A 144,179-nucleotide genomic window follows, 5' to 3' on the forward strand; every position below is an offset into this window, starting at 1 on the left:
AGTCCTAGGAAGAAAGTCCGTAGCTCTCTTTATCTCCAGTTAACCACCAGAAAACCAGAAGTGGTGGTTGTGGCTCAAGTGGTAGAGTGCTAACCTTGAGCTGCAGGCCCCAGAGTTCAAGACCCACGACCAAAAAAACTTTTTTTTGTTTTTTGTTTTGGAAACCTCTTGATTTTTTAAAGATTACTATTGCTATTGTTTTTACCACACTTGGTCAAAATCATGTGAGTTAAATCTGTGAGTAAGGAGGGGGCTTACTGTATATTTCCCTAGATTATTGGACTTCGAACCTCAGAGATATTATATACAAGAAAGAAGGAAAGTTGGTTGCATAAATGAGATAAATACTTCAGGTATCAGAGGAAGCCTTCTTTAAATAAAAAAATTGAACTAGACTTTTTTCAAAACAAGTTTCAGATAAAATGTCCTTATTATCTTTCCAAAGTTCCATTCTCTGCTTCTGTAGAGTCATCTGCCCTCAGGAATCAGATATTTAAGTGATCTGCTCAAAGTCAGTTCACCTTGAGCCAGGACCTTGCTTCATGTAGTGCTAAGACTGGACTCTAGCATTCTGGCTGGTTTTTGGAGGCTTGCTACATATATATATATATATATATATATATATATTAGCAATTTTATTTATTGTGATAAGTGATTACATAAATTTCACAAATTTCACAGTATTGTGAGATAGTGATACTTAAATCACAAACACATTCTAAACTTCATGAGGCAAATTGTCTTTATCATGGTCTATAAAGTTTATGAGTTCTATGAGCTTTGACAGTTATTTCTTCCACATTGGGTGAGGTGATATGTACATTTCTTTTCTTTTGCTTAGTGTCAGCTTTTCCCTCTTTCCTACTCATTCCCTCCCTCCCATTGCTGTCATTGAGTTGCTTAGTTCGCTTTTATCAATGACCAGTGCAGCTGATGGGTCTTGCTGTTGTATGTTTTCCCGTTTCCCTCTGTTTCTATGTCCTCCTCCTAGTTTCCCTTTGATGTGCACATATAACATATATACCATATATGTGGTCAGCAGCATGGGGTCATTTAGTAATGATTAGACCAGATGAGTGGAGGTCCTTTGTTTCTCGAGTCTTGTTTACTTTGTCATGTATATTTATAAATGTATATATTTATATACATTTAAACAACTGAGCCCAGGGTGTGATCTGTTTTTGAGACAGTCTGGACTCAAACTTGGATTTTCTCTCCCTCAGCCCCCCAAATATAGACTATTGGTATGTGCTACCATGTTCAGCATAGAGTATGAATGATCTTTACAGTGAGAGATTGGTCTATCTCATTAAGTCTTGAGTTTGCTCAGTTGATTTAAGACCTTAATGCTTCACACACATGATGATGCACATCAGTCACTGGGAATAGCATTACTTTGCAGGTTCTGATTCAGTTGTTCTCAAAAAGAGCTGCCATGTTCCTAGGGGTCACTGCTAACCTGCTGACTACACTTAGAGAAACAAAGTCTGACTAATAGTTGCTTCTCAATGGTTGCATGTTAGAATCATTTGAGAGCTTAAAAAATACTGGTGTATGAAATCAATCTATAATGATGGTGATTTAATTGTTCTAGGGTGGGGCTAAGTAATAATGTGTATATAGACAGTTATGATTGACACGTTGATATATCAGATTTGATCTTAGCTTGCAAATAAGGTTAAAAACCATCGCTACAAGCCAGGCACACTTTCACTGTGACTCATAGGTAAACATCTTCATGTGTTGATTTTGTAGCAATCTAGGAAGCACTTTAGATAATTTTTCTGATGTTAGTATACCTGTTTAGTAGATATAGTCCATGGAGAAAAGGTTTCTTTTTATTTCTAGATTCCCAGAGATGAGATACAGGTGACTATCAGGAGAACACAGGAAGAAAAAGTATCTTTTCATAAAGAATTTAGGTATCATCCAATAGAGGAAGTGATGACTGAATGAGAATTTGATTGCTTTTTATTCTTCTGGTTTTTTTGTTTGTTTGTTTGTTTGAATAAGAGATCAATGTGGATTCTTTCTGGATTATCATGAAGTTCTATACATTTATTCTTTAGTATTGTGTATATACTTATATAGAAAGATATTACAAAGTTTCTGTGTAGCTTTTCCTTTGCCAATAATCTAGAAAAATTTAGTGTCTTCAAAAAATAACTTGAATAACTTAGCATTAATCTTATGATTAATTATTTGATCTGCTCAAAAAACATAGGTCTGACTTCAAATGTTACTTTAATATTATTACAAAGGTGATTTTAGAAGCAGAGAAAAATGTTTCATATATGTTAGAATTACATTAACAACTTCTTAGAGACAATAAACTATGAAGTCAGAAGATTGAGTAAATTCTCCCCTCTATCTTCCCACTATTCAGTATTAAAATAGGCCTTTGATTTTATTTCCTTAAGATCATTTTGTCTACTTCATAGCCACTAATTTGAATCAGAGGCTCATTATTTGTTATTTATGTTAATTTCCACAGAGACCCTTCCTACCACCATCTTGCCCCTTAGAGTTCTTGTGTCAGGTCCTATCTTGTGAAAATAAGTCTATGGCCTCTCCATGCCCTCCTTTTCAGAAAGAAAAGTCCAAATTACAGAGTGTCATTTAGAGCCTTTGGCCCTGGCCTTACTCCTTCTCTATCCTCATCACTGGTCATGTGTCAAGTAGCACTTTGTTCATTTCTGAGCTGAAACTGAGGATTGGGCAAATGATATTGGAGAGTTGAAAGAGAAAGATGATGAGACATGGAAGAACAGGGTAGGAGTGGAGGAAGGGTAGAGGACTCCACAGAAGTACTGGGCATTCAGTCTCTGAGTTGAGTGATCACAGGTTTACAGTTTGAGCAGCTGACCTGTGACTGTAGAGGGACAGGTATGAGGGAGGTGGAACCTTGTATTCTTCCATCACCTAACTAGGACATCCTACGTGTCATATATGCTGGGACCTCCACCTGAAGTACTTTATCGTTAATCTTCTTTACCTTTTAAGACCCAACATGGCACTTTTTTCTTCTCATTTTTCTCTCATAGTATTTGGTCTTCTCCCTCCACTGTCTCCACTGTTCCAATAAACAGTTACAATTAGTGCACTTACTGTTCTGCAACAAGTATCTCTCCTAGATTGTATACTCAGTCAGGTTAAAGATATGATCTTTTGAAATCTCAATTTATATTAAGAAGCCTGATACATAGTAAATACATGCAAGAAATATGGAGTACACGAATAAGCAATTTATCAGTGTATTGTGAATCTGTACTTGCTGGGTTGGAGTGGTCAAATGAATTCTGTGTAGTAATAACAAAAAATTAGGTTGTTTCCATTTTTATACTGATATACTCTTAACCAGATGTCAAGTTAATAATAAGATTGTTTCAGCTATGTACATATATGTATATATGCAGATAAATAGACATGTATCTGTACATATATGTATATATCCATCCATGCATGTATATGAATATATATAGTTACCCATCTACATAAAAAATGGAATGGAGCTGGGAACTGATGGCTCAGGCCTGTAATCCTAGCTACTCACTGCTCAGGGAACTGAGATCTGAGGATCACAGTTCAAAGGTGTGGCACAAATGGTAGAGCACTAGCCTTGAGTAAAAAAGCTTAGGGGACAGGCCCTGAGTTCAAGCCCTAGGACCAGAAAAAAAAGGAAGGTAAAGTGATCAAAGACTCTTCATAATCCTTAATTATTTGTAGTAACAAACTTCATAGAGGCATGCAGAATGCACATGATTTATAATCTCTCAGATGGGCCTACTTGACTAGGAGGACACAGATGAAAGCCTGAAGAAACACACAGACCAGTAGAGAATACATTCTCAAGTTGCGTTGAATGTACAACTTAACTATAAAAGTGTCATTTGAAAGCTTTCCTTCAGTCATATGGAAGCACATGGAAATTTTAACTGATGAAACATGTCATATAGTTTAAAAAATGTGATAGCCTATTCAGGCTACTATAACAGAATGTCATAACTGGAGAGACTATAAGCAACAGAAATTTATTTCTCATACTTCTGGAGACTGACAAGGCTAAGACTGTGGCATGGACAAATTGGTCTGATAAGCACTTTCTGGTTTCTGGAATTCACAAGAAGGAACTAGTTGGCTCTTCTGGTTCTCTTTCATAAAAGGAACCAAAGGCTTCTTCTCCTGATAATATCATATTGGAAGTGAAGATTCTACTGTATGAGGCAGGGCACAGTGGTTCATACTTGTAATCCCAGTTACTTGGGAGACAGAGGTCAGGATGATTGCAGTTTGGGCCAACTGGGGAAAAAGACAAATTGCATCTCAGCAAATAATCCTAGTGTGATGATTCATTACTCATAATTCCAGCTACACAAGAGGCCATAGATAGGAGCATTGCAGTCCAAGGCCAGCCTTAAACAAAAATATGAGACCCTATCCAAAGAATAACTGAAGCAAAACAAAACAAAACAAAAATACAAGGTATGGCTCATATAGTAAGTGGATTGTCTGCCTACCAAGCATAAAGCCCGAGTTCAAACCCCAGCTGTAAAAATAAATTTAAAAAATAATTTTACATTATTCTTTAGGAATGAGGAGACGTGTGACTTGTGTCCTGGTTGAGATGTTTTACTAAAGGTTTGTGATGTCAGACTGACTGCCCCACATCTCTAAGCTTTCCATTCTCTGTGTATAAAATGTGAGATTTGTTCTAAATTACTACCAAGGTCATTCTGAATCATCTCTGATTCTAGAAAGTTATGAGACATAGCCTGTAACCATGGTGAGGGAAGTTGATTGGTAGCCCTAAAAATAGACTTATTTTGTCCTTCTGTGTAACAGTGATGCTTTCTCATTGAGAAAGCCACTGTGTGTATATTGCCTTAATAAACCAATTTTGTGATTTTTTTTGAGATGCCAGCTGCTCACAAGTGAATAGAAGACTGTCTTAAGAAATACCCAACACATGTTTTAAATGTGGATCTGAATTATTGTGCTGTTTTTCATTCCTGTTGTAGGTATTTCAAAAAAAACCAGAAGGTGGTGATTTGGTAAATTTAGAAAGTATTTCACTTCAGGTCCTGCTGTCTTTTGTGTTTGTGTGAGAGCCTCATTCAAAATAACTTATTTATCTTCTCTTAAAATATGCTTCCCTTTATTTTTGCCTTTCTGCTGGCAACAAATCCGTATCTGCAAATACAGGTTTTTGTCAAGATCCTTGTGTCGGTAGTTATTGTTTTCCATCCAGACACCCTCACATTTTACCCATTAAGCCTTTTGATTTCATGATGTATTGTGTCATAAACTTGTCTATTGTGCAGTTATGTCCTAAACAACCCTCTGAAGTCACTCTGAGGATACAAGATGTATGGCAATGCTGTTTGGTGATTGTTCCCTACCCAGAATGTTCCATCTGAAGTGAAACATCTTGCTGTAGTTGAGACAAGCCTTGCGGCTGGTAAGCAATGTTTCCCGGTGTGTGAGCATTTGCACTAGATCCAGCCCTTTGAAGTAGAGAATCATCTCATTAAACAAACATTTTAATGCCTACAGAAGTAGCAGAAATACAGTTTTCACTCTCTTTATTGTGCAATAATTGATAGCTAGAATGTCACATCACTGGGAGGTTAGATAATTGCTTACTGTCTCCGAGCTTCAGTTTTCTCCTCCATAAATTTGGATTTTCTTTCTAAAATAGTTTTATTTATGGATTTTATTTCTAAAATAAAATTTTGGCTCCAAAATACACTCATATTTCTTCTTTCCGCCATCTCTCTATTGCTTATTTCCTTTTTTGTCTCTTCTTCTCTTTCTCTCCCTTTTTCTTCCTCCTCTCCCCTTTAATTCCTTTCTTTCTCTAGCCTTAAATCTGTTGATATCAATCCGTGTGTCTTAAGCTTAAATTTATAATTAGTCTAATTTCTTATGGTACTTCCTTAAATTAATATGTGTAGAATTGTGTGTGTGGTGTTTGTTGTATTTGTGAGAGAGAAAAAAAAGGAAGAGACAGACAGACAGACACAGAGAGAGGTCAAAGATGATTTACAGGGTCAGGCCTGATAACTGAAAGGATGAGTTGCTAATCAGCTAAGATACAGAAGGCTACAAATGGAGATACCTGTGGTGGAAGAGTTAGAGGTCAGTTTGTGTAGAAGATGTGTTTTCTGGTAGATATCACCTGTAGATGCAGAATGTAGTAGGCAGGCCTGGCACTGGTGGCTCACGCCTGTAATCCTAGGTACTCAGGAGTCTGAGATCTGAGAATCATCATTCCAAGCCAATCTGGGCTTGAGACTCTTATCTCTAATTAACCACTTAAAAACTGGAAGTGGCACTATAACTCAAGTAGTAGGGTGCTAGCCTTGAGCATAGAGAGGCTTGAGGACAATGTCCAGGTTCAAGTCCCACAGCTGAAAAAAAAAAAAGGATGTAGTTGGCAGAAGAGTGGCCTCCAAAGATGTCCGCATCCTAGTCCCCATAACCTATCATCTTAGCTGGCCCGAGGGACTTGACAAATGAGGTGAAGTTAACCTTGAGGTGGCAAAAATTTCCCCAACTACCTGAATGACCTTAGCCTATTTGCATGAATCCCTACAACTAGAGTATCTTTCCTACGGTGGTCTGAGCAGACTGTGACCATGGAAAGAATGGCCAGAGAGAGGTAACATTGTGATTTTGAAGATGGAAGAAGGATTTCATGGGCCAAGGAATGTGGATATGCCTGGCAAGAAGTAGTAGGCCTGGCAAGGACATGATTTTTCTCCTAAAGCCTCAAGAATAGGATACAGTCCTCCCAGGAGCACCTTGATTTTTAGCCCAAGGAAATTTATATCTAACCTACAGAACTATAAGATAATAAATTTGTGTTATCTTAAGCCACTGAGTCTGTGGTAATTTGTTACAGCAGACTTGGGAGGGGGGAATATAGAGAGCAAACAATTGTATAAAATAGTCTGGAGGTAAGGAGAGAGAGTTCTGGAATTTGAAAACATTGAGGCAGCATTTAAATGCAGGGACTAAATGAGATCACCAGTAGCATGAGTAGAAATAAGAGCCAGAAGAGAACCGGGGATAGGGCCCTTGGCACCCAACATCAAGAGGCCAGGTGGAAAGAAAGAAACATTAAAGCATTTGGAACATTATAAATCAAAGGATGGAGGAAAATGAAGAGGGGGAGAGATTGATTCTGGTGGCACATAAAGCTTATCAAGGGAGAGAGGGTGGTTGCATGTGAAGATATCATGAAAAGTAAGGTGATGCTAAGGAAAATAATTTGCTGCTATCAGAAAAGCAAAGTCCTTTATTTTTAAGACAGAATTAGGATATGTGTGTAAGCTAATAGGAATTATCCACTAGAGAGCATAAGTTGATAAAAGACAAAGTAGAGACTTTGTTGGGAAATATCTTTGGAGATGTGTGGAGCATGAGGAGGGTCATCTGACAGGAGAGTGCATAGTTTATTATGACAGCCATTGAGAGAGCTGAGAGGATAATGTGGGTAGGTGGAGTGGAAGGAGATGGGGATGAATCACTGGAAGACAAGCTACAGCCTCTCTCCTGAAGAGACACAATCTGTTCTGGAAGTGGAAATTTCCAGGTACTTTATACCCTATCCAGGAAATAGAAACACATATTTTATTTTTTTAATGATACTATGGGTTGAATTAATCATATTCGAAGAACTTTTCAGCTTTCACTCAAGGACCCCTCCCCCCTTCCCCAGTCCTTTTGCTTTTAGTTTGTTTCAGATAGTATGTCATGTTAAATTTTCCTGGGACATTTTTGCCAGGATTACAGGTGTGCACCACCATTCCTGGCTTCACTTCTTCTTTTAAATAAGAGAAATTAGATAGGTTTCTTTTAGAAGTAGGAGTATCAATGGTCTGATTGTCTGATTCTGAGTGACAAGTCATCCTACAATTTAGTAACTTAAAAAAATGATCACTTGTTATCTCCTACAGTTTCTTGAGTTGAGAATTTGGCATCCTCTGGATTGTGTGGCCATTCTTAATTAAGCATCCACAGTGTAGGTTCAGAGCTGGGAGCTGGGATCATCTGAAGATTGGTGCTAATCTGAGACATCCAGGTTTCTGGCCATGGCCCTCTTCATGAGTATTACTTCACAAGGATGGCTGCAGCAGTATAAAGCTGTAGACAATGAGAGCTCCACGAGCAGTGTCTTTATGACAGTGAGTGCTGAGGTTCACGGAGGGCTCATCATATCCAGGCATCATGCAAAGGCAGTGTGGATAGTCTAGTCTTTAACTTCTGGAAGGTGTGATTTGTAAGATAGCCTGTTTTTACAATGAACTAATGGAGATTCAGGGAGATTAAAGACTGGCATAAGTTCACAAGGGCTTCTGAATTTATTGATGAAAGGACTAATGTGTATCAGGTGATAGAGAACATTGCACACAGAGAAGTGCAACCATAGTTCTCTACTGCTCCTCTGCCATGCATACTGGGGTAGCTTTTACACCCCCCCAGTCCTGCCCCATGCGCATGCACGCGCACACACACACACACACACGCACACAGAGCTTCCTTTCCCCTCCCTCCAGTAACAACATATTCAGTTTGTTTAATTATATTTCTACAATGTCTTTCCTACTTCTTTTTTGAGCTGAAAGCATAAATCATGTTAGTTCTACTTTCAGTATGTGGATTAATCTGGAAACAGTGTTAGGAAAAGCCACCTAAGCTGACTTTTAAGACTTTTGAGATAGTAAACTATTGGTTTTTTAGAAATTTTGATATAAAAGGACCCAGGTAGCAGGGTGCTGGTGACTCTTGCCTAATCCTAGCTACTCAGGAGGCTGAGATCTGAGGATCATGGTTCAAAGCCAGCCCTGGCAGGAAAGTCCATGAAATTCTTAGCTCCAGTAAACTACTTAGCAAAAGCGGGAAGTGGTGCTGTGGCTCAAGTGGTAGAACACTAGCTTTGAGCACAAAGAGGCTGAGGGACAACACTCTGGTCTTGAGTTCAAGCCCCAGGACTGGCAATACATAAATAAATAAAATGCCATATTTATTTTTACTGGTGAATCCAATTTTTTTGTAGCCAGATGTAGAAACATTATTCTTTTTGCCTAGATTCATAATTCCATTTAGGAAAGAGTTCTAGGGACTTTTGCAGATTAACAATGGATTCATTCAATAAATGTTTATTCACTAAGTTCTAGACACTGAGGGAATGACTCTGTCAGTGAACATCTAGACAGAAACTATCTGCTCTCACAGAGCTTACACCCTCAGGGGTCAATAGTAAATAAACAGCATATGTAACTTAACATATAAATACTGTGGGAAGATATCTCTCCTGAGGATGGGGAGCAGGAATGTTAGATCATGTCATTCTACTCAGGCCTGTTCCCATGGCTTCTCCTCTACTACTAGTGGAAACCTTGAAGGTCCTATATAATCTAGCCCCTCTCTCATCCTCAGCCACACCTCCTCCTGGCTGGAAAAACCTTGGGCATCAGCCTTGTTCCTGCTCATGGCATTCCCCTTTCTCCTTACATGTTCTTCAGACTGGCTTCTGATCCCTCCTTGCAGAGCCTTATAACCTTTTTGGTCTTTCTCAGATACATCTTCTCTCTAGTGCCTCTTCTGATGAGCTTATCTTAAATTTCAGTCACCCTACTTACCTTACTCTCAGCACCCCTATTCTCAGGGAAGTGACAGCTTAGTCGAAGAGTAACTGGAAGCTCTGTTGGGAAGAACTTTGGGCAGAGCAGAATATTACTAGCTTCTTACCAGGACCTCTGGCTTTCATTTGCTGGGAAAGTTCTCTATAAAGGTTCTGCCCAGTGGAAATGCCATGGGAATCTCCCTGACTTCTGCATTAGCATTGATTCAACCTTGAGCTTACTTTGTGGGAATTCCCAGCATGGTATTCGTTTGTCCTTGTCATACTGCAGGCTTGCTTGTGTGGATTGGATGTAGTTTCTTGGTATAGTAGACCCTCTTTCAGATGGCTGAGTCTGCTCCATGATTTTGGGTTGGGTATTGTTTAGGCTTTCAGTCTGCTTCTCTCCTTTAGGAAGGCCACTCTTGTTTTCTTCCTAAGATGTTTCTCTCTTTCCTCATCTTCTGTAGTTACCTCATCTGTCTTCTCAGCTTTCAGTTTCACTGGCTGTGCTGACCTTTTATGTATTTTTTTGTTTTGTTCAGAAACAGAAACTGCATCTCATACATAATTGGCTGGTATCTGCCCCATTCCCCCCCCCCCTTTTTTTTTTCTGGTCGTGGGGCCTGAACTCTGGGCGCTGTCCCTAAGCTCTTCAGCTCAAGGCTAGTGCTCCACCACTTGAACCACAGTGCCACTTCCAGCTTTTTCTGCTTATGTGGTGCTGAGGAATCAAACCCAGGGCCTCATGCATGCAAGGCAAGCACTCTACCACTGAGCCACCTTCCAAGGCCCCTCAGTCCCATTTTATTGGATCCTTAACTTCTTTTTCTGGCTCTATCACTTCTTGGTTTTGCAACATCAAAAGAAAGCCCCTGCTTCCACAGGTAAAGTTCCACAGTATGTGGACTTTGCAGCATTAATAAACGAAATGTAAAATATGCTTGTCATAGGTTGGGTTTCCTGGGGAAACGATTCTGAGATAATATTCTATGTGCAAGAAGGATGTCAAGGAAACCTAGGGGGGCACAAGAGAAGTTGAGCGGTGGGGTCAGCCCCATGAGAAGCTCTGGAGCCTGAACAGTCCTTTAGAATTGTCTTAACATTAGCTGAGATAGTCAGGTCTTTATTCCCCAGCTTCTCAGTCATTGCATGCTGACTGCCTTGAAAAAATGACCTCAGGCAAAGAGGATTTCGGTAGCTGACATTATTACTGCAGAGGCCAGAGTTATCCTAGCAAGGACAAGAAAGTATTGCTGGAGGTATGTCTAGGCAATGCCTTCAGCATCTTATGTGTATGTAGTTGTTAATTCAGCACTCATTCCAAGAATTAATGTGGAAGAACCTTTGAGAGTTTGGGATTTTATTGAAAGGAGGGATGGAGAGTGGAAAGGAAAAGGAAGAGTACTACATTTCTATGCACTATTACTGGAGGTTTTGTGAATAGAGCTCAGTCTTTCAGAAACTCCAGCCATATTGCTACACACTTTAGGAATGTCCTGCCCAACTAGGACCTCATCTCATCCTCTGCTCATTTACATGTTCACCTCACTCTGTGAGTGGGCTCAACCTGCTCCCAGAGTTCAGGTAAAAGTCACAAGTGGCTAAGAAAGCTGCCTCTCAGCATTGAGAGGTGAGCCATTGAAGGAACACAGAGAGGGGAATGCCAGCATCTGCTTCAAGGGACTGCCCCAAATTAAACCTGGGTATCCTGAGCTTACTGGCTTAGGGTTTTCTGGCCAAGGTTCTTTACATCAGTTATTGAACCTCACCCTATTCTTAGCCCCAAATATTTCTACTTAGAGTAGAGGTACAGACAGAGTAGAAGAGGTGGTCCTTTTGTGGGAAGGGACATGCATACATATATACCTGGAAAAACAAGAGATTTAGTGGGCATTGGCCACAGCAAGTTCAGATGATGCCACTAAGAGCTATACACCACATATGTCAGTGTGGAGGTACTGCTGTAAAGGGTTGGTACGGAAGAAAAAGTGTTTCTTGTGTCTGTTTTTCTTCTCCATTGAGTCTTGCTAGGCACCTATGGCTCATGCCTGTAATACTAGCTACCTGGGAGGCTGAGATTAGGAGGATCATAGCTTGAGGTTAACCAAGTAAGATTCTTCAACCAGTAGTTGGACATAGTTTCACAGGGGTAAAGGTTTCACTGTTACATCTCTGCATATGTTCACACTGTATTCCCATCAGTCTTTCTCCCTCTATCATGCTAAAATTTTTTTAAGAGATTGAATTTTGAAGCTGAGAATAGTGGAACATATCTATAATCCCAGCTACTAGAGAAGTAGAAAGAGGAGATAAAGAAAGTGGGTTGCAATTTGAGGCTAACCTGGGCAAAAAAATGACAGACCTTACCTGAAAATGTTTTTAAAACACAAAGGGTAGGGGTATAGCTCAAGTGATTAAGGACCAAACTAGCAAGGACAAGACCCTAAGTTCAAACCCCAGTTTTGCCAAACATAAGAGATTGTGTATAGAATAGATTCTTGGTGGAAATTGAAACAAGATTGGCATCGGCTGACTAGTTTTTCATCCTATTTCCACCACCTACTGATCATTGAACAGTGGGCAAATTAAAACTTGTGTTTCTCCTCCATGGAATGGGTAGATAGTAAAACCTAATTCAGCAGAGTTTCAGAACACTTCCTGAAGTCATTGATGTAAAAACATTTAATCCAGAGCTTCCATGTAGGAGTTTGATACACAGTTATCATGAGGATTATTGTTGACAGAGGAGAATGGAGGTTAGTTAGACAAGGGAATGACTGGCATGGGTGAGCAGGAGATTCATGGAAAAAAAAAAAGAAATGCTTGAAGAGCAGCTTCTCAGAGACTGAGAAGTGATGGGGAAGGCATATACAGTTGTAAAGGGCTGCCCACCCAGATCAAATTCTCAAGGGAGCCTGACTCCCATCAAGCAGACGCTTATGGGGAATCCCAATATGTAAAATGTATAGCTAGACCTACTGATTGAAAGTGAGGTGGGCAGCCACATTTCTCTCCTCTCCTTTAACCACCTACAGTCTCAGAGAACTCTGAGAAACCCCAGATTGCAAGAACCAAAACAATTTCTATAGAACGATGTTTTTTAAAGGCTACTGTAACACCTCATTTGTTCTGAATTGAGTTAGCTTTCCAGAAGACAGTTGTTTTGTGGTTTTTTTTTTTTTTTAAAGAAAATTCATCTCGGCTAAAATGTTGCTTAAGTATAAATTTTTGTTTAAGTTTATTTTTTTGCCTTCTTAACAAGGCTGAGTGAAAACTTTTAATCTATTCTTGTTGATTTTTTATTATACTACTGAGCATTTAGTTATGGTTATGTGCTTTAATGTGGTGTTTTCTAAACTCAGAGGTTCTGGAGAATTAGAATGGTTGATACTCACTGTACTTAAGGACTTGTTAGGTATAACATGGGGCACTTTCTAGATACAGGAGCCAGGCTATTCATGCTGTATCCTTGCATCTTACTAGCATCGTGACATTGGGCAAGAGTACTTACCCTCTCTGTTTCAACTTCTGTTCTCTATATTGAGAATAGTCATATTTTTTTAAAGTAATGACATATAGTCATTACTTAGAATAATACCTGCATATTTAAATGTTTAGGAAATTTATCTGTCCCTGGGAATGAGGCACAAGGATGATTGTTATCTTGGAACATTTTTAGACAGGACTAGCCAACGATCACATAATTCTTTAGGGCAGTATGCCTTTGTATAACTCACTATTGTCTGTTCACTGAGACCTACTTCTGTAATTTGTAGGTATGAAATTTGGAAATAATTCATCTGTGATGGAGAAGATACTCCCCAAAAGTTATAGTTTTATTGCCTTATAGGACACTAACTGATTTTATAGCTAAATTAGCAATATAATTTCACTACTTTGGCTTTCATCAATTGTATGCTTGTCATTGCTGTGCACCACTGAACCAAATGGGTCATCTTTCTAGATTCTTCATTAATTAACCAAATAAAATTTTAACATATATTCAATATATATTTGTGTAAAAGTCATTTTTTATTTTGTAAAACTATTGATTACTTATTGTTTCCTATTTTCTCTAACATGCTTTGTTTGCATTGTTTGATTTTGAAATTGAAATAAGTCTTATATTAATGTAGGCATTCTGTAAACATCAGTATAGGTAGCTAAAAGTTTTAACCTGATTATTTTAGGTTGCTTATTTTTTGAGAACATAATGATTTCAGTAAGATACACATTTCTGACAGAGTGTTATGTCAGTGTTAGCTAGTGTAACTCTTTTGTTTGGTTCTCATAATGTGCTTGTACAATTATGTGGTGGTTACTTTTGTGCCAGTCAACTGGATTGAATTTGAAGGTACTTAGTGGATTAGTAAAGCACACCTGTGATTGTGTCTATGTGAGCATTTCCAGAGATTATTAACTAAGGGGGAAGACCCACCCAGAATGTGCATGTACCATCCAATAGACTGTGAGCCAAGATAGAAAAAAAAGAAAGCCAACAGGAATCAGCATTTTTCTGCTTCCTGGCCACCATGTTAACCACTTTCCAAAATGAGTCCTTTCTCCTTTAAGTTGCTTATGTGAGATATTTCATCACAGCAACTGCCCAAAAGTCTTAATAGCAAAAATTAGTACAGAGCAGTGGAGGCACTGTTGTGAGTAGACCTGACCATGTGGTTGATAAGCCTTAGGAACTGATTTTCATTTTAGGTGGCATGTGGAAAAGTTAGGGAAGCAGGCTAGAAAGCCCTTGATGCTGTAAGTAGAGCTTATTGGGCAATTCCTGTAGATGACATTGCCTGCAGGAATTCAGAGACTAAGTGCTTGGCTCATGAGGTTTCACTTGGGAACAAGGACTTTATTAGGAACTGGACTAACAGTCCTTCATGTTACATTCTGACAAAGAGTTTGCCTATGTTTTGACTGTGTCTTCAAACTTGGAGAGACGCTGAATTCAAAAGCAATGGAAGAATTAACTTGGCAGAGAAAACTTGAAGACCACATAGTATTCAGGCTGTGGTATTTGATATTTCTAACTGCTTTAAGCCAGGTTTATAATGAGATTCAGGAGCAAAAAGAATTTTTTAAAAGCAAAAAGCAGAGTAGAATGACTTGCAAAACGTGCAGTTTAGCCAGAAAAGTAGCAAGGTGGAAATTGTGGATGTGGAGTTGTTAAAAAGCTTAACACCTTAAAAAGGAGCTGAGAACCATGCTCTAGGACCCAGAAAAGAAATCTTGAGAGCATCTTGGGAATTGGCCAGACTCTTCCTATCCCGGGCTCCAGAATATAACATTGTAAACTCTTCTGAAAGGCCTTCCTTTGAGAAGAAGGAGTTGCTGAGAGATTCTGCTCCCTTACAGCCATCTTAAGGAACTATTTTCTGGGTTTAATTGCTCAGGTGCTCACAGGCCACTGCAGCCATGATCCAAGTGGGCCTAGATTCCACTTGAGCTGGTGTCAGAATTTGGTGTCATTCATTTGGTGCTGGTTTTGCTGCTAGGCAGAATTTAGGAGTTAAAGGGCCATGGAGGGTTCCACCAAGAGTTCAAAGGAAGACCTGGGATGCCACACAATGTGGAGCAAGGTCAAATTCTTTGCAAAGAGCCTCCAAGAAGGCAATGTATAAAAACCTGAGAGAGTGAAGCCTAAGATGCAGTGAGACCCCAGCATGTTGGGAGATGGCAGGAATGTGAAATACCTGCTGAGGGGAAAAACACAGTCAATGAGTAAAGCCATTGAGCCTCTTGGGAGCTGCAAACAGCAAGATCATAGGGGCAGTGCTTCCCCGGACAGTTGGAGCTCACATCATGTCACCACAGTGTGCCCTTGGATGCTGGATATAGAATTACAGGATTTAACATTTGGGTTTCAGTTGTGCTTTGATTTGATCCTCCCTTGCTGTTCTCCCATCTCTTCTTTTGGAATGGAATGTTTACTCCCTGTCATTGTATCTTATGTTACTTTCTTGTTTTATTTTATAAAAACTCACAGCTAAGAGTTTGCTGTGAGTCCCAAAAGAAACTGTGGACTGAGTCTAAACAGTGTTGGAACTATTAAGACTATGGTGAGTCTTGGCAAGGGGTCCAACATATTTTGCATTTGGAAATGGACGTAATTCTTTGTGGGGAGTGTTGCTGAAATGTTACGGTTTAAGAACTCATGTTATATTGTCAAATTGATAAAGAATGGGCTTCTGGTTAATTTTTATTTCCAGCTTGTAAAGAAGATGAGTATATTGGCTCAAACCAATAATTCTAGATAACCTTCAAAAGCAGAGAACAGGGGTTCATAGTTCGAGGCTAGCCCAGGCATGAACATTGACAAGACTCCTTCTTAAACAATTGCTGAGCTCTGTATGCCTCACACTGTTAGCTTAGATACAGGGGAAATGCACTGTCTGGATACAGTGTCATGCTCCTGTCATCCCCAGTGACAGAAAAGCACAAGTAGGAGGATCATAGCCAAGCCAGCTTGAACACAAAAGCAAGACTCTATCTGGAAAATAACCAGTACTAAAAGGTACTGGAAGCATATCCCAAGTGGTAGAGTGCCTGCTTAGCAAATATGAAACCCTGAGCTCAATCCCCAGGATTTCTACAAAAATGAAAAGAAAGAGAAAAAATACATGTGTGTATATGTGTGTGTGTGTGTGTGTGTAAATACACACACACACACACACACATGAAGACATTTCTAGGGACTGTTATATCATGAAGTCTCTGATCTGTTGGTTAGTACCTTGATAGATTATTTTTGGAAGGTAGTGAAAGGTAAAAGTGGGGCATAGATTTTTCAAGGGTGTGTCCTTGGGACTACATTTTTCTCTGGCACCTTCCTATGTATCCCTTTCTCTGCTTCCTGTCTGCCATTATATGAACGGCTCTACTACCTGCCAAGTTGGACAGAAAAATAAGTGTGTATGAGGAAGGCGCCTATCATCCAAGGTGACTGGGGAACATTGGAATGGAATGTCTCTATGGAGTAAACTTGGCTGCATTTCCCTGGGTGGTCCTCTCGTTATGGAACTGCTTATCTGTCTGGAGAAATGATGTTGAATAGATAGAAAAGATAGACCCATTGATCAGTTTGTATGAGTAAACGGTGAAGTCTCAATAATGGCCCAGGAATGGCTGCATGATCTTGCATTCCATCCCTTATGTTCACCCCTTATTTTGTCCACTGTAGCCTATAACATTCTGCTTCAGTGCCTTTACACATGCTTTGCATTTGTTGGTATACTCTTTTATTAGTTACCTACCTATACAGTTGAGTCCCTTGCTTCATTCAGGTCTTTACTAAATGTCACCAGACTAGATAGAGTCTTTCTCTAACCTCCTTGTTTTAAATACCATTGCCCTGAAGTTTCTCTGAGCTTTTTTTCCCCTTGATAGCTGTTGTTACTATCTGACTTACTTATTTTGATTACTGCATGTTTCCTTCTGTTAGAATGTAAGTTCAAAGAGAATAATGACTCTGTCTTGTTCCCTGACTTATTTCAGGGCTAAGAACATGGCCTATCATGCTGTAAAAGAACTTGGGTGGTTTATTTTCAAAAAAAAAAAAGAGAAAGCTTTTAGGGGGAAAAAAGGTTTCTTTTTTCCTAAAATCATCTTTATATTAGAGATATCTCAAGACCACTTTAGTGAAAGGTGGAGTTGCTGAGAAGATACTTCTACAGAGCAGTTATAGGATGAGGAACATTTGTTATTGTGTTGCTTTTCCATCTCTGACTTTCTTATATCTAATTTTACATTTGACTGATTCAAAGCTCATGGAAAAGTTGTGGAAGTATTTAATGAACAACCATAAATCCCTCATTTAGAGTTGCCACATTGTCTTTACTTCTTTGTATGTATACACATTATTCTAATTTTCACTGAACCATTTAAGAATAAGTTCTAGATAGGATACTTCTAAATACTTGAATATGTATACCCAAGGAGATACAATTGACACAGGAAATGTGATATTGATAGAGTAGTATTATCTGATGTGCAGATCTGTCTCTGATATCTTTTATACCAGTAATAGTAACTACAATGAAGTCCCCATCAGGGAAACAGTCCAGGATCACACATTGTATTTAGTTGTCATGTTTCTTTAATATTAATTTTCTCAGTCTTTCATTGATGTTAATACTTCTGAAAAATATAGATCATTTGTTTTCTAAAATGACTCTCAATATAAGCTTGTTTTATACTTCTCCATGATTAGAGAATCAGAATAGAGAATCTGGGAAGAAATGTCACACAGATGACATTGTGTCTTCATAAGTATACCACCCAGCAAGTACATGATGTCAGATTTGCCATCACTACTGTGGTTAACTTTGAGCACTCAATCTGGATGGTGTTCATTAGATTTCCCTGTAAAGCTATCTTTTTTCTCATTATAACTCATAAATTTGTAACATAAAATTTAATTATATAAGTTATAGTTTCTCTGTGAAGAATACTGCAAAACTATGTAAATATCCTATTCCCAAGAACTTTTTAACTGCATAGTTTTAGGATCCCTGGAAATTGTTGCCTGAATCAATTAAATAATATCCTTGCGAAATGATGGATTACATAACTCATTCCTTATACAAGTTGGCATTCTGTTGAAAAGAAGAGGCTTTTCTTTCCCATTTGTTTGTTTGCTTGATTGACTGCTTAATTATAAATATTGACTGAGGATTATTTTCTTTAAGTGTATCATATAATCAGTTGCTATCATTCATTGTAATGCTCATATTATCATACAATTGCCCTATGTAACTTCACTGATCCCTAAGAGACAAATCCTTGGTGCAGAGAGGAGTAGCATTTTTAGCCTATTCAGAGTGTTTCTCAGATTTTAATATGAAGATCCTTAGGCCCCAGATTCTTCATTCCTGTCAAGTTCCCTCATAATGATGATAGTCCATGGACTGCAGTAGAAAGTATCAAAGCCATTTCATTCTGAAGGCTGGCCTTAAAGAGTTAAAAAAAAACATTTTTGCTTTTTGTATTCCTATAAGAATTACCTCATTAGCAAGGTAGAGAATGACCTTTTGTAAATTCATGAGCTCTGGTAGCACAGGGGAGGGAAGAGACACCTTGCCTGCTTGATTCCCAGAAAGTAGGATTACTAGGATCACTGTGATCACCACATTTATGCTTGATTTTGCATTTGTCTTAAAATGTTGACTTTCAGAGAGGTGGCTTCAGTTTTTGGTATCTGGGATTGTGGAAATAGTGACATTTTCAGTAATGGATGTGAATCTACCACTCTTCTTCATTAGTTTGTTATTATTTATTGATATTAAACTCTCCTCAAATTTGGGAATGAGGACATGGTTCATGTGATAAAAGCAATTGCCTAGTCATTTTGAGCCCCTTAGTTCAAACTCCAGTGCTGCCAAAGGATCGGGAAGACCAAGGCGGAGGAGGAGAGAGAAGGGGGAGGAGTGGGAGAGGTTGTTCTTTTCGTTCTGAGAATATGAGATAACTGCCACTGGCAGATTTCAGTATCTCTTGGTTGAATAATTTCTCTTTAAAACTCATTTTAGACAGATTCTTGTCAGTACTGTGGTCATTTGTAATTTGTAAACATTACATTCATAAAAATTCCAAATATACATGGTACTTTTTAATTGCTCAATAACCTTGTTTAGCTTATTTTCCTGACATAATTTTATTTGCCCATCTGTTATTGGACATATATTTTCTCCTTGGTTTATTCTGTTAAGAATTGACGCTGTTTTTTTCTTATAGAAGAAGAAAACTTTACAACTGAGGGACTCCCCTAGAAAAGGTCTTAAAGGATACTGTAGAAATCAGAGGTCAGCTGCTGATATGAAATAATGACTACGTAGTTTATTAGTCACAAGTAGGAATTGGGGAATGAATGAATGTGGAAGGCATTTATGTCAATTCAATTAACAGAATCTGAAAGATTTCCAAAATGAGTGCTTTCACTTTTTCTTTCCCTCCTTTAATCTCTACCATTCGTTCTTTGCTTTTCTGGCATTTAAATAAGATAGCTGATCATAACATCAGATTTCTGTAAAGCTTCATCAAGTTCTGATATAAATGACTCATAATTTCTTAGGTCTCATTGCTCTCTCTTAGCTTCCCATTCTTTGCATCCCTGGAGAGCGAGGCTAGATTTGTTTCCCTTATTGAAAGAACCTACCTGCTGCTATAGCCCTTGTCTGTACGAGAGAGGGCTACAGCTTTGGTGATTTGTCCCATGATCACATTACAATACTTAGAAAGTTCATTTGATAATAAAACAGTAGTTAGAATTTCATTCTCCCTCCCTCAATAACATATGTCTAATAGAATGGTGTTTAATATAGGCACAATAGGAAAATATCTTCTCTCAAACCTACCTAAAATCTAATAAACTACTTAAGTAGATATCTTTAAGTCCTCTTTGTTGGAGGATGTCACCTGAAGGTTTCTAGTCTCCAGCTGTATAACTGGCTTAAACTTGTAAGAGATCATTGTCCCAGGGGCCCAGTTGTTGCTGTAGAAGCAAGGACCACAGAACTTCTGGTCTGTACAGGCCACCATCACAGTATTCTAGGGTTTGTCCATGGCTGAGTGCCCAGCCCTGTGGAGAGAAGAAAGGCTGTTCAGTGCCTCTAGTGCTAGACACCTGGTACCAATTAGATCACACCTGCTTTCTGCTGTTTGGTTTCTCCCTCTCTTCTATGAGCTACCCTTTAAAAAACCATTGAAACCTAAAAATATTTCATAGTCTAGCTCACATTTCCATATATCTCTTTATAATCTATGAAAAGGACATGGATTCTTTAGCTAATGGGAAACAAGAGGAAAAGTTTTACCTATTCATTCATTGAAATGTAGAATATCTTATTCTTTCTGACACTGAAAAATTCTCAGAAGACCTGCTTCCAAAAACCTAGGACTGTCAACATCCTTCACAGTGCCCAAAACAGTGTTTAACATGTGTTAGGGAATGGGAATTCTTTATTGAATACATGATCCAAAACAAGAAAGGATGGCAACTGAGTACATTGTGTTTTCACATCTCATTTATCAGCTATTTAATTAAATGCCCAAGTACTCCAGCATGACCTCATCTTAACTTCATTACACCTTTAAAGACTGTATTTCCAAATAAAATCACATTCACCAGTACCAGATTTTAGGACTTCAGCATTTCTTTTAGGGGCACACAGTTCAACTCATAACAGGCATTTAGAATGGATTTATGCAGTACTTAATGGGAGATACTTAACATTTAATGTGGCACATTAAAATGATGACATTACTAAACAAAATATAAAAAACATGAATTGTTTACATGGTTGTCAAGTATGGATATTATAAATGTCAACTTTTAAAAACAATTCTACTAGTTGGTTTTGTTAATGGCTAATTTATTGTTGGATGCTTTTAACATGAGATGTCTTAGTTGACATAAAGACTTCATTTAGGCTGGAGGGGTGTATTAAATGATAGAGCACTTGTAGCGAGTGTGAGGCTGAGTTCCAATCCCAGTACCACTATCAAAAAAAAAAAAAAGACTTCATGCAAGAACTTATGCTTGTGCTTATAAGTTTAGTTTATGACTACAGAAAGTCATTTCTAGTAGAAATCAGTGTTCAACTTAAAACCTCTGACATCATGGGTTAAAAAGGATTAAAGAATAAGAAAATACTGTGACCTACCAATTTATAATAAGCAAATTTTGCAGTAAACTTCCTGGCAATACTTGTGATAAGCACCATCCTTTTAACATTTTTAGAAAGTGAAGTATCATTGTAAGTTCACATCAGCATCAACAGTCCTTAAAACTTATGAGAGTACATGTATTTACTTTTTTAAATTCCTCTGGCAGTTCTTTTAATATTTAATATTTAAATGATCTGATGCCAAAGTCTCCTCTTTTACCATTCAACAAACATATAGGTAATAAATGAGCCTCAGTCTTGGTGACTTAGCACAGCTAAGTGCCTTGAAATCCTTTCCCCTATTCACAGATTCTTTTTGATTTGCATATTATAGCCACCTTAAAAAAAAAAAGAAAGAAAGAAAAAAGAGAGTGAGCTAGGCTCCAATGGCTCAGGCCTGTAATCCTAGCTACTCAGGAGGCTGAGATCTGAGGATCACAGTTTAAAGCAAGCCAATGCAGGAAAGTCAGTGACTCTCTTACCTCCAATTGAGCACCAAAAGAAAAAACAAAACAAACTGAAGTAGAGCTGTGGCTTAAGTGGTAGAGCACTAGACTTGAGGGGGAAAACTAAACAAACTCAAGGACAGCGCTCAGCCCAGAGTTCAAGCCCCAAGACACACACACACACACACACACACACACACACACACGAAAGGGAGAATATTGCAAGTATCTATCTACATTTTAAATTTTTTGTTTAACATCATTGAAATAAAAGCACTCTTTGCCTTAAGCTAATCAAACCAGAGCTGGTTGCCACAGCTGCAGTGTTCTTATTTTCAAATGTGCCCTCTCTTGTTGCAGCTGCTGTGTTTCAAAGGTGATGGGATGGTGGGCTCTCACCACCCTGTTCTTCAGGGCCTCCTCTCGGCCCAGGATCCAGGCTGCTGAAGCTGGCCATGGTGAGGCTGGAGTTCACAGATAACACACTCCAGCATGACTTCCTGAGGTCAGGCCAGCTTACAGCACTCTCCGTAAGTATGCCAGCAGATAGCTAGCTGACTGCTTGAAGCCTGCTTTCTCTTAGGTCAGTACCTGGGAATTCTAGACAGAATGGGAAATTACATTCTCTTTAAATATCACCAGGAATTTTTAGTGTTTGGAAGCCACAAGTGTGTGGCCGTGCCTTGTCTTCGGCAAAAGTTTTTTCCTTTTCTCTCTCTTAAAAGACTTCTACCATTGTGACATAGTAGAAAGGTTGAATTACTACAAACTTTTATAAAACAGAATTAAAGAATATTTTCTAGCCAAGTGTCATAGTACATACCTATAGCTAGCACTTTGGATTATATTGAGGCAAGGAAGATCATGAATTTGAGACCAAACCTGAGCTACATAGTGAACCCCTGTCTCAAAAACACAAAATGTTTCTAAGTCCCTGGAGTGTTTGATGATGATGATGACGATGAAACTTCTTAGAAACTCTTTCAATGAAGTTTTATTGGACTATGGCTATATCCATTAATGTGCATATTCTTTTAGGTAGTTTTATCCCTCCTTGATCAGAGTTAAGTAGTTGCCATAGAAACTATTTGACACTCAAATCATAAAATATTTACTGTATGTTTTTCAGATAAAGTTTGCCAGCATCTGCTCTGGGTAGTACTTCTTCTTCTTCTTCTTCTTCTTTTTTTTGGGGGGGGGTCCGGTCATGGGGCCTGAACTCTGGGCCTGGGCACTGTCCCTCAGCGCTTCAGCTCAAGGCTAGCACTCTAACACTTGAGCCACAGTGCCACTTCTGGCTTTTTTCTTTTTGCTTATGTGGTGCTGAGGAATTGACCCCAGGGCCTCAGGCATGCAAGGCAAGCTCTCTACCACTGAGCCACCTTCCCAGCCCCTGGGTAGTACTTCTTGATTACACAATAATCTGTTTGAGTATGTGAAAGGACCCTTAGGGATTTTGTATCCCAAATCTAAAGCAATTTTATATTTCAAGTCACTTCATAAAGTGACTTGCCAAGGCGCCTACTATTGGCTGGAGATTTTCTTTTATCTATTTTTAAAAGGAGAAATTTTTAATGCATGGTGATATATAGTCATAGAATAATAATTTTTCAGTTCAGAGTATTTGCTTCCAATATTTATGTATAGAGAAGGCAAATTGTAACCCAGAAAGTAACTTTGTAGAATCAGAGTTAAAAATGGTGGCTGGTAATTTTGTCTAATAAGCTGCCTTTGAGTTGCATCAAAACACACACTCCTTGGAGAGGTAGAGAAGGGAAGAGATAGTAGGAAAAAAACAAAGGAGGGGTAACAATATTTGACAAGAAATGTACTCATTACCTTACTCATGCAAGGTACATACAGCATCTTTACAATAAAATAAAATTTAAAAACACGCACACATCTCTGGTTCCTGGCCCAAATCAATGTCTCCTAGTGCTAGGCAGGGTTGCTAACACATATTGCTCTTTACATTGCTCTTTTTGTACTCCATACTAATCATTCTTTTTCTGTTTACATAAACTTTTTCCAGACAGAGTAGATATAATTGATTATGGCTAGGTTTACTAAGTATACCATGTTTCTGCCACTCCTGCCTACCTAAACTAAACCCAAGCCATTCCATTGGAGTTTTGAATGTTTGTAAAACTCTCTGATTTCTGTGAACAACTATTCTCTAATTTCACCTTGACATCACCAACTTAATCCATTGCTTTCATATTTCACTCATTTGCCTCATAGAAAACAACCTTATTTTCAAATTCCTATAGGGTAAAAAACAGATACCTTGAAGCAGAGTTAGATAATTAGCTTTTGTCTAAGGCATAAAAGCAAACAAGTAGTTGTATGAAGGTATTTGATCTAATTATTTGTTTATCATGAGGCCTTAAGTTATGTCCTAATGTTTCATTGTCATTTTTATCTAAATACTATGGAACAGTATAGATTAGAGATTCTTAAAGTTAATTCAGCAAGCATCTGTTGCTCTAATATGCAGTGAATATTAGTTAGGTTATCTAACATGTTGATGTGATATGTACTTTTACTATAGCCATGTTGAGAAACCCAAGGTAGAGTTTGGTTGCTTGCACCAAAACATGAAGCCAGTAGAGATTGTGTCCATATTTGAATATGAGCAGCCTTGAGTAGAAAGACAGACATCATATATTTACTTGTTCACTCACTCGTTCATCCATTCAACAAAAATTGAACCAGAATCTGTTATGTTTTAGATTCAATTCTGGTAGTTAACAGTAAGGACCAAAGTTGTCCCTTGTGTACTTTAAGCGGTTAATGCTTTTCTGTACATCCATCTTATATTTTCTTCTGTTATCTAACTTAAGATGCTTTAATGATAGTACTTTTATCGCTTTCTCATCCATCAGGTGTCAGATATTTTATAATTGGAAGGATCTTTTCCAGTCAGCTGAGATAACCCTTTTCCAACAGAAGTAAGCTTGAATACAGATGCAGTTTCTTTCCACTTGAAGTGTGGAGGGCCAGTTATCACAGCTTCTGAGACTTGTGTAAAGCTTATTACCCTGAAGGTCAAGAATTAGTATTTCTAGTTGATGTCTCCTGGCTTTCATTGAAGCCAGTTTTCTCTTTGGTTTGCCACAAACCTGGGAAAAAGTCAGATTACCTCTTTAAATAGCTGAAGATAAAATGAGTTCAGTAGTTTACCTTTTTTATTTTCAATTTTTTTTCTTTTGTGAGGAGGCTCAAATTAGAATTGAGAATAGAAGGGAAAAGGCCTTATCCTCTTCTAGTGCTCTGTCAGCTTCCTCCCTTTATTTCTCCACCTGTCAGCCAGCAATGAATTACCATAATGACACTGCTACAGTGTCAACTCATAACTAAAACCTTATGTCCTTCCTTGGTCTTTCTTCCTAAGGACTAAGGAAGATGCAATTCCTGGTAGATCTGGGAACAGATAACTCAACTGAAGGCTCATTAATTATGATCCAGCATGGAGAACTTATATTTTAATGAAAAAAAATTATGTTACCCCCTCATTAAAGGGGATTTAATAGTCATTATACACTACTTCAATTTCACTACTTCTTAATTTTTTTAATATAAGAACTAGTTTTCTTTGGATTTAGCAAAATATCTAGGTTTCCCCTTTTATTTTGAAATTTGGGGTATGCTAAATATGGACATCAGAGGAAAAAGAATTTCTGACCATTGCATTTTTAGTTTGTATTGATTTCATTACTCTGGTTCCAAGTATTCATTCCACAAACATTCTTTGACTATATTGCATCATCCAAACATTTGTTGAACCTTTGTAATAGCATTGCTAGGTACTGTTCAATGTCTGGTATTTTCAAAATTACTACTATACTTTAACATTTCTTAGAGTGCTTCATAGCTTACAATTTGAAAGACATTTCTTGTGTTAGGAGTAGAAATGCCAGCTACCAAGGAGTTGGAAACAGAATGATCATGTTTTGAGGCCCTTTTTATTCAATCCTCAATCTCAAATTTAAAAAAGAAAATTCTTACCTGTTATCTCACTACATGATTATTATAACATGTAAGTATATAGAAAAGGGGCTGGGAAGGTGGCTCAGTGGTAGAGCACTTGCCTTGCATGCATGAGGCCCTGGGTTTGATTCTCCAGCACCACATAAGCAAAAAGGAAAAAAGTCCGAAGTGGTGCTGTGGCTCAAGTGATAGAGCGCTAGTCTTGAGCTGAAGAGCTGAGGGACAGCGCCCAGGCCCAGAGTTCAGGCCCACGACTGGAACCAAAAAAAAAAAAAAAGTATATAGAAAAAATTTCCCTGTAGACTCCTGGTTAAGATGACAATATAATGTCCATTTTTATTGGCGAAAAACAAATCTGAGGGAGATGTAATTATTTGCCCTGCCAAAACCAGTTTCTTTTTTTTAAATACGTTTTTTATTATAAAAATGCTGTACAGAGGAGTTACAGTTACATGAGCAAGGTAATGAGTACATTTCCTATCAAGCATTGTTACCTCCTCCTATGTTTTTCCCCTATCCTTCTGGCTCTAGACCTGATACCTTCTCTTCTGAACCTCAACTATCTATAAAATCAGGACATTTTCTCCAATTTTTTTCCTCTGGTATTTAGTTGTTTATGTCTTTAAAGTTTCACAATGGCTCCTAACTTAGAGTGATTTACATTCAGATTTGATGGATTCTTCTTGGTTTTTGCCTTGAAGTCATTTGCTTAATGTATGATCCTTGAGAATTTAATCTGACCCTCCAAAACAAGTTACAGTTTTGTAAATATGTTTTGAAATATCATATTATGATTGAAATATATCTAGCTCTCCCTTATACTTTGTGCCTATTGGAATTCCATTCTCTTTTTATTCTAGTATGGTGGGAATTGGCTCCAGCTAGCCAGTAGCATGATAGTAAAGAAAACCTGGTTAGTTTCTTCTGCTACTTAAAGGAGAAATAAGTTGTCTCTTCTTTTTAGCATAATATGTTGTATAAAGCACTTAGAAATATTTATCTAGTTCCATCTTACTCAGACTAACCTGTCCCTATACTTAATCTCTTTTTCTGTCTTCATTGGTAGTATATTTTAATGTCTCCCTCATTCTGGCTTTCTAGTTTGGGGATTGTGTCTTGTAGTCTTTGTAACTGGCAGGGAAGGTACATAGGCCTGATTTTTTTTCTTTTTTTGCTACCTATAATGCTTCTTTCAATTGGAGTTCTAGCCACTTGACCATGCTCTATTTAATAGTTTATTAAAAAGTTGGCATATTTCTCTAAAATTGTTTCTTGTGGATAAGTCTGTACTCCCTGGAGTGATTTTAATTAATAGTCCTAGAGGACCGGAGACTATACTTTTACATATCTTTTGTAAAGATGCTTCCAAAAAGAAATACAAGGAAGAATATTCTGGATCTGTCTTGTGCAGTTATTCAGTAAATATTTATTCGTACGTTTACCGTTTGCTGTCAGCTCCACTAGGGGTGCATAGTCAGATGGTAGATCAACTGGGTTTACATTCTAGAAGGAAGTTCAGACTATTAAATCAGAGACTCTAAAGATACAGATGCTCTAGAGAACAAGAACTTGTATGTACGTATGTGGTTTGTGTCTAAAGAGAATGCTCCTTAGCAAGTTTGACGTATCTAGGGAGCTGACCTTTGAGTTAGCTGATACCAGAGAATAATAAAGGTTGACTAGATTTAGCCTGAATAGGAAAGTATGAGTGTATTTGACCTGGATATCCATTTGAAAGAAGACATTTCTATCTCTCTAGAGGGTAGTGAGGTGTTTTTTGGATTGTTGTTGTTGTTGTTTTAATAACTAGATTGTGGAGTTCAAATAAGTAGCTATATAGAATTGACAGGATCTGTAATGGCCTTATTAAGTTTTTGGGCTTTATCTTAAGAACAATAGTTTTCCTTTAAAAATCAGACAAACGAACTAATAAACATTATAATCAACCAGGAAACCAAACCTGGAAAACAGCATGGTCCAAATTATAGTTGGAAAGAGTCCTCGTATTGTGCTATGGGGGATGGTTTGGCAGAAAAGAGACTATTTAACAGCCCAGTGAGTAATGAAGAGTAGAGATGATAGTGATCTGAACACTCAAGAAACATGTAGAAGAGGAAGTCCTTGAAAATTACTAGATTGTAGGAGATGGGTACAGTCAGAGAAATAGAGATATAGATCGAAAGTAATGGAACCTTCAGTTCTCTACTCCCTCCTCAATCCCACCATCATTGAGCTCAGGCAGGCACTGATTTTGAGTTATAATATATATACTTATAACATAAAGAAATGATAAGAAATGTACTCATTACCTTGCCCATGTACTTGTAGCCCCTCTGTACGGCATTTTCACAATAAAAATAAATAAAAACACAAGTATAGTAGGACACATATGTTAAATTCAACTATTTTTCTATTATCTTTGTAAGGAGACTTTTTCATTATGGAGGATAGTTTATCTGATAAATCTCTTCCATGTGAGGGATTTATGCCTGTCTTCCTAGCTACTCAGGATATGATGATTCAAAGCCAGCCTAGACAGAAAAATCCGTGGGACCATCTTCAAGATAAACAGCAAAATCTTAGGCTGGCAGTGAGATCAACTGATAAAGCCACAGCCAAGCAAGGTAATTAAGGCTCTGGGTTCAAACCCAGCTACTGGCAAAAAAGAAAAGATAATCCATTTTAAAGGATTAATCGGCATATTTTGGTATATAAAATTATTTATCATACAAAGCCGTCATATTCAACATTTCTTGGAAATATAAACACACCCTATTTTACAAGTAAGTTATACCATTAAAGCCAATTAATCGATGATACATTTATTAAGGAAGGAAAGTGAACTTTTCAATATAGAATTACCCATCAATTGTCCAGCCTTGACTGAAATAAAAATCTAGACTAAAACATAAAATAATGAAAGCATTGGCTAGATATGCAGATAACTCTGAATAGTTCCCATTAAGAACTATTTCTAGTTCCTGGGCTAACAATCAAATGAAAGGGAAATCACTAGTGACTATCACATCTAAGTACCATCCAGGCAACTCCTACCTTCATCTATTCTCTCCCTTTTCTCCCCTTCTCAGTTTGTTTTTGTTTTAAAGCTACCCTGTTTTGTTTCATTTTACTAGACCTCTCTTAAATGTGCACACTTGAGTTATCATGACAGGTGTAAATTAAACTGAACTGAAATGTTTGCTTTGATGTTGGTTCTGCCAAATTCAGCTCTGTGATTAGGAATTTGCTATTCACAGAGTCTTGGTTTCTGCATCTGTAAATGCAAAGGCTAAGGCAGGCAATTGCTAATGGGACTCCAGCTATGTTTCTTTCACCTGCCTTTTCCTTTTACCTGGTCTTCTACATCTAGTTATTCAAGACTTGGCTTGCTTCAAAGTGCCACTATACTTGACGTATGTTTTCAGAGCCACCCATCATATTGAGATTTCTGAGGTTTATTTCTTGCCCTAATTAGCAGAACCAAGGGATAGAGGAGCAGCCTCCATAAAGGGAGGAAGATTGGGGAGAGAGAGGAAGAGGGAGAGAGAAGGAGCAGCTGAAAGTTCCATGCCTGAATACTTAAGACAGACACATAACTCAGGGAAGTTGTCCTTCTGTATTTCCTCCCTCTGTTGCTTTTGTTATTTTCTTTTTTTTTAATGTTTTTTAAATTTTATTTTCTTGTAAAGATGCTGTACAGATAGGTTACAGTTACATCAATAAGGTAATGAATCTATTTCTTGTTGAGCATGTTTTTTTCTTAATTGAACAAATGTTTGAGGTTTTTATGAGTTATCTTTTATGTGTTCGCACATGCATTTTTATTTTTGAAGTAGAAGTAAAGTGGTGGCTGAAGAGGAAATGTCACAGAACATTTCATGACAAACTACACTGCTTGTAGTCAACAACACAAAGGACATGTACATACACATGTATATATGTACATACATGTGTACATACGTACATATGTATATACACACAGTTCATTTCGGCAACAACACCTTCATCTTCAGTCTCAGGTACTGCTCTATAGCATATTTATGCTCCTTCTCTTCATAGAAACGTATGTCCTAATATCTGCTCTCCTGTCATTCCTACACCTACCATTGATTACCAATAACATTCATTCCCTCTTCAATTTCATGAACTGTTATTCTTTAAAAATGCAGTTCAAATGGGTTCAGACACTAAATAGAAACATACTGAGTCATTTTATTTTGTATGTGTTGCAGTGTATAAAATAAGATCTCCATTGCATGTTTTAAGTACACCAGAAATTGGCTCTCTTGTCACATGTAAAATAACTCTTAATGTCTTTTCATGTAGATAGTGAAAAAACATGATATCTCCTTCTACTATAAAAGTTATTTAACTTGTTTCCTTTTACTTATCGTGATTGCTGTCTTATTGAAGTTAATCCCAGCTTGAAAATTAACATATATAATAATATTGCAAAATGGTTCTTAAAGGGGCTATAAAATATGATCATTTAAAGCTGTTTTAGAAAATGTATTGTTCTGCTGTGATGTTAAGTTGATATGTTTTACTATGTCTACATAAGCTTAATTATAAAATGGATAGTTTTTAAAACTTTTGGTACCTTTTAATTTTGTAATGTATCCCTGGATACCACTGCAGATGCAGCCACCATGAATGCAATGGTAGTTAGTTTTGTTAACTTACCACTAGACTTATCTTCACAATCTGTCACTCTAGCAAGAAGGTGACTTCTATCAGTATGAGAAAAGGCAAATACTTTGTATTAACTGAATTCTATAGCCACCCTTAGCAACTTTTTTTTTGAATGCTCCTTTTGTGTTTCATTAGCAAAGACTACATTGATTACTAGATTGCGATCTTCTAAGAAGTAAAAACCAGGTCTAATTTGTATTTTGCAAAGTCATGGTTGTAGTAGAAATTTGTTTGTAGAACATAGTAGTCTAGGATTAAATGTGAACTCCTTGATGCAGGTCTTTAAATTGAGTCTTTTTGCAGTGTGTGGTCCCTTGTCCAACTCACAGTCCACTAGAAAGAGTACGTTGGTGTTGGTTTGTTTTGAGCCTCTCCCCATCAACCCTATCCCCACAATATTCCTATTTATTTTTAGTTGGCAATGATCTGATCTTGATCACCGGACCCACCCTACAGCAACAAGTTAGCTAGTGGTTTGGGGGTGTTTTGTTTTTAATTCAGTATAATTCAAGGGATATTTGCTGCTGGGTGGGGACTGATTGGAGAAAGATGCAGAAGAAAAGTTTATAGGGTGACTCAGTCTCCACACTGACCATTGCCTGGAAAAACATACGGGTCATTGTGATGAAAAAATGAGGAGGAGGAAGAGACTTGGATAAGAACTGAGATAAAATTTGACCAAACGTACAAGTCTCAGAGAAGTAGCAACTGGGTGGCCAGGGCACCTGCGAGAAGCTGGGGGGGCGGGGCGGGGCGCGGCCTGTGGGCGGGGCCGGTGGGTGTGGCCTGCGCTGGGCGGGGCCTCCCTTCCTCAGGGCTGGCCGTTTTGAAGGGGGTGGAGTTGCCCTTGGAGGCGGCACCGGCCCTGGGCCCCGAGGCCCGGCGCGCCCTATCGGGCCGAGCCCAGTGGCCCTGTGGAGCGGAGCTGAGCGGCGTGCTCCCGCCGGCCGGGGGAGGGCGGACGAGGGCGGACGGGGCTCGGGGACCCGCCAGGCCGCGGCGGGCGCTGTTTCTCTTTCACTTTCCTTCCTTGGGCGGCCGGAGCGCTGGCGGGCTAGGAGCGGCGGTTGTGGCCGCTGGGTAGGTACCGGGAGGGCCGGGGAGGGTCCGGGACTCGGGGGCCCGAGCTCCCCGCCCAAATGTGCTCCGTGGGCGGGAGCCGCACCTCAGCACCTGCTGGGGGCCCCACCCGCCTGGAGTTAGACCCGGCGCGCTTCGGAGACGGGCCCTGGGGGCTTCAGCCAAGGGAGAGGGGCGGCCCGCTCCCGCCGGGCCCGAGCTGGGATTCCCGGGGCCGCGGGCCGGGCACCTGCGGAGCCGGCGAGCGGGAGGATCGGTGCACCCAGAAAAGTTCCCTCGCCGGCTGGGTGACCCCGCCGCGCTCTGCCCCGGGGTCTGAGCACAGCCTGGGCGGACCCTGCCTCTTCCTCTTCCCGGGGACTTGCTCCTACTTGGGAGCTTCCTGGCAAGCCCTCGGGACAGTCAGGGAGTCGGGAGCCCTGGCAAGTTGCTTCCCTGAAGGTCAGGCAGAACCCAGGGCCCCGACCTCCCGGTTCCTTCTCCTCAGCACGGTGGAGGTTTACACGCAGAGCCTATCACAGTGAGTGTGTGCTGAGGAATGATGCCTTTTACTTTTCCGGTTACTTTATACTCGCTCAAGAGTTCATCGCTCCAACGGAGAGGAGTGTCTGTTTGTAGAGTGAACTTGGGGAGATCAGCGATTTCTTTCATGCTGTTTTCTGACAGGGAACCTCCTTTGTAAGAAACTCTAGAAACGTGTGTACATGTATATGTGTATGTACATATATACATAGGTGTGTGTCCTGTGTTAAAAGTTGTGAGAAAATGATGACTTTTATCCAGTGTTATTGTGTGCTAGCCTTGTGTGTATATTCTCAGTGAATCCTCACCACTGTAGGAGCTGGCTTTTTCATTTTGCAGTTTAAAAAGACAGGGGGAAAAAGATACAGAAGAGGATAACACTGCCTAGATTATATATCTACTAAATATGACCAGTTTCTATTGAGCATTTTTCATTCTAGTAGTGGAGATTAAGAATGGATATAACTATAAATCAAAATGAACAAACGTAATAGAGTGCAAAGCTATAGAAGGAGGAACAGGGTATAGAGGATAGCATTGGAGGAGAGTTCTGAGGATGGGTATGTTGCTGCCATAGGAGAGGAGGGGCTTACTGGGTAGGAGAGCTAATGATAAGAGGGCAGCGATTCCCCCAATTTCCTTCAAGAAAGATGTGTTAAGGTCATTCTCTGTGTAGAGTCGTAACTTATGTGACAGCTGACAAACTTAAAAAGGTTTTCTGTTTGTAAGGAGGAGACACTGACACTCTTTGAAAACAAACCTGGGTTGTAGGTGGTGAGGTAATATGCATGTAATAGAAAAAAAATCCTGATTTAACTATTAATTATTAGAGTACAGAACAGAAATAGGGACGTTTAGATAGGAAGGAAAGTTTTCAATTTTTTTAACTTTTGTTGGAAGGAATTCCTAATAGAGCAATCAAGGAGATTGATCTCTTTACTATTTTTAACTATTTTTAACTTTATTAGTAAAGAGATCAAACTGAAATTGATAGCTCTGGCCTATCTTTAGTGTGGAACGGATTGTTAAGGCTCCAGGATTGGATGAATTTGTCATTATTCTGAGTTAATTATACAGTAAAAATATGTTTTATTCACCCAATTTTGGACATACATAATGAAGAATTTGACACTTTTTCTCTCTCTTTTTTTTTAAAAAGGTTTGTGGAACAGATATGGAAGAGCAGAACCAGCCAAAGAAGTGATGATCCTTGATCTCATGATAAATCTGGATGTTAGTTCTCATGCCTCAAGACATCCTATTGGGAACACGACATCGTCTCCTGGGACCAGACTTTCATCCACTTAATACCTACCACTCTTTGCCTGAACTATTAAAGCCAGTTAACCTCGAATGGCTACCCAAAGGAAACACTTGGTGAAAGATTTCAATCCTTACATTACCTGCTATATCTGCAAAGGGTATCTTATCAAGCCAACCACAGTGACAGAATGCCTCCACACCTGTAAGTACTCTGTTTAGTACTCTTGTATGCCACCTACTCAGCAAAAATTGTACCTCCATTTATTCCTTTAAATTGTCATGTCTCATTTTTTATCTAGATTTTAACTGAAACAGAGTATTCTGCCAGGTGCCAGTGGCTCACACCTGTAATCCTAGCTACTTAGGAAGGAAAGTCTGTGGGACTTTTTAACCTCCAATTAACCACCAAAAATCCAGTAGTCAAACTGTGACTCAAGTGGTAGAGTGCCAGCCTTGAGTGTAAAAGCTAAGGGATAAGCACCCAGGCCCTGAGTTCTGGCCCCAGTAGTGGCACACACAAAAATACAAAGAATATTTTAAGAAGAATCAACCTTATCTTTGAATTAATTTTTAGAGCATTTTTCATTGGAACAGCAATACCATGAAACTTCACTGTTACTCAAAGCTTAATACATAGTTGATTTAAAAAAATCAAATTGTAAAATTAAAAAAAAACTCTTTAAAAGCAAGTTACTGGTATAACTTTTGTAAAAAGTGAGCTATTTATGTTTTCTTATTTTAACTTTTCATACTGAAGGAATTAATGGGCTCAGAGGCTTTGTTACAAAGGATGTGTATACTTTCTTTACCTCACTGATAACTCCCAAACAGCATCAGCTTCTGACATCTTCTGGAAACTTGTTAGAATGAAGATTATCAGTCCCACCCTAGACTTACTGAATGTGATACTCCAGTGGGCTCAGGAGTCTGTCTTTTAAAGGAGCCTGCCAGGATTCTGAAGAATGCTCATATCTAAGCAACACCTAACAAATTTCATTCTTACCTGCCACGTTGGAAATGGAGGAGACATTTTTCTAGCATCTATGTCAGAATTACACAGACTTTTTTATGTTTCCAACCATTATATTATTTCAATGAAAGTAATTCCAGTAGGCTGAAGTTTATTGACTGCAACGTGCAACAATGTAGAATCTTTATTTGCTTGACTTCATTTTAGTTAGATAATAATCTTTTAAGCAGTTTACAGTGGATATAGGAGATAGGTATAAAAATCATCTTCATTTTATGTGTATGGAAACTTAAGAGTTTGAGTAACTCTGTCCTCATCTCCTATCTAACAAAATGATAACAAGTTACCACCAAAACCCATGATCATTCTAATACAACATGGAGTTTTTATTTGTTTTGTAAATTTTTCAGTTACTCTCCCTAAGCTGAAGTGATGTACTATGCCAGTAGTTTAAACTAGGGTACAAAGTAGAATGGGAAGTGGTTAGAATGGACACATTTATGTTACATATGCTTTACCACAATCTTTTAAAAACAATAGAATTGCATGGAATGCTGTTTAAACATACATGTGCTTAGGATCCTACCTGGAAACATGCTAGGTGTTATGGGAAAGTCTGGGCATACTTATTTCAGAAGAGCTATCCCAATAATGATATATATATATATTGGGAGAAATACTGTGAAACATTTTGAATGATTGCTGTCTCATTGCCTTGTGTTATTATTTAAAGTGAATGGTTAATCAACACACATTTATTGATTACCTACTGTGGGTTGGGTGCTGTTCTAGATACCTTTGAGGTAGGAATCTACTTGCCAGGCCTAAAGAACAGTAAGTTAGTTAGAAGGCTGTCATTATAGCTCAGATAGAAGAGTATAGGGTCCTCAACCAAGATAATAAAACGAGAGATGGAGGTGATGAAGAGTGATTATACTATAGATATTTGTGGGAGAGAACCAATGTGAAAGGATGGAGACTTAAGCCTAGTCTTCTGTATTACCCATCATGCCAACCATGGTACCTGGACATGATCCACATTCTTTTTTGTTTTACTGCTTTAAAATTTGTGCATTATCCTGATACTTGGATCTGTAGCAAAAACTTCCAACTCTGGAAGATGATATGAAAGTACAGACTCCCCAGTTTCTGTGTAGTAAAAATGTTATATATGTTCTTCTGAAGGAAAAATATTGAAATCCCAAAGTAAGTGTCACCTCTTTAAAGGAAGAAACAAAAGATTCTAGCTGTATATACAGTCCATTTATAAGAAAAGATAGTTTTTATGTTCTCAATAGCAATTTAAAGCTTAAAGAAGTAAATGACAATTTATCACAAGTTATTCTGGCCTGAAAATCTATCTTTTAATAACCATAATCCTGTTTACCTTTTACTGAGAGAGAGTGAACATGGCAGAACTCTGATTAAAATAAAATGCTAAATCAAAAATGTGGCCCTTATCATCAGCAGAGAATCCACAGTAAATGCTGGGTTTAAGTATTTAGCCCAACTCTCAGGTTCTTGGATTTCTATGTACTTTGTGTTTTTATTTATATTGAGGCTATAGGAAAAATATTCACTTACAAAGTGCAACCTTTTTTGTATTGATAACATACATGATATAAAGCAGCATTCCTTTACTGTCTTGTTGGTTCTTTAACGTGGGGTGATATTCTGGATTTTTTCTTGTTTTATCACATACAATGCAGGACAGCTACAGTGCTACTATGATGTGGAATGGGTATAAAATCAAAATGGTCGAGAAAGGCAGGGATTAAGAAATGATACAGTTGTACTCAATAGTGTTTCTAACTCTTTTTTTAAAAATTATTTTGTTTGGGCTGGGAAAGTGGCTCAGTGGTAGATTGCTTGCCTTGCATGCATGAGGCCCTGGGTTTGATTCCTCAGCACCACATAAGCAGAAAAAAAGCCAGAAGTGGTGCTGTGGCTCAAGTGGTAGAGCACTAGCCTTAAACTGAAGAGCTGAGGGACAGAGCCCAGGCCCAGAGTTCAGACCCCACAACGGACAAAAAAAAAAAAATTACTTTGTCTACCATGGGGCTTGAAATCAGGGCCTAGGCGCTGTGCCTGAGCTTTTGCACTCTAGTGCTTTACCACTTTGAGGCACAGTGTCACTTCTGGTTTTCTGTTGATTAATTGGAGATAACAGTCTCCTGGACCTTCCTGCCTGGCTGGTTTCAAACCTCTGTCCAAAGATCTCAGCCTCCTGAGTAGCTAGAATTGTAGGCATGAACCACTGGTGCCTGGCTATTTCTAGATCTTGATTTAGCTTTATAAAAAGAATATTAAAATAATTATACCAAGACAGTCTTATAGAACCACAGATAAAGAATGAAGTAAGAATGAGTGAGCATATAGGTGTGTGTGTGTGTGTAAATATGGATCTTGTTCCTACTATTCAAGTGAGTAACATGTAAGTGAAGCTGGTTGTTAATGAGAAAATGTAGACATGGAATCTGACCTGAATTATCTGATTAAGTGAAAAAAGACTAAGAGGGCTAAGAGATATATAAACATGAATGCTGATAAATGTAATGAACATAGTGAAACAGTGATATAATAGTAGTTGAGTGTTAGAATATTTAACTTGAGTGGAATGCAAAAGAATGTTTCTGAAATTCTAAAGCAACAGACACCTCTCCTCTCGTCAGACATACTGCCACTATCATTCTTCGATATAGAAATTCTAGAGCTAACACTGCCTGACTGACCTAAGACTGTAGGACAAAAGGCCACAGAATGAGCAGGATGACTGCCTAAAGCATTCCAGTTATGTGAGAGAAAGGGAAAGGGGCAAACCAAGCTCATCAATAGGAAAGAGGAGGCACAAATAGTGTAGCATCTATATTCTAGGCTTCTGGAAAGGAGATACAAAAAAAAAAGGAGTCATTAAACCACACTTGAACTAGACTAAGATGTCACTTACTAGTAACCAAGGCATTTAATAAAGTTTTTAAACTAAAAATTAAAATACACATTTTATCTATAAATAATTACTTAATGTTTGATTAATTAAATCCACATTAACCATGGTAAAATAATTTTAATCTAAAGAAAAGATGTTCACCGATAATTATCTTTGGAATAGTTACATGTCAAGTACTTTTTTAGTCAACGAAAGTTGAATGGTAAATAATGTAAACTTGGAACTTACACTCTATCAAGAATATTTCTTATAGGGCTGGGAAGGTGGCTCAGTGGTAGAGCGCTTGCCTTGCATGCATGAGGCCCTGGGTTCGATTCCTCAGCACCACATAAGCAAAAAGAAAAAAGGTGGAAGTGGTGCTGTAGTTCAAGCGGTAGAGTGCTAGCCTTGAGCTGAAGCGTTGAGGGACAGCACCCAGGCCCAGAGTTCAGCCCCACGACTGGACCCAAAAAACAAAAAAACAAAAACAAAGAATATTTCTTATAAACCACAAGAAATTTTAATATATATTTTATTTGGAAGTATCTTTTTCTTCCCCATGTGAACTTCTCTACTCTGATACTATTCTGATATCTCCTAAATCTTTATTTCTGGCTTAGACTTTCCTTATTGGCTTCAGAATCCTACTGGATATCCAGTTGGATGTCTTGAACACACCTGAAACTCAACATATTTACAAATGAATGAATAGGGTGCAAACACTCAGTTGTCCAAGCAAGAAATTTGCTCCATGGAAAATCATGACTTTTCTTTACCTTCATTAACAAAACCTTGATAAAGTCCTGTCTTGTCTCTCTCTTTGGTATTTCTCACATCTGCTCCTCCAGTTCTATCTCCATTACTATTTCCGGACCTATTTACTTTTCTCTGAGCCAGGACAGCACATTTTTAACGTGTATCAGAGTGGCAGTAATTAAAAACAGCTTATAGTGTTTATTACTGTCACTTTTCAGATAACCTAGAACTTTCCTAAAGGTACTCTGTTGCCCTTAATATAAAGCTACTTCACTGTGATTGTTTTCTGCCTATCCTTTCCTTTCCTACCGTTTAACACATGCATCTGAAGACACTTGTTCAAGTGTTTACTCTGCCTGGTCTGAGTTTCTTTTCGTGTAGGCCCTGCTAGCAGTTACACAGCCTTTAAAACTCATCCCCTTCAAGATGTGCTACAAGTTTGCTTCCCACATAAATTTGTTTGCTATCTAGTATGGAGTACTCAATAAAAACATTCATGAAAAAATGAATAGCTAATTATTTTATTGTGTGTTTTTCAAATATTCAAACAGTGGTAGGTAATTTGAAATGTATATAGACAATGTTGGCTAAGAACTATGAATTTAGAAAGTCTGCCTCCTAGAATCTACTTAGGTCTCTGTGTGTCTTAGAAAGAGAGAGGATAGACTCTAGGGACTAGAAGCTAGGCTGGTGGTCCTAGATTTAGAGATGCCTTTTCTATTGTACTAGGTCTTGAGAAATTTTCTGAAGCTAATGTAGAGTGTGTAGGATACTTGTATAGGTTGACTTAAAATGAAAGATTTCATGTAAACTAAGGACAAAGTAGATTTGTTTTGTAGCTTAGATGTGATGAATGCAATATATTAGATCTTAAACTTTGTAAATAGGTCACATTAGGAATAAGAAAATTCTTTTCTTTAAAAAAAAAGTGTTGGAAGTGGCACCATGGCTCAAGTGGTAAAGCGCTCACCTTGAGCTGAAGAGCTGAGGGACAGCACCCAAGACTAGAGTTCAAGCCCCACAACCAACAAAAAAGAAAAAAAAGAAACAAAAAGTGTTTACAGACATGAATTCTGTGGTTCAAGAAAGGAAAACTTTCTTCTTTCATTATAACAGTTATCTTTTACCTAAAAATGAATTAAAAACATTGTTTTATTTTTTAACATACAAAAAGAAGGGTTAATTATTAAATATAATTGATTTTAAAATTGGTGATTTTGTGTAGTTGTATGTAGGAATAATCATACAATGGCAAAATTTTAAGAACTACCATTTATTGTACTTGAACAGATACTAATACAGTAACTAATAACTTCATCAAGTTACAGAGAACTTATGACTGATATTTAGTGTTTAAAAGTCTTAGGCTGCTCAAGTTGCAGTGGCCAGATTCGTAGCATCCATCAGTAACAGCATCGCCTGGGAACCTGGGAACTTATTGAAGTACAAATTCTTGGGCTTCATCATAGACCTATTGAATCAGAATCTGGGGAGAAAGACAGATATCTGAATAACAAGCCTTCCAGATTCTGTGATAGACTAAAATTCAAGAACACTCTTCTGGACTGACATAATTTTTGTGTCTCTTCAACTAACAGTTTATGCTTTTCGACTTGACTCCTTTTAGCATTCCCACTCTAGTAGCAGCCATATCTTCTTGGTGCTCTCTCCCAAACATCCACAGTCCAAACACTTCTCACTACCTCCATCTCACATTTTATTATCTTGGTTGAGGACTCTGTATTATTCCATCTGACCCATAGCAATACCCTTCTACTGACTTGCTGTTCTTAACAAGCCTGCCAGCCTTCAAGATTGTGTCTAGAACAGAGTACCCAACACACAGTAGGTAATCAATAAATGTACTTAATTACTAACTCTTGTTATGAATACTAAAGGGAGCCATAAATATTTACTGAGCACTTCCTCTTTCAGGTCCTGTTCTAGGCACTGGAGACCTGGTCTTGCCAAATAATTGAAGGTGATAAATGCTCTAGGAAGAGGAAAAATCAAACTGTAGCACAGCAGTTTTTAGGAAGCCTAAAAATTCTCTGTTGAGTGACATTTCAACAAAGACTTAAGGAGTTAGCCTATCAGACATCTGAGGGAAGAGTGTTTGGGGAAGAGGGAATATTAAGGTTGAAGACGAAGGCAGGAATATGTCTGACGTGTTCAGAAATGGCAAGGAGGTCCATATGTCAGTACAGAAGTGAGTAAAGGAAAGGGCAGAGAAGTGTTAGCATTGAGGATGGGTATGAGCCATGAAACATAGTGCCCAGGCCTTACAGAAACACTTTAGGATTTTGACTTAAATTCTGAGAGAAATGAATCCTCATTTCAAGTACAGTTTTGAGTAGAGGAATGGCATGGTCTTACTTATGTTTAAAAAGAACCACACAGACTACTCTTGAAAATAGCCCTGTTAGGAGTCCATCACAGTAAATACGGCTGCACCAAGGTGGTGGTAGTGTTTGTGGTGGTAAAATTGTCATTTCCTGAAAGTAGAGTTATATTTTCTATTGAGTTGTTTGTGGATCATGAAAAGGTGATAAAGGAGTCAAGTTAAGATTCTGGCCTGAGAAGCCATAAATATATCTTCATATGCTATTGGAAAGTCTGAGTGTAGAAGACCCGTGTCAGCCCTTCCTTTGCTCTGGTTAGAGCAGTTTCAGTGAAATAGCAGGAATGAATGTCTGGATAGATGAAGGAGGTAAATTTTTAATTCCCTAGTTTTCACCATGTTGATAGGAATATATAAGTATTTAGCTTTCTTTTGTGGCAGAGGTGATAATACTAGGAATTGAACCCAGAGCTTCACAAATGAAAGACAGATATTCTACACTGAGCTAACCAGAACCCTTCATTTTAAAAAAAAATGGGAAGAAAGGATTTTCAGTGAGGAAGTATAGGTGACTCGTCCAAGGAATTTTACTACAAAGGAAAACAACGTAATGGAGTAACTGATGCTTTGGAAGTGAAGTCCACAATGTGTTTTTCTTACACTAAGGATACTATGTTTGCATAGTAAAAGGAATCTTCAGTAGGTGCTTAGGTAGGTCATGGTAAGGAAATATAGTGGGCAAGGCAGAGATTGCCTTGAGATAGGTATAAAAACTCTGAAAACTTTCATAGACAAGAAGCACAAAGTGTAGATGCTGGCAGGTAAATAGGTGTGTTGGTGCAAGTTCTCTTTGATTCAGTATTGTTTCTTTTTTCCTTTTTTCAGTAAAATAGCGAGTGAGGTCTTCAGTGGAGAGTGAGGATGGAGGAGGATTTGATGGGGGTTGGAGGAGAGAGGAGAAGTACTGGCAAGGAGAATAATGGACTTGGGGGCATTGAGTATGACTGCCTTGCAGATGAAAATCCCACTTCATGAGGTTCATGATCATGAATTTAAGGTGAGAGACCACCATGGTTGCATGTTTTTCTTCTACAATGTCCAGCTTTAATCTGTGGAAGCAGAATTTGGATTTAGTCAAGATTCTAGTATATTTAAGCTAGGAAGACCAAAGAAGAACATTTTACTCCAGCTTTTCAATATTACAATGAAATGCCTTAGAGTGGCAACTGACAAAGGAAAGACATTAGCCCACCATCCTAGAGGTTTAAAGTTCAAGATGGAGTGATCCCATGGGTTTGGCCTTTAGTGATGCCTGCAGACAATTCCATACCATAGCTGAAACATATGTAGAATCAGAAAGACATATCTCAAATCACACAAGGTGGGAGGGGGCAGGGAGGGATGGGTCCTGTGGAACAAGCTTCTTAGGTAAAACTATTAAGAGATCAAAATCAATCACCCATCTCTTCCCTTCCCCCCAACCACTCGCCCCAACCCAAGTATTTTTGTTGGTCATAGGGTTAGAACCAAGGGCCTAGGCACTGTCCCTGAGTTCTTTTTGCTCAAGGCTAGGTACTCTACTACTTTGAGCCATAGCTCCACTTCTGGTTTTCTGGTGATTAATTGGAGATCGGAGTCTTAACGAACTTTTCTGCCTGGGCTGGCTTTGAACCACAATTCTCAGAACTCAGGCTCCTGATTAGCTAGGATTATAGGCATGAGCCATTGGTGCCCCAATATATTTTTTAAGGAAAAAGATTAGAGTATTCACTTTTGCATGGGACAGAAATATCACTATAAGCAAAATAAAATATGTGACAAAATTGCACACAACTTTGCATTTTGTATCTCTAAGTTCCCACCACCTCCTACATTAGCACACTAGGGACCTTTCAAAGACCTGTTGGCCTGCCCAGTGTGATCTCCCCAGACCATACTTAAATCCCAGATTCTGTCTTACTCAGTCCATTTCACAGCCTATTTGTCCAAGCTAAAATAATTGTTATTATTCAGCATTCTACTCAATAAAAAACAATGCTGCTTTCTATTGTAACATATGTAACAACATAAGAGACAAGATTTTCACTAATAGAGAATACAGTCATAGAAGCAAATTACAGCTATTCTAGAATTTTAAAAATAAATATTAGTTTCATATTTAGGAATATATTTATAATATATGAAAAACAAGAAGCTAGTGCCTTTTCTTTTCTTTTTTTTCTTCTTCAACTCTGGGCCTGGGAGCTGCCCCTCAGCTCTTCAGCTCAAGGCTAGCACTCTACCACTTGAGCCACAGTGCCACTTCCGGTTTTCTGGTGGTTTATTGGAGATAAGAGTCTCATGGCCTTTTCTGCCTGGTCTGGCTTTGAACAGTGATTCTCAGATCTCAGCCTCCTAAGTAGCTAGGATTACAGGCGTGAGCCACCCATGGCCAGCTTGCCTCTTCTTTTTGCACATGATCACAGCTTACTTATAAAACTTACTAGGTAAAGCTTTCAAAACAGAAATGATATAGAATGATTATGTAGAATGAATGTTGTCAAGAGTGGTACTTCAAGATTAGGGATATAACTCCATGGTGGAAGGCTTGCCTAGCATGTGCAAGACCCTGAGTTTGGTCTCCAGAATAGCAAAAAATAAAAATACATAAATGAAGAAACAGATCTATCTGGCAAAAAATTAATGAATGAAGAAACAGATCTATCTGGCAAAAAATTAATGAGACCCAGTCTCAATGTCAGCCAGTAAAGCAGGCATGGCCTATGATTGGAACTATGCAGAAATCCTTAAGTAGAACAATGACTGTATGGATGTTAGCTCTGGGCAAAAGCATGAGGACTTACCTGAAAAATAGAGCAAGAAGAAGCTGAGGATGTGGCTCAAGTGATTGTATCTACCTAGCAAGCAAGAGACCCTGAGTTCAAACCCCAGTACTGCAAAACAAAAAGTCATGCATAGTGATTAAAAAAGGAGGAAAAAAACCCAAACAAACCATGCTTCCAAGTTGACAGATAAAACCAACTCTACTAGATGACTTTAACAAAGGAAGTCATACTTAGCCACTTAGTAGGCAGCATTACTAAAGGATGCCAGTGCAAAGGACATGTGAAAGACTGCTATTGTTTTATTTTCAGTATTATCAGAATTATCAAAAAGAGAACCCTGTGTAGATTATTTTGAGCTTTCACAGTTGAGATGCTCTGTTTCTGTAACACATAAGAAGTGAGGGTGGGCCCATACATCTAAGATGGCAACAACAGATGGTCTTGCACCTGTTGCCAAGAAGCCCCCAAGAACTTGACAGTACTGAAGTAGGATAATGCTTTGATCATGCACCTACCAAATCCATACATAATAGTGCATCAGAACAGGTATATTCAGTGATCAGAAAGAAACAATAAGCTAATTTCTAGACAGGTGGGACAATATTAGAATTAGATTGAAGATGAAGGGAGGAATTCCTAATGGAGAAGTACTGGTCACTTTGGATAGAAACCCACCAACTCCATTTCAACTAAGGAAAAGAAGTGTCTATACACAAAGATAGGCAGTCCCACTGAGGTGAAACAAAACATCATATTTGAGTTACAAGTCTATCATTGATATAGAAATTGCTGCAGAGAATTAATAGAATTAATACCAACAATGATAGACATTTCAAGTTCCATTAACAAGATTATCTACTATTTTTTAAGATAGGTGTATCAAACTAATCATAGGATGATGTCATTCAGGACTTTATGTTGATTTTCCTTATGCTGATTTTATGCTCAACTAGCAATCTAATTTATAATAATAGCTGATGCTTTCTGAGTGCTTAGAAGATATCAGACAAATTGTCACATGCCTTATCTCACTTAATTTCCATAAGAACCTTGTAAGGTAGATACCTTTGTTATCTCCCTTATACATAGAAGCACAGAATGAGTAATATGCCTAATGGCAAAGTTTGGTTCAGATACAGGCAGTCTGTCTCCCAGATTATCTGGAATAGCCATGCTGTACTAGCTTCTCATGCAAATATGCTATATAGGTACATTGGTCACATCTTTTTCTTATATCTTATCCTGTGACACTGATTTCCTGGTGGTAATAATTAAGTGACTTCTGATTATGTTTTAGCAGAGATCCCAATCCTGTAATGGAGCAATCTAACAGGTGCTAGCCACAAAGATAGTTTCTGACCAACTCCTGGCCTCCTCCTGGCCCATGTTTCCCAGTTATCTTTCTGCCACATCAGTAAAAGGACTTTGCAGAGTTAGAGTCCTGGTGCTAATCTTCCAGATATTGTAATTTAATTGATGTAGAGAGAACCTACAAAGCTGTTCTTTACAAACTCACTGGTGATTGTGATGCCTGTTTTCTGAATTGGAGAAAAAACTGCTTTAGAAGATACAGTGGTCATTTCTCTTACTAATTTGAATAATGACCATGATCAGATCTAAGAAGTAAGGAATTCACTTAGTAAACCTCATTTAGTTTGTGATGAGCAAAAGATAAAAATCAGCTAAAGATAGTCTTGCACTGGAGGTGTAGCTCAGAGCATTTGTCTTCCCTGGGTGAGGCCTTGGGCCTCGGTCTCTAGCATCACAATCAATATGTGGAATTTTTTTTTTTGGGTCCGGTCATGGGGCCTGAACTCTGGGCCTAGGCTCTGTCCCTCAGCTCTTCAGCTCAAGGCTAGTGCTCTAACACTTGAGCCACAGTGCCACTTCCGGCTTTTTCTTTTTGTTTATGTGGTGCTGAGGAATCGAACCCAGGGCCTCATGCATGCAAGGCAAGTGCTCTACCACTGAGCCACCTTCCCAGCCCCAATATGTGAAATCTTGATACAAGGGCCTTAATGTTTTTCATTCTAAGGTATGTTGCAAAGTGATTTAGATTTTAAGCCTGGATGCCATCTCTGCTTGATAGCCTGGCGGCCGTGCACAGCCTTCTCAAATCCAGTACACTTGAGTTTGTGTTGTTCTTTTACTAAAGGGGGCCAGTAACAGACCATAGTATAAAGCTCCCAGCCCAGAGCCTCATGTTTGGTTAGTCTGACATAAATGTTAGCACTGGTTATGTAAGTGGTTTCACAACTGTGGCTGTGGTTGGAGCGCCTAACTCTATTTCTGAACCAGGTGTTTCATGTGGCTGCGGTATTTTATCTCTAGAGGGACTGATGAGAATGGAGACTCTAGTCTGTTTCCATACATAGTCTAACCATACACTAGGAATTTTTAACATCATTCAGAGACCAGTTGAGTTAACCAGTATAGCAGTTGAACATTTAGAGATGTGTTATTAATTTTTTTTAAATTGCTGTACCACAAGGACAGATTTCAGATTATAAACTAAGACTTAAACTGTGTTCAAGGTCAGTTTTCTATTAATGAAAAAAAGGTTTTGGTTTTTTTTTTAATTAGCACATATTAGTTGTCGGGGGGTTAATTGTGACATTTTCATGCATACATATAATACATTTTAACAAAACTAATTCCTCCATCTCTCTCCTTCATCCTGTCTCCCAGCTTCTTAAAACAGTTTGAATAGGTTTAATTGTTCTGTTTTCAAAAATGGCTATAAATTTAGTTCCACCATTTTCACACCTCTACTTCCAGCTTCTTGCTAGTTTATTGTAGATAAAAGTCTCTGATTTGTCTGCCTGGGCTGGGCCTTGATCCTCAAATCTCAATCTCCTGCATAACTAGGATTACAGATATGAGCCACCAGTGCCTGGTCTAGGATTTAGTGGGAGGCCAGCCTAGGCCAAGGTAGCAAGAAGACTGTCTCAAAAACAAAATTCCAGAAGGGAACTGGGGACATAACTCAAGTTGCAGAGCACTTTCCTAGCTTATGCAAGACTTTGCATATTTGTAGTTCAATCATCAGTGCTACAGAAAAAAAAAATTAAAAAGTAGTACAAGCTAGTTTTTGACCGTTGAAAAACACTTAAAATTTTTTTTTCTTTTTCTTTTTTTCCCCTCCCCTTCCCTTCCCTTCCCATCTTCCCCCCCCGCCTCTTCCCCCAATTCTCCTCCCCCTCCCAACAAAGTTGTAAAGTTCGTTTTCCACATAACGACTTGTACATCTCATTGTTGCAGTGGGTCCACCTGTATCCCTATTTAAACGATTTGTTTTTTCCCTTCCCCTCCACAAATTATACCGACATCAAATACAGTGAAAGCAGGGGTTGTACTGTGGGGGAAAGACATACAAAGCAACAAAGAAATCATCTTATAAATGTGTTAGAAACAATCGCATGAAAGGAAAAAAAACATTTGAATACATATCTTAGGATTCATTTCCCTAACATCAACTTATCTTACCTTTTCTGCTTGACTCAGACATATATCTAGTTATTGCAAATAAGGGAAACCATGGGACCTATGTTTCTTTGGGCCTGGCTTACTTCACTTAATATAATTTTTTCCAAGTCTTTCCATTTCCTAACAAATGGGGCAATGTTATTCTTTCTGATGGAGGCATAGAATTCCATTGTGTATATATACCACATTTTCTTGATCCATTCATCTACTGAGGGACATCTGGGTTGGTTCCATATTTTAGCTATGGTAAATAATGCTGCAGTAAACATAGTCATGCTGGTAGCTTTAGTGTGGTCTTGTTTGTGATCACTTGGATAATGCCCAAAAGTGGGATTGCTGGGTCATAGGGAAGCTCTAATTCTTATCAAGGCTGGGAAGGTGGCTCAGTGGTAGAGCGCTTGCCTTGCATGCATGAGGCCCTGGGTTTGATTCCTCAGCACCACATAAGCCAAAAGAAAAAAGTCGGAAGTGGCACTGTGGTTCAAGTGGTAGAGTGCTAGCCTTGAGCTGAAGAGCTGAGGGATAGCGCCCAGGCCCAGAGTTCAGGCCCCATGACTGGACCCAAAAAATTCTTACCAGAAACCTTGTATTTAAGACTTTATACTGTCATTCTCCAGAGCAGGCAGGTAACCAGACATACAGAAAGCTTTTCTTTTTCATATTCAAAAGTGGAATGCTATAACTGTATATCAGATGTTGCTGTGATTTTTATAGTACTATGGTTCGAACTTAGGACTTCATACTTGGTAAGCAGGCACTACCATTTGAGTCATGCCATCATTCTTACCCTGCCTTTTTTTAAACATATATTTTTAGTTAGGGTCTATTGTTCCTGCCTGGAGCTGGTCACAGTCCTTTTCTTGTGCTTTCCAAATAACTGGGACTACAGGCTTGTGTTGCTACATCTGGCTTGTTGGATGGGATGGGAAGGGACGGGAGGGTCTCACTAACCTTATGTGCAGGCTGGTTTTAAACTGTAATACTTCTCATATCTTCTGCCCAGGTGTCTGGGATTACAGGAATGAGGCATGACACTTTGGCCTGTAATAATTACTAAAGCTTTATTCTTAAAACTATATTATCTTTGGATGCTTAAGCCTTACATCTGTTTCCCCAGGCAACCTCAGTTAGACCTTTGCTCCTAAAAAGATTGGATCCTACACTTAGTGCTTTAGCTGACCCTACATGAGGATTTGCTGGGGACATGACATGTACCTTTTTGTTTGGTCAAGGCTGGTAGACAACTAGCGGTTGCTGAATGCAGTGAGTGTAGTAAAGCTTTTGAACCAGAAGGCTCAGAGCACCTGTCAGGATCAGGCTTTGTCAAGCCCCTTCACTCTGTCCTTTTTTGCCTCTCTTCCAAGCTTTCCAAATTTCAGAAACTTATCTAGTGTCTCCAGAAAAAAGAGTAAATACCAGCAAGTTCCTAAAGCAAGTAGCTTCTTCGTTCTCTACCTCAGCTTGCCTTAAAAGGCAACTCATCAAAAAATGTATTTTGACTTTTACAAAGACATTTAGATGATCAGGGATATAACCCAGGTTGCTTGAGAACCCAGGGTGAGTGCTTGCCTAGCATGTGATGGGCAAGGTCTTGGTTATATCCCCAGCACTCAGTAGGAAATGGGCATTTACGAATCCTCTTGAGGTTAAAAGATTAACGAGGCAGGAGTGATAGGCATTTGATAACACTAGGGTAATTTCACATTTAAGCTTTTAAACAGATTTTTTAAGGTGCTATTATTTACCACAATTTTGAGAGAATAGCAAAGTGGGGGTCTCATCCTAAATAGCTATATTGAAGTACACTCATCCAACAAAACACCAGCCTACATCACCATATTAGGGAGGCCTACCCTGGCCACTCTGTCTAGTAGCTGCTAGACCCCAGGACTTTGTCTCTAACTTTGTGGAATTCGGATACAATTATCTGTTTGCCCTTCTAGATAGACTGTAAGTTCTACAATGAAGGGCACCTGTGCATTCCTAGCTCTTAGCATAATGCCTGACATGCAATAAATCTTATGGAACCATTGCATCCATAAGTAGAAGAAATGATAAGATGTTTTTTTCTATATCTATACAATGATTCTAAAATTTCATAGCTGGTAATTTTAGATTTCTTGGCCATTGTTGCTCTGGTCAATATATGAGATGCATTTGACTTTTCAGAGCTACTCTTGGTGGTATGGGTAGGGATCCTACCTAGTATTTGCTCTTGACCAGTTTAGATAAACTTTCACTTGTTTTAAATAGTATGGGCTTGAGATGAGGAAGAGGAGTAATGTGGAATGCAGTGATAGAAAGAGATGAGTAGCCAATCTATACACAGAGAAAATGAGGGTTTATACACAGTAATAAAAGGAAGAGGTAACAGCATAGGAATTTGGGTTGAAATTATGTGTAGTTAAGTGCTGTGTGTGTGTGTAAAATGGAGCAAAACAGTTGGCATAATAGATAATGGGTAAAAGATGAAAGAGATTTGTAACAAGAGAGATTAGTGTTACTTCGAGAAAATGTGGGGTTGTGTGGGTTTATGGCACCAGATTCACCAATCATATTTCCATTATCTGTGTTTGTGAGGTTTGTTTAAAATGTTACTTTCAGCTTCTCAGTCCCTCTTCCAGTCTACCTCTTGTACTTTTGTACCAACCAGATAACCATTACCTTGTGGAATTATGGATTTTTGTGCAATTATGTTACCTGTGAGTACAAAAGGGCCAGGAGGAATTCCACTGTCACTCCTACTGCATCCCAGAAGCATCCTGCTCACTCCTGAAAGTCTCCCAAACATACTGAAAATTCTCTTCCCCCTCCTTTCCCCACCCACACTGGGGACTAAACCCAGTGCCTCACTCCCAGAGGAGAGGTGAGTGCTTCTCAGTGAGGCTGAGCTACACCTTCAGCCCTTCCAAGTTTTATTAAGAACCATTTATGTTGCATTCAAATAAATCCTCAGCAAAAAGTAAAGGTAACTCAATGAAGTTTATTTTTTTCTGTCCTACTTCTTTAAATGAGAAAAACACCTTTTCTGTAAATGTTCCAGCTTCTCAAAAGGAGTGTGAGTAGTGATATTTAGTTTGTGAAGATATTTAATAAAGTAAAATGGTATATGCTTTTTGTATTATAACAATAGGCTTTCATTTCAGTTGGTTTCATTTGAACATAATTTTAAGGTTATATCAAATCTGATTAAGAAATAGTATTCTGGAGAGGGAGAGGGAGGGAGTGCCGGGGGAAGGGGGGAGATATGGGAAAGGATGGGAAGGGGAAGCAAAGGAGGAGGCAGCAATGCTTGATGAGAAATATACCCATTATCTTGCCCATGTAATTGTAACCCCTCTGTATGGTATTTTTCCACAAAAAAAATTAAAGCAAAAAAAAAACTAAAGAAATAATAGTCTACCTAGAGTCGATAATTTTTAAGACTATTTCTGGTTACAGTTAAAGTTTAAGCATCAATGATAGTTCAGTGATACATTTTACCTATTATCTTATTTCTTTTTAGTCTGTAAGACTTGCATTGTCCAGCACTTTGAAGATAGCAATGATTGTCCAAGGTGTGGCAACCAAGTTCATGAAACAAATCCATTAGAAATGTTGAGGTAAGGAAATGTATAGTTTGTCTAATTAGACTAATTTTTGTTGTGTATCATACTATTTTCGATATTTTAACTCAGATGTTTTAGATATTATGAATTTCAAGGAATTTTATTTCATTTTTAAGTATTTTATTAAAAGTTAAAAATAAGACTATTACATTTTTGGAATATACATTTGCAGGTAAACCAACTTTTTATGGGGGCTTTCTACATGAATTTAGTTCAGTTATTCGCAGATGCATATGCTATAGTGCTTTCTTACTTCATGCTTTGTTCATTGGGGAGAAAAAGTTCATCAGCCACGAGTGAAAATGGAGATGGGTAGGAGAAAGAAGTGTGCTATCCAGGGGAGCATGAGGATAAACGCTTAGGGAACTTTGGTGAGATTCCTGGAGGCTTCACAGGAACGTTGGAGCTGTGAATCTGAATCTGAAAGGACATGATGATTTTCTCTTCCAGACACAGTGCAAGTGCAAATTTGTGAAAAGGCAGATAACCTAAAGTTATAACTATAGCTATGAAATAATTTTGAACAAGAGGTGGATTTAACCAGGAGTTATAGTTGTATGAAGTAATTTTGAGCAAGAGAGAGGAGAATCAATAGTGTATGTAATTGAGGAGGAAAGACTGAGTTCAAGGCTAGCCTGATGTACAAACTTAAATCCTTTCCAAAAAAGAGAAGAAAAAAGAAAATGTGTGAGGAAGAGATTTTATTGACTGACCACGAATAAGATCAGACTTAAACTGACTTAAGAGGACCCAAAAGATGTAAGAACATGGGGTTGGAGATGTGGCTCTGATGTTATGAGCAAAAGAGTCAGGTACTGACTTTGAGTCCCAGTCTTAGGACCCTGCCTTCTAAACAAAAAGACAAAAGAACATTAAGGAATGTCTCTGTGGAAAGAACTGAAACTAATTGATTCCTGATGCTTATATGTAGTAAAAAAAAAAAAAAAAAAACAGAGAGAGAGAGATTATTTGGAAGGCAAAGGTGTTTGAGATTAAGTCTATAGACAGTGAAAAGGAAACAGTTACTATGCATGTATATACGCATAGACACACAAATATACACAAAGCTGACTGCAGGGACCTCTTCCCCCCATTCCCCCCACACGTGCTAGGAATTGAATCCAGCCAAGCATGCACTCTAGCACTGAGTACACCCCCACCTGTGTAATTATTTATAATGATAATTGTTTGAACAGTGTTAGTAAACAAAAATAAAACTAGGTTAGGTAAATATAGATGAACAACAAAACTATATTGGGAAGGTGGGATTAGGAAAATGTGTTGGGAGGAAAGGGATAGCAGGATGATGGATGAAAACTAAACCTTTATCCTTCCTAAAAGGAAGTCAGAGAAATCTATAATTCTTTATTTTGGGGGGGGGGTCCAGTCGTAGGGTCTGAACTCTGGGCCTGGGTGCTGTCCCTCAGCTTTTCAGCTCAAGGCTAGCGCTCTACCACTTGAGCCACAATGGTACATCAGGCTTTTTTCTGCTTATATGGTGCTGAGGAATAGAACCCAGGGCCTCATGCATGCAAGGCAAGCACTCTACCACTGAGCCAACTTCCCAGCCCGTAGAGAAATCTAAACAGCAGTAAAAATAATGTCTTTTTAAACCAGAAGCCAGTGGCTCATGCATGTAATCCTAGCTACTCAGAAGGCTGAGATCTGAGGATGGCAGTTTGAAGCCAGCCTGGGCAAAAAAGTCCTTGAGCCTTCTATCTGCAGTTAACCACCGGAAAACCAAGGTGGTGCTGTGGCTCAAAGTGATAGAGTGCTTGCCTTGAGCAAAAAAGCTCAAGGACAGTACTCAGGACCTGAGTTCAATCTCACAACTGACAAATAATAATAATAATAATGGTTCAGTCCCACAACTGACAAAAATTATAATAATGATAATAATAATGTATTTTTAAAAATAGAAATATAAAAGTAAACACTAGAAGAAAGATGTTGGATTTAACAATTACCTCGAGGACTACAGGAGTCAAGAAACAGAGAGGATGGGCCTGAAACATTAGGTTGTAAAAAAAAGTTTGAATTTAAAATTTTATATATCTATTTGATTTTAAATGATTTAAAAAGAGAGAGGGAACTTAAGATCATTCATTTTGAGCCTATCTGGAAGAGGTGTATCATGTAAAATTTTAATTTAAAAAAAGTAAGGTATGAGGAATGTTGAGTATTTTGTTGGCATGCGGATGAACTATTCTTCACAGGTGAACAAGAGGAGGTAATTGACTATTCTCACTATTGGAAATACAGAGCTGAAGCTTAGCTGAGAGAAATGATATACAGACAGAAAAGGTTCACTGCCTCCATGTTACTTTCAAGTCACAAAAGTAGATGAGGTCTTCAAGGAAGATGGACCATTAAACATTTCAGAGTACAGAATACAGAGTTCAGCAAATGAGTTGGGTGTGGTACGAGACATTGGTAAGGAGGATTGTGGTCCAAGGCTAGCCTCGTAAAAGAACTTAAAGCAAAAAGAGCCAGAGTGTGACTCAATGGTAGTATACTTGCTTAGCAAATGCAAGATGCTGAGTTCACACCCCAGAGCCATAAATAAGTAAATAATCTCATTCAGTATTAAGAGTTCAGGAGGATAAAAGAAGTAAAATACAGAGGATATGACAGAATATAGAATACATTTCAGATTTTTTTTCTCCTATAGGAGAAAAGACACCAGTTAAACAAGAAAAATAGTTTTTTTAGATGTGGAAACGCGCATGTTTGACATCAGAGGGAAGTGATGCTCTTGAGCAGGAAAACATGAAGTTAGAGGCACATGTTGTGGGGACAAGAGAACGGGCCAGAGAAATGAAGCCATGGAAAGAAAGGGTGCCACCACAGGAAAACATCAATAGAAATGCTTAAATTTTGAATCTAGGAAGGCAGAATGGCAGATGGTCTAAATTGTTCAAAAAGAGGAATAGAAATCAAAGTTGTGGTAAAGATTTTGAAGGGGTACATCATCTGCATAGCATAACCCATAAATTAATGCTTGAGAAGAAAGCACTCATTCTCCCTCACCAGTCCCTGGCTTAGCACTTGGTTCTGGGCTCAGCTTGTCTCACTCCTGCAACTGCAGTTGGCCCCACCGTCCATTATCCAGGAGGCTGCTTTGCTGCTCTTAGCTGGATTCAGCCATGTGTTAGGAATGAGTCATCTAAGAATGGGACTGAGCCTCAGCAGGGCAATGTGGCTCTCCCTTTCATCCTCTCATCCTCAGGGTTTGTTCTGCTGCTTAACAGATTCTGGGGGCAAGAGAGCAAGCAAAAGCCTGGCGTGCCTCTTGAGACTCAGGGTTAGAATTAAGCGCAAAGTCATCTACATGGCATTCTTTGATCTACAAATTGCGTGCATCTCAGTCCATAGTTTCAGGGTTGGGGTTTCTCAGCATTCTGCACTTCACCTCTAATCAGAACATCAAAGGCATGTTCACTTAGAGGTAGGAAGTGAGACCAGGTTTTTATCATTCTAGGCGAGAAATAGATATGCTGTGTATACTGAAGGGTTTGGCGTTGTAGGTGTGCAAAATCATGTGTGTTCTCTGCTTCATAGTAAGTACACAGTAGAAATCTCAAACTGTTTGTGTGTTACATTTTTGTATCTTCATTGTTAGTATTTCTCTCCTTCCCCACCCCTGAAGGTTGGATAATACCTTGGAGGAAATTATATTTAAACTAGTACCTGGACTACGAGAACGTAAGTTACTCTTTAGATTTTAAACTTCTGTGCTATAAGAAATAAGTATTTCTAATTAAAAAACATTCCCTGCTTGTTGCTATGGATTTTATACTCTTTTTTTTGTTTAATTAGAAGAACTTGAGCGTGAATCTGAGTTTTGGAAGAAAAATAAACCTCAAGAAAATGGACAAGGTAACTTTCTATGTCTGTGTCTGACAGAAATTCAGGCTTTTGGTTGCTATCTTCAAAGTGATAGTTACACCCGAATAGAACTCATGTACCCCTTTAGATTTTATCTAAATTCATGTAAATTTGAAGACATTACAGTTGAGAGTAATTGTAAAGAGGGAATTGGACTTTGAAATGAGAAAAGAAAGATAAAGAGAAAACTGAATAGGTAATTATAACTGAATAGGTATATATAGGCAATAATATCTGAAGAGAAAAAGTAATCTCACATTAAGAAGTCTTAGCTTGCAACTAAAGAGAGTTCTTGTTTATTTTATAAGTTCATTTTATTAGGAGACAGAAGTGACATGTGTCTGAAATCTAGATCAGGGGATTTTGCTATGCTCTGATACACAGAATGAAGTTTCTCATAGATAAAGCTTAGATGACATCAACTTACCTGTTCAAGACATTTTTTAAAATAGTTTTATGTGCTTATTGGTATTTTGCCATCACCTATGTCAAGTGTCTAAATTCCTCCTCTGGGTGCCAGGTAATTTTTAATAATTTAGCCAACATAAATGACCAGGAAAAGAATTTATGTACATAATCCACACAAAGGGGTATCTGAAATTATATCTTTTTTTATTTTCACTTTTTAAAAATTATTTTCACTCAAAATGTCCAAAGTCTAATGAGATCTGTAAGTACGTGTATGTGTCCTTACAGACTCATACCAACCTTAGTTTTCTTGTAAGATCACAGAATTGCCAAGTAAAGTAAACATCAAGATGGATGAGAAAATGCTGTAAAATGGATAGTGGCTTTATGAGTTAGATTTAACTAGACTGTTTCCTAAGTGGAGAGGGAAGATTGAGAATAGTTTTGATGACTAAAATAAGGCAACAGTCTAGCTGCCTTATTTGCCCATTGTGTTACTGTGTATTAAAAATAGCATGAATGTTATTCATGAGCAAAGAAGCTACAATGACTTAACTGGAAGGCTTGTTTTAATTAAGTGTACATTACAATTAGACAGCAGTGCTGTAGTAAAATATAGAAAATAGAAAGTTAATTAAATGTTTCAGTTTTTAATATAACGTATTCAGGAGTCCAGAAACACAGGAATTGTCCTCAAAAATTATATGTAGGTTTAGTCTATGAGTTCTTTTTGTTTGTTGTTGTTTTGTATCATAGATTGACTTATGAAAGACTATAACCAGGTTTGTGTATTTTATCTTCCTTTTCTCATTGCTTCCCCCTTCTAAAAGACTTTTTGTATTTTTGTCTTAAGTAGAGAATTTGGATCTTTTTTTGGAGCTGGGAGCTGGGGATTTGGGTAAAGGCTGCTTGTTTGTGAGTTCTCTGGGAATATGGAGAGGAAAGGGGAGAGCATATAGAAAAAAGAGCCTGCCTCACCTCTCTGAGGGTTTTCACTGGAGGGAGGGCTGCAGTGTCATACTCGCCTAGCTCTAATCAGTCTCATATTTTCACCAACTGATTTTATGCATATTTAATAATTTGAAAATTTAAAATATAGACAGAATATTTTATAATTTAAACAACCAGTACTTGATTTGAAATTTGAAAACAAAAATTATATTATTACATTTGAAAGTATCTTTACTGGCTGCCTTTTAAGTAATCAGTAATCTGTAATTGCAATAATTTTTGTGACCAAAATATAGTTAATCCAGGATCATTCCTTTGGATGTCCCAATAAGCCTAGAAATCTTAAGCTGTTTTGTTTTTGATGGATGTTTTTCAGAAATATTTCCATTGCTGAGTTAAAGTAGTAGTTAAAAATACTAAACTACTCAGTTATTAAAACTATTAAGAAGTGTTCTCAAAGTTTTTAATATTTTGATAAGTAATGTATTTTGCTTAACTTTAAACTTTGAGTTGTGTCTTCATTTTGTTTAAATTGTAAAGATGATACTTCAAAACTCGACAAACCAAAAGCAGATGAGGAAGGTGATGAAAATCAGGATGATAAAGACTACCATAGAAGTGACCCACAGATTGCTATCTGTCTAGATTGTTTACGAAATAATGGACAATCAGGGGACAATGTAGTAAAGGTGAGTATTTTTTAATATACCAGTTTACTAGTAAACCCTTGTTAATTTATTGGAGAATTTTCTAATTCTTTTAAAAAAAAAAAACTTATTAACAAATCTAATAGAATGTCATTCTTGGCATTTGTTTGGTTTCCTCCTACCTCAACTCCAAACCATCCTTATCCAATCCTACCATCTAGTGGCTAATGTGGAATATCACAGCTGTAGTTCTTTCATACTCTTGCTGTGAGTTTACATGCATTGTTTCTTCCTTTTCTCAGCTCATGTAATGTCATGTCAGGCAATGATTAACCTAACCCTTTTATTCATTATCTTTAAATATTGTCTTTCATTGTTTTGCTTTTGTTTTCAATTCAGTAAACATCATGGCTAATATATTTATGAATAATATAATTAATTGATTTAGAAGTAGAATTGTGCAAAGTATTGTGAATTTTCAGATTCCTTAAAGGCTCTCTATTAGTTTTTATAGTATCTCCATTTCTGATCCTGTTACCTTCTGTCTGATTGTTGAATCATTTTTTCTATGAATTGTATTCTTTTTTATATTATTATTATTTTAATGGTGATGTTCACATGGGTTACAGTTATGTAAGTCAGAGAACGAGTATATTTCTTTTTGAACAGTGTCACCTCTTCCCTCATTTTCTCATACTTTTCCCCCCAGACTCCTCTTCCCCACAAGTTGTAAATTTCATTTTCAGTGTAGTGTCTAGTAAGTATCACTGTTACACTTGTCACACCATTTCTGTAGTCCCCTTACCCTCCCCCAAACAGATAAACATATACAAGACAAAATTACAGAAATAAAAAAACAGTGCCAAACAAGAAAAAAAGCAAAATAACACAAAACCTCATTTCCATTTCTTGTAGTTCATTTTGATAAATATCATTTTATATGATCATATGCCCAAAGCTATTGAAACTTTGTGATCCTTTCCTAAGAATATCCTCCTTGGTCTCACTGTGTGAATGTCTAGAGTCTTGTATAACTTATCATGTCCACTTATATTTTTTATCTTTTATCATCCAGTGTGTTTACTTGCAGATTTATAGGCACATTTTAGTTACTACAAATAAGGGAAGCCATGCTCCTTATGTTTTTTGGGGGTCTAGCTTACTTCAGTTAATATAATTTTTCCAAGTCTTTTCATTTCTTACAAATGAGGAAATATCATTTGTTCTTATAGAAGCATAGAATTCTTGTGTGTGTGTGTGTGTGTGTGTGTGTGTGTGTGTGTGTGTGTGTTACATTTTCTTGAACCATCTATGCACTGCGGGGCATCTGGGTTCCCTATCTTGACTATGGTAAACAATGCTGCAATTAACATGATTGTATTGGTGGCTTTATTATGGCCTGGTTTGTGGTCATTTGAGTAAATGTCCAGAAGTGAAATTGTTGAGTCATAGGGAAGCTCTGTGTTTTATCTTTTTCTGTGTTTAGTCTTTTGTGAGACCTCCACACTGCTTTCCGCAGTAGTTGAACAAGTTTACATTCGCACCAACAATGTACTAGTGTTTTCTCTTTTGGCTACATCCCCACCAGCACCTTTTCTTAAAGGCTCTTTAAAACACACTACTCCCACCTACTGATTTTCTTTGGTGTTTACTACTTTAATAGTAGTTTTTTACCTATTAGGAAATGAAAACAAAATACTTTTTCATCAGATTAAGTCCTTTCAGTATCTTCCAACAAAGAATATATGTGAGCATGGTAATTCACTGAATGTTTATCCCTTACGTAAATATCAAACTATAATGATACAGTTAGAGAAAAAAAGTAAAAAGCCATCATTCAAAGACCCCCCCCCCTTATAGCCGGGCGCCGGTGGCTCATGCCTACAATTCTAGCTACTCAGGTGTCTAAGATCTGAGACTCACAGTTCAAAACCATCCTGGGTAGGAAAGTACATGAGACTCTTTATTTCCAATAAACCACCAGAAAACCAGAAGTGGCGCGGTGGCACAAGTGGTGGGGGGCTGGTCTTGAGCTGAAAAGCTGAGGAATAGCACCCAGGCCTAGAGTTCAGGCCCCACGACTGACCAAACCAAACAAAACAAAACAAAAACAAAGACCCTTTACACATACCAGCAAAAAATAATAATACAGTAAGATAATTGATTTGTTTAAGGGTGTTAGTTGGACAAGACATGTAATAAAGTCTTGTACCCAACTTTAAAGAACTGAACATTACCAACTCATCTGTTGCTTTTTGTTTTGGTATGCTATCTCTTCCTTTTTCATAAATGTTTTACTCAGATTTTGTGTTAACTGTTTGTCCCTGCCATTCACCTTTGTGGTCATCCTCTAATACATGGACTGTTATGGAATAAAAGCTAAATCAATAAAAAGGCTGAAGATCTTTTAATAAATAAACATGAAGTTTATTTCTCTGTATGATTTCTAGTATAAAAGTTAAGTACTGAATTAATTGATTTCTTTCTTTGTTTTTGAAATGTCTTACTATGTAGCTCAGGTTGCCTTCATACTTGCAGTCTTCTTTCCTCAGCCTCCTATATGCTGGGATAAACCGGCAAACGCTCTCAGGCTGAGCTTTATAAGCTGCTGGAGCAGGAAGAAAATAGATAGGAAAGCCTAGGATAGTTAGGATATGTGACAGATAAGAGAGAAAAATGGATTTGTACATTCAGCCCATTGTTTTCATGCAGTCTTGCATGTCTCCTTCACATTTGAAATGGTAGAGTGTATCTTTGCTCTAGATGTAATATTTTATGGGGGGCATGACTTGCTAGGAAGGCACTATACTTGAAGCCACCCTCCAGCCTGATTTGCTTTGCTATTTTTTGTGATAAAATGTTATGAACCATTTTACTCTGGCTGGAACCACAATCCTCCTGAGTTTAATCTCCCATGTAGCTGGAGTAGCAGGTGCAGACTAGTCTGCCCTATTGGTTGAGAGGGGAACTCATGACCTTTTTGCCTGGACTAACCTTGTACTATGATCCTTTGATCTTTACCTCCTGAGTAGCTAGGATTAGGACCAGTCCCAGCTTTTTAGGGGTGTGTGTGTGTGTGTGTGTGTGTTAGGTGTGTGTTAGGTGTGTGTTAGGTGTGTGTGTGTGTTAGGTGTGTGTGTGTGTGTGTGTGCATGCAGTCTCCTGATGTGTGTGTGTGCGTGCACGCACGCAGTCTCCTGAGTAGCTAGGAATTACAAATGCAAGCAAGTGTCCAGCTAGAAGTAATTTTTAACCTGTTTTCTTTTAATTCACCATTTGAATTGTGACGAAGTATCTGGATTTGTTTCTGTTAGTTTTTGTGAAGAAATACAATTTCCTAGGAAATAAACATTAACTTGTTCTACTTTTGACTTCCTATTCTTAAGAACAGTAAGATGTTCCAGAGGTTATGTTAGTTTGCTAAATTTAAGATTCTGTTGGAGTTTTTGTTTTATTTCAGATTGTTGAATGTAATTTTGTTTCACATTTTGGTACAACAACATGTGAAATAAGAGAGAATATCAGTATCTTGCATTTTGTCTCATTTTGTCTCATTCTGGATTAACTCTTGTATTTTAGTACAGTAATGTCCAAACTTGAAGAGTAAATTAGCACCTCTCTTCTCAATTGACACATCAGGACACACAGAACTTTGTTTTCTTATAGAGAAGGAAGTGCTGCTTCAGCCCAGTCCAGGAGCCTTATTTTCTTCTACATAAACTCCACACTGCATAATTTTTGGTTGCTGAGGCTTGTTGCAGACTAACTGGCCCCTCTCTATTGGACCCTTAGGGCTCCTCTGAGTTCTGCTTCAAATCATTTCTCTTGCCAGATTATTCAATAGTTACAGCATCATGTTTTAGAAAATGTCCATTACAGAGGTGACAATTTGTAACAACATTTATGCATTTTGTCCACTTTCTTTTGTTATTCCTAAACTCATGTATGTTTTATGACAGTGTCTTAGAGAAAGGCACATTTTCAAGATTTTTCTAAGGTACATGATGATGCGTCTTGAAAAACGTCATTGATTTTTCCAGTAGTTAGGGACATTTTCACTTATAAGTACTAAAAAGCTGTAAGTTGATGCTTACATTATGAAAATACTTGAACTGATAGTGAAAATAATACCTAAGTTTAATTAAAACTAAGTTCTTTTATTTTTATTTTAATTAGGGTCTAATGAAGAAATTTATTCGATGTTCTACACGTGTAACTGTGGGAACTATTAAAAAATTTCTAAGTTTAAAACTAAAACTTCCAAGTTCTTATGAGGTAAGTTAAATAATATCTACATACATGGTCATTTTGATCATTATGATCTGAAGTAAAATTGTAACAAGAAGTAAAAACTGAGGATATAGTCAATGTTTGTAAACTGATTATTTTCATGTTAAACTTGTAATTTTAAGGTGATACTTATATAATACGAACTTCTTAATATAGCCTATGAAAGTCAGGATGCTAATGCACTTGGTGTTTTAAAATTAAAGGAAATATTTGGAGAACTTAATAGTATTCCTAAAACAAATATCCTAATTAGATTCTCTTCGTTTTAATGCCAACACACTTTAGAGTATATCACTTTTTATCAGACTTTTTATATCAATTACTAATTTTGTAACTTAATCTTATTAGCATGTGAAAGGTTTTATTGTGATATATCTACATATACATAAAATTATTACCATGGGGTGGGGGTCATGGGCTTGAACTCAGGGCTGGGGCACTGTATCTGAGCTTTTTCTCAAGGCTACAGCTGTACCACTTTGAGCCACAGCTCCACTTCAGGTTTTTGAGTGGATAACTGGAGTCTCATGGACTTTTCTGTCCAGGCTGGCTTCAAATCATGATCCTCAGCTCAGCCTCCTGAATAGCTAGGATTACAGGCATGAGCCATTAACACCTGGCTAATTATTACCAATTCTGTATAGAATTCTTCAAAATGTAAAACAATTTTTATAAAAAATTGTTTCATAGGTGTTCATATTCAGTTCCATGTGTGCAAAAAGTTTGTTGGTTGGCCCTATGTAAAGCCTTTTTCATCTACACAAATACAGTTGTCCATTTTATCTATAGAAGAAGCAAATTACTCTAATATAGATCACAGCAGAAACATTTCAGAAAATGTTTATGATCTTAGTGAAGAAACTAGTGACATAGTGATGAAATATGGCTGTCATTTCTCACCTGCCCAGATGACAAACTTAGAACTTGTATTAGCTTCCACTTCCTCCCCCTTGGTTTTAATAGTAGCATCTGAAATAGCAAAAACAAGATCTGGTTTTGTGTACAAAGAAAGATATCAAATGAAGCATAGTTCTTCTGGTATATTTGCAATGACATTAATGACTATGAATGTCAAGAATAGACATCATAAGAGAAATAGTATTTGAACAAAGGCATTGGCAGAGAAGAAGCCTATGTGTAAGGAACATCTCTATTTTGAACTTAACATTTCTCTCAGATAACTAATTAGTCTGGGTTAAAACTTTTGTTATGATTTGTGCCTACAAATTTAAAAAGATTCCAGAGACATCACAGATTTTTATATTAGAAAAAAATGTGAAAAATAACACAGCTTAGTGTAAGTAAAAAAGTAAGAACCCTTGCTTCTTTGCTTGTGAATTTATAGATAAGAAAAAAAAGTTATTCACTGCTTTTAAGAGTTATTAAAACAATATCTGGGAAGTGTTTTGAAGTTCATATGTAGCATAAATCATCAGAAGATCAATAATTTCATATATCTGATACAATTAGGATGCTATTCATTTTAGACTTAAAGTTCAAAACTGTAATTCTGTCAGCCAGATCCAGAATAACTTAAAACTTATTTTTTTTCCTTCTCCACACTTCAAATGAAATTTTGCCAGTTACTTTTAATAACTGGAGTACTGCAATATTATTTTATTTATGGAAATTTATGATAAACATTTTCTAAATATGCTTTGTCATATTAGTGAACTGTAAACAAAGTGCCTGTAGCCTTCTTAAAGATTTGTTTGGTGCTCATAACTGAGAGCAAAGTGGCATTTTATAAGTACAATGTTTTTGAGGTTCTATACAAGGTAGAAAGAGGGTCCTGTAGGTATTATGTAAGCAAGCTAGGGAGACCACTTAGTCTAGAATATACAGACCTGTACATTCTGCTAAATGTCTGCTAGTAACTACTGAACGTTTTTATGTGTCTGTCTCAAAGGCTGCATAAACCACCATATCCTTACTCATTATCCTCTTTGGACTCAAACTAATGAGAAAAATTCCATCTTGGGAAGTCAAAAATATTCTAGCAAATAAATTCAGAAGCCAAAAGAACTGAGGAACTGTGAGCTTACTATAGTCTACTAATTAAGTAAGGGGCAGTCCCAGCCATAATTCATGGCTAAAATTTGAAGGCTATCCTAAGACGTGAACTTTGATACTGCACTTATAAGTTAGGTAGATGAACTTTAAGTGTGTATGGGAAAATAATGCTTCATGTTACTTAAACCTAAATTGTTAATCTGGGAAAAAGAAACATTTCCAATATTACTTACAATAATGTACTAATGTCGTTCTATTTGGATTTTTAAAAATGCATGATACCAGTAAATTCAAAATTACTTATGTTAATATAACTATTCTTTTTAAAGTTGGATGTGCTGTGCAATGGTGAAATTATGGGAAAGGATCATACTATGGAATTCATCTATATGACAAGATGGCGACTGAGAGGAGAAAACGTAAATTGCCTTTTTACTTATATTATTTGAATAGAATTATATATGTGCCACTTATATATGCTAATTATATATGTATATATGTATATGTGTGTATACATATATATATATATAAAATAACTATTAAAAACAAAGTAAAAATAACATAAAGCGAACATGCTTAGAAGAAGAAACTGCTTCCCTGGTTTCTCCCAGTAACCTGAAAATTGGTCCAAGTACAATTGGTCCAGTAAGTATGGCTTTGTTTTGTGAAGGTAAATTTAAAGTATATCAAAATATGTTCAGGATTCTGCTAACATCAAGACAGAGAAGATGACACATCTCTTTAATGCCCTATGACTAATAAAAACTTAAAAGACTATGGAATGGCAGGTGTGGGGGCAGGTGGGGAGCAGGTACACTTAAATTCTACTCTGGTTAATACCACTAATGGTTTGTAGGAGAATTCTTATTTGGGGCTGTGACATTGAACACAGATGAGATAGAGTCAGGATCATCTTTTTTTCAGGTACCTCTTTTACATCGAAAAGTATAAAATGTAAAATTAGTCTGGAGGGTAAGTGAACTTACAGGAGTTTCTGACGCAGATTTGGTTTATTCCTTTAGGTCCTAGCAATGTGGAAGAAATTATTCAAAGGAGAAAAGCTATTTTAAAAGAGAATTTTTTGTACTTTAAACTATATCTGTAATCAGGATAATTCTAAGTTTGTTTATACTTGACTTAGGTACGTGAGATGTTAGAGAAATTTGAGGCACAGGTATTGTATGATTTACATATGTAGGAGTAAGGAATACTGTAGGAATGTTGCTAAAATTTTTCCTTGTTATTTGAGTGCATGAATAAATCTTACTGATGATTGGTTAGAAAGTCAAACTAGAGAACTTTCAAGTTGACTTTATTAGGCTTTAGGATGTTGTTGTTCTTATGGTACAATGGGTCATAGCTTAAACTCTGAATTTTGTTTTTAGCTTATATTTCTTATCTTCACTGTTACATATCCATACATTTTATACTCTAATTTGATGATCCTGTTCAATAAACTTTTTTAGTACATCTTGGAAATGTACATTGAAATATCACACAAAATTAAGAAATATTACCTCCCCTAACAATAGATAGTGTAGAATATAGATAAAATGAGGGCTGCCATGTTCAGTAGTTCAAAAACATACTTACATTGAATGTAAACATTTGTAAGACTATTACAAAATAAACCACAAAACTTTTATGCTGCTCTGGTAAAATATTTGATTACTTTTCAGAAGAAATATCCTGATATATGTAATAATAATAATAATAATAAGGCACCTAACACTTCAGTCATTTTTTTCTCCCTGTTTGATTCTCCTGTGGGTAAAGACTTCCTTGTGAGGCTGAAAGCTTTATCCCCTAGCAAGACCAGGAAGGAACTTGTGTTCTAGTATCTGTCACCAACTAGTTGAATGTTCTAAAGATCTCATCAAATCACTTTTTAGGGTTTTGTTTTGCTTTGCTTTTATATAATTGTCAGCTGGCTGCTGGTGGCTCATGCCTGTAATTCTAGCTACTCAGGAGACAGATCTGAGGATTGCAGTTCAAAACTAGCCAGAAAAATTTGGAAGTAGAGCTGTTGCTCCAGTAGTAGAGTATTAGCCTTGATCAAAAAGAAGCTCAGGGACAGCACCAAGGCCCTGAGTTCAAGCCTCAGGACCAGCAAAAAAATATATGTGTGTATGTAATTATATGTATGTATATTAAATATACATAGATATTTGTCTTTGTATTTGGTAAATATGTCTTATTTTATTTTTACTAAGGGTTGTATATGTATTACTCTCATTTAATATTTACAATCAAAATATTTCAGGTACAAATTGCAGAGAGTAAACTTGGTGTCCTTGGGAGAATGGATATTTCAATATTACACATCTGATTAACATTGTAGTGAATATAATTTTAGCCTTCTTTGATAGCATTTCAGTATACTTTGCTGGAAATCACTATGAATAGGTTTACCTAAATTTCAAGAGATAAGATAGTCATCTCTGTGACCTCTGCCAGGACTCACCTGTCCTCCTCCAGATCCCTGCTGAAAAATTACCCACACTGTGTTATTTTACTGTCAAAGCTATGAAACACTAATTTATAGAATTTTTCTATCAATAGAATATCAGCTAACTCATCTGTTACTGTGATTGCTTTTCCGATCACACATTTATGAATAATTTCAATTCTGTTTCTTGGGGGGAGATACTTTATTAGTTCAAAAACTAGCTCAGTAATTGTAAGATCATTATAAATCTTATGCTTTATCATCCAAGTAGAAACTGTACTAAGAAAAATTACCACCTCTCACACTGAATCTGTTTTTGGATGTCAACTTCCACTCCTCATTGGTCCAGTCTTCCAAGTCCCAGAAGTGTTGAGATTGGTTGCTCCAGGCTGGGGCGCGGCTCAAGTGACATAGCACCTGCCTAACAAACCCAAGATCCTGAGTACTACCAGAGGTGGGAGAGAGGAGACCAAGAGAGGAGAGGAAGAGGGATAGGAGAAGGAGAAGAGAGGGTCCAAATACTATAATCACAATCTTAACACTCTGGTCCCAGCTACCCTGAAGTCTCCTTTTGGGTTCATCCTTCCTCACCAGCTCTCCATTCTCTGTTCTACAGTCAGAAGACATGTTACTACTCTGCCCCAATCTCAGTAGAGTTCACTATCACTTAGCTAAAAGCTGAAGTCCTGCCAGCTAGAAGGCTGAAACCTGGAGTATCAGCCTGGGCAGAAAGTCTTGAAGATTCCATCTCTCCAATTAACCAGTAAAATGCTGTACTAGCGGAATGGCTCAATTGGTAGAGCAACAGCTGTGAGCAAAGAGTGAAGTGAAAACATAAGGCCTGGTATCATACATATAACATTGCACAGATAGTCTGTTTTCCCTCTCTCCATCTCCCCCCTCTCCCTCTCTTGCCATGTCCTCCTCCTCTCTCCCTCCCTCCCTCTCTCTTCTCTTTTTTCTCCTCTCTCCTCTTTCTCCCTTCTCTCTCCCACTCTCTCCCTTTCTCCCCTCTTTCTCCCTCTCTTTCCCCTCTCTTTCTTCTCTCTCCCTTCCTTCCCTCTCTTTTCTCCTCTCTCTCTTCTCTTCTCCTCTCCCTTGGCTTATGTTCTCCAGCCACAGTGGTCTTTGGGCTTTCTCAAGTATGTCTGGCTTGCACTGCCTTCCCTGAGTTATTCATCCAGCCAGCTTGCTGTGCCTCTTCACTTAAGTAATTGTGCTTCTGTGTCACCTTCTCAAGAAGCTCTCTGATGTCCCTATTCCTACCAGCATCCTTAATTCCTTTCCATGCCTCTTTGTTTCCCACAGTGTGTTGTACTATATGACGCATTATGCCTCTGAGTTATATGTTTATTATCTGTCCCCCAACTAAAATTTTCACTTGTTCACTCATGAATCTCTAGCAGCTAGAGCCTGCCCAGAATAAATGTGTACTATATTTCAAAAGTAGATTTAAGCCAGGTACTGATGGCTCTTGCCTGTAATCCTAGCTACTCAGGAGGTTGAGATCTGAGGGTTGTGTTTCAAAGCCAGCCCAGGCAAGAAAGTCCATGAGATTCTTATCTCCAATTACCCATCAGAAATCCAGAAGTGGTGTTGTGGCCCAAAGTAGTAGGGTGCTAGTCTTGAGCAGAAGAGCTCAGGGGCAGCACCCAGGCCTGGTGTTCAAATCCCACAATCAACAAAAAAAAAAGGTAGATTTAGTGGAAATTTTCTGTTTGAAAGTAATATATAATTACACAAAACATAGCCTAAAGACAATTTCCTTCATTTGAATCTCAGTTTTTTCATTACTTCTGTTAATCTTCTTTTGAATTCTGGCTCAGGTTCTAGTAAGTACAGATTATTATGTTGCATGAGATGGACAGAGGCTTTAACATGGACAAATGCGGCATTAGTAGTAAAGCAATCTTATTTCTTAGGTACGTAACTACTAGCGTACTTGTGTGATCCCATCTTCTCCCACTCCTGCAATCTGTTGCCAACAAGTAACTAGAATGCTACCTGTAGGCATTGCTGACTAACTCTGCCTGGGCTTTGGTTGGCTAGTTTCCTAAATTTTTGACCATGTCTATTACTTTGTTTTTCCTCTAGTACTTTTTATCTTAAACATTTTAACCCACCTGAGATTGATTTCTTTTCACATATATTCATAACAATAACTCTTAATTTGTCCTAGTGACTTTTTAATCAGAAATACAATTTATTGAATTGTTCCATACTTTACCTCAAGGTTTTGAGATGTCACCATTATCTATAAATATCATATATACGTATATGTGTATATGCACATACACATATATATGTATGTCTCTGGACATTTTCTTTTATTATTTTGAGCAAGGATTACTCTGAACTAGCATTATATATTATATAGCATTTATGAAAATTGTCCATTTTAGGGGGAAGAAGTTTGCATAAAGTGCAAATTAACATGTCTTATGAAGGAAATATTTGTGCCTTTTCAGTTGAGTCATCATGTGTATTATGTATTATTAGTATTACTATCAGTGTCTGTTAGTATTAGTGCCTATTTGGAAAAAACTCACTATAATTATTAACTGGGTATTTTCACTCATTCTCTTAGATTCATCTTTGGCTGTTTGAGTTTGGTTGGTTTATTGTTATTATTGTTCTTCATTTGTGGCTTTTTTTTTTTTGAGACAAGGTCTCACTATGCATCGCAGGCTAGCCTTGAACTCAACAATCCTTACACCCAAGCTTCCCTGGATGAATCAACACGTCTACTTTCAGAAGTGTTTTTTAATGGGATTGTGATTGTGTTGCAGTATATGTCTACGTTGCTTTGGCTTGGAATTGACATCTTTGCAATTTTTCGTATTATTCAGTTCTGTGCACTGTCTCCTCTCCTGTTCTACACTGTCTTCAGCTATGACTGAGTAAACCTGCAGTTTTCTCTCCTCATTGTTTTGGGTACCACCACTACCCTATGAGTCTTTTGCCTCAGACAAGGCTGTTCCATGTTTAGAGCTTTCCTTTTCCTACTTGAGAATCCCCCGGGGAATTAGTTTTGCTCCCAATTCTCCAGTAGTGAAGCATTTGTCCTGTACCTTCTAGCTTCTGTGTCACTGTTTTCTTTTATCCTAGGGTAGTTCCACTGTGGGTTTAGCAGCTTTTCTATGGACTCACTGCCCTATCTGGACCTGAGACTCTATCATGATACAACTCTGAAAAATCTTTTCTTTAGGAGTCAAAACAGGGAGATATTTTTAGTTCATAACTATTGCCATTTCAATATTCTTAAGCTCGAGGTTGTTATTGACTTATTCCTTATTAGTAGGAGAGAAAAAAATAACTAATATAGCATTTCTCACCACAGGCTGGTGGTTCAAGCCTGTAATCCTGGCTACTCAGAAGGCTGAGATCTGAGGATCGAGGTTGGAAGCCAGACAAGGCAGGAAAATGTGTGAAATGCTCATCTCCAATTAACCACCAGAAAATCAGAAGTGGATTTGTGGCTGAAAGTGATAAAGTACTAGCCTTGAGCAAAAAAGCTTAGGGACAGCATCAGGCCCTAAATTCAAGCCCATGACCAAACCAAAAAAAAAGTATTTCTCAAACTTGAATGCAAATATAAGTCATTTGAGAATTCTGGTAAAGTAAAATTCTGACTCAGTAGGTCTGGATAAGCCTATCAGTCTGCATTTCTAGCAAATTCCCCAGGATCTTTGGGCCATCCTTTGAATAACAGAGTTTTAGGAAGCATGGTAGGTCACTACTGACTTCCTCTGACTTGTGCAGCTACATAATTAGAGTGTGGGATTACAAAATAAATCAGATCCCACTTTGGTACGGATTCTTGATAAGGGAGATTAGCAGAAAATAAAGAAAGGTTGGGAAGGAAGGAATGACAGAAGGAAGGATAGAAGGAAGGAAGGACTGTCTCTTTTCTCCTTAACTCTGTATTCCTATTGCATGATTTTTGCAACTTTATAGTTAGGCAAACTCTGATGGGCCAGAGATGGGGGACTCTTCCAAGAGAGTGGAAAAGGTCACTAAAGATCGCTGTTGAGCATGCCTTACAGCATGTGGATGAGCACTGGACACAAAAATCAAGGGCTAACATCTAGACAAAAAATTGTTGAAGTATTTTCGAGAATAGGAAAATGTCGTATACTATTTCAGCATATATCTTTTAAACTCTAGTAATTTAGAAATTTCCTGGTTAAGTTACAGCTCACTTTTTTAATGCATTTAATTTTTCATTGTTGTTTTTTCTAGTTTGAAGATCATGAAAATTTTTAAAAATATAAATGTAACATTTTGTAGTCCATTATAATTAAATCAACACAAGTGCAGTATATTTTAAAAATCAGAATTAGAGTTAATTCTTTAAATGTGAGGTAGTTTAATTATTAAAAGGCAGTGAATTTGCAAATGAAACTTCCTAGTATGTTTAACATAGTAGTTTTAACTCATTGACTTACTTAGAAAATGTTCATGGAATGGCTACCATGTGCTAGTTCTGGGCCTTAACCAATAAAATTACATGAATATGGAATAGATTCCAGGAACTTATAATATAATTCTATTATAATTAATATGGAGACTAAGAATTGAATCTGAGCACTATCCCTTATAGGATGTGTGAACTTGATGCTCACCCATAGCTCTGATCTTGAACAGTACTCTTTCATGGGTCATTTGGGGAAACCTAGGAGAGACTGATATCAAGAAGGGATAGGAGAAAGAAGGGTCCCCATGTACTAATAGGTGAGGATTTCCCAAGAAGTGATATTTGACAAAGAAATGGAAAGAGCAAGCCACTCTTTAGGTATTTGCAGAGCATTAAATAAATCCATAGATAGATGCTAAAATTAGTTCAAACCATCTATTTAAAAAAAAAAACAAGCCCTGCCATTTTCTCAAAGTGTTATTTAAAATTAATCATGTTAACTCTTATGTTTGACATTGAACTATTTTAAATAATCAGTTTTAAATATGTGTCCAGTTGTGGATGCCTCTTATCTGATGAGTTCGTCTCCTCCGCAGTTTCGGTGTCTGAACTGCTCAGCTTCGCAAGTCTGCTCTCAGGATGGCCCTTTGTATCAGGTAAGAGGCACTCACGACGGTACATATGCCCGTCCCCATGCCTGCAGTGATTGCTCTCTCCCCAAACTCGAGCTCCTCAGGCATGTCACTTGGTAAAACTAATGTCAGTTTTATTTATTTTTCAAAATTTAAATACTCTTAAGTTTCCCATTATTTTAATTCTCCTGAATTGACTTGTTAATTGTACTGAACTAAAAAAATGAAATTATATGTGATAAATTCATTACTTATGTGTCAGGAACTTATAGTAATTACTAAGTTCAGTCCCAAAGAAATCTCTGAGCCATATTGGATTAGGTTATCTTCTTTGTGTAAATACTTTTCAAGTGAGTCATTCCTCTGTCAGAGTCAGATGAAATGCTGGATTAGTTAGCTCTAAGTAGCAGCAAGAGATTCATTATAAGCCCTAACTGACTTGTGCCTCTTAAAAATAAAATGACAATGAGCTGTTTAGTGATATACCAGGAAAACCTGAATATGTATCTAAGGAAAGTTTTATCTAATAAAAATACATTATTATTTGGAAAGATGAGGCTAAATACAGTATAGTAAGCATTATTGTTTGGTACAGAGATGATCTATACACAACCTAATCTCTGCAGGCTATACACATATAGTATAAATCATTTGGTGAATAACTAGACAATCACCAAGTTTCTCAGTAAGCTTCTTTTTGAATGGTCTGGTTTTATTTGTTTTGCATGGTCCCTGAATGATGTTATAAGTACACAAATGACTCTTGGCAGAAAATAAGATTCCTACCTCTGCTATCCCTTGTTCCTCTTATTCCAGAAATTAAAATAGTCCTTGTCTTATTTTCTTATAGCCAATAAGAAATTGTGAAACAGTTTTAACTAGTAAACTTCAGTGTTGTGATTTGGAGATTGGGAAAAAAATTAATCTATTTTAGAATTAAAAGAGTACTTCAATTAATCAAAAAATTACCATTTTATCTAAAATTTCTTTCAATATTTTGGTCATTTGAGAATGTCTCGTTACAATGACAGCCTTTTGGTATATAATATTTAAGTCTTAGTTTCTTTGAAATGGAGTAAGCTAATATAAGAACTACAAAAGCCAAGAAAAAAATCATTTAGGAAAGTGTATTATCCTTCTTGCATTACACAGATAAGGGCAAAGGGTAAGCAGTAATTTAGTAGAGCTAGTGACATTCATAAAATTTGAAGTAAATACGTACTTCAGCTATAAGCTTCATGACTGGTTTGTGGATGGTGAATCATACTGACAAACCCATGCATAGGTGGGTAGTGGAATAAAAATGTTCTTAAACTCTGATCCTAAATTTTAAAGAACTAGAGTAAGACAAAATTTCTAACTTACCCTGATTTCCTTTTTTTGTTTTCAACAATTTTTATGGATAATAGTCTTGTAAGAAAATTGACTTAGCATTCTTCCAAATGTATTTCACAAAGACAACTTAAGTATGATAGCAAAAACTAAGGGATTCTGAATTAGAAAACTAGTGCTAAATTTCATTATTGATATAAATGCAAGATGGTTAATAATACACTAACATACTAAAAGAATAACAAGGGGTGGAGGTATTGCTTGGATAGAGAGCACCAGCCAGTAAGCAAAAGCAAACATCAGATAGCAAGTTCAAATCCTATTATCAGACAACAAGTAATGATAATAACAAACCAAGACCTAGTAGAATTTTTATCAGAAATGCTAGAACAGCTTGATTTTGTGCAAAGATAGTGGTAGTCGGTAGACAGGCAGACACAGGCCCATGTTTTATTTACACACAGTGAAAACCAGCAGTAGATATTGAAAAGGTACTTGATAAAACTCAATGTTAAGTACTGATTTTTCTCTATCAGCTTCTTATTTTGAAGTTTTTTGGATCAACAACAACAAATGATTGAAACAGTTATTTCAAGAAATATTTTTAACTGGATTATTTAACATTTCACTATATTTTCTCTTCCTCTTGCCATTTCCTTCTTTTATTATGTTCTTTATATGCATCTGGATTGGGGATTTTTTTGTGGAACAATTTAAAAATAAATCACATATCAGGAAAACTGATCAGTAGTTATTTTAGCATGTATTTCCTAAGAACAAAGGCCTACTTGTGTGTATGTAAAATTCTACTTCACACAGAAGAAATTTAAATAGTATATTGAAAAGGATAGAAATGTTAGTTCTCCTCATGATTAAATTATGAAGTTAAATGTAAATCCAAACATACTTTTACCAGATTCTTTTTTGACTTGAAAAAAGTCATTCTAAAGATCATCAGGAAAGACATTTTTAAAGTGATTGATAAGTAGACACAAGCACCACCACACACTAAACTGTGTTATTATAGTTAGAAATCAGGTTCTAACTTACATGTAGATATATGAGGATAAAGAATAGCTCAGTAGATATACGAGGATAAAGAATAGCTCAGTAGATATACGAGGATAAAGAATAGTCCAGTGATACCTTTAATAGGAATACCTCTAATGTACATATGAATCTGTAAAGATAGTATTTCACATTAATGGAGAAAAAAATTCATTTAACAAGTACTGGTCCACCTTTCTAGTCCAAGGATATAGAAGTAAAAATGAGTACAAGTCTTTTATCTTGTGGAACTTACACTCTGGCTGTAGCAGACAAAAATCAGGCAAGTAAATTTTAATGTTGGAAGAAAATATAAAATAGACAAATAGTTTGTAAGGTACCCAAAGGAAGCCTCCCTCTTGGATATATGGTGTGTTTTGGTCACAAGGAAGTGAGAGATGTAGCCATGTTAATATGTGGTGTAGGGCACTTAAGAAAACAACTCTGCAGCGCTCAGCTGTAGGTTTTTCTGATTGTTGGAGAATGGCAAGGAGGCCAGGGATGGAAGACAACATAAAAAAAAAAGGCAATTCTGAGCTTGTTTTCATGAATTGTACCAAAACTGTGGCAACCAATGCCTCACTTAAGTTTCTGTTGGTTTAAAGCAGTATATATTAAAAATGAAATCATAACAGCAAGAAAATATAGTTGAAGAACTGATTTTGTAGTGGGCATGGTCTTTCACTTTTCGTTTAATGTAAAAGAAAAGACTGAATTACTGGTTCATATTGATAGGTACCAAGTAAGAATCTCATAAGTAGATATTTACAGTGTATGTTAGATTGATGTTGTTAATACATGAGGAATTTGTATAAATCTATAAGACAAGCCTAACTTTGCACGGAAAAATGAACAGCACGTGACCAAGTAAGTTAACCCTCCCCCCCATTAAAAGTGGAATGCAATTGGCTATTAAGCATATATAAATGATGAATGTCTTTAGAAATCAAAAATGAAAAAGAAATAAAATACCATTTTCTCTATTAAGTTGCCAAATTAAGAGGGAGTATGATAATAGTACTTATTATTGACAAGGCACTAGAGTAGCAGGCACTCATACAAAAAAAACAATTATTGAAGACCAGTGCAGCAGTGTTTATTTAAAAGCCTTATAAATGTGTCTGTTGCTTGAACTAGTAGTTCCTCTTGATCTTTGGACCAAAATCAATTTATGAAAAATAGAATAAATTCAAATAGACTGCAAAAAGAGATAGTCAACTTATGGTTCGTTTAACAGTGTAATATGCAGCCATTAAAAACCTTTTATGTGAACTTTAAAACCATAATATATGTATGTAACCTATTAACATTCTATTGCTTAAAAATTGGCATTATCTATTATAAATAATTTACCTGCAAAAAATAATAAAAATGATCATTCAACAATGCATTAAATGGTATAGAAATACATGTGTGGAATTTCAAGTGGACTACTTATTTGCCAAAGACATGGTTGTTAGCATGAGTCCAGTTATTTTTTTGTTAATTTGTTTAAATAAAACAAAGGACCTGGATATCAGAGTACATGCCTATGGTTCAACTGTTCTGAAGGTGATTAGGGGCCTGCCTAGACAAAGTTAGTATGAAACTGTAAAGAACAAACTAGAAGCAACAGTCTACCACTGAAGATACCTGTAATATTTCCTAACATTGTTATATTTGAAAATCTCTATACTTGGTTTTTATTACACAAATGAGATTTTTTAGGACTAAGAAACTCTATGAAATGTAGGTCCATTCAGTACGATCACTTAACACAGATAATAATATGCGTATTCCACCATAGTAAATGTTGTTCATTTACTGATTCAGAAAGCAACTAAAAAGCAAATAGAACTTGAAGTATATCTTAAGAGGTTTTAGTATTCTGCCACATTTCAGTAAAATTAAACCTAACCCATAGAACAAACACAGATTGTTTCTTGGAAGAAAAAAAAATCAAATTATCTTACTCAAAAACTGAGAAAATTCCAGCCAATGACAGCCAAGTCATTTGACTTCCTTCTTCTTTCATGTGTAATGGGAGGTAGATATTTCCATGTATATGATTTATATTTTCTAACACAAGTTATACCTGTGGGTTGGAGAGAGCTGGAATGGTTATTGGTGAAGTTATGTTAAGTTATAGCTGCTAGTGGTCTGAGATTAATGAGCTTCAGAAACACCCAGAGAGTATTATAAAATGAAGAATTTTTTGTATGTACCTTTCTTCCACATAATCTGATTCTGCAGGAGCAGAATGAAATTAATAAAATTAAAATCAGAATAATTTAAGATAATGGAGACCATGAGAGAAAGACTTTTTTTCTGTACCCCTTAGAAAGCTAGTAGTGGCACCTTCCTTCAGTTGGCAGAGCTCAACCTGGGATGTGATTATTCCTACCCTCCAGTCCTGTCCTGAGCTGAAACATTGAGTTGTAAATTCAATATGTAAATTCAGTATGCAAATTCAAGATTTTAGGATCTCAGTGTGACCCTTTTAACTACATGAAAGAATTGGAAATTTTGCCCTACTAAATTTTTGTGTTCACTAAGATAAAGATGTATTAGGGGCTATCTGAGTCCATTTTTACTTGTTTGTTTTGCTGGTCCGGGGGCCTAAATTCGGTGCCTGGTCACTGTCCCTGAGCTTTTGTACTCAAGGCTAGTGCTCTACTACTGGAGCCATAGCTCTACTCCTGGTCTTTTGGTAGTTAATTGAAGATGAGTCTCACAGACTTTCCTGCCTGGGCTGGCTTTGAACCACCATCCTCAGCCTCCTGAGTAGTTAGGATTACAGGCATGGGCCACTGGCTCCTGCCTGAGCCCATTTTTAATGAGCCAGATTTTTATATGGTCATTTCATGTATTTGACCTACTCTTTGACAACATCCTTGGCCTGAATGATTTTGCCATAATCCTTATACGCTTCACAACTACACACTTCATAGTCTTTTCTCTCAACTATTTCTGCACAGGTCTACCCAAGCCCCTAATTTCTTCTTGTCATCAAACTTTATTAGGTAATTTGGAACTCAGAAAAAGGCCTCTACAAACTTGACATATGTAGACTCAGGACAGTTCCACGTATGAACATAAAGATGATCTTGGGCCTGCGCCAGTAGTTCACACCTATAATCCAAGCTCCTCAGGAGATTTAGATCAGGAGGATCACAAGTTTGAAGCCAACCCAAACAGAAAAGTCCATTGATACTTTATGTCCAAAATAACTAGGAAAAAAGCTGGGCTGGAGACCTGGCTCAAGTGGCAGAGCACCAACCAACACTAAGCCTGAGCTCAGAACCAGGGAAGGAGAGGATGATCTTGGTGTTTATCCACTGCTATAGCAGTTTTGTGAATTCCAAGTGCTAGGTCATCATGGTAGAGAGAGCATGGATTGGTCTTCAGCCCCTCTCGTAAAGCAGTATTTGTACTTATTTTACCTCCAGAAGTAATGCCTTGCTGTGTTATGGTGGTGGATCACTATGCAGTGAGCAAAGCCAAATCTTGAACACACTGGAGCTTTCAAGCAACTCAGTGACATCGGGGGAAGAGATCAGCCTTTTTTTGGGGGGGGGAGGGGGGTACGGTCATGGGGCCTAGACTCTGGGCCTGGGCGCTGTCCCTCAGCTCTTCAGCTCAAGGCTAGCGCTCTACCACTTGAGCCACAGCGCCACTTCCAGCTTTTTTTTTTTTTTTTTTTTTGCTTATGTGGTGCTGAGGAATTGAACCCAGGGCCTCATGTGTGCAAGGCAAGTGCTCTACCACTGAGCACCTTCCCAGCCCTTAGCCTTTTTCTTAATACCAGAAAAGTTCCTTGAAACTGATTTTAAAACGGGAACCTGCAGCAAAGGAAAATGATTGCTTCTCCAGACCCTTTCTGACTGCTACTTGGTTTGCATAGGGAAAGGGAAAACAAAGGTCAAAATAAATGCACAAGTGGCATGACATAGACCTTCTAGGAAATTCTTTCCTCTTAGGTTCTTTATAGTAGCCATGTGCATGGTACCTTTTAATTATACTGTGTAATAGATCTCAATATTTAATGGCATCAACTATCTATTGAAAGGAGGCAAGGACCTAAACATTTCATGTAACAGTTGCTTGTATTCTAATTCTATAAAAGACCATTGAAATAAATGTTAATGCTAAAAAGAATTGTAAGCATGGTAGCTTGTGCAGACTCCAGTTTCACAGATTCAAAAATGGGTCTCTTGTGAATGTGTCAGTAGTTCTCACCAGCCCTGGAGAATCCAGCAAGCCATATCCTTGTTAAACCTGAAAGGAGTGCACATAGCTTGTGGTCCTTCCCAGGCCCTGCCTCTCTCTCACCTTGGTCACATACTCAGTGTATGAAGTCTGTAGGCATTTGAACTTTGATCTCTGGTGTATATTAGTGTATTAGCGAAAACTTGACTGATTCAAGAAAAGTAATGGCAATCAGAAGAAATAATGTTAAAAGTGATACCTTTACATTTTAAATGACACCTTACTATCGAAATCACTACCAGTACCTAGGAATATTATAAATTAGAACCTCAAACTCTAAAAAGAATATTTAAAAGGTATTACCTTTTGTATGTAAATTGTATTGCTTTTATGTTAACATAGTCTGTTCACTATTTTTATTTTATAGTCATACCCTATGGTATTGCAGTATCGACCAAGAATTGATTTCGGTTAGACCAAGGAGCCTAGATTTGACTGAAATGAATCCTGCACTATTTGTTTACTCGTCGACAGATTGCACAGTGAAAAAACGGTGTGTGGACTGGAGGGACACAATCAGATTTTTGGCATGCAAATAAGGCCATTGTCTATCTCTGTAAGTTGTCAGTTGCATTCATGTTTCTATTAAATGCAAACCAAGTGCCATTCTGCTACTGAACCATCTGTGTAAGGTATTTGTGTTGTCTCACAGTGTGCCAGTCATGACTGAAATCAGACAGATGTGCAGCCATGATTCAGCCTTCTGAATATTTTGCTTTGCCCGTTCCAAGATTGTTCTAATGTTTAATTACACTAGTAAAATGGCTCAGTCTTTGTGGTGTTGCAATTTTCACATACTTAACTATTTTATTAATTCTTGTTTAAAGAGAGTACTGTACAGGAACCTACTAATTATACCTGGAAATTATTTTGTATGGGAATACATTAAGAAAAGTGGTTTCTAAGCCACTACCCTATTCTTGGAAGCTTTTCATGTAAAAAAGTAGTTTATTCTTGAGTGTACAAGTCCTTTTGTGAAGAATCCCAATTATTCCTGAGATCACATCATTATTGTACACATTCTAAGCTTCTCTGTGTGTAGTCTACCAATTGCACAAGGAAGGCCTGTTAGCCCTCCAGGTAGAAAATGGGGTGTGACTTCTTATACACTTGAAGATAGATTCACAACCATTTGAATTGTTGGCAGCTGATTACATTTTAGGTAAGGTTAATCTTTCATAATGCCTTATGACAAGTGGGTGCGTCGCCATGCACCTCACTGTAAGCCTGTTTTATAGGTGTGTCGTTACACTGTTGCTGTCGTTTAATGAATACCTTGTTTTTAAGTTGGCCTTAGATGTGTGTCCTTGTGGCATCCAGAAGGTGATATATGAGGGTTTTCAAATATTAGGATTTTTAGAGCAGATAACATTAGCTATTTTGTGGATTTCAAAAGTCTCAACGCAGTTGTAGATTAAACTTGTTACCTATCACATTTCCAAACCAGATGCATAAAATAGAATAATTTGCAGCATAGTAGATGAATATGCTAGCCAAAATTAATGGTTTTGTGGTACTTTATTTTAGATACTGTAGTAATCAGGGGAAAGTGGGATTGTTGTTTTATATATGGCTTCATTAAATGTCAGAGCTATGATAATGTCCTTGATTTTGCTAAGTCTTTCATTCATTTTGAAATTAGTCTGCAAGCCAAAGTATGGTTATTTTCAATTACATGAAAAACTTCATTATAAACCTCTTAAAATGTGTAGTTGTTTTCAAAGACCTCTTTGAAAATTGCTCTATCAATTTTTTGAAACAAGTTAACCTCTGAAACTTAGAAAAGAGTCTTGGAAATGAGAAATGAAAACTATTTGCTTTAGAAATCTGACATGAGCGCAGTGACACTGCATACATGGCTTTAGGCTATGTTCTAGAATAAAATGTATCACAGAGTAATGCCTTCTGATATCAAGATGCTTCATAGAAATAAAACATTGTAAAACATACACATGCAGCTCAATTTTGATGTATTTTGTAATATAAAAGGCTGAAAGTTTGGAAATATCTTTTCTGAATTGAACAATTCAGAAAAATTTGAAGTTTTCTGTTCTGACGTCTGAAGGTTTTGGCAGTACTTATGAAACTCACTTTGTTAAACTGTGTGTTCTTGAAAGGGTTCACAAACAAAATTTAACAGGCAAATTTTAATTCTTTAAAACTGAATTCTTTGCTTTAAAATTTTATTTTGCTGTGAAACCTAGTTCCTAGATATTCCTAAGAATTTTAAGTTATTATCATTTGTCACTATCATATAAAATCGTGTTTTACATATGGAAGTTAATTTTAATTGACTGAACTCAAAATGAGCTAAGTACATTCTGAAAACTGAGAGTATATTTTAGGTACCTGGCTCCCTTGCCAATACCTTGCCAAAACCTGTGGACATAAATGAGTTTTGCATCTAAGATCATTTGAAATTTAGCCTGTTTGTCCAATCACATGTAACTCCACTATTTTCCAAGGGAATATATAGGAAAGAATTCTGGAATTAAGAAGAGTTTATATAATTTCCTTCATTTAATGTTAATAACATGTTATTGAAGTGCAATGGAATATGTGCCAAAATACATTAAAAGCTGACAAATAAAGGTATCAGTCATCATTTGGGAAAAGGTACACAATTTGTGATGTTATAAACAATGTGGTATTGCTGCCAGAAGCATAGACTCTTTGTCCTGACCTCTTATGTCAACTATGAGTTTCTCAGAATGGGACTGCTTGTCTGCATTCATACACTAAATTCCCAATTAGTTATCCCTTACATCAGGTTATAGAATTTATAAGAAGCTAGTATAGAAGAAATGTACAGATGCCTTTTATGGTTAGCTTTTTAAATATAGAATGCTAAAAAAAATTCTTTTTATAAGTAACCTATAATTATCTAAAGCTGTAAAATCAGAAATAAGCCTAAATTAAGCTATTCTTTCATCTGTTGTTTCTTAAGAAATAAACTAAAAGAACTTTGCTTTCATAAAAGATTTTATTCGTTTTAAAAATCAAATATCAAAGGGTAAATAACATCACCTTGACAGTAAAAAATTAAATAAATAAATAAAAAGGTGAAGAAATCTTGGATATAAGAATGCCTATGGTTTTTACATATCACCTTAAACTGAAGTAATCACACTAATTAATAGGGAAATCATAACAAGGCCCTTTCTCTAATTTAACAAGACACTTCTTAAGCAGCAAGAGGAAATTAAAGATTTACTGATGAGGTACTGTTCAGTATGGGATTTGGGTAATTTGGGTATTGTCTCTGAACTATTATTAAATATTATTTCTTTATTCATTGAACATCTGTCCCACAGGAATATGCCACATTTTATCAGTGTAATGAGTTTGATCAACTATATTATACACTCAAATGTTACCTAAATTTAAACTGATTCTTTGAGAAAAATGTATGTTGTATAATATTGTGAAAGTGTTTAGCTTTATTGGATAATTTAAAAGAAGTGCCTCATTGCAAAGTGCATTTCTGTTGTAGACTTACTACACAAATTTTGAGTTATCTGCACCTATCTCTTATGAATAGTTTCATATCTAAATAAGCACTTGCAAGTTAGAGTGATCTTTTTAAAAGATTTTCATAAGAATATAGATAATCACCAAAGATATTTTACTGTAAATTAATAACCATGTTGGAAAGACAGTTTTAACAGTTTAGTGGTTGTGACTTTTTAGATGACAACTTAATGTTAGTATAGGCAATAACCTTAATTATTTGCTAAAATATCACCAAAGAAAGACTTTGAAGTGAATCTTCTTGGTGAGGTTTTCCTTGCAGTACCCAGAACACACTTCTTCTCAAAAATATTCACTGTTTCTGCATTATTGATAATTCTTAGGAATTCCTCAAATATGAGAGAGACACACAACAAATAAATGAAACAAGCAAATGAAAAATTGGAGAAATACATATTTTTAAACAAAATTGAAATTGAGATCTTAATTTTTTTTGGGGGGGGGGTCCGGTCGTGGTGCCTGAACTCTGGGCCTGGGTGCTGTCCCTCAGCTCTTCAGCTCAAGACTAGCTCTACCACTTGAGCCACAGCGCCACTTCCGGCTTTTTTCTTTTTGCTTATGTGGTGCTGAGGAATCGAACCCAGGGCCTCAGGCATGCAAGGCAAGTGCTCTACCATTGAGCCACCTTCCCAGCCCCGAGATTTTAATTTTTAAGAAGTGTTTTTATTGTGTGGAGGCAGTACAAAATAAATTTTAATTATTTAGCTCCTGGGCTCTTAATAACATGCGACATTTTATTGCAGAGAGACTTTGATGAAAGTGCTGATATGCTTCTTCCTTGTGTAGAACATAGTACATTTTGCTGGATTTACATAAGTGCTTTTTCTATATTCCAAAGCAAAATTGTCATAAGGATTTTTGTTCTTAAGAAACAACTCTGACTTGTTTCTTTTTAGTGACTTTATTGTTATTAGAATTGTTTAGCCATATAGCAAAAAACATTTGACAAAATGGATCACAAAACAAGATCAGGAGAGATGTCCTGTTACACCAGCCCTCTGTGGGAGTCCATGCTGTGGGGTTTAATCATCCCTAGGATTAAACCTTTGTCACAAAGTCTTCTCTGACAGGTCACTGGGTAAGCCTCCTCATGCAGGAGAGAAATGGCTGCACACTGTATTGCATGCCCAGGTCAAGCAAGTGCTCTGTCACTGGCTACATCCTCAACCCATTATTCTGTCATAAGGAGTTTTCTAGGAAACTAAACTTCGTTAGCAACGAGATGCTGACTGGTGGTAGGAATTTCAAAACTGAGTGAGTTTTGCCAAAACTTATATAGATTTGAAACACAAAATATCTAAACTACTGTTACCATTATTTTAAGATACATATCACTAAAGTTTGGAGAGCAATAAGTAATGTAGCATGTCTCTTAGATCTGGTTCATGGGACAGTTGAAAAATATTTAATACACTAAAGGCTCAGAAGCCCTTTCAAAGCACAAACAAGCAGGCATTGCTGGGTTGACTTGATATCCTAGTTCAGTATCTTCATGGAAAACATGAATTTGAAAGGTCATAAAAATGTATTTAGTACAGAATTTTCTTGTGGTTTTTTTAAAGCAAAGTTAATTTCTGATAATTCCGAAGTGACTCTCCTCCTTTAACACAGTCCTCACAAATTGTTTATATGCTGTCCTTGTTTTGTTCAAATAGAATTAAAATGCTTGAGTATTTCCTCTTCAGGAAATTAGACATTTAACTTTAAAATAATTACTTTAAATATTCATGTAGTTGTATCTATATACTCAGTTTCTATGATTTTCTGCCCCCTTTTTCTATGATTTAAAACTGAAGAGACTGATTCTTTCAGAAATATCTCTGAAAATTAATTTAAAAAATGATAAAAAGAAAATACTCTCTGAAAATTATCTTTAAATCTAAAATGAAGTGAAACAGATATATGTGAAAAACTGGGTCTAGTTTTCTTTGATCTTACAGAGTTTTGTAGAATAGGAAACTAATCCAGAATAACATAGAGTTAGTAACCAATTAATTTATGTAATTAACTTTTCATCAGTCTACTGGAGCAGGAGTTCTATACATTTAAATGTGATAGTATCAGCTTAACATTGTTTGGGGGCAGTTTTCTTTCTTGGTGTCTTTTTAGAATAGGGGTGGGAGTCTAAGTGTCCTTAATGAAGCTGTGGTCCAGGACAAAGAGCTTGTGGAGAAAGTACCAGTGTTTTGCTGCTTTCCTGCATCTGACAACACAACATACCAGTGATCATTCTTACTTAGAGTAGCCCTCATAATAAAGCTATCATAGCATATATTGTATAAAGTTACATTGCTAGTTTTACTTTGAAATATAAAATATTTTAAGCTTTTTGTCAAAAGTGGTAACATCTTAATACAAATAAAAACCTTTTTGTGGTTGTAAAACTTAGCTTATAAATCATTCAAATTGAAGTGAAAGAATTCCCAGGTCATTGTTAATGACTTAGTCTATTAAGAATATATGTATTTTTGTAAAGGAAAGCACTTGTAGATATTTAATCAGTACAAAATATATGTCTGTTTTGCAGAAATAAAATGCTGCTTAGAGATTCTCTTTACATATTTTTTATTTTTGTGCTCAGATGTATTTTCTGTTGATCTATGGAATGTTGTGTACAAAGCTGTATGATTGTATTGTTGGGCTAGATACATTTTTTTTAAATCTGGGCTTAGCCATGTATATTTGACCATGTTAAAAATAGTATCTTTGTTATTAAAAAATTGATTGCATAATTTGTTGTTTGTCATTTATTTAATATTAATAGCCTGACATTGTTGTAGTAGTTTACAATATCTCCTTGAAGTAGTATTCCCTTAGCAAGTTTTATTGAGCATTTCATATAGAGTCTTGTGCTATTTGGTCTTAAGATGACAGTCTTTCAATGAACATCTTAGGTAAATGTGGTACACACACACACAGAGTTGAAGGATTTCTGATTGTACTAATCAAAGTAAACAAAGACCAAAGAAAGGTCAGGGTGAATTGAAAGACATCTGTTTCAGCCTTTTAGAGGATTTGGCTTTGTTTATTACACACTGAGCACCTACTGGCTAAAGCAGGCCCTGTAAGGCCTAAGTCTGGAAAGTTGTAATGAGTCGTATTTCTATCCTGTTACTTATAAGTGAACCCTGAAGGTGGGCCCTTCAGTGCAATGTGATCCAGCAGGATTACCTTCCTACCATCTTTTAGCTGCACTTTTCCCCAAGCTTGCTGTAGAATGAGTTTGAGGAACCTTGTATGAAAGTGCTCCCGGATAATAACACACACTCTTCTCCTCACTTGTCATCAGCCAAAACAGAACATGGTTTACTGTGCAAAAGACTGGAGGACATAGTGAAGCCAGGTCCCAAGCAGGAAAACATGAGTCACACTTGAAAAATGGTTTTGTCAACCCAGCCTTATCCCTGATTGCCTCGCTAGTCTAAAATGATTTGGAAGATGGTTTTGCACTCCGGCTTGGCCTGAAGATCTCAACAATGCATATAGCTAGGGAATTTGCACGTAGAATTGTCTGGAAGCTATGTAAAACCTTACTGAGCACTCAGATCCCTGCTATGGAGTTGAAGATGTCAGGATGACTACCATAAAAGTCAGATGGAGACTCCTGTCTAAAAAGGAGAAATGAGAAGCAACACAACCCTAGTTCTTTCAAACTGTGCTCTCATAACCTTATATATCCTACAAATGCCTGCCCTCCCTGCAAACCCGTTTCTCTTCATCAAGCCCTTTTCCTTTGCCATTCTCCTTACAAATCCTGCTGCCTTACAAAGTCCTTCTCTAAAGCCTTACTCCTTCCTGCAATTCTCTGCTTCTCCCAAAGTATAGCTCTTCAATAGCATGCACCTACTATGAAGACCTTCCACCTAGCCCCACTGAGCAACAACATGGCCTAGCAGCTCCTACAAAGCCCTCTATTTATTACCTCTCAAAGCCACAGTCCTTTCAAAGCCCCATTCCGTCTAACTAAACCCCACTATTCCTTCAAAACCCTGCTCTAAACCTTAGGAAACTCTCCTAAAAGTCACCCCTCCTACAGATCCCTACCCACCTTCAAAGCCCCCTGATCTTTGCAGGGCCCTGCTTTTCCTTCTAGGAACCTTCCACCTTGCACTTCCTACAAAAGCCATTTCTCCAAACAAAGCATTGTCCCTCCTACAAGGGCTAGCCCCTCCTACAAACAGCCAGGTTCTCCAGAGCCTGCACTTCCTGCAAAACCCTGCTACTTGCACAAGGGCTGTCCTACGAAACATGGTCGCCCACCCCACTTACCCGCAACTCTCCGTGGGAAACCTCACTCTACCTGAAAACAGAGTCAAAGGGGGAAAGGGAACATTAGGGTGGTAGGGTAGGTTGGGGGTTAGTAGGGTTAGAATTAGATTTAGAGGTAAGGATGGTGTTAGAGGGCAGGGTAGGAAGGGGATTAATGGGGTAAGAGTAGGGTTAGTATTGGGATTAGGGGTAGGGGCAGAGTTAAGTGTACTGTTGGATGTAGTTGGGGTTGTATGTGTGCCTCTGGGTGCTTTCCTATAAGAAAGTGTGTGTGTGTGTGTGTGTGTGTGTGTGTGTGTGTGTGTGTGTGTGTGTGTGTGTAATATACTAGAGAATAAACGGAACATGCAAGGCTAGGGTTTGCAGTTGTAGCTGCAAAAGTGAGTTACACAGTTCCCAAACCTGGCCTCAAGAGGGCACCATCAGACTGCAGTAGGATAGATAAGCGGAAGCAGATCCACTCTGGGGCTGAGGAATGAACTTAAGGCAAAGCCGCATGGGTGGGGCACACAAGAATGAACCGATTACAACTCCGCGAGTCTTTGTTAAACCCTGCGTGGACCAGCGCTTCTACCTCACAAGATGGAAGTTCTTTGATTCCTCCTTTCCCTTGACTGCTTCCCTTTATCATAGAGCAGAAAAGCATCATCTCAGATTATGTCTGGGGATCTGCACCCTCCGGAGAAAGAACTGTGTCTGAAAGGCTCCTAAGGGTCAGGAATGGTGAGGCCAGACCTCCCTAGAACTATGTGTTACCTTTGTCACCCAGCCGCTTTTTACAGGTACCGAGTGCCCCTGGGTCACTAGCTTCAATGAATAGGGAGCTGATTGCTGATTGCCATCCCATGCCAATTGATGTACATTTGTTCCATGGGAAATGTTCTGCGAAAAGAACTGTTTCTAAAAAAGAGAGCTTTGAGTGGGCACAGGGAACATTAAGGCGAGATTCCAAAACCATTAGGAGGTCAGCCTTCCTTAGTCACAACCGTGAGCCACAGAAGAAGGTGTTCTGGTAATCTAGGAACCCCCTTGGGAAAGCTTAAACATTCCCCTTGTCTCCCCATGGATAGGAATTTAAAGAAAGAAAACAACAACAAGAGCTAGCAGGGCTAGCCCAGGGCTAGTTCTGGCCTTTCTCCTGGCATGATCTCTTGGCAAACTGTATGACATATGGACCTCACCTGTAAAGCGGCAGAACTGTGCTGGATGGAGCCTAGACTGCTTTTCAATATAAAGGACAAATCAAGCAAGAGCTCTAGTGTCACACTGTCACTTCACACCTTTCCTAAAATACCCTCTCAGGCTCAGTGCTCAGTTAACATTCCCTTGGGAAAATGGCCAAGTGGGCCATCCCTGGATCTGCTGGTAGTTTTAGGATTTTGTTCATTCGTGTTGGGAAATACAGATTGCCATAGTTGTTGCACTAGTTCCCACTAACAATGGGCTCATTTCCCCTTCCAGCATTGTGTGCTCACCAGCTTTTGGTGCTGTTGGATTCTTGATGACAGCACTAACTGGGGTGAGATAAAATCTCAATGTTGTTATTTCCATTTCCTTTGTGGACAGGGCTGTTCAGCATTTTTTCCTGTATGTGTGGAGCATGTGTACTTCTTTGGAGATTTATATGCTCAGTTCATTTTGCTGTTTTTTATTTCCGTTGTTGATTTTTGGGTTGGTTAGTTTGTTGAGCTCCCTATATACTCTGGTCATTAAATCCTTTTCAGAAGTCCAGCTGGAAACGATTTTCTTCCATTCTGTAGGTTGTCTCTTCATTCTACTGACTCTTTCCTTTGCTGTATAGAAGCTCTTTAATTCAAGGTAATTCCGTTTGTCAATCCTTACTCTTATTTACTGAGTACTAGGGGTTTATTCAGGAAATTACTGCTTATGCCAGTTGGTTCTAGTGTTTTATGACTTCTTGCAGTAGTGTCAGAGTTTCAGGTCTTATATCCTCGATCTGCTTTTAATTGATACTAGCACAGGGTGAGAGATAGGAATCCAGTTTTACTCTTCTGCATGTAAATGTTGTTTTCCCAGAAGTATTTGTTAAAGAGGATGTCTTTCCTGCCTCCCACAAAAGTGTGTTTTGTGTGTCTTTGTAAAAAAAAAAAATCAATTGGCTGAAGTTGTGTAAATTTATTTCTGGGTCTTCCGTTCCAGTGTGTGTGTGTGTATGTGTGTGTGTGTGTGTGTGTGTATTGTAGTGCAAATACCATGCTTGTTTTATCACTCTTTTCTCTATAGTATAATTTGAAGTCCAGTATTTTGACTCACCCAGCATTGGTTTCTTACTCCAAGAAACCAATGTTGTGTTTCCATATTAATTTTAAGATTGAACTGTCTGTTTCTGTAAAGAATGACATTGGGATTTTGTTGAGGATTATACAGAATCTGTAGATTTCTTTCAGCATTGGAGCTATGGGAGGTCTTTCTGTCTTCTAGTAACTTATCCAATTTTCTTTGTAAACGGTTTTATAGTTTTCATTGTAGAGATCATTCACCTCTGGCTAAGTTTATTCTAAGGTATTTTTGAGGCTAATGTAAGTAAAATTGATCTTCAGATTTCTCTTTCAGACTGTTGTTGGTATACAGAAAAGGTACTGGGTTTTATATATTTATTTTGTATCCTGATAGATTGCTGAAGGTGTTTATCAGATCTAGAAATTGTTGTACGGTAGAATCTTTTATCTTTTAAGTATGGGATCAAATCATCTGCAAATAGTGGTAATCAGTCAATGTAAGCTGATCACTCTGTCATTTGAGCTGTCTACCAATGAAGACTAGACTGAAAGTGAAAATATAGAAAATGACATTCCATACACATGAAATACAGAAGCAAGCAGATGTAAGTGTGCTTATATATGACAAGAGACTTCAAGCCAAAATTAATCAGAAGAGGCAAGGAAGATTATTACCTTTTGGTAAAAGGAACTGCATCAAAAAGATATAATAATTATAAGTGCATTTTATACCAAATAGCAGTGAACCTAATTTCTTAAAATAAGCACTATTGAGCATAAAGATTCAGATACTTTACAACGAAATAATAGTAGGTGATTTTAGTACTCCACTCTCACCAATAGAAAGGTCATCCAGATCACACTCAAATCAGTAACCCTTAAACAACACTATAGATCAAATTGACTTAAGAATATTCCACCCAAACGCAGCAGAATATTATTCTCAGCAGCCAATAGACATAAATACAGCAAAACTGAAATAACTTCCTGTATTTTTCATAGTACCATAGAATGAAAATATATATGTATATATGCCACATAGTAATTCACAAAGGATTCTTATCCAGCAACAAAAACAAAATTATGCCATTTTCAGTATAATGGATGGAACTGGAGATCATCATGTTAAGGGAAATAAGTCAATCTCAGAAAGAAAAGTATTGTATTTTTTTTCTTTTATGTAGCATCTAGGATGGGGGAAATGATGTAGAAAGAGTACTATTAGGAAAGAAGAAGGAAATCAATGGGAAGGTATATAAGAGAAGGGGTAATGAATATGATCAAAGTACATTATTAGCATGTATGAAGATGTTACAGTATTAACCTGTTATTTTGTATAATTCACATATGATAATAAAAATAAAGAATCAGAGCTGAGTAACAATGGTTCACACCTGTAATCCTAGCTACTCAGGAGGCTGAGATCCGAGGATCACAGTTCAAAGCCAGACCAGGCAGGAAACTCTGTGAGACCCTTATCGCCAATAAACTACTTAAAAAAGCCAAAGTGGTACTAGGGCTAACATGGTAGAATGCTAGCCTTGAGCAAAAGAAGTTCAGGGACAGCACCCAGGCTCAGAGTTCAAGCCCCAAGACTAGCAAAAAAAAAAAAAGTAAAGAACCAGAATATTTCTAGCCAGTTTCCTCACTTCTGATATGATAGATCACTTTCTCCTGTATTTTGAACTTTAAGAAACTATACAGGAAATTTGTTCTCTTTTGTGTCTCATCAGAAATAATCCACATATCTGGCTTTACATGTTGTTGTAGTTCATACTCAGCTATCTCCAGCTTTGAATTTTAAGTGTTATTTTTGCCTATATGAAGTAGGCTAGAAATCTCTACTGGGGACCTTGGAGCAGTGGAGGTTTGTTCTCCAGATAACATATTTTCATGATGATAAAATAATTTAAACAAAATTTTTAGAATGTTTCAGTTGATAGAAATTAGTCTTAAAAGTTGGAAGTTTTATCAAGAATATTTGTTAGTCAGCTCAAATGAGGTTATAGGATCCTTCCTCTTTCTGAAAGAGGGAAAACAACAAATGACCTGCCTTCTGGTTCAAAACTGAGCTTCTAAAAGAAGTTCATGACATGGCTTTTCTTAAGAGTGATCCTAATCGGACTGCTAATTGTTTATTTCAGCAAATAGTATCCCATGGCTCTGAAGACAAAGAGCCCCTTGCTGCAATTTCTATCATAATTTCTGGAAGACAAACTATTGTTCTAATTTTTGCCAAACAAATAAACAGCAATTTATTCACAGGGTTGTTTTCGTCAGATCTTTCTTCACCAACCCTGTGAAGTTCATTCATGCCTGTAGTTTTTCTTCTTTATTCTACAAAAGATTTGGAATGCAAATGACAACAAATCCTATTTCAACTGGCTTAACCAACCTTTTGCACAGGAAGTGGGAAGCTGGTTGAACATTGCCAAAGACCCGAATTCTTTCTGTACTACACTGTTTTCAGGACAGCATTTTAGAGATCCAAGTAGAATGAGGCTATTTTAAGAGTCATGTTCAGACATAACTTCCATCAGCAAAAAAGACTTTTATTCATTCCCCTCTCCTTCTAATATCCAACAGGAAACACTTGATCTAAACACCACAGATAGATATTGTTTTGTTTTGTTTTGGGGTCCAGTCGTGGGGCCTGAACTCTGGGCCTGGGCGCTGTCCCTCAGCTCTTCAGCTCAAGGCTAGCACTCTACCACTTGAGTCACAGCGCCACTTCTGGCTTTTTTCTTTTTGCTTATGTGGGGCTGAGGAATCAAACCCAGGGCCTCAGGCATGCAAGGCAAATGCTCTACCACTGAGCCACCTTCCCAGCCCCACAGATATTTTGAGATATGTATTACAAGAGTTTCATAGGGAGAAACCAGGGGAAGCCAGAGCCCAATCAGATGTTTTCTCTTTTATAAATGAGTGAACTCCATTCTTTCCATACCTACTCAACCTTTAAAAAATGTCATAGGATTTACAAGGAAGGAACTGCTCTTTTTTTCACAAGTAAACAGATCTTTTTGAAAATCATTTGAATACACATTTTTAAGACAACATGGGTGAACAAAGTGAATTGTGAACAAGCACACAATGTTAAAAATACACTTCTGAAAATAGATTAGATAGATTTATTACAAAAGGAGAGATCATACTAGTTAGCTCAGAATAACACAGAGTATAACAGGGAATATAATATTGGGAATTTATGCAGTGAGATTTTTAACTTTCATAAAACATGACATGAAGTTCTGTTCATCATGGACTGCCCTAGTGAAATTTTGTGTTAAGGGAAAAATTACCTTCGGCATTCTAGTAACAGCTTGTTGACTTCCCTCAAGACTCATAGGAGAAATATTTATTAATAAATGTACACTATTAATCCTTCTGATCTCTGCACCATTGTTCAAAGTTACAATTCTATCCTGACTACATACAACTAGTCTTGGTGGTCCAAACACTAATACCATCATCCCAGACCTTGTGGTTCTGCTGTGTAATTCTTACACCATCTGGTGTGTGAGTTTGACATTCTTTGACACTATGTAAGGCCTGTCAGCTTCTCTTTCAGCAGTGAATACTATGAAATTAAGTTGAAAGTTAATAACTTTCATTTTTACGAGTTTGGCCTATAAGGTTGACACAATATGTCATCTTTCATGTTTAGCATGTTTCTGAAATGTGGAAGGCACTCAGTAACTACTCTGGTCATAGATAAATAAATGAAAAGAGAAATGCCTACTAAGTTGCTCAGCCTTCCCTTTGAATATTTCACGAGTTTCATCTGATTGTCTGTAGTTTACTAACAAGGCAAACAGAAACCAGACATGAAGACATTTTTTCTGTACATTTGAAACAGTTCATTAGACTGAATCTTGCTTTTCTTGTCAAATAATGTCTATTAATATCCATTCCCTCTCAGGAGAGCTCTAGACAGATCACAGAAAGCTAAAAGTTGCAATATATATATATATATATATATATATATACACACATTTTTTCTTCATGCCAAATACCTGATTCTAATCATGTGTATGTATGTATGTGTGTGTGTGTGTGTGTGAGAGAGAGAGAGAGAGAGAGATATTCAGCCTAAAATACTAAAAATATCAGCCCCCAAATGATACCTTAACTTCTCTCATCCTCCAGGTCTCAGAAATAACTTCCACTTTCCAATTCCTATAACATTTTTTTTGTCAGTTGTGGGTCCTGAACTCTGGGCCTGAGTGCTGTCCCTCAGCTCTTCAGGTCGAGGCTAGTGCTCTACCACTTGAGCCACAGCGCCACTTCCAGCTTTTTCTGCTTATGTGGAGCTGAGGAATTGAACCCAGGGCCTCGTGCATGCAAGGCAAGCACTCTACCACTGAGCCACCTTCCCAGCCCCTATAACATCGTCCTTACTCCAGCATAGTCATTAATATTGCAAGTTGCATGCACATATACATAGAGTTACTCAAAACACATGGCTCTCTTGTATTGTGAGTTTCTTGAGGGCAGGCACTATCTACACACACATAATGTATATATTAAAATCAATATATCTTAACTGTTTATTCATAGATTTACAAATACTGTTTTTAATATATCTGAACCACACATATATAACATATAATATGAGATATATATATGTATATATATATGTATATATATGTCTTCAGTAGTTGCCAGAAAACAGTCATGGAATATTACCTAGAAAAATGTACTAGGGGAAAGGTAGTCTGATCCCCTATGCACACAGTCATTTGGGAGAATGTTCCTAGCAAGTAAAATTTCCTTGACATGCTTTCCATCATGATACGTAAGCTCTGTCCTTTCTCCCTGTATCTGGTTATAACCAATGGAATGCAGAGGTAGCCATGTGACACAGGGCTAAAGCTAAGCACCCATGCCACTTCACCCTGGGCTTCTCCAGAAGCTCATTCTACATGCCTGGTAATGACTCAGGGTGAGCACCCCAGTGACCTTGGTACTGCTGTGTTGTAGATGTGTGTATGAGTCTCTGACCAACAGCCAGGGTCAACTACTAGCCATGTGTGTGAGCAACCTCAAATATTCAGCCCTAGCCAACATCCAACTGCACCCTCATGACCAAGAGTGAACGTTGCCAAAGCCATTTCTAAATCTGACTCCATTATTTTAAACCATTTTTAGGGAGACTCAGTACACAGTAATAATAACTGTGGCAATTGCCTCTGCAAATTACTACTATAGAACAGTCCCTGAATTTTTCTTCTCTATTCCTGAATGGGACAGCTGAGACCCTCTGTTAATTTTCAGACAAAGTATACACAACACAAATAGCTTACAAATATAGACAACATCAGAGCCTTCAAATGTAGAATCTATCACAATGTAAATTTAAATCATACGGGCCTCCAGAATAGAGGTTGTCTCTCTGTGCTTAATTAAGGCAAGAAAAACAAGACCTGTCTAAAATGAGAGTTGTGAGAAAAAAAAATATTACACTTGTACAGAATAATGATTTGTTTTAGTTGCCGCAAAAAGATAGGTTTACTAGAAAGGCTCAGAAATTGTTCTCAGGAAAGAAATAAAGGGAAGAAACATTCACAGAGACATCTTGTGGGATGCAATGCTGACTTTACCCCTGCAACATCCCCATGACTAATTTCTGATCATTTAGTCTAAAGTTACGAATATTCTCTATAGCAACAGTAGGAAACCTTTCCATATGGCCAAATTGTTCCACAGTCAGAGGGTTTATAGAATTCGTAAATTAGACCTTTCACTAACAGGAAAGGAAAAAATTGCACATGTGAGCATTTGTTCTTTAGCTTGTTCCTCTTCTCATCCACAATGTGTCACATCCACATACGGCTGTCCTCCAGCTGGAAGTTGAGCTGTGTGCTTGCTTGTAGATCCTGCCCTTCCCCATTTGAACCTCAGCACTCCCTGCATTTGGCAATTGGTCTGTCCTAAGAAGCAATTGAAAGAGAACTGAACTGTCATCACAGATCATTTTTCTCTGGCAGCCCAGGGCATCCTGAGACCCAAAGCACACAGCGATGCCATTCTCAGGAATGATTCCTCAGTGAGCTGCTGCCTGTGGCTGTCGCTGAGCTGAAAGCTGTACCTCTATTATTGGCAGCCCCTTACTTGAGCAATCATGTTGCAAAGATCTCTTAGAAATCCAGATAAACCAGGGCTTGCAAGCTGTGCTCCAAAAAGCTACAGGAACACCATGCGGGTTTGCCTCATAGAACAAAACGAGTGGAACTCTGAGCCCCAACCCACACAACAGCCAGCACATCTCACCTTCTTTTTTCCTGGCTTTCATATTTTCTTTAAAATATCTCCTTTGTGGGAAAAAAATACTGACCCTAAAAATAATGGTTTGGAAATTGCTACAGAGTAAAAAGAAAATGAAGTTTGAAATCAGTAAGCTTTGGGCCTAAATCCCAGCTGTGCTCCTTACTGATATCTGATAAATATCTCCTATCAATTCTCATATAAAATGGGAATCCCAATACCAAACACAGGCACAATGAGGAATAAGGTGATCACACCTTGAATCAATTGGGAAACAATTGATGACTATTGGGACTTTAAAAATTCAGTGATAATATGCTCTTTTTCCCTGTCCACATTCAATGGAGATTCAGAAACAGCAGACACAATAAAAGAGGAGCAAGTTATTTGGAGAATGAGGTTTATCTCTCTGTCCACAGAGGATTTAGTAATATATTCCATAATTAAACACTCACAGTCTATCATACTGAAAAGGCCAGGTCTGGCAGGTGCCATTTGACCACATGGTGGATTGTAGGGTCTGGCATCTTGTCTTCATGCTGGGGGAAGAACACCTCCCCTCCCCTATCACCTGCCTCCCAGGTGATGGGTGTTCCTGGATCCCTGGAGACAGGGTTAGACATTTGACTGATAGGTTACTGAATCTGTCAGTCCAGTGCCGGGGACTGGGAATTTCCTGTGGATCTGCCCCCCTGTGCTAAACCCATTTGGGCCTGGACCAGCCCAGCCAGCCACCAGAACACCATACCATGTGTGTATCTGTGCTTATGTCCTGTGTCCTGTCTCCTGGCTCATCTCCAGTCATCATGGCATCCCAATTCAGCTCTCCATTGGAGCTGAATTGGTTTGTTGGTATTGTTTTTGTTATTTCTTTCCTCTTTAGCATGTTTCCTAGCTGTGTTATGTGTATTTGTGTGCTGCAAGCCTATGTGACAACTGGCAGCCTGCAGCCTGTTAACTGTATAATAAAGACTCCAATATTCTATATTTTAAAATGTGGCTTCTGGGATGATTCACCTTACAACAATACATAGAACTGAATATTTGCAGGCCTTCTGCAAGGAGGAAGGCTTTCTTGTTCAATTTTCAACATGGAAGAGCCCTGTGTAGAAAGGCAGATCCCAGTAAGTAGAAGGAAGATGGTACATTACGTATGTTCCATTACCCATACTCACTAGCAGGTAAGTTATTCATGTAAATTTACAAGTCGCTCAGAGCCAGCATGTAAATTTATACATGTTCACTGCACCATTCTAAATCCTACAGTGTATTACATATTTGTGTGTGTGTGTGTGTGTGTGTATGTGTGTGTGTGTGCGTGCACGCATGCACACGCTCCAGCCAGTCCTAGGGCTTGAACTCAAATCCTAGAACACTGTCCCTGAGCTTTTTTTGTTCAAGGTAGCACTCTACCATTAGAGCCACAGCCCCATTTCTGGCTTTTTGGTGGTTAATTGGAGATGAGAGCCTCACAAACTTTCCTGCCCAAGATGACCTCGAACTATTATCCTCAGATCTCAGGACTACATGCATGAGCCACCAGTGTCTAGCTTTATTACACATTTTTATTTGCCTTTTAGCAATATATCCTGGAATTTCCATATGTTACAGCCAATTAATAGTCACAGTCCATTTGTTTCTCAAAATTTTGTAATATAGCAAATAAAAGACAGCATTACCAGGAAAGTATCCAAAGAAAAATTTCACCATAGTAGTCTTGGCCATTTTTCCCTCAATAAAGAATTTTTGAGAAGACAGACACATGTGCAATGACAATAGGTTAATCTCATTATAGTAAAAGGTGGATAACACGGCCCAGTTCCTTAGAAACAATATATAAGAACTGTGTGCTATCACTGGTTTCCTCATCTGGGATGGTTGTCCCAGTCCTTAGACTTGACAACAAGCCATGTGGCATAAATTCAGTCATAAGGTGTATTAACCTTTGAGGCAGTTTGGCAGGAGTGCTTATTAGTTATTACTAGTAATATTAGGTGATGCATGTAACTTTTGTGGTCATATGCATTCTTCTCCCTGACTGAGATTAGTATTTCTATCCACTCCCAGGCTGTATCTTACCTAGAATGTAGACAGTTAGAGAGGGCTTTTACAATAACTCCCCCAGCCTCTTGTTACATGAAAGCTAATTTGGGAGAGTACCAACAGCTCACACTGATGTCACAGTGCATAATGTACAAATACCTGTGGCGATGAAAACTTCAACTCAGTAGAAAGGCAGGCACGTACTCATATCTCTCTGAACCCATTCAGTTAAACTGATATTAACCCTAGTCTCAAGTTCCAAAATACTTGGAAAAGGGACAAAGGATATTTAGTTTATTTGGTTCTGATTTTCTTTCACCACCTCTTCTTAGGTTTTTGCTGGAAAAGCTTTTCCATATTTGGTTAGAAGAAATGGAGAGGGAAATGGTATCATCTGTGGGATACCAGTGATAGGAAACAAATGTAAATTGCTTGACAAATAGCAAGGTCTTAACAGAAATGTATTTCTGAGGGCAAAGATTTGCAGTATTTGGAGGGTGGTTCATTGTAATTGTGGAATATTGAAATAAGGATACTGGGTCTAACTGGTGCCATCTTGGTAACATGGTGGATGATGGTGAAGTCCTACTCTGAGATGATGCGTGCTTGACTTCCTAGAGGCAGGGGTCGGGACTTGGACAATAGGTTACTGGACTTGCCAGACCTAAATCATGATCTTCTGAGATTCTTTGAACTCTCAAGCTCCCTGTGACCCTGTCCCTTGCCCATGACCTTATTTAGGCCCCAACCAACTCAGCTGCCACTTTACACTATGTTTCGTGTCTCCTGCCTCTCCTCAGGTCACCATGGTGACCCTCTTCAGCTCTCCATTAGAGTTGATCTGGTTTGTTGACATTGTTTTTTGGCTCTTTCTTTACTCTCCTATCCTCATGGCTCAGTTTTCTAACAGTATTAAGTGCATTCAAGGCTGCAAGTTTTTTGGCAACATATATCTGCAAGCTTTCTAATAGACTCTGCATTCCACTTCTCAAAATGTGGCTTCTCTGTATCTTGTGATTGAATTCCCATATAACAATATCTTTGAACATTTTTTGCTTCCAAACACTAGCCAAATGCAGTGAAAATAACATGGACAATTTTTTATTTAATGGAGTATGCTAAATGCTTCATTTTAATTATCTTTTCATGTTTAATCTACCTCAATGGAATCAGTACTGTTATAATTTTCATTTTATACAGAAAGAAAGAGATTAAGTAATTCACTATGAAATAATACTGTGTCTAATTGGCACCATCTTGGCCACATGGTGGATGACAGGGAATTAGGTTGAATTGCTGCCATCTTGTCTCCATGGTAGAGGCAAGGAAGTTCCACCCCAAGGTGATGGGCATGCCAGAATTCATACAGGCAGGAGCTGGGACTTGGACAATAGGTTACTGGACCTGCCAGTCTTGGGTCATGAACTCTCAAGCTCCCTGTGACCTGCCTCCTGACCAGGACCCTATTTAGGTCCAGACTAGCTCAGGCACCATGATGCCAGGCCTCATGTCTCATGTCCTGTGTCTCCTGGCTGTCCTCCAGTCACCATGGTGTCCTACTTCAGCTCCCCATTGGAGCTGATCTGGTTTGTTGACATTTTCTGCTCTTTGTTTCCTCTCCTGCTTTCATGGCTCAGTTTTCTAACAGTGTTAAGTGTAAGTAAGGCTGCAGGTCTTTGTGACAAGATTCCACCTGCAGTGGCCAACTTTCTAATCAAGACTCCTAATTCAACCTCTCAAAATGTGGCTTCCCTGTTTCTTGCCAATGAGTTCCCATACAACAACTACAAGACACAGAGCTGGCAATTACTACAGATGTGCTTGCATTTCAGCATCTGGACTCCTGATGGGTGAGACTATATAGAAAGTATTTTTGCTCTTGAAAGGATTGAAACAAATACAACTTCTGTATAGAAAAAACATTCTTGGTTTAGCTAGGGATGATGAACTTAACAAACAGCATAAGTCTTTAGAAAAATCTCTATTACTGAAGCAAAGGCTCCCCCAGTTTTAGAATAAACCTCTTTAGAAAAGGTATCCAGGCAAGGAACTCTGAAAGAAATTTTTTCCTGCCTAGAAAGCATATAATGGATTGTGAACAACAGCAAAGAAGTATCTGCATTGCTGTGCTGAAAATGTTCTATCCCTTGGGTTCTTCTTCCACTCCGATTTCAAAAGAAGTTGTATTACAGTAGAAATTGGGTAAAACTTTGGGTTCAATTTAAAATGCAGAATACCCAGATAGTGTGTCAATAATTCAATTCCTGATCATCATTATTCTACTAGGTGTGAAGAATCTAAGAATAGAAGAACAGAACGAAATGTGGGGTACATGAATAAAATAAAACAAAATAAAAAATCCTCTTGAAAAGTTCAGGACAAAAATCTCGATGCATTTTTTAATTAAAAATGTTTATCTTGAGAAAAAAAAAGATGACATGAGATGCTGTGTTGTGAAAGACTTGTTGGAGTCATTACATTTCATGATGCTGATTTTCTGGTTAATTTTGCAAAGCAACAATACTTTAAAAAATAAAACGAAAAGACTTAGAACTATTACTGTCCAAGAGTACAACTAGATTGCAGCCTTTAGCTCCTTTTTAAATAAGCAATAAGTGTTGGGAAATTGCTTGCATCAGAAACAGTCTGTGTGTAATATTGGGAAAAGAAGAGAGATTGGCACTAGAAAAATGTAGGAACATTTTATGGTCGGCCCAAATGCATGGTTATGCCTTATTTCTCATTAGAATAAAAAACAATTCCAGAGCTAAAAGGAACATGGGAATAATTCTCTATTGAACTAGTTAGAATCCAGATTGGATGGTCCAAGGACAACCTGTGGAGCTAATTCTATACATTACAAATCAATGCGAGACATTATTATTACTCAAAATTCATTGAACTAAGAGAGCCTGTGGTGCTTCTCTCTTGCAAATCTTAATACTTGGGAGGTGGAGATGGGAGGAATATTACTGGAGGTCAGCCCAAACAAAAAGTTAGTGAGACATTAACTTAAAAACAAGCCAAGCATGGAGGTACATGCCTATAAGCCCAGCTCCTTGGGAGGCAAAGGTAGGAGATGGCAGTCCAAAGTTGTCTGGGTAAAAGGCGTAAGACCTATCTGACAAATAAAGTAAACAAAGACTAGGAATGTGGCATAGGTGGTAGAATGCTGGCCTACCAAGCATGAGGTCCTGAGCTCAACATAGAATTATTCAAAACAAATTTCCATTTGGCAGTTAACATATGATTCAGAAAATAATAGATTAAAGGATTCCTGGAGTCTGAGAAGGAAATCTGACCTCTAAGAGAATTTATGAATTCTGAGAAAGCTATGCTAATAATTCAATATTTATTTGTGAGATTTTGAGTTGTACATTAATGATGTCTGTGCTTTCTTGAATGTATTGTGTATTTCAATTTAAAATTTTTAAGGAATACATACTTGTAGTAGTGTTTATATAAGCAATTATGCCCAACTTTGGTCCTCAGCTCCACTCAGACCTGAGTTCCTCCCTGCCCTGGAGTTCTTGCCTTACAGCTGGACCCTCCCTCTCTCTGCCCAGACCCACCTGAACTCCCATCTACCTCACTTCCTGCTGCTACCCAGATAATGGAGGCTTCCATGTGCTCTCTCTCTGGGGCAAATATGGCTCCTCTAATAAGCCTTGTAATAATCTTTCTCCTGTGCCTGCCTGCTTCCGCAGGCAGAGGACACCCTGGGATGGATGTTAACCACTTAAAAATTCTAAAGCCGGGCGCCGGTGGCTCAAGCTTGTAATCCTAGTTACACAGGAGGCTGAGATCTGAGGAATGTGGTTCAAATCCAGCCTGGGCAGGAAAGTCCATGAGACTCATCTCCAATTAACCACCAGAAAACTAGAAGTGGCACTGTGGCTCAAGTGGTAGAGCATTTGCCATGAGCTGAAGAGCTCAGGGGTAGCACCAAGGCCTAGAGTTCAAGACCTACAACTGACAAAAAAAAAATCTAAAATAAAAATAAAGAGTTTCCTGGTTAAGTATGACTGTCTCTGCCTCTCTATCTCTGTTTCCATAGATAGATAGATAGATAGATAGATAGATAGATAGATAGATAGATAGATAGATAGATAGATAGATAGATAGATGATAGATAGACCTCAAAATATAGATCATATATATATATATATATACAGAGTCAGAACTATTTATCTTGAGTTGATATATCTCCTTTTCTAGCACAGAATAAAGATGGTGATTGTGCTGTGTCTCTTAAGTACAGATCTGAGAATAGCAAAATTTGAGAATCAAAGGCAAAGAGGAGATGAACCTCTAGAACTTTGGAGAATGTGGCTTTCCAAGCAAAGGGATCTCCCAAGAAAGATACCCAGGGTGTGGTGCTTTTGGAGGTGTGAACAGATATTGAGACTGTTAGGAAAATACAGGAGAACCAAATAGGAATGGAAAAGGAATAGACTAGACTCAATATCAACAGGTTAGGACTAGTTATTGCTGGCAAAGGGCACAGAACTTCCTGCGGGTTTGAAGGTTGTACAAGTTACTGAATTTGGGGGTGGGCTCATATAGGACTTAACAAAGAAGCAGAAAATTAATAGGCCATGAACTCTTAGGGGCCAAGGGCAGTGTCCTTGGCCAGGCCCAGAGTGGAAAGCTCCACCTAGGGTGAGGAGCCATTGTCTCCTGGGAGCCAAGGTCAGAATGACCTTCCTGCAGACAAGCACAAGAGCATACTTGTTGCTCTGCTTGACCTGGGGGAATAAAGCAGGAGTCAATCCTTCATATTCCATCTTTAGACAGATAAAAAGATTGGGCAACAGTTTGGTAAATAAACTTCTTTTCCTGCCTGAGTACCATGTGGTGCTTGCTTTCTTCAGCTGCTGATTTAATTTACCTAACAGGAAACACATCTACCTTTAGGAAAATGTGTAATCATTGGCTCTCTTCTTCCACCATGGCTTCAGCTGAGAATTGAGAGATTCTAGGAGAACATTCCAGAAGACTACAACATGGAAGGGGAGACTTTGCTGTTATTTCCAGAGCTAGAACTTATAGACAGAGTGGCAAGATATAGTAAAAATGATGAACTGAACAGCAACTACAAAAACAGAATATCTTGTTGAATCTGAATTACAGGAAAATAACAAGAAATTATAGTATAAACACTTCATTACATATGGCATATTTACATTAAAATATTATTTTCCGTTACTGAAATTTAACTTTAACTGGGCATCCTGTATTTTACCTAAAAATCTTATGTGTGGAATGTGTGGGTCTACAGGTGCTTTTCCAAGAATAAGAGTTTTCTCCTCTCAAGCTGTACAGAAAAATAAATAATATACATAGGTTCTAGAGCCTGTCTGACATTTGCCATGTTTTTATTCATTTATTTTTAAGATTATTTGTTGTATTTAAATTACATATGTTGCAGGTTAAGAAAAAAACTGGTGGTACTATTGTAAGGTAAATCATTCCAGAAGCCACATCTTAATGTATAAAATATTGGGGTCTTTATTATATAGTTAACAGGCTGCAGGCTGCCAGTTGTTACAAAGGCCTATAGCACATAAATACACATAACACAGCTAGGAAACATGCTAAAGAGGAAAAAACAAGAACAATGCCAACAAGCCAATTCAGCTCCAATGGAGACCTGAATTGGGACTCCATGATGACTGGAGACGAGCCAGGAGACAGGACACAGAATGCCGCGGACCGGGTTCTGTCGGGACGACGGAGGATACCTAGGGGAGGAACCTGGAATAGGATGGGGAGATGGCAAACAGACAACTCACACACATTAGGAGTGGATGCTGAGTGCTGAGCGCTGAGTGCGATTTAATGCAGAGGATAACAAACTTTTATAGCAAAAAGTCTCCATAAGAAAGGGCAAAAGGTTACATAATCTTGCTGCATGGCTTCATTCTTGGATGGTCACCAGCTGGTCGCCTGAAAGGGCAAAAGTTTACACAATCTTGCTGCAGGGCTTCATTCTTGGGTGGTCAACAGCTGGTTGCCTGAAAGGCACTTGTTTCCGGCTTATCTCTAAGAAATATAATGGGTTTCGATGTTTGTCACCATTTAACCATTATCTTATTTTTATAGAGGCCTTAATTGTCCCATAGGATTTTTCCTTCCTGTTCCTTCTTTAATAATAAGCACCAAGGAGACTTAGATCTAGCAAGTCTCTTACTAAATGAAAGAGTAATAGGAAGTTCTTTCTCGTAAGTAGTTATCTCAGCAATTGCCATACATTCTTTCTGTTCTAGCCGTGCCTACAGCTTTTTGTAAATCTCTTACAAACAATTCCTTCTGCTGAAGTGACTTTGTGAAACCCCCAATACTTTTATATTTGCTTATGGCTTGTCTACTAGCCTCCATAAGAGGGGTTTCAGGGTAGCACTTAACTCTGGTGAGTTAGTCATATTTTTAAGACACTCATCAGATATTGGAGTCATCAACACTCTTAAGAAAGAGCTTTGTATAGGGAAACGTTGACAATGAGCAAGTACAAAGAGCAGTAGAAACAGTAAAAGATTAGTAGGCACTCTTATGAGGAAAAGATAGGCAGAAACACATCTTTCCCAGGGGCTTGCCAGCCTTTTCCCAGGAGTAGGCCTCTTAGAATCCCTATTCTCCAAGGTAGACTTCGATGACCCAAAACTTGGAGATAGGTTTCTGTAAAGCCCCATTCTCTGAGGTAGACTTCGGTGAAGTCCCAAAACTCAGAGATAGGTCTCTGAAGCCCCTATCATGGTCTGATAGATGGTTTCCCATGCTAAGCAGACTCCACTGGGGTCAGCGTGGCAACAGAACACAATCACAGAGACACATGTGGCATGGAGTCCAATGGCTAGGCTGGTCTGGGGCCTAAATAGGTCCATGCAGGGGGCAGATCCTAAGAAAATTCCCAGTCCCAGGCACTGGACTGACAGATTCAGTAACCTATCAGCCAAGTGCCTGCCCCTGCCTCCAGGGGTCCAGGCATGTCCATCACCTGAGAGGCAGGTGATGGGGGGCAAGGGGGTGTTCTTCCCCCAGCATGAAGACAAGATGCCAGATCCTACCATCTACCATGTGGCCAATATGGTGCCGGCCAGACCTGGCCTCCTTACTTCAGTACTAGGGCTTGAACGCAGGGCCTCACACTTGCTTTCATTGTTTGGTTCATGCTGTACCACTTGAGTCATAACACCAGCTAATAGTATTTTTTTCAACTTCACTTCAACAAATACATTTATTGCAGATAGATATGTGCGCTCAGGAGTAAGACATGCTGAAATGCTTCTAGCCATCGAGGACAGGGGCCTAGCTTCCTAGGTGCGGATGCAAGCACAAGCCGAGTCAGACTGAAGAACCCAGGTTAAAGGACAAGTGTGTAGGCCTGTAGACATTTGGTGCTGCCTAAGCTGGAACTTGATGTTTCAGAGGTGAAGCAGACCTTAGATCCTGTGTGTAGGTGCAAATAGCTGGCAAGCCTGAGCATACAGCAGGTCTTCTTAGTGGCAAGGGCCCAAGTACCTCTTTTCTTCTGTTGACATCTTTGTTCTTTTCCAGGAGCATTGGGTCTGTATTGCTGCTGGCTCAGGGCTCCAAGATTTGGCTCAGGCTCTATCAGCACAAGCCCCATATCCTTCCTAGGTATGAGGTCCAGAGCATTGTCAGGGGTTACTCCAAGGCCCTAAGCTGCAAACCTGACTGCTGATCACTGTCCTTTTTGGGGCTGGCTGGGCCTGGCTTGCTGTAAAAGCAGAGAAGAAGCAGAGATGGGGGCGGCCCCTACAGCAGACAGAGGCCCTATGCCAGGCTGCTATGGGCCAGAGTGACTTCAGCCTGCTGGATCATAGAGGCAAACCTCAATGCAAGGCTGACTTCCAAGGCCACTGGGTGCTGATGTACTTTAGCTTCACTCCCTGCCCTGACATCTGCCTGGATAAACTGGAGAAGCTTGAGCAGGTGGTGCAGCAGCTGAAGGCTGTATCAGCAGGAATGGCGTATCAGCAGGAATGGCGTATCAGCAGGAATTGTGGAGTAAGAATTTCCAAAAACATGTTCCTCCATGCAAGCAACAAAAGTACTAGCAAAAGTTGTAAAAAAAAAAAAAAAAAAAAAAAACAACCAAAACACCCAATGTGTTCCTAACTCTAGAACTTGATGAAAGTCACAATCCAAGCAATTTTTATTCAAGGCTGAATTTTTCAACCATTTATTCAATGGTTGAGTTTCATTTATAACATCAAGATTTGTGGTGCTTTAGTGTTTCCCATGCCCCTTCCTCCAAGGAAGTCTTGGAGGAAGGTCCAGCAAACAGTGAAAACCAGCATCTTGGCAACCAGTGGAAGCAGTAGAATGGGTTTGGGGTGCCCTCAACGCATCTATCTCAGACAATTGTCATCATTCAACCTGTTTGGTAAGTCTAGAAAGGACAATCCGAGGGTATGTCTTCATTTGACATGACTCAGAGCTCTTTCATTTTGCAGACTTTGCCCTGAAAGTATATGTTGAAAACAATCAGATCAATGGCAATGGCTTAAAACCACAGTGCCTAAGACAGCAGTAGTGGTTGGGGCTGACAAGAAGCTTATCCAAAATATTTAATCTCATTATAAAATGAGGAATGAGATGTCCATAAGGAGCTATGCAAAGGTCTTACAAACCCCTGATGTCTGAAAGTCCATACATAGGTGGCACACACACTCAGAGTTGTGTTTATGACCAAGATAGATCTAGGAAGGCCTCACCCCACCCTTTACCACTAATAGATCTTAAAGTCCTGCATAAGCAAGAAGTGAAGACTATGCTGTACACTAGTAGATATGGATTTTATGGAATATGAATTGTCTCTCAAAGGAAAAAAAGAAAAAAGAAAGGGATACTCTAAAAATATTAAAGGTGGAAAATTAACTTTCCCTGATCACTACTCTTTCTACCATTCAGTGGCAACAGTCATTAGTTTTTTTTTGAAGTGCGAATATCTTATCTAGTAGTTCTATTGCATGTGTCATGCCCATGTCAACTCTGTGTGTGCATATTGCCTGAAAGCTTAGTCCACAAATCCAAGCCAGCTTGAATTTGCTGTGGGAAAACAAGTAGATAAACAAGTCAGCCTTTGAAAAGGGATGATACAGGAGGGAAGGAGCAAGACTGGATAAATGGAAATTAAGACTTCAAATCTTGATGGGAGAAGTATGGGAAATGAGAACAGTCACCAGGATCATGTTATGTGTGAGATAAGATGATAGGCTGTGAGAGAGTTGAGGAAATTGTGTGTGTTGGGGTGGGAAACAAAGAATTTTTATCTCAGTGCTGTGGGCATGCAGGAAGGCCTCAGCAGAGCCTTAGGGAGGGTTTGGGCTTCAGTGGAATACTGAGATTTTTCAGGAGGTTTGATAACTTTTACACCTTCATTTCCCAAACTTCAAGCAGGGTTGGGGAGCAAACATTCAGGGTTATAGATGGGCATTGGGGCCCTTTCCTGTTTAATTAACTACTATAATCCTACAGTGAAGAAATTAAGTCATTCTTATTTTTTGAAAAGCCATTTCAGTGTTGCATTGTGCGTAACAAATACTGAATTGATGATCTCCTATCTACCCTTTAAAAAATTGGTCTCTGGTGAGAAGCCCAGAAAGCTGCTTTCTCCTGGCTTCTAGCCTAAGGTTTCCTTTATATATTTCACACTTATTTACTAACTTCACATTCTGTGTGAGAAGTTAGGCGACAGAATGAATCAGATATTGTTGTGCTCTCGGGGAGCTTAGTGCTATGATTTAAATTAAAAAGTAATAGCTTGTCATGGTGGCTCTGATCCCAATTGTAAGAAAACAGAGGAGACACATTTTGAGAGGTCAAATCGGGAGTTGGAAAGCTGGCAAATGCAAGTAGGCTCCTCTCCCAAAGACCTGCCCCTCAAATACATTTAACACTTAGAAAACTGATCCATGACAGCAGGAGAGGAAAGAAAGAGCAGAAAAACAATACCAACAAACCAGATCAACTCCAATGGGGAATTGAAGTGCGGCCAGGAGACAGGAGACATCAGATACAAGACATGGGGTAAGAGGGCCTGAGCTGGTCTGGGGCCTACATAGGGTCCTGATTAGGTGGGCAGGGTCACAGGGAGCATGAGAGTTCATGACCCAAGACTGACAGGTCCAGTAACTATTGTCAAAGTCCCAGCCCCTGCCTCTAGGAATTCAGGCACACCAGTCACCTGGGAGGTGGGACTTGACCTTCCTCCACTGTGAAGACAAGATGGCCACTGTTAAACCCAATTCCCTATCATCTACCACATGGCCAATATGGTTAGACCTAGTGTCCTTATTTCCAGTCATGTTTGTAATCCCAGACTCTGGAGTCCTCCTCTTACCCACAGTTTACCAACTACTTTTGTCTTTCAGGATTCAGCTTGTTACCACTTTGAGTAACTCCCTTTCTCTTTTGTTTCCTTTTTCTTAGATCTGAGCCATTTGCCTTCTGTCTTCTGACATGCCTCCAAGAAAGTCCACAATTGCACACATTTATTTTGCAAAGAATGTAGCCTTTTCTATTTCTCTCTGTCTGACTCTCTCTTTTCTCCTTTCTTTCAGATCAGGCTTACTCCCAAAAAATCTGTCAATATATTTCCCTAAACAAAACATCTAATTTGAACAAATTATCTCACTACATATGAAAATTGTTGCTGTTCTTTTTGTTTTGTTTTTCAGCAGTGATGAGTTTTGACCTTAACTGTGAAGTTCTGTGTGTAATAAATATCAATGGCTTTGATCTATCTTTAACCTGTGGATGCTATGGTTTGGATATCTTCTTCAAAAAAAAAAATAGGTCACTCAATAGTGTTTGGAGGTAGGGACTAATAAGAGGTGATTAGGTAAGGTAAGTAGAATAAATGAATTAATGAAATCATCACTGAAGTAGGTGCATTATCATGGGGATGGTGGGTTCATTATAAAAGGGAATTTGTGCTCTCTTTGGCAGCACACATAGTAAAATTGGAATGATACAGGGAAGATTACATCACTCCTGTACAGGAAGACTCACAAATTTGTGAAGTATTCCCTATTTAAAAGCAATTAAAATGTTAAAAATTTTTATTGTAAAAAAAGGAATTTGACCCCTTTTTCTTTCTCCTTCTCCCTTGCCCTCCCACCTTCTATGAATAGACCGTCCTCAATTGCCAGACCTATACTTAACTTGGCAGAGCCTTTAGTACTGCGAGAATAACTTTATTTTCTTTATAAATTACCCAGATTTGGGTACCTGATGAACTAAGATGCTGGTCCAGCATTGGAGTGAGATATAGGAATGAGTTAAGGATTCTTACATATACACTGCTTGAAAGTAAATTTAAATGATCAAAAGTATAAATGTAAAAATGGGTGAACCAAAACAGCTACACCTCACCAAAATGTCACATGTACTATTGTACAGTGAGAAAACAAGAGAAGCCACATTTTGAGAGGGCAAATCTTGGAGTCTTTATTAAAAGGCAGGCGACTGCATGGTGGACTCCTGGCCCAAAGACTGCAGCCAACAAATACACTTAACACTGTTAGAAAACTGAGCCATAAAGGCCAGAGAGGATAGAAAGAACAAAATCAATACCAGCAAACCACTTCAGCTCCAATGGAGAGCTAAAGTGGGATGCCATGGTGACGGGAGAAGAGACAGGAGACAGGAGACAGGACATGAACTTGGAGACACATGGCATGGCGTAATGGCACCTGAACTGGTCTGAGCCTAAATAGGGTCAGAGCAGGAAATAGGGTCACAGGAAACTGGAGTCCCAGGCACTGGACACGTTCGGTAACTTTCACAGGTTTAGTAACCTATCAACCAAGTCCCCGCCCGTCTCCTGTGATCTAGGCATGCCTGGAAGCTGAGGGCTTCACCTCCTCCCCACCCCATGAAAACAAGATGCCAGACCCTACTATTCACTATGTGGCCAACATGGCACTGGCCAGACCCAATCTCTCTACTTCAGTATAATCATATTAATATTCCTGTATTGCAAAATCAGGAAAAGGAAGCTCTAAGCATTCGATTTATTTTTCCAAGTTCATGAGCCTAGTAAGTGGTTGGGCTAGGCCTTCAACCCACATTCCTGATTCAAATTACCATTTTCTTTTAGTGATACCACAAAGCCTGCAGAGTTTCCCTTTCAATTTAATATGTTTCCTTTTAATCTAAAGGAAAAAATTGAAGGTTGTTGCAACTGCAAATACTTTACATTTCTTCCTAAGTGTCATGATTGAGTACAACTGGAGATCAATTCGTTTTTACAATAGAAGTTCCCAGAGAGTAAACAGAAAAAGAATGGATGCATTCTTGAAGCAGAGCTTTGTTGTTTTTTCTGTATGAATCAGCATGCAAAATACCTAGCAATGTTGTGACTTCAATACTTATGGAAATCAGATTGGCCTCTTCCATGACAGATGAAATGGGCATCTTGATGGCCCTTATTATTTCTTGTAGCTGGAGTTCCAGCTATGTATTCAGCCAACAGCACCACCTTAGTAGGGCTGAAGAGGGGTCCTTCTAAGAGAATATCGCTAAAAGCTCTGATGCTAGACTCATCATTCTCCAATCATCATTTCTATTGTTCCCTGAAGACCCTGAGAAAAGGGACAAAGGAATATGGTCTTCTAGACTTTAGTTCAGTTGGGGATCAGAATGGAGCTGTGCCATTCATTTATGTATTCATCCAACAAACATTTGAACGTGTTATATGCCCACTTGGTGCCAGGCTCTGGGAATATGCTAGCCAAAGACTCAATCCCAATCCTCATGGATCAAGTAGAGAAAACAACATAAAATGAATGCTATAATTACACAAACAACTCATGTCGCTTTCCCCACAGCCTTCTCTTTTCATCTCCCACTAATTTTGCTGAAGAACACAGCAGCTTCCTTGTTTCCAATAAATAGAGTATTAACTTTACATCAAAAGCATGAATGAGCAGCACAGGTATTAAATAAGATGCAATAGGAAACTCCCATACTAAAAGTCTTAGAAAATCACTCTATACATCTTACAGAAAACTCCTGTCCAAAATCCCAGAGAAATGTCTCCCCTCTACAAAATACTCCAGATTCTCTTTGGATGTGTCTAATCTCCAACTTAGATTCTTTTGGGCTCTAGATGGTGTTCTGGACTTTGCAGACTGTTTCTTTCTTCCTACTCACCGCCCCTTCCCCAGCCAGGAAACTTTCTCTTCCTGTCATACACCTTTACACCACCCCCATCCTGGTGAGCAGTGTAGCTTTGCTCAGAGTTTCCCTCCAGCCTTGCTGGCTGGCAACATCACACTTCAGCAAAGACAGCTTTTCCAACAGCTGGAACCCATCATGAGTGTTTGGGACTAGAGGTATATATAATATTGGAAACTGATTTTGCTCTACTTAAATAGGTAGTAATTATAATTGTGGTCATTTCCTATGAGGAGAAATACAGGTGCTTAGACTGAATAGGAGTCCAGCCTGGTGAGACAGCCAAGAACAAGCAGCTGTGATACAGCTTACCAGCAAGGTCAGGTCTCAGCCTCCTGACTCAGCCTGTGTCTAAACCGGAGCAGCCACAATGACTATCTGAATAATTCTCTGGGAAGAGTTTCTTCCTGAATGACTGGATTCACATGGGATGAGAAACTGTCTCTCTCCACTAGGAAACAGAATAAAACAACTGACTCACATTTCACACTTCTGTTTTTGCTAAGCATAGATGATAATGTCTCTGTTACTCAGCTATGAGCTAGAGCTTATTCTGCTTTTATGACTGACTGATTTGGCAAGGAAGTTTAGATTCAGGTATCAGGGAACCAAGAAAGTATAATTGTGGTCATTTTCTAGGGGGGGGGGATTGGTACAGGTGCTGAAAGACTGAGCTGAGTTTTGGGTCCTAAACTCCATGTCACATGCTAGTATGGGGGCCATTCCTCTATCTGGTGAACTGCTCCAACTCTTGCCAGAGCCTAAAGAAGTCCTGTTGATTCACAAATTCTCCTCCACCAAAGTTCATCTTTTCCTGCATATCTTGTGAAGGAGGTGCAAATCCCAGACACCCTGTAAACAGGTATAATAGCCTAAGTCCAAAAACTAGCCAGAGTCTTTGGGAACCCTCTGGGGAGGCCACTTGCAGAAGTCAGAGTTTGAGAACATACAGCAAAAACTAAGCTTAGGGTCAAACTTAGAACCAAAAGCAAGAAGGGATTTCTGTCAGATATGGTGGTTCATACCTACAGTCTCAAAAGCATTGAGAGTTTGAGACCATCCCAGGCAGTCATGGAGGTTCTCAAAGTGTGGGATAGGTTGTATCTCATGTTTAAGACCCTACATTCAATCACCAGTACTTCACATATACACAAAAGTAAGAATAGTCTCCAGATCTAGGTGGTCCACTAGAACGGTCCACTATCTGTGGGCTAGAGTGTGTAGGGAGCGGCAAAGACTCAAACCTGAACTTACATGCTATTTAATTGCTTATACTAATTAAGACAGTCAACAGGATCCTGCTTTTCATCTTTAGCATTATTTCATAAACATTTCTTCATGTCATCCATATTGGAAATATTATAGTTCACAACTAGTTTCTACAAAAAAATCTGAGATTTATAGGTTAACAACTTTGTTGTGCTCTGTGGTGTATCCACAGATAACATAATATTCCAGTTAGGGCATGCCATACTGAGGTGACAAATTTGCTTTAGCCGCACCGTAACTACTAGCAGGGAAAAATTACATTCTCCTCACTCATATAACAGCTTACAAGATAGGACTCTGTTGTTTTAGAACCCAGTTTGCTAATTAAAAGGTGATCAATTTTTGCCCCTTTTCTTCATATTTGCAAGACTGAAAATTGACTGATTAAACCCCTTGTTGGCTAAAACTCCAGACTTAACAGTATTTATATAACGTAAGTCTCTTCATTTTTTTTTATAGCACTGGGAACTAAACCTTGAAACAGTTAAGCAGGTTGGCTAGAATCAATCAATACCAAGATTCAAACCAATGCTTGTCCAGGGTTAAATCTAAGTATATAACTGTTCTGATGATGAATTTAATTATCAACTTGAGTAGATAGAGAGACAGTTGGGATATTAGTAAAGCACACCTCCAGGTGTGCTATTGAGAGCACACCTCTATTGAGAGCAGAAACAGAAATGATTGGATCATGAGGGCTCTAACCTAACCAATGGATTCAAATATTGACTAGCCTGTTGGAAGACAGTGGAACTGTGAGGAGTAGAGCCTAGTTGGAGGAAGTGGCTGTTGGGAGCATGCCTTCCAATTGTCTGTCTTGGCCTTAACCCCTTCATTATTCTGCTTTCTGGTTGTCCTGAGGTGAGCTGCTTTGCTCTGTTGTGCCCTCCTGCCATGCTGTTCCGCCTCCCGAAGGCCCAGAAACAGCTGACCTGGACAGAAACCTCTGAAACTGTGAGCCTAAGTCTTTCCTTCCTTTAAAGGTGTTTTTGTTTTGTATTCTTTTCTTTTTCAGTATTTTCCACAGCAATAAAAGACTGGCACCACCATTTTGCTCTTTTCTAGAATGTCATATATCCTCACAAATCTGCTGTTGCTTGGGTTCACTGTGCATTGACAGTGCATCTTGGCTCTTCTCTCTTCCGTAGAATGCTATAATAAAGAAATCTATTTTTTTTCACTGAGAAACTCTTTACCAGTATAATTTTACTGTGATCACTCTTTGTTGACTCTTTTATTCCTGATTAGATCAAGCTGAATCCTGTACCAAGTAGAGGGCTCTGATTTAAAATTGATCATCTTAAGGAAATGGAAAGTTACCAATCAGTTTGGATGATTCTTTAGAAAAATCAGTTCTGCCTAGACCTGACCCAATTTGAATCCTGAATGAGAAGAAATTACAGGTATGAGGAAGAAGGATTCACTAGAACCTATTAGAAGTTCACATTAATTAACCAAGGCTCTCATTGATGTCAAAATGGGGAACACAGAAAGAAAGTCTTTGACAAAGAGGACATCTTTAGTGTTCTCTAAGACTCAAATAACTATTGCTGTGACACCAGCCCTGGGACCTGCAGAATGACAATATCTCAGTCAGTTGAAATTCTTGAAGAGAGTGATTTGTTTTATTATTTAAATTGTAAGCTCTTGTATACACTCAACAGTTATTTCTCCCAAAGTCCCCTCCAAAAAAAACACAAAATAAAACTAAAAACAACATTGTAGAAATTGGAAAATATTTTAACAGCATGAAAGTTCAATAAAGAAACTTTAAATATGTGAGCCAGATTTTGTAAGTCAGTGCCTATCAATTATCTCTTTTATGTCCTGTGAATGATAGGTGGTTCTGAGTTGTAAGAACCAAGAAAACAGTGGCATGAAGACCATATCAAATAGATTTAAATATATCAGATAATGGAAGCCAGAAGATCAAAGATGGAAAGAGGCAAGGGTAGAATCAATACCATGGTTCATAAAGCTGGTTGAGAAGTGTTTCCCCTGCAAATCATTCATTACAAAGGATTCACTTCATAGGGCAAATATGCCTCTTCGAACTTCCTGAGGCTACCTCTTTCCTTGGCTCCCAGACCCTTCCTCACATCATTCCAACTGTTTCCATGATCAAATCTCTTTCTCTCAGATATGACCCTCTTATCACCCTCTTACGAGGACATTTTTTTTATTACAGTGGACTGACCTCCACAGTCCAGGATTACTACCCCAAGGCAGGTTCTTAATTTAATCCCATCACTAACCTTAGGATTTTCTTTCATCATATGCCCAAGGGTTGTGACATGAACACCGTTGAGGTTTTCCTACCATTATTCTGTTCATTGTAGAGCAATTCTATCTTTCATATAAAGGGAAACACTTTTACTTCCCAAGTAAATATTAGACACAATTCAAAGACCTTTGATTGAAGATGCATCCTTAGGCCTAGAAAGTAAGGATGCCATCAGATATGGAAACTCAGCATGTCAAAAATACGTTGTATTTTCTAGACTTTAAATTGGGGAATGTAGGAATGTATATAAAGACTTTAATAGTCTTTTATTATTTATTCTTATTTTTATTTTTGTTGGTCATGGGGCTTGCACTCTGGTGCATCCAGCAGCTCTTCAACTCAAGGCAAGCACTTCTACCTCTTGAGCCACTGGGCCACTTCCGGTTTATCTGGTGATTAATCAGCCTCATAGGACTTCCCTGCCTGAGCTGGCTTTGCACCATAATCCTCAGATCTCAGACTCCTGAATAGCTAGGATTATAGGCATGAGCCACCGGTGACCAGCTTTAATAGTCTTAGGTAAGCTCTTAGACCATTTATACTTCAGCGCATCATTTGTTTTCAAAAATGCATGGAATTACATATAATGATAGAATCTTCCATATTAATAAGTGTAATTTTTCTTGAGGTTGAATTGTCTTGAGAATTATTCTATTTAAATGTTTTTGAAAAAAGGTTACCCATCTTCTCATTAAGGTTAATTATACAAAACATAATCTTAGTTAACACACTTAGCAAATGATGTCTTTATAGTAGAACAATAATTATTTTGTCAATCATATACAATGAACAAATAGAATTATCATCTTTAAAAATTATGCTATTGGGGCTGGGAAGGTGGCTCCGTGGGAAAGTGCGTGCCTTGCATGCATGAGGCCCTGGGTTCAATTCCTCAGCACCACATAAGCAGAAAAAGCCAGAAGTGGTGTTGTGGCTCAAGTGGTAGAGCGCTAGCTTTGAGCTGAAGAGCTGAGAGACAGAGCCCAGGCCCAGAGTTCAGGCCCCACAACTGACAAAAAAAAAATGCTAGGAAAGCTCAGTGGTTATTAGAGGGTTATTGGTTAGAGAAGAGAATCAGTATAAGACATATTCGTACTTAATGCACGTACACACACATTTGCATAGTCAGAAAAATAGTAAGAGGATATTCACTTAAATAGCAAGAATTGGACTGTTATCTCTGTTTTTAGCAGAGGTCTATATAGAGAGAGATTATAAGTTTTCTTACCAGATTTAAAGTACATTTTGAGTAAACAATCTGTGTGGGATGTAAAAACAGGACTTTTCTTCTTGTTTCAGAACTGGCTAGAGGGTTAGGTAATAAACACTTGGTATTTATGGGTATCTAAAGCAATTAGAGCAAATGCCTCCGCAGGGCAAGGCAGATAAAATATATAATTCCCTCTAATCTACACCAAGATATGCAGACCACTGTAGGAAACAAAGCTCAAGGAGAATTTTTGAAGTCTTGTAGAGAATGCTAAAACTTTCCTTCTGTCTTCTTGAGAGGAATCTCCCTAAAGAGAAATAAGTAAAGGGGGTAAGTAGAGATTATAGGTGCAAAGAAGCTGTAGGCCCTCAAATTTTGTTTTCTCCTCCGATTCCTTCTTATTTTGTAGAACTTCCCTGTATATGTGGACTTCCTATAGTGAATTGATCCTCAACATGGAGCTAGACTCAGAATACCTTGTTGTGGTCTCTACTTGAAGGCTTGGTTGCCAGTAAAGAAACCCCCAGAAGCAGAAGGCTAAAGGGTGAACTCAAGCAGAGTTTGAATTCCTGTATATTTGCTTTTCTGAGGCTCCAAAGAAGTCACATGTGGATCTTATGGACTTGGCAGTCTTTTTAGTTGAATGATCACTCAGAAATGGTCACTGTATCCATTGAGTAGGCCTGGTGAAACATACTAATGACGTAAAAAGCAAAACTTTATTTTCTCTCAGATCCAGAAGCTGTTAAACCCAAAATCAAGGGTTGGTTACCTTGAGGCCTCTCTGCTTGGCTTTACATGGTTGTCCCTCTGTGTAGATAAATCCTTGGGGTCCCTTTTGGGGCCAAGTGACACCAGACAGATTGGATTAAAGCCCCTTCTAATGGCCCTAGTTTTAACCTAATCACCCCTTAAAGGCCACTTGTGCTATTCCTAACATGGCAGTTGTCTTTCCAAAACTGAAGGAGGGAGCAAGATGAAAGTCACAGATAAGAGGTCACTTTGTTCTTGGAAGGTATGTGGTAATGTTTACAGTCATTCTTGTTTGCCCCCACTGTGTGTGGAGGGTATAGGTACTCCTGGCATCTGTCTGTAGAGACCATAGATAGTGATGATCAGTCTGCAATGCACAGGGCAGCTCTCACTGTAAATACATGGCAAAGTGTCCACTGGGCTGTGGTTCAGAAACCCCAATTTGTTGTACGGTGAATCATCCCAGAAGCCACATTTTGAAATATAGAATATTATTATACAGTTAGCAGACTGCAGGTAGCCAGTTGTTACAAAGGCCTGAAGGACGCAAATACACATAACACAGCTAGGAAACAGGCTAAAGAGGAAAGAAAGAGCAAAACGACACCAACAAGCCAACTCAGCTCCAACGGAGAGCTGAATTGGGACGCCATGATGATTGGAGACGAGCCAGGAGACAGGACACAGGACACCACCACAGAGACGCAGGTGGAATGGTGTAATGGTGGCTAGTCTGGTCCAGGCCTAAATAGGTGCGCGCAGGGGGCAGATCCACAGGAAATTCCCAGTCCCAGACATTAGACTGACAGATTCGGTAACCTATCAGCCAAGTGCCCGCCTCTGCCTCCCGGCATCCAGGCATGTGATGGGCAGGAGGTTTTCTTCCCCCAGCATGAAGACAGGATGCCACACCCTACAATCCACCATGTGGCCAACATGGTGCTGGCCAGACCTGACCTCCTTACTTCATCATACGTGTGCTGACATTGTGCAACACCACATAGATTATCCCAGTCCTCCTATAACCTGTAAGGTAAGAGTTATCGCGAGAGAGTATTATTAAAACACTGGGTCTTAGAGGAGTCCTCCCAGCTACCACATAGCAAGAGAGGCTGGATTTGAATACAAGTAGGTCTCGGGCCCTTACCTGGCTCTCCAGCATGAAGCAGGGGCAGAGAGGTAAACGAGAGAGTAAGGTCAGGGAGAGGAAAGGGAAGAAATGGCCTGACAGGAAATGTTCTAGATGCCATTTCTGTTACCTCAATTGAAATTTGCAGACCAGATCAGGCTCTGTTCTCTGGGAAAGGACAGCTTGGCAAGGTCCTGTTTGCGTCAGAGTTGAGCAAGAGCTGTGGATCTCTGTGGTCCAAGGAACCCACAGTGCCTACACTGCTGAGTCCTCTCCCTTCTGCCAGGGGGCCCAGCTGTGCTCCTGATGAATCAGTTCATTCTGCTCCAAGGAACCACACTAAAGAGCCTCTACCTTCTGCCTTTAAAATGACAGGCCTGTTTCTACACCCAGGCCTCCCCACTAGTAAGATAACATTGTGAAATCATCTCATAGCTGTGATTTACATGCCTTATCATTTCTGTCTCATTGGGTTTCTACTTCACGCCCTTTCAGATTTATTTCCTTCCAAATGCCAGATTTTGAAATTTTCTTTTTAAAATAACCATGTCATTTTGAGATAGGATCTCCATCTTAATCACTCCTCCCAAAGTATCTTTCTAGTCAGAGGAAAACTTTTTTTATTTCCTTTGGGGATTTTTAAAAAATGTCATCTTGGGAATGGAACTCAGGGCTTTGTGTACACTAAACACACCCTCTGAGCTCCGCCCCCAGCCCTGGTTAACCTCTTTGTGTGAAGGAATGGAAACATACAAATCTATTCAAGGCAGTTGTTAAACAATGAGAGGCTGTAAAGTCATGGACTTCTAGAAGATTTGTATTGAAATCTTTTGGATTTGTAGCCTGTATGAAAGTTCTTAGTTCTTACCTAAAGTTTTATATAAAAGAAAAATTTGGCAGGGGAAATTGTTTTCTCCACCCTCGGGCTACAAGAATAAATGAACCTTTTCATTAGCAGAGAATTGGTAGGTGTGTACCTGCTGGGATTTTAAAGGGCACACATTCTTTGGGTAAATATGGCCTTGGCATATAGCCACTGTCACAGGAGCATTGAGTGTTGTAGTTTTAGTCTGATAAATGTTGGCTCACCTTATTCTTTTCTTGACCTAACTATTGGGCTGGGGTAGGGAGAGTTCTTCTCAGCCTTACTAAGTCCTTAACTATCAGCTGGTATCATACCAACTGCATCTAGAAAGAGATGCATTCTACTGGAAAACAGTACTATCCAGGAATTTTTTTTAAAAAATGTGTAGGGCTCTTTAAAAGCCAAGAAGAAAACGTAGCAAGCAAAGCTACACAAAATAAACATCATGTGATACCAAGTTGTCTGTTCCTTCTGTAGGGTTCTTTCTGATTGTTGCCTTGTTGGCATGGTTTAGTTCTCTCATTTAGGTGAGCAGTTTGTTTTGGAAGCTTTTGTTGGAAATAATTTTTTATCCAGTGTTACGTGTTTTTCCCCTCTCTAATCCTTTAATTCTTTTAGTTTTTGATTATTGTACATAGAAATTCATTACAATTCAAGTGTTTTTTCTGACATTGGCTACAATAAGAAATTGATTATATTGTGGTACAGCACAATGCATATTACATGCTTATAAAACTAAAAGTTCTGCAAAAATACACTCACTCTTACTCCACTTAATTCACTTTAATAGGCTAATTTTCTCTATTCCATTCTAAATTAGTACAATCTCTTTTTTTAGACATTGCCTGTGCATTTAATTTTGTAGCTCACCCAAGTGACACAACCTGTACTTGGAAAAAAAAGATTACATTATTTGAACTATGATCTAAATAATGGTAATTTATTGCATGCTGATGGAAGTTGAAGTGCATGTAATTAGCACTTTCTGGGATCATTTTGTGTGGGACTTGTAATATTACTCACCCAATTCTTTGGTGGAATTATAATGCACTCATAATTTCACCCTTTTCCAATTTTGATTGTCAGATCTGAAAACTGCTTATCAGTTTTCTTTCTACATCTGCAAACAGACAGAGTCTTTGGGAGCTCTTGTTGGAGCTCTTGTTGAAGTCATGGTGGGGTTGGGGCACATGGTGTCACTTGGCTGTGTCCGGGTACATGCAGAGACAAGGGAGTGTATGCGGAAGAGCCCACGCTAGGGAAGTACTAGCTCCTATCCAGATTCACCAACAGTAGCCTGCACCATGGAAAGAGAAATAGCCAAGTAAAGACTGGACAGAGGGAAAGGAAGCAAAGCATAAAGCAATTCCCCAGTCAAACACTAAAACTTCTAAGGGCTCTTTTCTTACTGTTGTGGCCTTGGTTAGGAGGTAGAAGCAGCTCCAGAGCTCCTCTCCCTAGCATCACACGTGCTCAGATTCACTCATAGTAATTAAATTCCATGAGCTGCTTACTTTTAATAACTGAATGTAATATTGAGGTGGTACATTTCTCCTTATCCATATTGTACAGCATCAAATGCTAGGCACTAGATTATTTCATCCATAAGTAGGACAACATGCATATAAGAAACTTGAAAAGCAAAAGTAAAATTACATGTTTAATTTTCACAATGATTTCTTATCATCATTCGATTTTCAGTTAGTATTCATATTCCCTCCTTAATTATCCTAAAAATAGTTTGTTTTTATATTTTGTATATTCTAATTAGGACTTAAATGATTAGGGTATAATTTTAATACATTTAATGCATGTTTAATATATTTTAATTGGCTGATTTGTCTTATTTGTTTATTGATTGATTGATTTTGGTGATTCTGAGGTTTGAACTAAAGAGAATTGTGTTTACTAGGTGTCAGGCTGCTGGAGGAAGTAAGCAGCTGGGAAAAGTATTAGGCCACTGGGGACAAACAGTATGCTGCCAACAAAGACCATCTAAGGGCTGGGAAGGTGGCTCAGTGGTAGAATACTTGCCTTGCATGCATGAGGCCCTGGGTTCAATTCCTTAGCACCATATAAGCAGAAAAAGCCAGAAGTGGTGCTGTGGCTCAAGTGGCAGAACACTAGCCTTGAGCTGAGGAGCTGAGGGACAGCACCCTGACCCAGAGTTTAGGCCCACAACCGACAGAAACAAAACAAAACAAAACACTATCTGAGTCAACTATTCTTCAAGTACACTGACCTAAAACCGTTCAAATGGGCAAAATAAGCTATATGCTACAAGTCCTCACTTACTATAAGTTCTGCTTTTACCTCGCCTATAAAAGCTCTGCTACAACCAAACTCAGTGTAACCTCTCTGATCCTGACCAGGGAGTTTACCCAGGAGCATACCCCATTAAACTTTCCTGGCAATCTTTTTATTCCTCTCTGTGTGGTCCTTTTCTCTCCTAAACCTTAAACTAGGCACTCAACCACTTTAGCTACCTTTTTTTTTCTTTGCAATGATTGTTTTTGAGGTAAAGTCTCATTTTATGCTATTCTGGCCTGGACCATGATGCTCCAACTTATGCTTTTCTGTATTACTGCATGTGACACTGTGCCTAGCCATTGGTCAAGATGGAGTCTTATCATTTTTTTCCAAGGCTAGTTTCAAACCCAAAATCCTCAATCTCTGACTCCCATGAAGCTATGAATACAGACTTAGCTGCCTCACTCAGCTTCATTTTTCACTTCTAATTTCCCTTTTATTCAATGGTTAAAATGTCAACTCTTCTGTGGATATTGGTGCCTCATGCCTGTAATCCTAGATACTTAGAGGGCAATGACTAGGAGGATTGTGATTCAAGGCCAGACCAGTCATAAATTAAGGACCCCATCTCAATTAATAGCTGGACATGGACATGATAGTGCACACTTACTGTACTTGCTACACAAGAAGCATAAATAAACAGATCTCAGTCTGCCTATTCATGGGCATACATGCAAGAACTTACTCATAAAATAACGAAGGTCAAAGGGTTGAGGATGTAGCTTAAGTCATAAAATGCCATACAGCCCTGGGTTCAACCCTCTGTACCACAAAAATGAAGGAAGGAAGGAAGGAAGGAAGGAAGGAAGGAAGGAAGGAAGGAAGGAAGGAAGGAAGGAAAAAGAGATTTTTCAAGGAAATGCAAATTCAATTTGCTCATCAGCTGGGAAAAAAAGGTATTTCTTAGCTTCTGCAAATAGGGAGAAGAAGGAAACTTGGTTCTAGCTATGTGGTATGGAAAATGATAAATTAAAAAAAAATAGGCTCACCTCACTGGCCTCCTTCATTTCTGAGATCACCTCTAATAGATTCCTTTATATTTCTAAAAGGCCCAATTTAAAATACAACTGCATCACATTCTCTAGTTTCTCTCCTTTTTACAAGAAATTTGTTTACCTCTAATACTGTTCTCCTCCATTGTTTTCCAGTACAATATGTGTAAATGTAGCAAGCTTGGTGAAACATCTCAGAGTCAACTCTATGCAGCAGAATTTCAATACTGAATGCATTTAATTGTCCTCTAATTCTTAGAAAACTGATAACCATGGCTGTACTGCCAGTTTATATGTTTGCAGAACAGGTTTTCCCATGCTGAATTAAATAAACTATTCTCATTTCCAGTCAATGCCCATTTCCTACTCTTCAAAACTTATAAAGTATGTCACTGTATTGCTAAGGAATGAGAATTTAGAAATCATAAGCTTTAGTTTTCTTTTTCTTTTGCCATCATGCTATTCCACTATTTTCCCCTGGATTTCAGGTGATATGCATACCAAGAGGTATGCCCAAGAGTAGAAACGCCATGTGATTGTAACCTACAATGCAGTAGTCACATCAGTTTTAAAATCACCTTCACTGAGGTATAATATATAAACATAGAAATATGACATAACTGCACCCATTTTAAGAGTATAATGAATCTTTATAGAAGTATACATTTGTACAGCTTCCACACTAGAGAAGATATATATAATACATTTTCACTGTTCCAAAAACTTGACTTATGTCTCTTTAAAGCTACCCTCTCCACACCTGACTCTGGGCAGTGGATAATCTTATTTTTGTCAATAGAGATTGTATCTGCTCTGAAATTTAATGAATGGAATCAGAAAATATATACTTATATGTTCATGGTTTCTTCAACTCAAGGTTAAGTTGTTGATATTCATCCATGTTATGATATATTTGATATTCGCTACTATTTATTACTAAAACCATGATATGATTTAGACACATCATAATTTGTTTATCCATTTACCTTTTGATAAACATTTTGATTATTTCCAGTTCTTGGTTATTTTGAACAAAGGTGCCAAGGCAAATGTAACAAGCCTGTATGTACATATGCTTTCAAATCTCTTGGGTAAATACCTAGGGAAGAACCACTGGCAAGGATATGAACACGTTTATTTCAAAAGTTGTCAAGTGTCGCCCCATGAGTATGATATGAAGATTTCAGTTGTTCTAAGTCTTTACCAACATTTGCTTTTGTCACTCTTTTAATTAGTTAATTACAGAGAGACTCTCCCTATAGTTTTAAGTTATATCTCCAGGAGGATGAAAAATGTTGAGCAAATGTTCATGTGCTGTTGCCTTATTTGTATATCTTCTTTTGCAAATAAATTTCCTATTCTTTTTTACTTGGGTTAACTTATTAGCTCCTTAGTCTAGATCCATGTCATATATGTGTATTTTTTCTCCCAGATACATGTATTATTAATTTTTTCTTTTTTTTTCTTCTTTTGTGCTGGTACTTGGTCTTGAAGTTAGACTTTTATGCTTATTTACCTCAGGAGGAATAGTCCAATGCTAGTTATTCTGACATACTCAAAAGAAAAGCAGGCCATGATTCAAAACCAAGAACATGAAAAAATGATGTTTAAACTTCCTCTATATTTTCCATCCAACTTTCTAACCATATGACATTCATATTTATAGAATATATTAGGGAATTTAGTATTTTAAGCCTGAAAAGCCACCTAATTGACTTGGCCATGTACAACATTGTACAGATCTGAGATTGACTAAGAGAGCTGAATGACTAGTGATCAAGCCTTCTCCATCTTGCTGCCTTTGAACCTGGTCCTTAGCTTTACTGGATGTTTTACTGAGTCTGTTTTCAACTTTGTATCATGGAGGAGTCTGGACAGTAAATAAAAAATTACATTTAAATAGCCTACTACTTTTGTTCTACCAAAACATCCAGGAGGCCAGGCGCCAATAGCTCACACATGTAATACTATGTATTCAGAAGGCTGGGATCTGAGGATCATGGTCCAAAGTCAACCCAAGCAGGAAAGTCTCTGAGACTCTTATTTCCAATTAACTACCTAAAAGCCAGAAGTGGAGCTGTAACTCAAGTGGAAGAGTGCTGGCCTTGAACAAAAATAGCCCAGCAACAGTTCCCAATCCCTGCGTTCAAGACCTAGGACCAGCACATGAATGTGCACATGTGTACACACACACATACATATACAAATGTCAGGGAGATTTCTGCATCCTCTACTGGAAAAGTAGAATCAAGTCTCAATAATGCCTTTTTTGGGGAAGAGGGGATCCGGTCATGGGGCCTGAACTCTGGGCCAGGGCACTGTCCCTCAGCTCTTCAGCTCAAGGCTAGCGCTCTACCACTTGAGCCATAGCACCACTTCCAGCTTTTTTTCTTTTTGCTTATGTGGTGCTGAGGAATTGAACCCAGGGCCTCATGCATGCAAGGCAAGCGCTCTACCACAAGCCACCTTCCCAGCCCCTCAATAATGCCTTTTTACTTGTATCCTCTAGTATTATATTATAGATATAGGCCAATATTATATCATACCTCTGTGAATGTAAAATACCCTGCATCTGTTCTATGATTCATAGTAGTTAGTCACTGTGCTTTATCAGAGCTATTTTTTAATGCTCTTACACAAAAAATGTTTTTTTCCAGGTCATGATTGAGAAGTTATAACAACAACAACAATGATGCCAGGAACCACAACAGTAACAGAACTTTACATTTTTCTGGACTTTGTTTTTTTATCTTTTTAATATTTTATTAATGAGGTATGCTGTATACATAATTTTGTTCAGATGCCTGTAGAACCTGGAAAAGCTGCTGCTGCTACTGCTGCATAATGTACTGCTATTATTGATATAGATATACACACACATATACATATAATTTTTGGAAATTTTAGCTGTAGTGTCAGCTTTGGGAAAAATATTCCCAGTTTACCATGTTTTGTTGGCATGAACAGAAATTAATAGCTATATTGTTTTAAAAACATTAAACTTACTTTTTTTTCCATTTGTACAGGGGCAAACACACTGTATTAAATATATAAGGTCTTATCTATGTAGGTTTGATTACAGATACTAATAAAGTATTCTCTAAAAAAGGGGAGAACAAATGGATGATATTAATTTCATATTTGAATATTGTATATCTTAAGTGAGATTCTAAAAACTGGATATCTCTATCATCCTAAAAAAGACAATAAAGTGTTAATCAGTCCTATTTACAATAGGGAAACTAAGAATCAAATGAGCTTGACTTGTCCAAGAGCACATGGTAGATGATAACAGAACTCAGAAAAACAAAGAGGTAGTTAGAGAATTTCCCACTTATGCCCTGTGCCTGAACATAGATAGAAACATAGATAGAATATACATAGGCACTATAAGGTATCATGTGAGAGATGCAAAAACAACCATTCCTTAGCTTATCACGCAGTCTATAATTCTAGCATTAGACATTAAGTTTAGTTGAGCCATTGATGATCTCTTGAAATGCAAATTTAATTACCTTACATTTGTAGAGCAATTCACAATTTTCTTAATGTATCTTACATTTAATAATAACACCTCACATTTACTGCCAGCACTTTCTATTTGACAGACCCTATTTTGTGTGTTTGGCATATGCTATTTTTATCCACACTAAAATTCTATGGGAAAAGCACTATAATTATCTCCATTTAACACATGAAATAAAAGCACATAGAAATAATAACTCGTTAAGGTCATGTAATTATAAAGGGGTAAAGTTAGAATTTGAAGCTGGACCCCAAATTTTTGCTTCTAATCATTAAAACTATTTGCTTGTTATGTTGTTTGATTCCATCCAAAATCCTCCAAGATAAGGGCATTATTAAATCACGTCATGAACGTTATCAAATAAAGACTCAGAAAATTCAAGTGATTTTCCAAAGGTTAACCACTCTTAATTGATCATGATCCTGGGGATCATGACTTCTAGTCAGCTCTTTATGCTATACTGAGCCAAAAAGATGACTAGTTAAATCATTGTCAGAAAAAAAAAAAAGACTCTGGCAAAGATTAGACAGAAAGATAGCTACAGATGATATTGATATATTAGTGTGTGTGTGTGTGTGTGTGTGTGTGTGTGTGTGTGTATGCATGCGTGCACATGTTGCTCCTGGGGCTTGAACTCAGAGCCTGAGCACTGCCCTTGAGCTTTTTGTTCAGGGCTAGTGCTTTACCACTTGAGCCACAGTTCCTCTTCTGACTTATTGGAAGTTCAATAGAGATAAGAGTCTCAAGGACTTAACTACCCTGGATGGCTCTGAACTTTGATCCTCAAATCTCAGCCTCCTGAGTAACTAGGATTACAGGAATGAGCCACTGGCATCCATCCTGTTTTTATGAATGCTAAAGGTAATATGCACTGAGAAGATAAAAAGCAGCATGAGAATTTCCCAAAGATTTTTATTTGCATATATTAGTTGTACAAAGAGTTTCATTCTGATATTTCCATTAATCAGTCTAAGGATTTTGAGACCCTATGTACTAATGGGAAATGAAAATTTATTCTACATATATTAAATGGTTCCCTAACTATTTCAGGCATCACACTGAATACAGAAACAAATCAACCAAATGAAGGACATAACAAAACAAAAAAAACCTTGCCTGACTTCGTGGGATTTATATTCTGGTAAAAGAAAAAAAATCACTAATGAAACAGAAGAATTATATTGGAAATAGAACTCATCTTCTGCCTGTTACCCCTAGAAAACAACTCACTGATAAGTAAAATGTAGGTGATGAGATTTGTCAAAATGCCATCCCAAACTTGCTTTTAATAGTGTAAGTTACAACTATCAAATGAAGAGTTGAGTTCCCCCAAATAGGAGAAGATCCAATAAAGCTGTAAAGACATGGATTTTAATGAAATATTTGAGCATTTAAAATCTTTGAGAAAGTTGCCTGGTCTTGAACAGTCAAGAGTTATGATGTAGTAATGAAATTTTTTTTTGGTCCGGTCTTGGGGCCTGAACTCTGGGCCTGGGCATTATCCCTCAGCTCTTCAGCTCAAAGCTAGTGCTCTACCATTTGAGCCACAGCGCCACTTCTGGCCTTTATTTTTCTGCTTATGTGTTGCTGAGGAATCAAACCCAGGGCCTCATGCATGCAAGGCAAGCGCTCTACCACTGAGCCACCTTCCCAGCCCAGTAATTTTTTCAGACTCTTCTTATTTAATCATCTTTTAGCTTATCACAGTTTCCTACTATTAAAAAAAGTACAATATGGTATTTGAAACAGATGGAGGAAGAAGGCTGATGAGCTAATAGTCCTGTCTAAACTACCTTTACCATCATCATTTTAACTAAGATCTAAGTTTTTCCAGTTCTTTACATGGATTTACTTTAGCAAATTCATCAAAGTTCACTAAATATGAATTCTAGCTGGGTGCCAGTGGTTCATGCCTGTAATCAATCCTTGCTACTAGAGAGGCTGAGATCTGAGGACGGAGGTTGGAAGCCAGCTAGGGCAAGAAAGTCCTTGAGATTCTTATCTCTAATTAACTATCAAAAGGCTGAAAGTGGTGCTGTGACTCAAGTCGTAGAACTACAGCACCTAGGCTCTGAGTTCAAGCCTAAGTTTTGTACAAAAAAGGAAGGAAAGAAGGAAAGGAAGGAAGGAAGGAAGGAAGGAAGGAAGGAAGGAAGGGGGAGGGAGGGAGGGAGGAAAGAAGGAAGGAAAGCAGGAGGGAGGGATGGAGGGAGGAAGGAAGAAAGAAAGAAAAAAGAAAAGAAAGAAAGAAAGAAAGATAGGAAAGAAAGAAAGAAGAAAGAAAAAAGAAAGAAAGAAAAGATGGATTCTAGTTCATCCTCTGGCTTTGGTTCTTTAGTCTGAGTTGCTAGGCAGCAGCAGTCCCCACTCTTCGCTTCTATCAACTCTTGTCAATCATGCCCAGTAGGCAAGAACCTTCATGAAAAGCTTATTTTTTTTTCTTCTGTCTTTTCCTGGCTCCATCCACACCAATTTTACCAGACCTCTCCAGGGCTACACTTAGCTTTTGGAGGGATAGCTGATTCCCAATGCCTCTTCATTCCTAAGACTCGTGAAGGTGTTCCTTTACCTTAGACAACCCCAATTTCAAACGACTTCATTCATTTGGACAGAGAGTCTGTTTTACAGTGAAAATGAAAACCTAGGCTTGGATAAATTATTTATCAAATGAGTTCTACTGGAAAGGTGGATGTGGTAGAAGTTAGAGAGGAGGAGGTAAAGGAAGTGGCATTGTAAAGGAAACAAGGAGTCCAGAAAGGGAAGCCAGGACCACAACAAATTTGTCAGCTCTCTTGGCTTCCTCAGGGCTGGTACTCAAGTTGGCAGCTAAGCACTTATATTCCAATAAGCAGTGTTAGTATCCTACTGCTGTCCAGCTATGTAAATAAGAAATAGAAACTGGAGATTAAGAAGGAGGAAAGTATAAGCAATGTTGGCATGAGCTGTCAAGAACCATCTTCACAAATGAATGAATTCCAGACTCTGATGGCCTGTAATCCTAGCCACTTAGGAATCTGAGACCTAGAGGATTATGGTTCAAAGCTTGCAGAAAAGTCTGGAAAACTCTATCTCCAGTTAACCAGCAAAATGTCAGACTAGAGGCATGGTTAGAGACTACAGTGGTTAGAGTACCAGCCATGAGCAAGAAATCTGATTGAGAGCATGAGGCCCAGTGTTTAAGCACCAATATTCACACACACACATACACACACACACATAGAAATGAAGGACCAGTCAACCTCAGTGACTGGGACTGCTATAAGCACCCCATCATTTGCCAGAACCTCCTTTTAGCAACTTTTGTGTTGTTTCAGTTTAAGAAAACTGTCTTCACCCAAATTCCATCTCCTTCTGAAGGAGTCACAGATCTAATGATTTGTTAGTACCGTAAAATAAAGAGCTAGCCTGGAAATCTGTGTACTTTCAGCCCATTCTAATAACTTCATCAATGGTTCATTTAACATCTGTTAATATATCGTAGCTCAGTTATTCCTCCTGTTCAATCCTGCTTCCTTTCCCTACCTTCCAGTTATATAGAAAGCACACCTTAATTTTTTTCCCTGCTTGGCTGGGAATGTGGCTTAGTGGTAGAGTACTAACTTGGCATGCATGAAGCCCTGGGTTCAATTCCTCAGTACTACATAAACATAAGCTTGAAGTGGCACTGTGGCTCAAGTGGTAGAATGCTAGCCTGGAAAAAAAGAAGTTCAGGGACACTACCCAGGCCCTTCGGTCAAGCCCCAGGACTGGCAAAAACAAAAACAAAACAAAAACAAAAATTTTCCCTGCCTACCAACTTCCATCTCAAGTTCTGCCTCCTGGAGAACCCAATTTATAATAACCAAACTAAGAAGCTTCCACTTCCTGGGTGGAGCTAGCCACATCCCCTTTGTATTATGTCATGAGAGGTAAATGAAGTCTTGAGCTGTTGTACACACTGTCTACTGCTCTGGAGAAATTTTTCTCAGTCACAAAAGGAATAGAAATAGTCTCAGGGAAATCTTCCTTTGTCTCTGTGGGAGGTCTTAGAAATCTAGCTTCCCCAAAATGACACATTATAGAGTACATTCAACAGCCATTCCCAAAATATTTGCTGTCATTATTTCATCATCATCATCATCATTGCATCATTGGTAGTAACATTGCGAACAGTATCTTGAGACCCAGTTTTCCAGGAATCACTATTCTTCCATGTTTGTTCTATCGTTTCTGTTTGCCTTCTAGTTTCACAGACTAATTTCTTTCTAATATTTCCATATCCAGATAGAAATGTATTTAATTTTCAAATTGTCTAGCAACTGACACTTTCTCCACCTTGTTGATCACTCCAATGATCTCTCTCTGGCACTTCTTTTGTTATGCCCAGATCGTGGATCCCCAAAGACCACCAAGAAGCCCCAATGCAAGCATACTCTTTATTGTAAGTCGAGCCTGGACTCACAACCATCACCAGCACAGTGGGTCAGAGTTGAGAGCCCAACCCTTCAGTTTACAGGGTTTTAATAGGGTTTTCAGGGACATTCTATGTGTCATAGCATCACTTAGCAAATCATATCACACCCCGGGAAAATCATAAAATAATTCTAAAAAATGATTAGTGTAATCAGTGGTGGGAACCGACCTGGTAAAGGTGATTGGCTGGCTCATGGAGGTGATGCTTTCCAAAATGATTGGCTAAAGCAGATGGACAGAGCCACAAGGGTGTCAACCAAGTGGTCTTTAACTGCAGGAACATCTGGAACTTTAGGTATTTCCCACCATCTGCTGATTAGCTGTTGTTAGGAGAGTTTACAGCAAAGGGTGTTGTTGACACATTGCCTAGAATTTAGTTATAGTGCCTTAACAGGATGGAAATATGGCTATATTTTATTCAGGCTTCACACTTTACCTCTATGGATTTTGAAGTCATAGTAATATTTTTCCCAGAAATGGATGAACTAAGGTCTTAAACATAAGCAAGATTACATTCTTTGGGTTGCTTCAAGTGTTTTCATGAAAGGTGATCAGCCAGACTTCATAGTATCCATGGGGTCTGAGTATCTTTAGGGCTTCTCTGAGTATATCAGATGTTCGAAGTCCAGTCCCACAAGCACATTTTGTGTCAATATATTACCCATAGTCCACTTCACATTTGCCCTCACTGACACCTGCCACTAATTTTGTTGTCTGTTCTTATGATTAATCTTCACTGGTTACTATTTAACTCTTTCAAACAATTTAATACCTGCTTCAGTGTAGAAGCTATAGATCTTTGCTAAAATGTTTCTCTTCATAGGGTCATGGCTGGGTGCTGGTGGCTCACTCCTGTAATCCTAGCCACTCAGGAGGCTGAGATCTGAGGAGTGGAGGTTCAAAGCAGCCCAGGCAGGAAAGTCTGTCAGACTCTTATCTCCAATTAAGCACCAGAAAACCAGAAGTGGTGCTGTGGCTTAAGTGGTAGAGCACTAGCCTTGGGCTGAAGCGCTCAGGGACAGTATCCAGGCCCAGAGTTCAAGCCCCACAACCGACCAAAAAAAAAAACACAAAAAACTAGTTCTGATCCCTCATTTCCATTATTTAAATCTCTATTAGGTGTCATGATCCCCACCTTTTATTTCCTGTCTTTACTTTGATTTACCTTTGCAAAATTGTGAGAGCCCCAAAAGCCAAGCTGTGAGACCCAAAAGGATTGGGAGGTTGGAATGCCTCCTCCCAACATGAACTCTCAGAATGCTGAGAATTTCCTCAAAAGGTCAATCATTCCTGGCTTGATAGGAATTCAGATTTCTATCCTGGGTGTAGGCCAATTCCACTCCAAACTTTCTGAGAGCGTGGAGATAGACAAAAGCTTATGCAAATTGTAACTTCCTTAAGATAAGGAAGTTATCACTTGAATAAGATTATATCACCTGATTGGTGCTTGTGACTTCAAGGATATTGATTAAGATTGTACCAAATGATTGATGCAACAATGAGACGTACAAGTTGTCATGTCCAAAATGAGCTTTACAATGTCAGTGGGGGGGGGGGGGGGGGGGGAGGGGGTTGGGGGGGGGGGGGGGGGGGGGGGGGGGGGGGGGGGGGGGGGGGGGGGGGGGGGAGGCTGGGAAGGGATGGGAAGGGTAAACAAAGGAGGAGGCTGCAATGCTTGGTAAGAAATGTATGCATTATCCTGCCCATGCAATTGTAACCCCTCTGTACAGTTTGTTCACAAATAAAATAAAATTAAATTAAAAAAAAAAGATTGTACCAAATGATTGGTGATTGTGTCTTCAAGGATATTGTATCCTCACTTTCTGCACATATGCCCCTGTACCTACTCAATAAATACCTTGTAAAATCGACCTTGGGGACCTGAAGCTGTGGAAGACTTTAGGCTCCTGATGCTCCAAACCTGAATTCCATGGTCCAGTCTCCCTTGCTGCCTCAGGTTATAAAAAAAAATAATCTGAGAAGTTCCATACTGGAAATGGACACAATGTTGCAGTAACTACAAGGCTACCATACATGGACCCAGAGATACTATGAGTTTGTAAACCAGTCATCAGTGGACTGGCTCTAGGCCAAAAGGGCCTGGGGGAACTTAGGTCATCAAATAGCTAAACCAGAAACACAGGAGGTTTTGAAGTCCAGGCTTAGATTCAATCCCATATTTTATTTAAATCAGTCCTCCAATGAGTTCTGAACTTCTTCGTTGGCCCTAATGCTGCTCCTCTTTCTGGTTGTGACCTGCCAGTTCCACCATTAAGGACAACCTCTTTAGCTTTTGTCTGGTTGAATTTAATCTCTACAGATTTCAGAGAGACTCAGAATGAGTATAGACCACATAGGCTCTTGTTAACTTATCACCTTTGGGATATAAAACAGTTGTGTTAGTATAAATAAGATCAATAACAGATTTCCAATTCCACAAAAATTGCACTGTGTAAAATGTCACCATTGCATTTAAGATGTGATAAATCAACAAACCCAGAGGTACTTTGCAAACATTTTTTGGTGAAATCTTGGGATTCTGGTACTTTACTAAGACTATGAAGAATAATATGTATGTATGTTACATCATCAGGAACAAAAGCATTTATTCTCTCACAATGATCCATGAAGAACTGGGGGGAAAAAGACATCTTATAAGGTATGAATATAAAATCTTCTTCCTGGCTGTGAATCATATCTCTAAATATAGACTTGCATGTGTGTGCATGAACAAAATTGTAGCAAGTTCTCTGTTGAGTCAAAGATTTTATTCCAACTTTTCATTTCCAAGAAGTCACTGTTCTCTCCTATTCCTGTATGCTTGAATCATCCCAACTCACCTCCTTTGGGCCCTGTAAGGTAACAGGGACAGATGTATAGAGTATTTTTAGGAACAAGCTGCCACTGGACATAAGCCCTTTGGATATGAATCAAACTACTCTATCTCATTTCAGGACAAAGCTTCTCAGCTAATAACTATTGGTAATTCATAGATGTTTATGTCTGGCATCCTATGGTTTTCTAAATCTATTTAGGCCATTGGAAAAGAAAAAGAAGGAAGGAAGGAAGGAAGGAAGGAAGGAAGGAAAGAAGGGAAGGAAGGAAGGGAAGGAAGGAGGGAAGGAGAGAAGGAGGGAGGGAGGGAGGGAGGGAAGGAGAAGGAGGGAAGAAGGTAGGAAGGGAGGAAGGAAGGGAAGGAAGGAAGATATTTTTCTTTAGGAACCTTATGTAATTTGAATTGGTATCTTCCTGGGTTTGAAATAGAATGAACTTCACTTATTTTCATCGACAGTGAATGTCATCTATTTGTATAATGTTAATATTACTCTCAAGGATACGCAATACTCCATTACAGAGTCATGTGGCTGAGTAGAGGAAAACTGGCAATCCAATTACTTGTGCTATAGTAATTGTGGTATGCTATGGTTTGAATATTTATGTTCCTTCCAAAATTTAATCCCAATTGTGGCAGTATTAGGCAGTGGGGCCTTTGGGGAGGTATTTAGGTTATGGGGGCACCACCCTGATAAATCAATACTGTTATAATAGTACCAGTGGTTGCGTGGTTTTTCAAGCCCTTCCACCTTTCTGTCATGATGATGAATCAATAAACATCTCACCAGATGACAGTTCTTTGATCCTGAATTTTTATCCTCCAGAGTTACTCATTATAAATCATCCAATTTGTGGTCTTAGAGTAGATGGAAACAGCCTAAGACATGGCAATTTTGTTGCACAAAAATTATACTGGCCAAAGTATGCATTCCAAGTGGTAGATTTAAACAGGTCTTCAGAGGATGTTTTGGGAACTATGACTGCCAAAAATATCCTGTTGATCTATGAGATTAACTTCGCTAGTAAACCTTAGTCATGAATACTTACAAGAACCATGTGTTAATGCCTTTTATAGATGGAAGAATAAGACCTCACTCAACACTCTAGGCAAATCCTGTCCCACTTCATACTCATTCTGGTGAAATAAAGGAAAACTTTGACTCACAAATTTATATAGGTAAACAGCAGGATAACAGAACTTGGATCTGAAAATTCTCACTTTCCGTTAAAACATGTGTCATCTTCCTTGTTTCTTCTCATGAAGAAATGCTGAAGAGCTATGATTTATTCTGCAGTTACACATTATTAATAAAATCACAACAGGACTGCATGATTTATATTTCATTCTACTTTATGCCTTTTAACATTTTCAATGCTCATTTCTGATACATTTCCAGTGTCTTGTATCTTAAATAATGAGATTTATTTCATTTTCTTTCCTTCCCTCCTTTTTAATTGAAACTTATGTGACTTTCTCATGCTTTCCAAGTGTTAATTTTATGTAAGTAAAGGCCTTACAAAGAGAAAACTTTCCCCAAACATGTGCTTTTTTGTTGTTGTTACATCAGAGCTGTTTGTTCTTTTCAAATTTTTTTCAATACATCTAAAGAGACAGTGTGTCTATTGGCATCTGTTCTGTAACTGATTGCCAGACTGTTATCATAGTCAAATGGTCTGGAGATCAGAGGAAAGGAAAGACTTTTCCCCTTTCAGTTTCTCTCACTACCATAATTATAGGGAGGAGGGCAGGCAGGCAGGCAGCAGGCAGGCAGACAGCCAGGGAGGGAAGGAGGAAGGGAGGGAGGAAGGAAAGAGGAAGGGAGGGAGGGAGGGAGGGAGGGATGAAGGAGAAAGGGAGGGAGAAGGAACTTGGAAACCCTTCTACTTTCCAAGTATGTCACATGGCCCCAGAGGTTATATAACCTGGGTTAAAAGAGATATGTCAGTTAAGGCTCTATCTGCCTGGGACTCTTTCTTGTGCCTTGAAGGGACCAGCTCACAATCAGTCTTAGGCTTCTCTTGTTCCCATCTGCCTAGCTACAAAAAATAACCCCACTTCATATAACTAGGTGTATGAGTGTTCTGTCTCAGAGGACTTAGGTAAGTGGTTAATTAGTGCACAGTGAACCTGCTTTCACAGAACAATGGTCAGTAGACCTGAGTTCTAGGTTTACCACTGCCATTCTCTTCCTGCATGATTTTAAATATCTCATAAAGCTTTAATGTCTTAGTAAACATTAAAAGCCCTTTCTCCTACAGTATTAAGTTGCTCCTCATATTCCTTCAAAATTTTTGTAACTCTTCAAGAATGCCACTTACTTCTCAAAAGCTCAAGACTATCTCTTGATTAAGGAAATTACACTTGCACAAAATAAAACTATTCACCACTTTTGCCATTGATTGAATTTGCTCCTGAGTTCTACGTTAATACTATAGTGACTCTTTTCTTTTTTAAAACCATTTTGACTGAGGCTTGTTGACTCGTTGGTGACAAAAACATGGAACTGTTTTATTAGACTATAACTGTTGTCAGAGAAATGAATAGATTCTTCAGTATCTATCTGATCACATAATTCTCATTCCTTATTAGGTTATTGAGGCTCCCAGTTAAATTATTAAACTCTTGTCCTCCTAATAGAACAGATTAGAGCTGAGCTTGTAGTGACTTATGAGAAAGAGTCCAGAGCAGGATAAGGAGAAGAGAGCCACATTCAGGCTCTCTTTCCCCCTTCCTCATTCCTGTGCCTGTCTCTCAGCTAGTAGAGGGGGGGAAATTGTTGTATGTGACTACTCAATGGCAAGATGTTTGGAAGATGTTTGATTTGTTAGATAAAAAGAATGATTTTTCATCTCAAATAGGATGGATCAGAGCAGTCTAATAGTTCATCATGCTACTCAGGGTGGCATGCAGTTTAAAACTTGTCTTTTTTTCCCTGAAACTTCCCACTTTCTAGTTTCAGACCATAGTTGATAATGAAAGACAAAAACTACAGATAAGACAGGAACAGTATTGCAATGATTGTGGTCTTCATTCTTGGCCTTTGAGAAGAGAAACCAGACAAGAACTTTTGCAAACATATGGTTCTCCTAAAAGAAAATCTCCTATATTTGGGGAGTGGAGAGAATAGGGAGATCATAGTGTCACTTCTACTGAAATGACATTTTGTAGCAAGTCTTCTGGCAATATTGCTAGTATAATATCTAGTGATGATCTGACATTAAACTTAGAGCTTTTGGGTGCTAGACTTAAATTTCAGAAAAATAGTAATCATTACAAAACCCTCATGTTCCTTTTAAGTTCTTTTAAAATTTTATTTAAGTTTGGCTCCAATAGAGTCCCTTCATCAAAAGCCAGATTAATCTGATAGTCTATTTCTTAAAGGTAAATTTAACTCATTAATATTTATTGTTATTATTTCATCATTTTTAACTGCTTTCTTGGCATTTAATGTTTTGTTTTGTGCCGCGGACTGGGTTCTGTCGGGACAATGGAGGACACCTAGGGGAGGAACTGGAATAGGTGGGGAGATGGCAAACAGACAACTCACACACAAGAGGAGTGGATGCTGAGTGCTGAGTGCGATTTAATGCAGAGGATAACAAACTTTTATAGCAAAAAGTCTCCATAAGAAAGGGCAAAAGGTTACACAATCTTGCTGCAGGGCTTCAGTTTTGGGTGGTCACCAGCTGGTCGCTTGAAAGGCACTTGTTTCGGGCTTATCTCTAAGAAATATAATGGGTTTCGACATTTGTCACCATCTAATCATTACCTTATTTCTATAGAGGCCTTAATTGTCCCATAAGATCTTTCCTGTTCCTTCTTTAATAGTAAGGTCATGGAGGCCTCGATCTAGCAAGTCTCTTAGTAAATGAAAGAGAGTAACAGGAAGTTCTTTCTCCTAAGTAGTTATCTCAGCAATTGCCATACATTCTTTCTGTTCTAGCCGCGCCTACAGCTTCTTGCAAATCTCTTACAAACAATTCCTTCTGCTGAAGTGATGTTGTGAAACCCCCAATACTTTTATATTTACTTATGACTTGTCTACTAGCCTCCATAAGAGGGGCTTTCAGGGTAGCACTTAACTCTGGTGAGTTAGTCATATTTTTAAGATACTCATCAGATGTTGGAGTTGTCAACACTCTTAAGAAAGAGCTTTGAATAAGGGAACGTTGACAATGAGTAAGTACAAAGAGCAGTAGAAACAGTAAAAGATTAATAGGCACTCTTATTAGGAAAAGAAAGACAGAAACACATCTTTCCCAGGGGTTTGCCAGCATTTTTCCAGGAGTAGGCCTCTTAGAAGCCCTATTCTCCGAGGTAGACTTCGATGAAGTCCCAAAACTTGGAGATAGGTTTCTGTAAAGCCCCATTCTCTGAGGTAGACTTCGGTGAAGTCCCAAAACTCAGAGATAGGTCTCTGAAACCCCTTTCTTAGGTCTGATAGATGGTTTCCCATGCTAAGCAGACTCCACTGGAGTAGGCGTGGCAGTTTTGTCCCTCTTCTGTAATGATCTGAAGACAAATGTCATGTGTTTTATCTTTTATTTTCTATTAGAAACTACCATTACGCACAATACTCAGAGATTCATTCAAAACAGTTGGCAAATCAATACTGCCATGAATTTTGTCAGTCATAAGGCTTGAACTCGGGGCTGAGTGCTGTCCCTGAGGTCTTTTTTTGTTCAAGGCTAGTGCTTTACCACTTGGAGCCACAACACTATTTCTGCTTTTCTGGTGGTTAATTGGAGATAAGAGTCTCATGGACTTTCCTGCCCATGCTGGCAGGGCAGGAAATCCTCAGATTTCAGCCTCCTGAAAAACTAGGGTTACAGGCATGGCTTAACTGAGCCTGGCTCTGCTACTAATTTTATCTGAATCACCTTTCATGTTTTTCTGGTAGTATACAACTCAGAAAGTTCCCTTAAGGATTTTAAACAGAGGAATAATATGATCAGATGCATATTTTCAAAAGTTTACTCAGACAACAAGATGGGAAATAAATTTGAAGTGATTTGAGAATGAAAATAGGAAGGCAAGTTAAGTGAGAACAACCATCAAATTTGGACCAGGAAGCAGCTCAATTATTAAAATGGTATGAAGCTTATGAGATAGAAATGACCTGAAAGACATATCCTCTGGTAGCAGGTTAGCATGTGGTAAACAGTTGCTGCCATACTTAATGGAGAAATCAGGAAGTTTTTTAAAGTTTTTATCAAGGCAGGGATAGCAATACAGTAGATAAGCCAACAAGCCTTTCTAAAAGTATTTACGTGTTCTTTTTTCCTTTCTTGTTATCAATTCCTGAATATCATGTTTGTTTAATCCTGTCACATTCAGGTAAACTTTTGGGAACTTTCTTTAATTTATTAAAACAAAGACTGAATAGCATTAGCTTGCTTTGAACACCTAGCCAAAACTAGAGAATCATGGGACCTGTTGGTGCTGTTATCAAGGTTGCCATCTAGTAATAAAAACATTATGCACAGCAAACAAAGAGTCCACAGGATGTTACAACTAATATTTGTATTAGTCAATTTTTATTGGTACTTGAAATTCATGTTGGTATCCTAGTAGTTGAGGACAAAAGGCAAATGCCTGCCAGTGCAATCCAGTTAACTAACTCTGTGGGTTCAAACAACTAACTTCATCTCAATGGGCCATAGTTTGCAATCCCATAAGATGTGTGTTTGCTCAGATCTAAGGCTTGCAAAAACTAAGGGTGGTTCAAAGCCATGTCTTTCTTTGTAGACAAGTAAAGAAAATTGTTCAGGAAGACACATGTATTTTTTGTTGGAATTTAGTCACCAAAGTCTCATATTGTATAGCTAGCTAAATTCTTGAGTAACCTCAACTTTAGGGAGCTCAACATTCAGCAGTTTAATTCCATTTTAGGTTCCCCATTGCTTCAAGTAATTGTCTACACTGCTAACCTCAAAGAGCTAAATCAAAAGATGAAATATTATTTCAAACTTCCTGATTATTTATTGGTATCTGCATTTAAATATTGCATATATATTAGATTGGCTATATGTCTCTAAAGTTTCTTTTAAACTATAAGCTTCTCTTTCTTTCTTTGTAATCTATACATTAATGAAGCTATCATTTGTCTTAGAGAGTTTCCTACCACTTGGACTTTGCTAATGTGTTCTTCAATTGTCTATATTTTCTATAAGTTGAAAATTGAATATATATATTTATAGAGAGAGGGGGTGTTTTGGAGAGCAAACTATTCCATAGGCAGCATATAATTCTATCAGGAGGCACTCTTTAAATGTTATTAGCCTTAAATAATTGCTGCATAAAACCATTAATTTTTTAGGAATATAGTGTTAAGTCTAATTTGATCATTCTTCCTCTTTTATAGCTGGAGAATATGCATAAAGACCACCTTTACAAAATTATATTCTCATTTTATCTTCATTTGGTAAATTGAATATCTATAAATGTAATACTCTATAACTTGTTATGTGGAAATTGATAGAAAAGGGATGATAAATGCTTCATTTTTCCCCATTCATTTACAAGTTTTTAATATAACAACTTCATCATGGTTGTCCTTCCAAATGTAGACAAAGATAAACTTATGGGTCTAAGAATATTTGATGTGTTTCAATCCACTAAATTTATTATCCTTATTGATACCCAACTGCTGGCCAGTTGGCTCCTGCATTCTTCTTCTTGCTATTTGGTTTGACAGAATTGTCAGGTGTATGTATTATTCCTGAAAATGTGAAATGTTCCTTATAGGAGTGGTGCTCTATTTCATTCCCATTGCAATGTAAGAGTGCTGGTATACAGGACAGAATAGGGAAAACACAAGAACTCAGTGGGATAAGACACAAATTCTCAAATAGATCTCCAGTAGCTGAGCAAATAGAAGTGGGAATCGACAAATAAGATTTCATCAAGATAAAAACCTTCTATGCAGCAAAGGTTATAGTCACTAGGCTACAGTGATTCCCTACAGAATGGGAAAAAATCTTTGCCAGCCATACATCCTATAATGTACTAAAACTCAAAATATAGACAGAAAATTAGCCTCACCACAAAGAAAAAAACACAATCAACAAATAGGTAAAAGAGCTACATAAACACTCCTTAGAAGTACAAATGGTCAATAAGTACATGAAGAAATGTTTGGCATCCCTGGCTATAAAGCAAATGTAAATCAAAACAATATTGAGGGCTGGGAATGTGGCTTAGTGGTAGAGTGCCTGCCTAGCATGCATGAAGCCCTGTGTTTGATTCTTCGTACCACATAAACAGAGAAAGCTGGAAGTGGAGCTGTGGCTCAAGGGGTAGAGCACTAGCCGTGAGCAAAAGAAGTTCAGGGACAGTGCCCAGGCCCTGAATTCAAGCCCCAGGACTGGCAAAAAAAAAAAGAAAGAAAGAAAGAAGAAGGAAGAAAGAAAGAAAGAAGGAAAGGAAGGAAGGTAGGAAGGAAGGAAAAGATAAGAAAAAAACACAATATTGAGATTCCTTTTTTAAAAAATTAAAAACAGAACTATCCTATGGTCTAGCAATTCCAGGTAGATAAATACCATCTTGGGCATTTATCCAAAAGACTACAAGTGAAGATACAGTAAGGACACTTGCACATCCACGTTCATTTTAGCACTACAAATATACCAAACAACTTCGTTCTTACATCACTGGAAAGAGTTATCTCCTTTGTGTAGCTGCCTTGTTTTCTCAAGCTGACATAGGCTTCCTCAGACTCCCTCTAATACTTTCAAAACCACTTACAGAGCTATTTTGAGAGTTCAGTAAAAGACCTCTTCTTCAGAAAGAAGCGTAAGGAAAGGTAACTGAGATTGAGATCCAGCCTCACTCCATACAACATTCCATAATTGGTGGTCTCCAAGTAGACCTGGCTGAAGGATCTGAGCCAGGGGATCTGAGAAAGAAGTCTTTGATGAACACAATATAGAAACTGAATCAGAGCTAAGGCAAAAATGAGATGAAGGTAAGTGAGGCCAAGTCATGGGGAAATCAGGTGGAAGCCAATTTAGAGAAGCTTAAGGTAGCAGAACATCAACATGATTCTAGAGGAATCCAATAGGTTAAAGGATGGACATTTGTTCTCTTGAGACAGGAGGGAAGGAAGAGGGATTCAAGAGATCACATCTATCAGGCAGGATTACCACCATATTCAAGAATACCTTACTAAGACTAGTGTATCTTACTTTCTTATAGACCTGCCTGTTAGTACCTGACCCCACCCCCACCCTCCATGGAGAATACCTCTTTGACAGGGACACCCTCCCATTCTCCAGCTTCGGGTTTGTGAAAGCCCGAAGATCCTAATTCTAACAGAATTTAGAGAGTTGGGGGAGGGAAGACCCAGCCGATTAGTCCATGTAAGCCTGACAAAGGAGCACTAAAGAAAATTATCTCTTAGATCCCTGGTTGCCTCCATATACTGATGGTTTAATGGGTTCTAACCCAAAAGTGGGGAGAGATGAGTACTTGGTTGGCAGACCTTAAATTGCAAATTTAATTGGACAAATCAAATCAATCAAATGTGCTCTAGTTGAAGAAAGACTACAAAGTGAATAAATTAGAACTACATATATAAGATTTATAAATTTTGTGAATTTTTAAAATTGAAAATGTGATTCTAAGACCTCTCTCTTGAAAATTTGATTCTGAAGAACTGGAGATCTTTGAGTTCCCGGTGAGTTTGGGTACAGGCAGTTTTAAGTGGCCTACACAAAAGGGGATATTTTAAGCTGTAAAGCTGCTGGAGTCACTTAAACACTACCCCAGGGGTAGTCAGTCAGTCTTTGTGTAGCCTATACCACAGTAACTTAAGTAGCAAGCTACCTTTGCTCTGGTTGTGGGTTCCTTATTGTATGGCTATCACTTGACTTGTCTTGTGGCTTGCCTGCAAGGAGAACAACTCATTGATCTGCTGACATGAACACTGCTGTGGACAACGCTTTCTTGTTATAAATCAAAAACTCTCTCGTTATAAATCCATACGCTGGCATTCTGCTTGCATTTTCATTTCTGTGTTTTTGGCTCCTGTGGGCTCCTGTCAAAAGCAGAGCATCTCTCTGAGTGCAGAAAAGGCTGAGCTGATCGATCTCTCATGCTGACAAGTCCAGGAGAATGTTCAGAACAGTAACTTCCTGCTCCAACCATCTGCTCTAATCCCAACCACTAGTGGCAACCCTTCCCGGTGCTCCACCCCCGCCTGGCCTTTGTTCTTAACTCCCAGGGCCACCCACACTCACCTCTTTCCCAGGGCTCTGAGGAGTCTCTCCCCTTTATGGAAGGCTCCCTGTTCCCTGCTACCTTTCAGTTTATTAAGCCCCTTTGCCCCTAGTTCTCTGATCTCAGCCCTGCCCCACCTCAGCTTTTGGTCTGTGTTGTCAATCATTTCATTCCATCTGCTTTTCTTTCTTTTTGTTTCTTCCCTGAGACAGAACTACAGAATTTCTAGTTCCTGCTGGTGGAGCAAAGTCTGGCATCACAAAAGACCCTTTTCTATTCTCCTTACTCTGTGCATGCCTTATCCCAGAGGGGAGCTGGGTATGTGCCACACTCCAGGGAAAGAAAAAGGGGGAGGGAAAATATCCTGCCAGCAGAGTTGATGCCAGACACTTTCCTGTGTTCAATTCACTGCAGTGAATGTCACCCTGTGCAGTGTCTTGGCAGCCAGCTGGTTTTCCAGGGTGATCCCCCTGTGAATCGCCTGAACTGTGTGGCTCAGCCTTCATACTGTGTCACCGTTCAAGGAAAAGAACAGAAGAAAAGCCAAAGTAAATTAGACCAATCTTCTTTCCTGAGCAATCTTGGGCTCTTAATGGCATCCATGACTGACAGGTTGCCTTGAAGCTATTTACCTCAGTAGATTAGAGACAGCCTCAAACAGCTTCTTTTCTTCAGTAACCTACTATTTAAGCCTCTCTTTTTTTCCCCTATCATTATGTTCTGCCAATTTCAGTTGCCACCATCATCATTCTCTCATTGCATTTCACATCCCAGCTACTGAGATGATCGGATTTCTGCAGTCCCCCACCTCCACTATTGGGAGCGTCATGAATTTTTTTTTTCTATCATGTCACTGCCTAGTTACAGTCCTACTAAGACACTTGCAGGCTCCTGTCTCAGATCTCAATGAATCTCTATAATCTAACTTCTCCTTACCAGTCTTCATCTCATCTCAGACTCCCCTCTGCATTCAGACCTTTTTGGTCCAGTGTTCCAGTGATCTAATATCTTCATCTACACTCTTTTTAAGTTATCCCTCACCTTAACATGCTAGCCTCAAACTTTGCAAGGTTTCATGGAGAGCTGGGATGGAGGAAGCACCAGGTATGACATCTCAGCCCTAAACTTCTACTTTCTGGCTATGTGACTTTGACAGGAATTTCACTTCTTGGAACTTCAATATTATTAGATACTAGTTATACTTCATACAAGTTTGTACTTTCATCTAGTTTGTTAAATCTCTGGACTTTGATAAGGAATGAGAAATGGCTTTGCTTTCCTCCAACCTCTGCCCTTGGTATCAACTATCACTTTCTAGACCTTGAACAATAGCCTTCTGGAAATCTTGGATTAAAAGAACAAGTGTCACTTCCAAATATTCAAAAGCTTCATCCAACCTAATTACAAACTTAACAGTTCCTCCCCACATCTGCTCTTATTGCTCCCCATATGCACAGGGGTTGCCCAGTGGCATGAACCTGCTGCAATCTATGCTTTTCTATTCCTTCTTGCTCTTCCACTCCTCTCCCTGTTTCTGGGTCTTTGAGAGTCAGGGCAGGGGAAAATAAAAGGTCCATTTCCTTAGCAGGTGCTCTCTTAGCCTCTATCCTAAGTATCAGACTTCTTGGTGGGCTGTGAAGGTGTGAATATTTTGGAGCCCCCACCCCATTCTGCCATTCTCTGTAAACAGCAGTGCCTTTCAGTTCATCTCTTGATCCAATATCTAGCAGCTTACCCTACACAGCCGCCTCTTCCTCCTCCTCTTCCCCCTCCTTCTCCTTCCTCCTCCTCTTCTTTTTCCTCCTCCTCCTCCTCCTCCTTCTCCTCCTCCTCCTCCTCCTTCTTTTTCCTCAGAACCCAGTTTTTCTATTGGCATGCATTAAAGAGCAGGCTTGTCCAGACAGTTGTATGACTGCATATAAGCCATTTTTCAGGCTAGTAACCATTTCTTATAAGAGTCTTTTCTTTTAGCCAGAATCACCTAACCATGAACAGAGGCTAACATCTGACTGGCACAGAAATACTTAATGTATCTTTGCCTTGCCAATATAAAACATCCAGGATGTTGCCTCAAAACAATCTGTCCGGGGCTGGGAAGGTAGCTCAGTGGTAGGGCGCTTGCCTTGCATACCTGAGGCCCTGGGTTCAATTCCTCAGCACCACATAAGCAAAAATAAAAAAGCCAGAAGTGGAAAAAAATCTATCCTTCCACTGCAATTCTGGAAAGTTTCAGCCCAGTTCAGCTCAGACTTTACAGCTCAGTCATCTGCCAGTAATGGCAGGGAATGCCCATCTCTGTTGAAGGGATCTTAGTCATTCTTCTTTCTCAATCAGGTTAGTTCAGGGGAAAACAGCATAGGGCTCACCGTTAGGTTAAGCAGTCAGTAACTCTCTGCCTCAGTGGCCTCTCCAGTCATCCACCTTTCAGTCTTCTCTTTACAAAGGCTAGAGATGGCAGTGGGGAATAAGAGACCCATTTGGTAACCCCTCAATTAGCTTGCAAAGTTGTTTCTTTTAATTATTCCAGTTTGAAATATGAAGTTATTGGGCTGGAAATGTGGCTTAGTGGTTGAGTGCTTGCCTAGCATGCATGAAGCCCTGGGTTCGATTCCTCAGTACCACATACACAGGAAAAAAATGAATAAATGAAATATGAAGTTATTTAGCATTCATTGCTCTCAGATCTAGAAACCTTACTAAAATATCAAGAAATAGCCCTTTCAACATCCCATTCCATGTAGAAAAGCAATTTGTGCCAAATTATCTATGGAGAGTCTGGAACCAATATATGTTCAATAAATTGTATTTGTTATATGGCTATGAGAATGGGAAGAAGACAAACAGCCATCCCTCAGTATCTGTGGGAGATCAGTTCCAGGGACCTCCTCTCACCTTCAAGGTACCAAAATCCATAAAATCTAAATTCTTTTATATAAATGGAGTAATATTTGTGTAATACTATGTTCACGCTCATCTCACCATTACCTACAATTTCTAATATATGTGCTACGTAAACAGTTGCATAAGGATAATACTTAGGAAATAGTAACAAGAAAAAAACTCTTATGTGTTCACTACAGACACAATTTTTTCCAACTATTTTTGGCCTGAGATTGGCTGAATCTGTGAACATGGAAGCTATGGATACCATATGAGTGAGACCCTCTGGTGCTAGTCTCTTAACTTATTTGTTATCTATACCTTGCAATGCATATCCATTACATGCTATTTTATTCAGTTATTCCTTCATATATATATGCATTGGATTTTAATTAGATTTATTTTCTTGAATGTAAGTAGTTTTCTCCATTCCTTATAATAGCAAAAATCAGTTTGTCTTAATTGCTTAAGTTGTTTCACTGACTTGATAGTTTTCTTCCACCTGATCTTTAACTTCATTCGATTTAAAGTTTCTATATTGTTTTGTGAAATATACTCTGTGAGTATATTTAACCATACCAAGAAAGAAAGGAGGAGAGGTGGAGTATGGGGCACCAGGCTGTATTACCAACAGTAATTCAGCCAAATTCTGTGCCCTCTTTCCTGTGGGTTGGAACTGTTTGTCTCTGATGCCAAAGTAAATATATTCCTTGGTGTTTAAAAGAAACACCCAAGTAACATAACCTTAATGTGTTAAATCAATTTTCAATTTCTGGGAAAAGTGTGTGTGTGTGTGTGTGAAAGAGAGAGACAGAGAGAGAGACAGACAGACAGAGAGACAGAGACAGAGAGACAGAGACAGAGAGAGGCAGACAGACAGAATGATTCAGTCTGTGCATTTAAATTATTTTCCAAATCTCTTGGATTGCACTGACACCATTGTTACTTCTTGAGAATAGACCTTTCCTAAGTCACCCACTCATATTTTGAAACTTGCCAAGGTCTGAAATAGTTTCATGTATATTTAGTGCTAAAATTATCCGTGGAAGAAATTTACACGCACACACACACACACACACACACACACACACACACACACACACACACACATCCAATAAAAGACTAAAAATACAACTGTTTTGTTGTTCATGCTAGTAATCAAGATGGGAGTATTCATCCCTGCCCAAATCAGAGAGGCAAAAAACTCTGCCATGCATTTTGCAGCATAGCTACCATGGCTTGGAAGCCTGCCCATCGCACTGCTATGCATGCCTTTTCCTTACCTCTAGCATTGTGACTTTTCAGACTTTCCTTCTCAACTAAGCAAAAGGAAGAGTGAATTCAAGGCCTTTGCAGCTGCTGACTAGCTGGCTTGAGTGGAAGGGATGAGCAAGAACAGAATGAATAACTAAATCATATTGTTAGTGAAGAAACCTCCCAACTGCCTCCTAAAGGCAGATTTCATAATGTAGAAAATACACAAGTTTCTTTAAGGAAACCTGCATCACAGAAATATCTTGGTATGTGAAACAGTATTGGTCTATGATTCCAGGAGTAATTATTCCGTCTCTAAATCCCCACAGGTGATTTAACTAATGATTTTTCATTTGTCCTTAACTAGAACATTTCTGTCAGAGAAAGGCAACGGTGTTGTTTGTAAAGAAGTTCCAATTATTTGGGCTACAGACCCATTCATTTCACAACTCTAAGTCCGCCACAGGCATTCTGTATAACCAAAAATGTACTTTGAAGATTCATTTGATCATAATAGTGCACTTGGTCTTTTAGCTTCTGCAATTTGTGTTTCCTCTTCTTGGAAAAGTACATTCCCGCTATCCTTTACACATTCCTCCTCTCTCCTGCCCACTTCACCACATCTCATTCTTTCATTTTGTCCCTTATCCTACCTAATTCAGTTTACCTGTGAACTCTAACCTGAAAGCCCACTTCAGCTAGGTGCCTTTCCTCCCCATCCCTCTTGCTCCCCCTCCTTTTACCTACAGAATAGTTTTTATTAAGCCAAGTGGTGGCTGGCTTTATCATCTGCCTTCTCCCACTTGATTGGGGGCTTCTGGAGAGCAATAATCTATTTGGCACAGAGCAGATCCTCAGTAAATGATGGTGCAGTGTGAAGATGCCCTCACTAGCAGGCCCAATGAGGAAGCATGTGAGATGCAACTTCAGATAGGTAAGGTCCTTTCTAGATGTTAAGTAATTTGGTAAAATGGAATGCAAGGAAAAATTGCTTTATTGCATTTATATTCCGTTGGAAATTTGGTTCATCTTATGCTTGTTTCAATGGATGGGGGGAACAGTAAGGGAATTAAATTTTACCAATCATTTTTTCTGTTCACATATTCTTATTATT

The 144,179-nt window shown here is 38.3% G+C and overlaps 1 protein-coding gene across 4 annotated transcripts; it reads left to right on the forward strand.

Annotated features, from left to right (window-relative positions):
- Nucleotides 1–5,264: 5,264 nt before the first annotated feature.
- On the forward strand, nt 5,265–78,476 carry Pcgf5 (polycomb group ring finger 5). 4 transcript variants are annotated; one of them, XM_013034376.1, is made up of 11 exons: nt 5,265–5,458; nt 22,107–22,276; nt 33,190–33,495; nt 50,103–50,199; nt 53,855–53,910; nt 54,025–54,084; nt 55,993–56,141; nt 60,276–60,374; nt 62,732–62,821; nt 69,865–69,924; nt 76,895–78,476. In XM_013034376.1, exons 3-11 carry the CDS (start codon nt 33,384–33,386, stop codon nt 76,940–76,942), a joined length of 771 nt encoding a protein of 256 aa, XP_012889830.1. In that variant the 5' UTR covers nt 5,265–5,458; nt 22,107–22,276; nt 33,190–33,383; the 3' UTR covers nt 76,943–78,476. The 4 variants fall into 4 exon arrangements, with proteins under 4 accessions (XP_012889830.1, XP_012889832.1, XP_012889831.1 ...); XM_013034375.1 differs by lacking the exons at nt 5,265–5,458; nt 22,107–22,276 and adding an exon at nt 31,381–31,508; XM_013034378.1 differs by lacking the exons at nt 5,265–5,458; nt 22,107–22,276; nt 76,895–78,476 and adding an exon at nt 31,379–31,508 and having other exon boundaries at nt 69,824–69,891.
- The last annotated feature ends 65,703 nt before the right edge of the window (nt 78,477–144,179 follow it).

The sequence above is a fragment of the Dipodomys ordii genome, unplaced genomic scaffold, assembly GCF_000151885.1.
Source record: "Dipodomys ordii isolate 6190 unplaced genomic scaffold, Dord_2.0 Scaffold188, whole genome shotgun sequence".
In the NCBI taxonomy this organism is placed as follows: domain Eukaryota; kingdom Metazoa; phylum Chordata; class Mammalia; order Rodentia; family Heteromyidae; genus Dipodomys; species Dipodomys ordii.

Coding starts and splice junctions, on each gene's coding strand:
- Pcgf5 (XM_013034376.1), top strand. CDS start 33,384: ATGGCTACCCAAAGGAAACACTTGGTGAAAGATTTCAATCCTTACATT. Junction 33,496..50,102: donor GACAGAATGCCTCCACACCT/GTAAGTACTCTG, acceptor ATTTCTTTTTAG/TCTGTAAGACTTGCATTGTC. Junction 60,375..62,731: donor AACTTCCAAGTTCTTATGAG/GTAAGTTAAATA, acceptor TTCTTTTTAAAG/TTGGATGTGCTGTGCAATGG.